This window comes from Triturus cristatus, chromosome 10, assembly GCF_964204655.1.
Source record: "Triturus cristatus chromosome 10, aTriCri1.1, whole genome shotgun sequence".
NCBI lineage: Eukaryota > Metazoa > Chordata > Amphibia > Caudata > Salamandridae > Triturus > Triturus cristatus.
The window spans coordinates 866993811-867137989 of record NC_140593.1 but is presented as its reverse complement, the minus strand read 5'-3'; positions in this window follow the sequence as shown (position 1 = coordinate 867137989).

Here is a 144179-nt window from a genome sequence, read left to right as displayed (position 1 = left end):
TTTGGAAAAGGAGGCTAGGGCAGTTACGAAGGCAGAATGCTCTCGCCCTGTCGTGGACAGTAACGTTTGCATGACTCCGGATCTAGAGCCGGATTTGGTCAGCTTTCTGTAAAATTGAAGTGCGACCCGAGGAAAGGATTGGAAAGGGCTCTTACGCAGTTCCAAGATCGCTTATTGGTCGTGTTAGGTCCTTTGGCGCTGTAGGAAAGTAGGATCTGCTTCTAATGGTTACCCCCACTTTTTGCTTGATGCGTTACTGTTTTTGACTAGTCTGACTGGGATCCTGCTAATCAGGACCCCACTCTATCAGCTTTCTCCCTTAAATTGTCATGCATGTACTTTGGTACACTCCAGGTTGAATACTGGGTTACCCTTATCAGTCCCTAGTATATGGTACACATGTACCCAAGGCATAGGTAGCCCAGAGGCCTCTCATGGGCCGAGGCATGTATTATGCCACACATGAGAGGTCATGCAAAATGGAACTCCAGTTCTGCTACAGCAGCCTGTGTAAGATGGTGCTTGCACCACTTACTTTAAATATAGGTTCACTATATCTACAGGTCACTACAGTTAAAACTTATAAGTCACCCTTATAGCAGGCCTTAACAATCCTGAAGGCAGGGTGCTGGGTTTTTAGTGAGAGGGTGCCCCTGCATGAGCAGAGCCCCACCGCAGCCTTCGGACACCATTCTCCCGGTTTGTCTGTGACTCAGACGGACATATAGGTAGAGGTGCATTATAACCTCGTGGTAAATGCTATCTCGAAAACGGCTGCATAGAAACATATCGTGTTGGGTATCAAACACCTTGGAATCATACCTCCACAGTGGTAACCGGTGTGGGAGGTATGATTTCAACCTTCAAAAGCGATCTTTGTGGGGTCACTGGTCTAACCGGTGCAAGCCTTCTCCACCCGGACAGCACAAAATGGATGCTGCCGACCAGAGACACATTTCTGCCTTCCTGCTGCTGAGCCAAGCTCGAGCAGAAGAAGGTAGCACCATAGGCATCCTGTCACAGGAGGTGTGACCACCTCCCAGACAGGGTTTAGTGTATTGGGGCTGGGTGGGTGCACTCTGAGAGTGCCTGAAAGTCTGCACGAGGGGCATATTTGGTGTCCCTGTGCATAGTTTAGCTCAAACCAGTTCTGGGAGACATTGGCTCCTGCTTTGGCGCAAAACTGGACAAAAGACTTGGGTGTAACCACCCCTCTGTCCTGACCCTCTCCTAGGAGGTACCCCCAAATATGTCCAACCCTCTCTGTTGGTACATAAGGGCTTACTTGGCTGTAAGACTTTAGATTTTATGTGGACAAGATTCTACAAGAAGAAACCACTGACCTTCGACCGTCTGGACACTTTGGACATCGACTGGGGCTGACTTTGTCTCTCTTTCCGTCCAAAACTTTGTCTGTGCCCTTGCTCCATACAGGCTCCATGCAGGACCTGTGGTGCACTAAGGACAACTGAAGAATCTCCCTTGGAGTGAAGGAGTCACTCCCCTGAACTAGCAGGTACCATAATGCAACTGACCGGTCTGCTGCTCCTAAGCTCCCGCAGACTCCGAAGATTTCAGCAACACAGGAGGTGGGTTTTCAAAGATCCTCAAGGTTGATCTGCCCTCTCAGCAAGTTAAAGGCCAGTATCCCTCGTGGAGACTGCATAACCCAAACCCCTGTGCACCGCACCCATATGCAGTTGCAGATGCTTGTTGGCAATTCCCAAGCTTGTTCATTGGACTTCGTGTAGTCCTGACCTGGAGCAGTATTTGCACCAAAGAACTCCGACCTCTTCTCACCGAGTGCTCCGTGGTTTGGTACTTTGCAATCTTGCTTGAGGTCCCCTCACGACTACTGGTCCTTCAGCCTGTGGGTCTCTCAGAGCGTCATCTTGATTTCTGTTGGGCTTTCCTGGCTGCCCCAGGTGTGCCCTGACTCCCCATTGCTTGGTGAGTCTCCTGGACCTTGCTGGTCCACACCGTAACCTGTTCGACCTCCCTTCATGGGTTGCTTCTGCCAAGGCTTGTTGGTGCTCCACCCGGACACCGGCCCCTCGGCACTCGACATCCTTCATGGGACCGCTCACCTCCAGCTCTTGGTAGTCATCAATGTCTCCTGGTCCTCGTGGCTGGAGTGTCAAGCATCCCTTCTTTGCACCTGAAGCACCCGACATCGATGGGCATTCGTCTACCGAGCCCCTGATCACTCTGAAGTGACCCAGACTCTGTCCCCTCTGCTTTCAGGTTTCTTCCTTCCCAAATCCAGGCTTGGATTCCACCGGACCCTCTTCACCTTCATGGCAGCAGTTCTTCTTCGCAGCCTTCTATTGAGAACAACAGCAGTTTCCGACACCACTTCAGACCTATGCACCCAGCTCCTCAGGGATAGGTAACTCGGGTACTTCGGTATCGATGGGTGGGTGGCTCTTCACACTCTTAAGTTCCAAAGGGTTTGCTCAAAGTCCTCCTAGAAGGGTCCTTAAACTTCAAACGTGTAACCACGACTTTCCCTTAGAATTGTACGGAGCCTGCGGTCATGTTCCCACACTGTACCCGGCCTCCGTGGGTTCCCTGTCTACTCACCTTGGGTGGTTCCTTGGGGTCCCAGCGATTCTACGTGCTCCCGACCTTGTCTTGATCTCAGTCGTGACTGTTATACCACTATTTCAGTATATGGTTTGGTCTCCCCCTGGAGCCCACTGTGTATTGTGCTACTTGCAACTGTTCTATTGATCTCGTATTGTGTGCTTTGTGTTCTATCCTCGTGTAGAGGATAGTAGAGAGTGTTATATTAATAAATACATATTTTTATATAACTACTGCTTTACATTCCTTCAAGACTTAGCCTGAAGGCTGCTCTCCACTGCAACCACTAGGATAGCTTTCCAAAGGTTACCTTTGACCTCATTCATCATAAGAGTCGTTTGGACTGGTGCAAGGTGCCCACTTTAATTAGTGGACAGCATATACCAGGCCAACTTCTCACAGGCACGCATTATGGACATGGCTGAAGAGGCAAAGATGAAATATTTCCAGGTTGATTTTGAGCTCTTGAGGGGATGGTCGCAAAGGGCTTTATGTCTTTTAGGAAATGCAAATGCAGCAATATCAGAAGAAAGGCGATTCTTATGAGAGCAAGTCCTAAATTAGGGGAATTTGCAAAAAAAGAATCCTCTGAGGACCCAAAGGGTTATTTATTTGGAGAGGGACTGGTGAAAGGGATTGGAAAATATGTTTCCTCTTTCACCAGTTTGGAAAAGGCCCAATCTTCGTTAAAGAAGGTCTGTGGAAGAGGTGTTTTTGACAGGGCTGGGGCAAGGTCCCGTTTCCCCGGCCGGTCTTTCGGAAGAGCTCAATATCAGTCGCAGGGATGTGCTGCGTTCAGGGATTTCCAGTCAGCGAGGAATATCAGGAAGGATGCACCAAGCAAGAGGTCATGCACAGTTCTCTCAAGGATCTCAAGGTGAGTAGGTAGAACAATTTTGGTTCTATCCTTTACGAGGTAGGGGTGAGATTGAAATGGTTTGTGGTATATTGGGAGAGTATAATCAAGGACAATTGGGTTTTACAAACTATAAAAGTATATATTATCGAGTTCGAGGAGATGCTTGAAAATCGAGGTTTTGTAAGTACTATTTTTTGGGTAAAGAAGAAGGAAAAAGGTTGGAGACCCGTGATAAATTTGAGTGGGATAAATCAGTTTGTTGTGTACAGACATTTCAAGATGGAGGACATCCATCTGTTGAGGGACATTATTCAGGAGAAATATTGGTTGGTGAAATTAGACCTGAAGAATGCGTATTTCACAATTCCTGTTACGGAGGAGAGCTGCAGATTTCTTCAGCTCAGATGGTTGGAAGAGCTTTACCAGTTTACTTCCCTACCATTTGATTTGGCTTCGGCACCATGGTGTTTTACAAAGGTTTTGAGACTTGTGGCAAAATTTCTGAGAGTGAGAGATGTGCGTATGATAATGTATTTAAACAACTTTTTAATATTGTCGCAAAGTCAAGAAGAGTTGGAGAAACAGTTACTTCTGACTTTGGATCTTTTGTAGGAAATAGGTTTCTTGATCAACAAGGAGAAGTCGGTATTGAAGCCAAGTCAATGTTTTGACTTTTTAGGTTTTGTGATAGACACGGTGATGAAGACATTAAGTTTACCAGAGAAAAAAGTGGTAAAGTCAGAAGTTAAAGGGATGTTGAGGAAGGAGAAAGTTACTCTGAGGAGCTTGGCAAGGGTGATTGGTTTGTGTTCATCCTCTATTCAGGCGGTTTTTCAAGTGCCGCTTCATTGCAGGGCTTTGCAGAGATTAAAGGGGTTTGGTAGGTTTTCGTGGGTGACAACTGAGCTAGGACCCAGGTACATGCACTTGCCCACATTGTAGAAAGAGCATTGATTTTGCTGAATGAAATGTGATGTTCCCAGGTCACGTTTTGGGGTATTTCAAATTGTGATGCTCGGCACATGTTGGAACACAGAATAGCAGAACATTTGTTATTACCAATTGAATTTCTCTGCATTTTAGGTTTCCAAATGTAAGCCAGTCTGAACGAATGAAGATATTTTTTAAAATACCCTCTGAATCACATGATAGTATGGGAAACTTCAAATTTAAAGGTGTACAAATAATTACTGTTACTAAACTTGGTATGCTGTGCACTTTACAGAAATACATTGGTTTCCTTCATTCACACTTTTCATTAATTATATTTTACCACATAAGTTGCTGTATGGTTGGTATTGTGAGAAAGTGCCCTCTTTCTACATAGTATGCCCCCACTTTTTGCTGAATTGCTGATGTTCTTTGACTGAGTGTGCCCTGGGCTCCTGCTAATCAGGTACCCAGGGCCTATGTTCCTTTTCTAAAACTGCATTGAAGCCTAAACCCAATTGGCATCCCTGGCCACAGGTGGGCCCCTGGTAAATGGTCCCACAGGTACCCAGGGCACTGTGACCAGGGAAGGCTCTTAAAGGCTGCAGCACTTATTGTGCCACCCTTAGAGGCCCTGCACCTTTTAACACACACACTGCTTTTTCAGGCTGCATGTCTTGGTGCAGAACAAAGTAAAGCATTGACATGGCACACATCCCTGTGTGTCATGCCCACAACCCACTGCGCTGGCCTAGATCAGCCACCCCTCCAGCTGGGTGCACTATGCCAGTGGTGAGGGTGCAGGTGCATGAGCCTTGTACCCCTACAGTGTCCACGTCCATTCTTGGGCATTGGAAGTGCAGTGCTGTCATTAAGAGTATATGTATACACATCAGTTTTAGGGAGCGAGCACGGACACTGGGGCCTGGTTAGCAGGTTGAAGTGCACTGTCAGAGTCGAAAAACTGGCATCTAGTAGTCCAAATGGGGGCAAGAAGTGGGGGGACCACAAATATACAAAAAGGGCTGTTTTTTTACACTTAGGTACCCAGTTATATGGTGTGGGATAACATTGGCTAATGGTTCTTTGCCTATGAAGTGGATCTAAGGGTGCACAATGCTCCTTGTGGAGGTACATGTCAACGGTGGGGAGGGACACACTCCTAACACTAACGATAGCGGACCAGACACAGTACACCCCTATGAAGGCAATTATTGCCAACAAATTTGGGCTGACCCCTGATAGGTATAGACAGAGGTTCAGAGGCAACCACAATAATCTCTACATAGACCCGGGGGACTTCCTTGTTATTATACTAGCAAAGCACTGAAGGGCTGGGTGAGAAGCAGCAAGGTAGATGATCATTCAGGGCTGTATAACTTTATTTTGAAGGTGCACATTCTAGACATGTGTTTACCAGAACTGCGCCAACACCTGGTTGTTAGCAAGCTGACTGACTCCAGGAAGCTTGCTCAGGAGGCAGACCTCTGGGTCAGAAACTGTGTCCAAGAAAGCATCTTGGGGGGAATCCCAAAAGGCTTGTTAGGGTTCCTACCATAAGAAGGATGGGAGAGAAAAATAAGTAGTTCTCTTAAGGCCCCCAAAACAGTTCACAGGGAAAAGGGTCCCATCCCCAATCTGGATACCAGATAAAGGGCTTCCCTGACAAAAGTCAGAACAAAACCCCTAAGTGCTATGAGTGCTACGAGTATGGGCTCTACAAGGGGATCCTAAGTGTCCCTAGAGGGCACAGCCTCCCACTGGAGAAAAGACACCAGGGATGGTGAGTGTAGCATTTGGGGAGGAGTTTGACTGAATTAATGGAGGAACTCAATGAGGTTACCCTAGTGCCCCTGGGTGAGGTGGAGATGGTACCAAACACCCATATGCCTTCCAATACTGCAAAGTATAGGCCATGGTTTACCATCAATGGGCAAGGTGTTGAGTCTCTGAGGGACACAGGTTCCAGCATGACTGTAGTAAGTAGTGAGCTGGTGGCCCCAGAGCACATTGTACCCTATACATTTTACCAGGTTGTGATAGCAGACTACTGTGAGGGTCACTACCCAGTGGTCCTTGTTCCATTTGAGTGAGGGGAGGTCTCAGGGCTTCTGAAAGTTGCTCTGAGCCCAGCCATGCTTTTGGATTGTTTGCTAGGGAATGATCTGGAGCACAATACCTGGAAGGAAGTAGAGCTCAGGCCAAACCTGGAAATGTTGAGGTTGACTGAGTGGATTTGTGCAACCACCAGGTCCCTTGCTGCCCAGGCAGGGAGTCAAGGAATTCTGGAGCCTGGAAGAATGTCCTAGACAGCTGCCAAAAGATGTAAGGGCAAGGGTCATGGGAGACCACACTCTGAATGTCTTCCAGTTAAGGTGGATGGGGCACCAGAGGAGATTGCTGCGGAGCCTAGAGGAGAGAACATGCTTCCTTTGGTGACTTGCCTGAACTTGCTGGATGGCAGTTGAAGGACCCACCAGGGAGGACTTCTGTAAAACACAGGAGGAATGCCCAATGTTGGAGGGCATGAGGCAACAGGTCGAAACCCAGGAAGCAGGTGATGCCTATGGTAATCATCGGATTTACTGGGAGGACAACCTCCTGCATAGTGAGCCTAGGGCACCTGTGCATGGGGAAACAAGGGCACTGGTCATCTCTCAATGCTACAGGGCCTCCCTCCTGGAGCTGGCTCATGGGATACCCCTGGCAGGACATCTGGGTCAGGACAAGGCCATTGCTAGGCTTGTCTCCCACTTCATTGGCCATGAATTAAGATTTCCTCATATAATGAATTCTTTATTGTGTGGTTAATAAAAACCATTACAAAAAACAGCATATGTGTATACAAATGGAGGAAAAGCAGACTTTTAGCAAGTTAAAAAAAAGATAAATATAATATATATGTACAGCGATTACCTCATATACTTTCTGTAGGACTTACCTGGCCTGCCAGGTCAGTGGTAAGACAGGGCTGAAGCTGAAAGATGCCTTGAATCCCTTGCCTGTCGTTAGCACCCCTTTTGAAAGCCTATGGAAACATGTTTATCCTGGTTCTGGTGCATAATAACACAAGGTACCCAGGGTTGGTAAAGTGCAACTACTCACCCGTGAGGGTCTCAAGGCGCCACCATTTCTTTGAGTGCTGGAGTCATCCGAAGAGCCAGATATTGAGGTCCTTCCTAAACTGAGGCAATGTGGGAGATCACCGGAGGTGGAGTGGACAGTGTTCCAGGCTTTGGCTGCGAGGTAGGAGAAGGACTTTCCTCCCATTCTGGTCTTGTTGATATGTGAGGTGGTGGCCAGAGAGAGCTGGACTGACCGGAGGTGTCGTTTGGTTGCGTGGAAGGAGAGGCGACTGTTCAGGTATGGGGGTCCGGTGTTGTGAAGGGCCTTGTATGCATGGGTGAGGAGTTTGAACTGTCCCAGAAATCAGGAGCATGACCAGCAGAAGACCTCTAAGGATGCTCCTGAGGACGGAGCAAATAAAAGATGGAATGACTCTGAAACCTTCTGGGAAGTGCGAACAAACCCAGAGCCTATATTTTTGGAAAAATTTGATATTACCTTTGTACTAGACATGTTAGAAATACGATGCACCAGCTTTCCAAAATGTCATGGGAAATCAGTGCTGAGTACCTTTTAAATAGGATAAGTTCGCCACAGGGGCATTGCAAGACCCATGCAACGAAACGTCCTTGCAAACTAAGTATTCACTTAAAATACTCTCGCAGGTTGAACCGCTGAGAAACACTTCAGTTCCCTATTTTGACACCGAAACTTAAAAGGAAGTTCCCAAAACTCTTGTACAAACGCTATTACTAACACTTCATATCTGCCCACTTGTTGTAGACAGTACTGACAATGAAATGTCGAAATTTGCAGTGTAATATACCCATGGATTAATCCAATCTGCATATGCAATTTCAGCAACGTTTACAGGTAACTTCTGTAGCTTCTCTACTGAATTTAGCATCTTTGCGTAACATAAGTATCTGGGGTCTATAAGATGGTATGGGGAAACCAGACTCCTGACGTTGATATGTTGCCACAGCACTGTCTAGAACGTAATGTTTGTAATCTCCAGCCCAATGGCATAATTGCATAATAGACGTAAATTGTGGCTGCCCTTGTTGAACAGGGTCTATCGCTGAGGATACTGATTTTCCCACAGAGTACATCCTAGATGATAAGGTGGTTATACCTTTGTCAACCACTGCAAGAGATTATTCTAAGTCAGCCCTATCAATTTTGCGTAATCTCTCCGCAGCCTCCTGCTGAGAGACCTACCATATTTTGCTGTATATGGCATAAAAGAAGTGCTTTTGACAAGATTTTCCAGGAACTAACAAAAGTCCCAGAGTTCCAGGTCATCAGATAAAAGGGGCAACTGTTGTTTCATCTGAGACAGTGTTGAGGTTTTTAGCCAGTCAAGGCACAACCTTCCAACACTGTAAGTTGTCACCATCCCAAGTGTTCAGACTGCACGTATTACATAACAGGACTACTTGTTTTAAAACCCTCAGTGTTGTCGAGGAAACATACCTGACATCTGTAGGTGTCTAGTGGCCAAACTAACCACCCATTCCAATTGGGGTCAAATGAATTGTATGTGCCATTACTCAGCATGATATCTAATGCATCCTCACTGTAGTGTGGGAACCGCTGCCAGTTTTCAAAACGTGCAAATGTGGGAATTTGTGGAGGGTTCAAATCTTTCATCTTGGTGAGTCCAAGACATGTTATTTGTTGCACAGTTTTATTCAGGAACGTCATTTGTTTTGGTATCAGGCATGTTCTAAACAAACCCTCACTTTCCTGAACCTGCCAGTCTTTTGTGCCCCAAATAGACTTTATGTAGGAGGCTGGCTTAGAATATGGTGCACACTTATTTAAGTGAAGCACCTTACACTAATCCAGGCAACCCTTATGGTGAATTTAGTGGTCTTTGATAACCATAGAAAGCTCTCAATGTGTTAGCTGTGGAGAGCAACCTTTAAGCTTATCTTGAAGAAGTGTTAAACAGCTTGTTTTACCGGATCTGATCATGTAGTGTAGGTTAAACAAAAAAGACCCCACAGTATAGATATAAAAAATATGTCTATTTATAACACTCACTAACACCTTGGTATATCGCCTACCAGGAGATATAAACAGAAATACACAATAATACTTCAATTACAAATAAGGTAATTAGCACAAAATACAGTGGTCTCCAGGGAGAGATCAAATTATGTACTAAAAAAGTGGAATGTGAACTGTGACCGAAGTCAGGACTTGGACCAGGAGACTCAGAGGAGTTGGGGACACAAGGAACTATCCAAGGTAAGAACCCAGAAACCCCACGGAGGCTGTTTGCAGACTGAAAACACAGCTGCCTGTCCAATAAAAAGTCAGCTAAAAGTTACTGGTTGCAGTTTTGAAGAAGAAGGACACTTCCCAGTGGGCCCTGAAGAAACCCCACTGAAGGCATAAGGTTGGAGTGTCAACCCACCCATGGATACTCCAGAGACTGGGATACCTACACCAGGGAAACCGGGTGCATAGGTGCGAAGTGATGTCGTAAACCGCCATAGACCACAATGGAGGACTTCAGGAAAGATACTGCTGGAGAAGACCATGCAGGAGACCAATGGGTGGATTTTTGAAGTGAAGAACCTGCAAGCAGAGGGGACAGGGCGATACCCAAGGTGCGGCAGAGGGGACGAAAGACGGCCTTCAGAGAAAGAACTAGTAGCACGCTCGGCGGCGCTGCTAAAGCAGGGCAAAGGATCTGAAAGACCCGAGTCACCTCACTGTCGCGAGGGATGAGACAACTAAAAAAACAGGAGAGGTGCTCAAATTAGAAGACTGCACATTCATACAAAAAAGTGATAACACCACTCACTATGGTGCGCTGGGCTCCACCATTATCCTGCTGCATCTGAGAGCCCCATCTGGTCATAAATTTGCAGGAAACTGACACAGCACTGAACATACGACATGTGTGACAAAGTGGGGAAACGAAGACCTCCATGGAAAATATCAAGGTGAGGCAGGCTTCCAAACTTTTTTCTCACCCTCAGCCATTTTGGGTAAACAACTGCTCCCCCCCCCCCCCCGCTGCCATTCTGACCATCCTCTCTTCCAAATACCTTGCGTTGTGTCCACCATCCTAGTCAGGAGACCCAGATCTCCTGAGTAAGCCTAGCGCTCCATCTGGTGGCCACAAGAAGAAATGCAGGCTACCTTGCTTCTGCTAGCTTAGGCTACAGGCCCCTCGGATACACACTGCCTGTGTGGGTGGTCAAACTTAGAGCTCCATCTTGGGACCAAAACATTTAAGATATAAAGGCTTCCTTGATATGCTGGCGTCTGTTTCCGGACTGTGACTCGGTATTTCTTCTTCGGCTTGAGTCCTGATTGTGTCTCGGAATTACTACCATTCAACCATGCGCCCACCTTTCCCCACCCGGAACTCGAATCTCGTGCGATACGGACCCAACTCCTGGTCCATTAACTACCCAGACAAAATGACCAGTAATGCAAAGAAGAACTTCAAGCATAGTACTCTAAAACAACACCCAGAAACACTCATTGTAGATAACTATCACACAGCGACCAACGGCAACTCGAAAACGAACTTCATTTTCCATATTAATCGCCCAACCAAATGGAAAATCACCTTCTCTTTTCACCTTCAAGTCGCCAATTAAGTAATCATTCCCTATGGTGAAAAAATCTCCACTACCATCTCCCCGACCTTCAAAGGGGAACTCATCATTTCCATCTATAGAACTAGAACCATTCTCATACAGGCCACCGACTCGCACCTCACCTCTTTTGACCGCCACTTCCTCACACTTCTCTCCTCGTTAACTCAACTGAGCCGTCAAAACATATCTCCCCTACACCCCATCACCCCCACTAATAACGTTGAACTGATCCAATCTCCCTGCCCTGAAGATCCGCTCTTAAACTCATGGACTTCCACCATCACTCACTACAATCACACTACCCCTATCATTACTCTCCGCCACCAAACACCCACCATTATTACATCAACTGATCACACCAGGAAAAACAAACTCACAATTAACAAACACCACAAGGCCGATCTCGATCTTGACAGCTCCCCGCTTGACCCCTGATAATCAGAACCCTCCCTCACAAACTACCTCTTCCTCCAACACAGACCCTTTTCCCCTGACCCGTACTTCCCCCTTGTCCAACCCCATCTCCAATCCAGTGGTCACTCTCCCCCCCTACTAACACTGCACACTCCTCTTCCGATGCCCCACTTCCACAGGCACAACCTGTCCCCACCGCTTACCTCACTGATAACCCCCGGGACATCCCCATGCCCAACGTCTTCACCAATCCAGCAGACACGTTGCCCCCTATTATCTCTGCCCACTCCCTCTCTGCCTTCGCACACCCACATACACAACCTGCCTCCACCGCTAATCTCATTGACACTCCCCGGAACTCTGTCTTCCTTCCTAGAATTTCTCTCCCTGCTCACTTGGATAGTAGACCCTCTAATCCTCCTCGGAACTCCTTGAATGGGAGCATTACAAGTCCGTCTCCCCGCGTCCAACCTCTCCCCTCTCCTAATCCCACTGATTCCGTCCAACCCCTGACCCCTGTTCACTCTCCCTACATGGACCCAAGTCATTCTCGGTCCCTGCCTAAAACCTCAAACTTTTTCAGCTCAAAAGCACAGCAACTGCACAGAATGGAGCTGAAAATTAACTCCCTTGCTGCTGATTTCCTATACTTACAACAAGACCTTCTCAACAGGACCAAGCCACGGTACTCCCTCTCCCCGGGTAGATTTGCTCCGACCCTACTCAGTACCTCTACCATGGCCCCACAGAGCACCCCTCGACCCTCCAGTCCGTCAGAGAGTCAGGCTCTTCAACCCAACCGGGATCACCAATCCTTTTCGGTACCGAAACCTGATGAGATCAATGACTCTCACCTCGCTTTGAGCCAGAAGTCAGCCCCTTTCCCCATCAATGTTATTTTCGACACAAACAGAATCCCTAAAACTGTCCACTCGCCTAGACCTCCTGGTCAATACTCCGCTATCCACCTAGCTCCCCCCACCATCGAGGCTCCCTGCCCTCTCTCTTGCATGTTCCTCAACTGCAGATCAGCAGTACAACATGCCACAGACATTGCTGAAGCTCTACTCGCTGAAGAAATTGACATCGCTTTCCTCACAGAATCCTGGCTCAATGTCCACTCCACCCCCATTCTTGACATTCTCACCCCTCCAGGGTACAACATCATCAGACAAGACAGGCCGATCAAAACTGGGGGGGACTTGCCATCATTCACAAAGCTGGAATACATATTACCAAACTTAAACCTGCAGAATACCTATCGTTTGAATACCTGGGTGTTGAACTCGTTGCCAAAGGCACCTCACCCATCAAATTCCACACCATCTACCATCCTCCTGGGGAGCATACCTTTTTCCCCGAAGAACTAACAGACCTAATATCACAGCTCTCCATGGCAGATACTAAAGACGTGTTCCTGGGTGACCTCAATATCCACTGGAACGACCCAGAAGACTCCACTGTCCAGAACCTATCCAACCTACTTGAAATATATAACCTCAAACAACTCTGTAATAAACCAACTCACATCAAAGGTGCAACTCTGGATGTGATCATTACCAACAATGAACTGGTCTCTCTAAAAGCGATTTCTCCCATAGACTGGTCCGACCACCACCTCATTCTGTTCAAGATTGAGGCACTTGTCAACCACCAACCTATTTGTGATGACAAACCTAAACACTGGACCAGAAACATCAAAGAAGTCCCTTTATCCGAACTTGAATCCATGATTCATGAACATCTTCAACTCCAACCCTCATCTTGGACAGCCGATGACCTCACTACACACTTTAACTCAAAAATGACACTCAAACTCAAACAATTGAGGCAAACCAAATCTAAACCCTGGTTTTACGTGGATCTGAATGATGAAAGGCATCAACTCAGACAAACGGAAGGTCTTGGAGACTAAACCCCTTGACCGTACACCTAGCGCAACTTAGATCTGCTCGGCAGGCATACAAAAAACACATTTTTAGTGAAAAGGCGTCTTTCTTCTGCAAAAGCCAAACAAACTGCACTCCCTCTCAAGAAATCAAAGCCACCAATGAGCGATGTGAAGAAATTGGCACCTTCTTCACTAACAAAGTCTCAAAAATGTATCAATCCTTCATTCAAACTGCTAACCCTCCTTTTCTCTTAACCTACCCCCCTTTAAGCACCCTTGACCACTCAGAAAGAGTTCTTAACAAGGACAATCAGGCCTGCATCCAGCTAAAAAACAATGCGCATTGGTCCGACTTTGAGCTAGTGTCAGAAAATGAGGTCTTTAGTATAATTTCCAACCTAAAACCTTTCTCCCACACTATGGACCCCATCCCATCCACAATTATAAAATAACTGAACCACACCATTTCCCCTTTCTGGACTAAAATCATCAACGTCTCTCTCACCTCAGGCTGTGTCCCAGACTCCCTTCAACTAGGACAAATCACACCCATTCTCAAGAAACCAGGGGCCGACCCTAATGATCTTAACAACCTCAGACCTATCTCCAACCTCCCATTCCTTGGAAAAAAATTGGAGAAATGCATTCTCCACCAACTCAACAAACACATTGATGAGTTCAACCTCCAAGACACCTTTCAATCAGGATTCAGGAAAAGCTGTAGCACGGAAACAGCTATGCTCAACGTCTCTGACGATATTCACAAAGCTTTAGATGAAGGTGATGCCTGCCTACTCATCCTTATTGACCTATCTGCTGCATTCAACACAGTAAATCATCCAGCCCTTCTAGAGACCTTGTCAAAGTGCTCCGGCATCAATGGCACAGTACTAAAATGGTTCACCTCCTTCCTGCAACACCGCTCGCAACAAATTAAAATCAACTCCTGTCTCTCGAAGCCAACAAAAGTCGATCCTCTCCCCATCCCTCTTCAATCCCTTCATGGAGCCCCTCACAATCATCTTAAAAAAAGCTGGAGTGAATTACCACCTTTACGCTGATGACACCCAAATCTATTTCAAAATCAAGTCTCCCACCGACATCAGTCACCTCAATGCCACTCTAACCGAGATCCAAACTTGGTTCAACGCTAACCACTTAAAGCTCAACCCATATAAAACGGAACTAATCCTATTCTCTCCAAAAAGCAACCACCGTCCAATCCAAGAGTGGCTCAAGAATCTGATCGCACTTAACTGCCCCATCATTCTATCCGACTCAGTTAAGTCTCTAGGCATCACCCTTGACAAAAACTTATCTTTGGAGGCCCACATCAAAAACTCTGCAAAAAGTGTTCTTTTCTCTCTAAAACACATCAAGAAATTGAAACCTTTTCTTCCCCATGATGACCTCAAGACAGTAGTCCAATCCCTAGTTCTCTCTAAAATCGACTACGGGAACGCCATCCTAATAGGGACTCTAAAAGCTCACCTAGCCCCTCTAAGGGCAGTGCTGAACATGGCCGCTCGACTCGTTTCTGGAGTAAAAAGATTTGAACACATCACTCCAGCTCTCAACTCCCTCAACTGGCTTCACTTGGAAGGGAGGTGTATTTACAAGCTGGCCTGCATCACACACAAAACCCTTCACTCTCCGGCCCCCAACTACCTGAACAACAAACTGGTAAGAGCAGGTCAATCCAGAACTCTGAGAAGCTCCAACTCGCACCTTGTTATTCCTCCGAAACTGAAAAAGAAAACCACTCAATACCGATCGTTTTCTGGCAACGCTCCTAAGCTACGGAACGCTCTCCAGAGAGTCATCAGATGCAACCCCTCCTTCTCCTGCTTCAAAAGGGATCTGAAACTCCATCTCCTTAACAAATACTTTCCTGACCAATGTCAACTAATCTAGACTTCAATATCCGAGTTCACTCCTCTCTCTTGACATTCAAGGATTGTTGGTGACCGGACTGTGTAAACCACCTTTTTTTTCATGCTGTATTTGCCTGCCTACTATGTATTGCAATTTCCGTTTTTTTTACAGTGTGTATGTAAAGCGCTCTGATACCTACGGATTAAGCTAGCGCTATATAAAACTTTTAAAATAAAAATAAAAAAAACAGGGTCTATTCCATTCGGAGGTCACCAGGAGGAACGGAAGAGCAATGCCCACCTATGTCGGATGGTTCAGAAGAGTTGACGGTGACATTGTCGCAGAAGCCATGGGGACCAGGCAACACTGAGGAAGCCATACATGTGCTGTCCCACATCAGAAGTTGAGAACCAGGAATTGGTGTCCGGAGGGAGCCCCAACAAGCCCTGGCAATTGCAACAGGCATCGAAAGCGAAGAAGGAGCAACGTTAGGACTAGCAAATGTTCAAGGGACTCACCACAAGCAGGAGAGAGCAAGCAGACCCCAAGAAACCAGGGGAGCCCACTGCAGCAAAAGAAGACCCTCGAGAGATTCCACAGGCCAAAGGTACAGGAGTCGCAAGAGGACCTCTACCAGCTCACCAAAGATGAAGGCCCATGGTGCAGAGGAAGCGGTGAGGCCACTGATCTTGGCAGAACGAAGTGTTGGAGGCTGGAGCTTCTTGCCGCCTGAAGGTCTCTGAAGTGCAGAGCCAACAAGCCTTGGCAACGGTAAGTCGATACGGTGCACAAGGGTTGGGTCCCAGCGGTTCCAACACGGGATACTGGCCTTAAAACTGCAGAGAGGACAGGTCAGGCCTCAAGGGAGTTGCAGAACCACCACCTATGTTGCTGAGCCTTTTGAAGTCCATGGGACGTCAGGAGCAGCAGACCGGTCAACCTAGTTGCAGTGCCTACACATGCAGGGAAGTTACTGCTTCACTCCAAGGAAGATTACTTCGGGTATCCTTGATGTCCACAGGTCTGTTGAAGATCCCGGAAGAAGCACAGACACAGATGACACAGAAAACATGCAGAACAGTGAGCAGCAGGAGCCTTCCTTGATGCAGCCTCAGTTCCAGGTCAAGTCCAAGTGTCCAGATGGTGACGTGGCTTTAGGCTTGAGTCTTCTCCCATGACGAATCTGAGGCCCCACCCACAGGTATGTCCTAAATACCCTAGGAAAGGAGTAAGAACAACACAGGGTTGCCTCCCAGATGTAGGGCTGGACAGAGGGGCGGACACTCCCATGTCCCAAGGGCTCCCTGAAGTGGCTCAAACCAGAGTATGAAAGGAGGGCACTAAATGTGCCCTTCAAAGCAGTCTGGTGGTGCTGGAAAGCGGCCCCACCCCAGACCAATCCACTAAGTCCTGTCTGGGAGATGGTCACACCTCTCTGTGGCAGAAAACCTACTGTTCTACCTTCGCATGCTCGAGTTCAGCTCAGCATCAGTGTGAGAAGTTGGCCTGGTATATGCTGTCCACTAATTAAAGTGGGCACCTTGCACCAGTCCAAACGACCCTTATTGATGATTAGGTTAAAGACAACCTTTATAAAAAGCTATCCTAGTGGTAGCTGTAGAGAGCAGCCTTCTGATGGCTACATCTGCCAGTGGATTCCTCACCTTGTGAATATCCCCTGCGCCAGCATTCCACTGAACTTTTCTTTCCCAGCACTCCACGTCGACGTGGGCGACGTCACAATACATCGGCTCCGCTCGCAACTCCGATCGACGTCACCGGAGCCATAAGAAGCCCACGTCGCCGTGATGACGTCAGTACCCTTTTTTCCGCGCCGTCGACGCGCAACGTTTTTTTTCCAGTGCTCTCTAGCTACTTTGTAGTTTGGCTGTGTTACTGTTTAAATTTCGGTATGTCTTTGACGAGGAAGTCGGGTTTTAAGCTCTGTAGGGAATGTGGAGTTCTGATGTCCATGACTGATCCACATCAAGACTGCTTATGGTGCCTTTCTTCGGACCACGATGTGGAGGATTGTGCGTGCTGTCGGAGGATGAATCCTAAAGCGCTGAAAGAGAGGAAGGCTACACTCTTTATGAAGAAGATCGGTGAGGAGAAGAGAGGGAGAAAGAAGGAGAAGTCGAGGCGGGAGTCGTCGACTTCGAGGTCGTCGAAGTCGAAGAAGCATCACAAGAAGAGAAAGCATTCTTCACGACGCCGGTCCTCGAAGTCCAGGAAGTCGAGGTCGGCTTTGCCTCGTCGACGTCAAAGCAAGGACTTGTCACCTTCTCCTTCGAGGTCTCGTAGAGGTTCTCCTTCGCCGAAGCGGGTTCCAGTTCAGTCCCCGGAGCAGTCACCGGCTCCATCTAAGGCGTCGACTCCGGTTCGAGTGGAGTCGGAGGTCTCTATGGATGAACAGGAACAGGAAGAGCCTGCTCCAGTGCCTGATGAATCTGCGGCTCCGGTGGAAGACACTGCGGAGCCGACGCCGGAGACTCCACAAGGGGATACAGGATCTAATACTTATCCACAATTCCCGGCTCCAGGTACCGATTCATCGAATTTTCTGAATGCCATGTATGGTATTTTTAATAGGGCGGCCTTCCCTTCCGGAGCACCAACTGGTCCCGTGGGTCCGATGGCATATACGCTAGGGGTGCCACAGCATTATGCTCAGGCCCCCTTTTTGCCCTTTATGCCGATGGCGCCTTCGTGGCAGTTTCCGGCGCCGTCTGGGGATCCGACTCGACTTCGATTGGACCATCAGACTTCGGAGCCTTCCTCGACGCCGCGTCCGACTCCATCGGCGCCGCATCCGGCGCCGCTGACTCCACCTATGGCGCCGCCGACTCCGGTACCTCTGGTTCCACCGACGCCGCGAATGACGTCGACGACGCCGGCTCCCCGGATTCGTTCGAGGAGGGAAGCCCAGAGGATTTTGGAGGAAGGTAGATATAGAACAGAGATGGAAGAAGGTGAAGTCGACACTTCTTCGGATGAGTTTGAGGGTATAGAGGAAGCAAGTGGTTTGGATACGACCCCAGAGTGGGAACATACTTCTGCAAGATCTTCGCCTCCTCAGGAGTTGGCACCCTATCATGTGGTGATTAAGAAGGCCACGGATCTCTTGGATTTGCAGCTGCCCTCTGTGGAGTACAAGTCAAACTTGCTTACGGAGGTGTTGCATTCTCCATCGTCAACTTCGGAGCCTTTGTTGCCCTTCAATGATGCCATCTTGGTGCCGGTCTTGGAGGTGTGGAAGAAGCCTCTTTCATCTCCGGCGGTTTCCAGACAGGTAGCAAGGAGGAACAGGGTTGCACCTGGGGATCCTGATTTTTTGTCTACACATCCGTCTCCGGAGAGCTTGGTTGTGCAGGCTTCCTGTTCAAAACATGCTTCGGGTGCTTTCCCTCAGTCTCCAGCAGATAGGGAGTCCAAGAAAATTGATCAAGCTGCTAAAAAGTCCTTCTCTTCAGGAAGCATGGCGCTGAAATCATCTAATGCCACCTGCCTGCTGAGGCGTTATGTTCATGCCTTGATGGACTCTATTAAATCTTTGGCCCCTAAATTGCCTGAGGGGGATAAGTCTTCCTTCTTAGAGTTTGTTGCGGACACTCAGGCAGCTGCCAGACAGGTGATCCAGTCAGGGCTGGATACGGCGGACTCGGTAGCGAGAATTATGGGGTCGTCTATAGCCGCAAGAACGCAGGCTTGGCTGCGTTCCTCTGGATTCTCGGCGGATGTTCAGGCTACATTGGTTGATCTGCCATTCGACGGACAGAAACTGTTTGGGGAGAAAGCAGACTCTGCCCTTCAACGTTTTAAGGATAGCAGATTGACAGCAAAGTCCTTAGGTCTACAGGCACCGGCTAGGGGTTCAACTTTTCGGAAGTTTCGGAGTTTCGGAAGGTCATACTTTCGCTCCTTCCGGCAGCCCCAACAGCAGCAGCAGCAGCAACAACAGAATCCCCTCTATAAATCTTATAGAGGGAAACAAAGGGGTCGGAGAGGTTCTGGGCGCAACCCCTCCTCTTCTTCCTCCTCCTCTGCTCCCAATGAGGCATCAGGGAAGCAGCCCTAGATCCCCCATCCCGGATCATGTAAGACCTGTGGGGGGTTGGGTGTCCTACTTTCTACGGGATTGGAAATCTGTGACGACAGACCTTTGGGTTTTGAATCTCGTAGAGACTGGGTACGCCCTTCCCTTTCGGGAGTTTCCTCCCCCTTACCCTCCTTGCTAAGGTTATTGCTCGGAAGACCATCTTTTTCTCCTAGAGAAAGAAGTTCTAGCCTTGCTTCAGAAGGGTGCAATAGAGGTGGTTCCGGAGCAGGAAAGGGGTCAGGGATGCTACTCCCGGTATTTCCTGATTCCCAAGAAGGACGGCAGATTGCGTCCGATTCTGGACCTCAGAATCTTGAATTTTTACCTGAAACAGGAGAAATTCAAGATGCTGACCCTTGCGCAGGTTCTTCAAGCGTTGCAGCAAGGAGACTGGATGGTGTTGCTCGATTTACAGGACGCGTACTTCCATGTTCCGATCCTGAAGTCGCACAGGAAGCGTTGGAAATTCTCCACTCCCACACCGGAAAGGGTGGTGGTAACGGGGTCTCTCCAGACAGACACAGTGGTAGCTTGGCTCGAGTGGTCAGGAATCAGGCACCGTGCTAAGCATACGTCATACCCATACAATAACCATGCGTGCATCCGTTCCAAAAACGACTCTACACCGTAAAAATTATGAAAATAACTCTGTTTATCTTCTTTTTCTCTTAGTTGCTGATTAAATAAATAATAACACAATCACCATATACAAGGCTTTTTCTGTGGAAGGGTACGTCAAATAAATACTGTCTTAATGATTCAATAAATAGGGGAGATCATAAATAATTAAGGCATAAATATAAGTGCATTACATACAGGCAATTAAATATTATGAGGCAATAAATACTGCAAGCCAATAAATATTGTGCGACAATAAATACTGTGGAACAATAAATACAGTGAAGCAATAAATAGGTTAAATACAATAAATACAGTGCTCTCAATAAATAATTTAAAGCTGACAGTGACACTTATAGAATCAGATCACATTTAGATTTCTATGGGCTGATTTGGCCCAGTCACAGCTTGTGGTTAGATGGATGGCTTGAGGGTGTCTACTCCCTGGCTTGGACAAGGCTGAGGCCTAAACTGAGGTAGATCAAGGGGGGGAATTCTAGAGACCTGGCTCCCTCACTCTACACAACCCCTCTGAATTAGTCTCAGCTCACCCCTGGCACAATCAAGCTGGTTCCAGCACCTCTCTAGCCCCTATGGTAGTCTCTCAGGATTCCACAGGGCCTTAGGCGCCCTCTATTCCACTTACTGCCCTTTTTCTGAAGCTCCGACGCCGCTGGAGTCGTGTCGACGCCGTGAGGCGGTTCCGGTTCGATGTCGGCGGCCTCGGCGCAATGTCAGTTCTTGACGACGCCGGTAGGCGGTTCCGGTTCGATGTCGGCGGCCTCGGCTCGATCTCGTCCTCCGGTTCGATGACGTCGGGCAGTCTTGGCTCGATGTCGACTTCAGGCGGCTCCGGTCCGATGGCGACCTCAGGTTCGATGACGTCGGCCGGCCTTGACTCGATGTCGACTTCCGGCGGCTCCGGAGTGCGATCCCCACTCCCGGCCTCCGGTGCTCCTCTCCTCAGGTTCCGGCGACTCCGGAGTGCGACCTCACTCCCGACCTCCGGTGCTCCTCTCCTCAGGTTCCGGCGACTCCGGAGTGCGATCTCCACTCCCGACCTCCGGCACGCTTCACCTCGGTCTCTGGCGACTCTGGAGGGCGGACTTCACTCCCCCGTCGACGCCGCTCACTCGACCTCGGGTGACTTCCTCCTCGACCTCTGGTACTCTCTACGACCTCCGTCGGCGCCCTCTCTCGACCTCTGGCGGCTCCGGGTACGACGTCTGCTTTTCCAGTCAGCGCCGCTTCTCCACCTCGGGCTCCGGGTCTCTAGGCTTCTCGACGTCGGACTCCAGGAAAACCAATAATCAGGTCAGGACTTTGCTGTTCTTTGCTTCTAAGGCCTGTTCCTGCTGTCCAGGTCCTTAAGATGGTTTTTCTTGCTTCTTCCCACACAGGGCTCCAGGCTGGGCTCAGTCAGTAGAGACTAGTATCAAGGGTGGGTTTATGGACCCCACTCCAGGCACAAGTTTCCACCCCTGCTGCCTCACTCCTTCCTCCTTCAGGTTTCTGCTGCTCTCTCTTCACCAGTCAGGTGCCAACTGCCAGCTCCAACTGCCAACTCTCTGTCTTAGCTTCCCAACATTCTAAACCCCTCCAACTGTCACAGGGCTCCAGAATGTTGCAGAAGGTTCTAGTAGGTTCCAGTGGGTTCTGATGATGTCACAGGTGGCCACCATTTTGTGCTCCAGGCCCTCAGACAGAAGTTCCAGGGGTAGATAAAATGGCTCCCTGAATCTGCATCAATACTAAAAAGTCTGGTGGTTCCCAAAAAGGAAAAATACTAACAGGGCTTGAGGCAAAAGTGGGACAAAATAAATAATGGAGAGGAGGGACCACCCAAAGGGCTGACAGGTCTAACATGCGTCCCCCCCAGCTGAAAGTGGGGAGAGCTACCCAACCCCTTGGGAGTTCTCATCACTAAGGCGTAAATACCTTGAGAGACCGTCTGCATTGGCGTGGTCCACTCCAGGCCGATGTTCCACCTGAAAGTCCATTCCCTGTAGGGAAATAGACCACCTCAACAACTTGGGATTCTCGTGAGCCAACTCCAGAAGGAAGGCTCGATAACGTTGAGGGACTACCAAGGCTCGTGACGATCCGTGTAGGGGTGCCTTGGGTTCACTGTAGAGGAGGCCATCCTCCCAGTAAACACTGTAGTTCCCTTCAACGTTCCCTGCTGCCTGGGCTTGGGCCTGATGCATTAGCCCCTCAAGGGTAGGGCACTCCCTCTGGCCCTGGCAGAATTCCTCCCTGGACGGGCCTCCCTCCACGTGCCACTCGGCCGGGATGGGTAGGTCCTCCAGTTTGGTAACGTCCCCCACCGCAGACTCCTGGTCCACCACCTCCGGTGGCCTATCCGTCCTACGGGGTGTGGACGCCGAGGCAGGCTCCTCCTGTCCTTGGTTCTTCCCTTGACTGGCAGCTGGCTGGGCCTTTGTTCCAGGCTCCAGCCGAAACGAACTCCCTCTCCGGGTAGTCGCGGACCCTGTGCTCACACAGGCCCAGTCAGGTGTACCCAGCATCTCGGCATGAGTCCGGTATTCCACCTCCTTCCAAGCATTGTGCTCCATGTCATTCCCCAGTAGACAATCGACTGGCACGGCAGGGCTTACGGCAACTCGAAGTGAACCTGCAACCCCCCCCCATTCAAAGGGAACCTCGGCCACTGGATAGTGACCTGTTCTGCCGTCAGCCATCGCGGCTGGGTGGAGTACATCGGGAATTACCTGCTCTGGAGACACCAGTTGGCTACGCACCATAGTCATACTGGCTCCTGTGTCTCTCAGAGCCTCTCCTCTTTGGCCGTCGATGGTGACCCACTGCCCATACTTTACGGTATTCGCGGGCACCTGGATCTTAGGAACCATCTCCCTTTCTCCCAGGGACACTAAAGTGACACCCGCCCACTCCCTTCCCTTAGTTAAGGGCATCTCCTCCCCGAGCACTACACTAGCTACTCCGGGGGCCTTTCCTCCAATGGGAGGGGGTGGTCGTTTCGGGCACTTCGCGTCTCCCTTGTAGTGTCCAACGCCACCGCACTCGTAGCAATGGACAACCCTTGGCTGCTGACTCTGGCCAGGATTAGGGTTTCTGGGTGGGTTAGCCCTAGGGGTGAATCCTGTTCCCTTCCCTTGGAAGTTATTTTGGGGGCCTTTGGAGAACTCCTTTTTCTTTTCCCCTCCCTCTTTCTTCTGGGGGGCGCCCTGTCCGGCCTTTTGAGTATCCCCTCAGTCCCCCTTGTGGACACCCGGGTACTAGCCCAAATGTCCGCCTCCTCAGCAAGCTTCCGGGGACTGGTCAGCTTGCTATCCACCAGGTGTTGACGCAGTTCAGGGAAACATTTCTCGAGCAGGTGTTCCTTCAGTACTAGATCAAACAACCCCTCGTAGTTCCTCACTTCACTGCCCTGAATCCAACCCTCTAGTGCCTTCTTTGCATAGTCCAGGAAGTCCACCCAATTCTGTGTGCCCAGTTTGTGACTACCCCTGAACTTCTGTCTGTACTTTTCGGGTGTTAGTCCAAACTTTCTTATGAGCGCCAGTTTCATGGTGGGGTAGTGGGTCTGCTCATCCTCCTCGAGGGCCAATAATGCATCCCTACCAGCTGGAGGCATGTACTTGTACAATCCCCCTCCCCAGTACTTCTCTGGAACCCCATGGGCCCTTAACGAGACCTCATAGGCCGCTAGCCACTTGGCGATATCGTCACCCACCCCATAGCTAGCTACTATGTCCTTTGGCAGGTAGGGTTTGGGTTCCCTGGTGTACTCTCGTTGTTCGCTGCCACCGTTAGGTACAGGGTGTGCCCCGATTCTCAGGATCTGAAGATCTATCTCTTTCAGCCTTATCTCATGAGCCATCCTCTGTTCCTCCTTCTCTTTCTCCAGCCTTGCTAAGTCCCATGTGAGCTGTCTTTTCTCCCTCCGGTCTGTTAACTCCACTTCAGACAAGCCACCGCTAGAGGCACTGCTGCCCTTCCTGGAAAGTGTCCTGGGCCCCGCTAACAGGTTCCCCACCTCAGGTTGGTACAAACCAGCTCCCTCACTGTCGGGCTCTCTATCCCTGTCCTCCTCCTCAGCCTTGCTTTCTCGGCGTGCCTCCCCCCAAGCCCTTAAGCTGGTTTGGAGTGCACCCTTCTTTGCTCCTGGGGGACAATACACCCCCTCCCGCTGACAAAACTCCCTGAGTTGGGCCACAGTGTACGTTTCTAAATTCTCCAGTACAAACTCCATCTTGCCCACTCAGGTCAGAGGACAGTTATTTGCAGTAACTATGCAGGGGGGTACCTTATATAATACCTCCTCCCACCACCAGAGTAAATTTGGAAAAACAAAAACTCACAATTAGGAAGGCCGCTTTGAGAAAACTCCCGGTGTAGGCCTATGGACTACCCACAGTTATTGTTGAGTATACGTAGGCACAGCTCTATCCCACCACTGAACACCAATTATGTTGGAAATTCTCCACTCCCACACCGGAAAGGGTGGTGGTAACGGGGTCTCTCCAGACAGACACAGTGGTAGCTTGGCTCGAGTGGTCAGGAATCAGGCACCGTGCTAAGCATACGTCATACCCATACAATAACCATGCGTGCATCCGTTCCAAAAACGACTCTACACCGTAAAAATTATGAAAATAACTCTGTTTATCTTCTTTTTCTCTTAGTTGCTGATTAAATAAATAATAACACAATCACCATATACAAGGCTTTTTCTGTGGAAGGGTACGTCAAATAAATACTGTCTTAATGATTCAATAAATAGGGGAGACCATAAATAATTAAGGCATAAATATAAGTGCATTACATACAGGCAATTAAATTTTATGAGGCAATAAATACTGCAAGCCAATAAATATTGTGCGACAATAAATACTGTGGAACAATAAATACAGTGAAGCAATAAATAGGTTAAATACAATAAATACAGTGCTCTCAATAAATAATTAAAAGCTGACAGTGACACTTATAGAATCAGATCACATTTAGATTTCTATGGGCTGATTTGGCCCAGTCACAGCTTGTGGTTAGATGGATGGCTTGAGGGTGTCTACTCCCTGGCTTGGACAAGGCTGAGGCCTAAACTGAGGTAGATCAAGGGGGGGAATTCTAGAGACCTGGCTCCCTCACTCTACACAACCCCTCTGAATTAGTCTCAGCTCACCCCTGGCACAATCAAGCTGGTTCCAGCACCTCTCTAGCCCCTATGGTAGTCTCTCAGGATTCCACAGGGCCTTAGGCGCCCTCTATTCCACTTACTGCCCTTTTTCTGAAGCTCCGACGCCGCTGGAGTCGTGTCGACGCCGTGAGGCGGTTCCGGTTCGATGTCGGCGGCCTCGGCGCAATGTCAGTTCTTGACGACGCCGGTAGGCGGTTCCGGTTCGATGTTGGCGGCCTCGGCTCGATCTCGTCCTCCGGTTCGATGACGTCGGGCAGTCTTGGCTCGATGTCGACTTCAGGCGGCTCCGGTCCGATGGCGACCTCAGGTTCGATGACGTCGGCCGGCCTTGACTCGATGTCGACTTCCGGCGGCTCCGGAGTGCGATCCCCACTCCCGGCCTCCGGTGCTCCTCTCCTCAGGTTCCGGCGACTCCGGAGTGCGACCTCACTCCCGACCTCCGGTGCTCCTCTCCTCAGGTTCCGGCGACTCCGGAGTGCGATCTCCACTCCCGACCTCCGGCACGCTTCACCTCGGTCTCCGGCGACTCCGGAGGGCGGACTTCACTCCCCCGTCGACGCCGCTCACTCGACCTCGGGTGACTTCCTCCTCGACCTCTGGTACTCTCTACGACCTCCGTCGGCACCCTCTCTCAACCTCTGGCGGCTCCGGGTACGACGTCTGCTTTTCCAGTCAGCGCCGCTTCTCCACCTCGGGCTCCGGGTCTCTAGGCTTCTCGACGTCGGACTCCAGGAAAACCAATAATCAGGTCAGGACTTTGCTGTTCTTTGCTTCTAAGGCCTGTTCCTGCTGTCCAGGTCCTTAAGATGGTTTTTCTTGCTTCTTCCCACACAGGGCTCCAGGCTGGGCTCAGTCAGTAGGGACTAGTATCAAGGGTGGGTTTCTGGACCCCACTCCAGGCACAAGTTTCCACCCCTGCTGCCTCACTCCTTCCTCCTTCAGGTTTCTGCTGCTCTCTCTTCACCAGTCAGGTGCCAACTGCCAGCTCCAACTGCCAACTCTCTGTCTTAGCTTCCCAACATTCTAAACCGCCTCCAACTGTCACAGGGCTCCAGAATGTTGCAGAAGGTTCTAGTAGGTTCCAGTGGGTTTTGATGATGTCACAGGTGGCCACCATTTTGTGCTCCAGGCCCTCAGACAGAAGTTCCAGGGGTAGATAAAATGGCTCCCTGAATCTGCATCAATACTAAAAAGTCTGGTGGTTCCCAAAAAGGAAAAATACTAACAGGGCTTGAGGCAAAAGTGGGACAAAATAAATAATGGAGAGGAGGGACCACCCAAAGGGCTGACAGGTCTAACAGGAAGTATCTCCGTTTTACGGTTGGGTCGCAACACTACCAGTTTGCGGTCCTCCCGTTTGGTCTTACTACCGCGCCTCGAGTCTTCACAAAGGTGATGGCAGTGGTAGCTGCTCATCTCAGGAGGTCGGGGATTCCGGTTTTCCCCTACCTGGACGACTGGCTTCTGAAGGCAGAGTCCCCAGAGATGGTGCAGCATCATTTGCGGGTAACATCTCAGCTGTTATTCGACTTGGGTTTTTCGATCAATGTACCCAAATCTCACCTGGTGCCCTTTCAACGCAACCTGTTCATAGGGGCGGTACTGGACACTACTGTGTGTCGAGCATTCCCTCCTCCTCAAAGGATTCTCGACATTCAGGAAATGGTCCCTTTATTCTACAATGGAGCGGTTGTTCCAGTTCTGAAGGTCCTTCGTCTGCTCGTTCTGTTCGCCTCCTGCATACTGTTGGTCAACCATGCACGCTGGCACATGAGGGCGCTCCAGTGGTGCCAACACAGGCAGTGGTATCAGCACAACGGAGATCTCGGGGAGTCGATCAAGATCTCCAGAGAAGCTGCAGCGGATCTGTCTTGGTGGAGCGTGGAGGGCAATCTGTCCCAAAGAAAGCCTTTCCATTTTCCTCCATCGGTGGCCACGGTGATAACGGATGCATCCACTCTAGGGTGGGGTGCTCATCTAGGGGATCTGGAGATCAAGGGTCTTTGGTCTCCGGAGGAGAGGTTGCTTCACATCAACCTTCTGGAATTGCGGGTGATTCGTTTGGCACTCAAGGCCTTCCTCCCTTCCCTTCGCAGTCAGTCGATTCAAGTCCTGACGGACAACACGACCGCGATGTGGTATATCAACAAGCAGGGAGGGGTGGGGTCTCTTTGTCTGTGCAGAGAGGCCCTGCGTCTATGGTCCTGGGCTCAGGACCATCAGATTTGTCTGATGGCAAATCATCTGGCAGGGGTGCTGAACGTGCGTGCGGACAGTCTCAGTCGGCAGTTCTCCGCCGATCACGAGTGGAGGCTCCATCCGGAGGTGGTTCGTTACGTCTTCCGGACGTGGGGAACTCCCTGGGTGGACCTGTTCACCACCCTCGAGAACGCGCACTGCCCGTCATTCTGCAGTCTCCAGTTTCCGATGCAGGGGGCATTGGGGGACGCGTTTCAGTTGAGTTGGGGCTCACGACTCCTTTACGCGTTTCCTCCCATACCCTTGATTCCTCGGGTTCTGAGGAAGATTCGCCAAGACCGGGCCCAAGTTATATTGGTCGCCCCGGATTGGCCAAGAAGGGTGTGGTATACGGATCTTCTCCACCTCTCCTCATGCCCTCCGCTCCGTCTCCCTCTGAGGGCAGACCTCCTCTCACAGTCGGAGGGGCAGGTTCTACACCCCCACCTCCAGAGCTTACACCTTCATGCCTGGAGATTGAACGGGGCAACCTGAGTTCCTTCTCTCTCCCGCCAGATGTGGTGGACGTTATTTTATCGGCCAGGCGACACTTCACCAAGTCCATTTACTCCTACAGGTTGTCTAAGTTTGTTAAATGGTGTGGAGAGAGATCTATTGACCCTTTAAAAGCCCATCTTTCCGATGTGCTCCAGTTTGCTCTTTCCTTGGCTCAGCAGGGTTGTGCTGTGGCCACGGTCAAGGGCTATCTTTCGGCCTTATCGGCTTTTCTATGCCTTCCAGATCAACCGTCGCTGTTTAAATCTCCGGTTGTTCTGAGGTTCATCAAGGGCCTTACAAACATGTTTCCTAACACTCCTTTTGTAATGCCACAGTGGGATCTTAATCTTGTTTTGACCTTTCTGATGGGGTCCCCTTTTGAGCCTCTACATACCTGTCCGTTGAGGCTGTTGTCCTTTAAGGTGGTTTTTCTAGTAGCCATAACCTCGGCAAGGAGGGTGAGTGAGCTTCAAGCTCTTAGTTCCAAACCTCCTTTTCTTACCTTACATACTGAACGGATGGTTCTCAGGACCAGGGCTGCCTTCCTGCCAAAAGTTGTTACTCCTTTCCATTTGGGGCAGTCTATTACCCTCCCTGTTTTCTATCCACCCCCTCATCCCTCCAAAGAGGAGGAAAGACTCCATCGCCTTGACCCGCAGAGGGCTGTGAGTTTCTATTTGGACAGGACTAAAGACTTTCGTCTTGATGATCAACTCTTCGTTGGCTACGTTGGTCATTCGAAGGGTAGAGCGGTGCACAAGCGCACGCTATCGAGGTGGATCATCCTTGCCATCAAGATCTGATATGCCCTGGCCTGTAAGACTCCTCCTGAGGGTATTCGTGCTCACTCTACTAGAGCTAAGTCTTCTACATCTGCTCTGGCCCGGGGTGTTCCTGTGGCAGATATTTGTAAAGCCGCGACTTGGGCCTCCCTCCATACTTTCGCTAAGCATTATTGCTTGGACTCCGAGATGAGGAGGGAGGGCTACTTCGCGCGCTCTGTCTTACAAGACTTTCTGGTATAGGAAGGTGGACACCCTCCTCCGGGAGTGGGGACTGCTGTGGGAATCTATTCACAAGATGAGGAATCCACTGGCAGATGTATCCATCAGAAGAACAAGTTACTTACCTTCGGTAACGCTTTTTCTGGTGGATACAGTATCTGCCTGTGGATTCCTCACTGACCCACCCACCTCCCCGTTGTCCATCTTTGTATACCAGGTAAGGCATCTTGATTGAGATGTTTGAAATGTTTTTATGCTTTCTTGTATTCTTGTAGGAAATGCTTGTTTGTTTAGCATTCCTTTGCTTTCTATGCTATGTATATGTATTGGTATTCTGTATACTGTGTATACTTGGAGTTGTCGTTGGTTCACCTGTTCGCCTCGAAGGCTCGGAAAAAATGAGTGGAACTAACCTCATCACGCCGACGTGGGCTTCTTATGGCTCCGGTGACGTCGATCGGAGTCGCGAGCGGAGCCGATGTATTGTGACGTCGCCCACGTCGACGTGGAGTGCTGGGAAAGAAAAGTTCCGTGGAATGCTGGCGCAGGGGATATTCACAAGGTGAGGAATCCACAGGTAGATACTGTATCCACCAGAAAAAGCGTTACCGAAGGTAAGTAACTTGTTCTTCAGGCTAAGTCTCGAAGGAATGTAAAGCAACTTGTTTCACCAGATCAGAACTTCCTGAATGACCAAATGAAAGGAGAACCACACAAGAGATATATAAAATAGATGTATTTATTACTAAACACTATCTACTAATCTCTTTATGAGATTAGAGCACAAGGCACACAATACTTAATCAATAGAATGACAGTAAATAGCACAATACACAGCGGGCTCCAGGGGGAGACTGAACCATATACTAAAAAAATGGTATAACAATCACGACTTCACTAGACACAGTGCCTAGAGCACGTAGAATCGCTGAGACCCCAAGGAACCACCCAAAGTAGTGACACAGGTGAGAACACAGACGCGAGCTCCGTACAACTCTATGGGAAAGTTGTAGTTGGAAAATTACAGTTTAAGGACACTTGGGAGAGGACTTCAAGCAAACACTTTGGAACATAGAAGGTTTTAAGGCCAGCACCCTCATTAGTACCGAGGTACCCGTGTTACCTATCCCAGAGGAGCTGGGTGCATAGGGGTCAAGTGGTGTCGGAAACCCTCGTTGTTTTCAATGGCGTGATGCAAAGAAGTGCTGCTGCCGGAAAGATGAAAAGTGTCCGGTGGCATCCAAGCCTGGATCCGAGGTGAGAGGAACCTGAACGCAGAGGGAACAGAGTTTGGGTCACTTCAGGGTGACCAGAGACTCGGTAGACGAATGCCCACCGATGTCGGGTGCTTCAGGTGAGAAGATTGGATGCTTGACTCTGCAGCCACGGGCACCAGGAGACGTCGACGATGACCAAAGTCCGGAGGAGAGCTGTCCCACGAAGGATGTTGAGTGCTGGTGGGGCAGTGTCCGTATCGAACACCAACAAGCCTTGGCAACGGCAACCCATGTGGGCAGAGGAAACAGGTTAAGGTGAGGACCAGCAAGGTCCTGGCGACTCCCCAAGCAATGGAGAGTCAGGGCACATCTGGAGCAACCAGGCAAGCCCAAAGAAAGTGAAAGTTACCTTCACAGGGACCCACAGGCCAATGGACCAGGGATTGCAAAGGGACCTCAAGCTGAATCACAAAATACCAGCCCACGGAACATCGTGGAGTGCAGGCCGGAAATCTTCGGTGGAAATACTGCTCGGGGTCAAGACTAAACGTAGCCCAAAGCACAGCCTCAGGGATTGCCAAAAAGCATGTGCTGCTGCAAAAGTACACGGTGCACAGGGGTTCGGGTTGCACGGTCTCCATGAGGGACACCGGTCTCAGAATTGCTGAGAGGGCAGATCAACCTCAGAGATTTCAGGAACCTACCTCCTATGTTGCAGAAATCTTCAGAGTCCTCAGGAACTCAGGAGATGCAAACCGGTCAGATGCGTTAAGGTGCCTTCTGCTGCAGGGGAGTAACTCCTTTACTCCAAGGGAGATTCTACTGTCGTCCAGCGAAGTGTAGACTGTTGAAGTACTTGGTTTCTGCTTGCAGAGTATAGCCCAGGTAAAAAAGTCCTGTAGTCAGGGTTCCTACTTAATACCCAAGGAAGGGGTTGGACAAACTCTGGGGACCCACCTATCGGAGGGTCAGGACAGAGGGGTGGCTACACCCATGTCCTTTGTCCAGTTTCGCGCCAGATCAGGAGCAAATGGCTCCTGCAACCAGTTTGAGCTGGACTATGCACAGGGACACCGAATGTGCCCCCAGTGCAGACTTTCAAACACTCTCAGAGTACACCCACCCAGCCCCAATACACTAAATCCTGTCTGGGATGTGGTCACACCTCCCTGTGACAGGAAACGTATTGTCAAGCCTTCCCCTGCTAAAGCTCAGCTCAGCAGCAGGAGGGCAGACTCATGTCTGTGGCTGGCAGCATCCATTTTGTGATGCCCGGGTCGAGAAAGCTGGTACAGGCTGTAACGGTGTTTCACATAAGTCCCTCTAGAAGGGTGGAATCATACCTACCCACCAGTTACTGGTGGGGAGGTATGATTCCAAGGTGTTTGACACCAAACACGACAGGTTTCTAAGCAGCTGTTTTAAAGTTAGCATTTACCGCAAGGTTTTAATGCACTAAATATATATGGTTGGCTGCATCACAGACAACCACGGGAAATAGGTTCCGAAGGCTGCAGAGGGGCTCTGCTCATGCAGGGGCAACCTCTCACATGAAACCCAGCACCTTGCCTTCAGGATTGAAAAGGCCTGCCATAGGGGTGACTTATAGGTTTATATGTGTAGTGATTTAGAATAGATATAGTGAACCTATATCTAAGTAATGGGTGCATGCACCACATTACACAGGCTGCAGTAGCAGACCTGTACTGTCAGTTTGAATGGTCTCTCAGGGGTGGCCCAATACATCCTGCAGCCCCTGGGAGGCTTCTGGGGTACCTATGCCCTGGGTACATGGTGTACCATGTACTAGGGAATGATAAGGGTACCCCAGTATCCAATCTGGAGTGTACCCAAAGTACATGCAATCAATTTAGAGGAGAAAGCAGATAAACTGGGGTCCTGATTAGCAGGATCCCAGTCAGACTAGTCAAAAACCAGCAAAACACCAGGAAAAAAGTGGGGGTGACCATGCAGTCAGATTCCACTTTCCTACAATCAGGATGGCAGAATTGTGTTTGGGGTCAGCAGAAGCATAGGCTTGCTGGCAGACCCTGTAAGAGTGTTACCGGAAGTAATAGGGGCTTCTCAGAGGAGCCCCCGAGTGCAGGGAATCATACCTCCAACACTGGTAATGGTGTTGGAGAATGATTCCAACATGTTTGATATCAAACATGCCGAGGTTTGGCAGAGCCACTACAAAGTTAGCCATTTCATAATGACGGTTGGCCAATATATGTATCAAAATGGCTGTCCGCACTTACACAGCCTGGAGAATCAACTCTGGGTTTTGTAGGGGTGGCCTGCTCATGCAGGGGCACCCTCACACTTCTAACACAGCACCCTGCCTTCAGGACTAAAGGCCTGCCTTAGGGGTGACTAATAGGTTTTAAGTTTAGTGACCTCAGATATGACAACTTATATCTGTGGTAAGTGGTGCTAGCACCAGTTTACACAGACTGCAATGGTAGGCCTGTAGTCACAGTATGAGTGGTCTCTCATGTGTGGCACAATACATGCTGCAGCCCTATGGAAACCCCCGATGTACCTATGCCCTGGGTACCTTAGTACCATATACTAGGGACTTCTATGTCTACACCAGTAGTCAATTGTGGATGTACAGAAGTACTTACCATAGTCAATGTAGGGAGAAAGCACAGTTACTGGGGTCCTGGTTAGCAGGGTCCCAGTCAGACTCGTCAAAAACACATTGACAACAGGCAAAATATGGTGGTAACCATGCTAGACGGATCCTACCTTCCTACATAACCCCCCAAACGTAAGGAGATAAGGCTAACCTTGTCCAGATGAGTCTTTATGTCCTAAGTGGCCATAAAAGGAAGGTACAACTGCACTGGCATGGATACTTTCTATTTTATGGTCCACTGATAAGTTCCTCCCCTGTAAGGACACGGCCCCTCTCAAACGTTTGGGGTGTTCACCTGTCAACGTTTAAGCCAAGAGAGGGGCTTGTGGGGTGTCTGAATAAGCAAGTGAGGCCCCAATAGGGTTAGTCTCATCTTCCTTGTTGACTTGTACTCATCCTTAAGAGTCAACCTTTTGCTGATTACAGCTTTTGGTTGAACCTGTTGGTCTGGAACTATGTGTGGCCAGTGAAGGGCTGGAACAGGCTTGTCCCAGGTCTTGCTTTGCCCTACTGAGTCCATTTGGGGTATGTCACTTGTTAAGGGTAAGAGGGATATCTCAGATTGTTGAGGGATATCCACCTGACTGGTACTTCTAGGCTAGGGTTCCCTAATCTGTGGATGAAGGGATTCCTCCTGGCAGTAGGCCCTGTGAAGTTCACTGACATCCCTGGCCTCTGCAGCACCTGGAGGGCTGAGGTCTGGCAGAGAGGGGCAGGATACCTGCTCCAGACTTAGTTCCTCCTTGGAAGACTCCAATGTCCTCAGTGGCTCTGCCAAGACAGACCTGACCTCCCCTGGGGCAGTTTCTTCTGGGGGTAAGAGGACTTTTATTCTTCCCTTGTGCTCTCTGTTGGTGCTGGATGGGCCATTCGTTCAGTCTCCACTGCTCATGAGTTTCCCTGGGGTTGGACATGTGCAGACTTCAGCGATGCAGCGAGCGCAACGAAAATGCTTTTATTTATTTATTTAGTTTGTTTTCAAAGTGCCGTCCTATGTCTAACTCCACTACCCCCCACCCCGCATACCCTCCAACCCTGTATTACCCCCACACAGCATTTAGCTGTGCGAGCTGCGGTTGGGTGGACCTATGTCTAGGGGCCTCCTCTGGGTCACTTGACCCATTCCCCTTGGGATCAGAGTTTACAAGTGTGGGGTCCTCAGTCTCCTCCTGACCATGCTCAGAATTGTGGTCACTGGGGAGAACCGCCCCTGACCCCTCTTCTTGAGCCCCATCCATACCAAAGTCACCCTGCCCTTCTGACTCTTTAGGATTCTGAATGTCATACTGCAGGCGCATCTCTAGGAGTTGCTCTTTATTAGAGTTACTACCTGTATTTAGTCTTCTAGATGCAGCTAATGTCCTGGGTTCCAGGAACCTCAGACCACTGTACTGAGAGGGCTGGGCCCCACTGGCCTCCCCAACTACAGACATGGTAACCAGGTGTAGTGTGGTGTTGCACCTACCTACTATAGTGAAAACTAAACTTCCAAAGATTGGAGAAAGGATTGCACAAGAACCTTGACTGACAATCCAAAAAATTCAGTAGAGCCTACTACTTACAGAAAGTATTTTATTTGTGCCTATGCTAGTGACGGTTTTTCATCTGACCACACCTAGATTAGCTGGTAAAACAATGCACGCTTGAATCCCAACCGCTGTACACCAATGTTGGAGGCTGGCTTGGTATATGGTGTACACTTATTTAAGTGAAGCAACTTTCACTAATCCATGCAGCCCTTATGGTGATATTAGTGGCCTTTGACAACTGTAGAAAGCTCTCACAGTGGTAGCTGTGGAAAGCAGCCTTCAGGCTTATCTCAAAATAGTATTAATCAGCTTGTTTTTCCAGATGTAATCATGTAGTGTAGGTTAAACAAAACAAGAAACCACATATTGTATATATAACAATATGTCTATTACACAACACTCACTAACACATTGTTATATCTCCTACCCGGAGATATAAACACAAATACACAATAATACTTCAATTCCATATAAGGTTTATGGCACAAAATATTGAGGTCTTCATGACGAGACCAAACCATATACTAAACAAACATTTGCAATGCAATAGGTTTCACAATTCCACAAGTTTAAGCTATAGGCATTTTAAATGACAATGCCTTTTAGTTATGTTTTAAAAACGTAAACAAAAATAAAATGCATTGTCATTTGCAATGTCAATAGCTCAAACTCGTGTAAATGCGAGACCTAATGCATTGCAAAGGCTTGTTCTTGCGTGTATTGTTCACACATCTGGACCGCAGAGTCACATAGCTTTCAAACGAAACAAAATCCTGCCATGTTTATTTTGGAATTTGTATTCTTTGCCCAATGGGGCGTGATATTTATACTTTGTTTTGGGATACAGAAATGCGCAATCTGTTGATTATCCATCTGAAGCAAACACAGGCCGTCGAAAGAATTACATTATATATTTAACTTGACACCCCGAGCCACGAGACGAATACACTGCAAGTACTCCGACCCCCTCCTCACCTCGGGGCACGTTGTCGTCGTTCACTCCCTGTCCCTCTCTGAAGAAGATTCTACGGCCAGGGGCGAGCATGTTTTGGCTGCGGTGTTAGCTGCCCAACACAGGCCCTGTACAAGCATAGCTCTGTAATCACGAGACCGACAGGGTCTTAATAGAAGAACAGATGGACGGGGCACAAGCCAGCGTGACCTCAGCGGATTGTGTCACGGTACGGATCCGCAACCAGATCACAGGAGTCGCTTTGGGACATTAGGAAATCTGTTCTATTTAGCGCCTGTTGTGACCGCCTTTATACCAACAACGAGGGGCTGTGAGCATACTTCTTTGCTGTGTATAGCCGTGCTGTGTCCTGGATGACGTTCCTCACCCCGAGAATTGGTCCCGCGATGCTGCCAGCCCACTGCCCGCTAGATGCATTGCCCGGTTCTAAGGACGCCTTGGCCATTTTATGAGCTGTGATGATGTCAGCAGTTAAACTGGACAATGAGGAAGAGGCTGGCTTTAGCACCCTAGAGCTTTGTCCCTATACTTTCCATGCAAATAAAAAACACGAGCACCTAAAAGGGGGAGGATTTTTCAGTGGCACCTTACAGTAACTACAGAAGGATGAAGAGCAGAGGAGAAAATCTGACCCCTGGGGTCGGACAGAAGGCCATCGGTGTATTTACACCTCGCTTGGAGGATAGCTCATGACTGGGAGGGAGGGACGAGAGGGCAGCTGGAAGGCTTGTTTACCTTCTTTGTTTCCCCTTCTCCCCCTGGAGACTCAGCTTGGCATCTGCAGTGTAACTCCGCAAATGAAAGATCCAGTCCAGGTGGGCGGGCCCAAAATGAGACAGGGCGGTAACAAGGAGGGACTAAGAAGCCTCAACGTACTACGTACTAACCTTTCCATGGGTTATTATTAGGCAAATGGTGGACAGTCGGTGCTTCGTTCGCCACAAATCAACACAACACAAAGATCCACAGCGGCATGAAAGCAGCAGAGCAAGAGTTGAACATGCAGCGTATTGTCCCGAACATACTAACCTGTCTGTGGCTCCCTGTCACGCTGGTGTTTACTGGTGCATATCACTCACTCTTACTGCCTCTGTGTCTCTCTTGCTCTGTCTCCCCGTGAGTCTCTACCACCCTCTTTGTCTCATGGCTTGCCCCATTCTAGTTAACACACAGTGTATTGTCCCTGACGTACTACCTTGTCTGTGGCTTATTATTATTTTTTTTTATAAATATTTTTATTTGCATTTTCAACCAACACAAAAACCATCAGCATGTCACATTTAGTCACAGTCGTACAAGAACAATTATATATAATCCACATCTTACAGCACAGCCCCTCCTGCCCCCCACGGGCTAAGCATAGCTGTGGGTGTCTCGACCAGTGTCCTCGCCAGCAAGCTCTTTCCCAAGTCTCTCATCTGCCTGAGAGGCAGGCCCAAGGATCCCCTCGTAGTAGGCACAATCGGGCCCAACAGATGTAACTGGCTAGTCAGCTCCCAGCCATCCATCCATTCCATAAGATTTACTCAATTTTTCCTTACACCATACGGAACTTTCGCGGGCACCCTCTCGCCTTATATGTAACTCTTTCTGACTCCATGTACATATCCAGCCCTCTTTTCCATTCCCCCAATTGGGGAGGCTGTACTGCTCCCCAGGCGTGGGCCACATCTCGTTTTTCTACCACCAGTGCTAGTTGTGCGAAGATTAGCTGAGGGCGGCCCAAATCAACGCCCCCGGATATACCCAACAATACAAATTTGGGGTCTAGGGGTAGTCTTTCTCCCAATACTTTACTTAGTTCCTCCAGGACGTATACCCAGTATGTGTGGATAATGGGGCAATCCCAAATAGTATGATAGAAGTCCCCTTGTGGCTGTATCCATCTCAAACAATGGGGTTCACCGACTCAACCCATACGATGGGGTCGGACTCTATGGTAGTACACTCTGTACAATATCTTATATTGGATGAGTCGAAGGCGAGATTTAATTGCCACCTCTCTGTTTTGCATCAGGTCCGCCTCCCAATCCACTGATTCCAATGTGCCCAGGTTCTGTTCCCACGCGTCCCTCAATTTCCCCAGTCTGTCAGGCATGTTATTGTTCAGAGTCTTGTATGTCAGGGAGACTGCCTTATGGGATATCTGCTCCTGTAGTAGGCGACCCTCCAGCGGGGCATAGTCCAGCAGCGGAGTAGAAAGCAAGTCCTCGGCCGCCCTGGCATGTCTTAGCTACGCATACTTAAAAATGTGGGTAGCGTGTAGGCCGAACTCCGCTGTTAGTGTCCTAAAAGTTTTTAGTTCTCCCTTAGCCACTATATCACCTATATTGGAAATGCCAATGGCATCCCATCCCCCAAAGCCCCTAAGTTTATGTAGCTCCTTCAACCAGGTGCAGTGCCATATCGGTGTCTGTTTTGTTGGTTTGTGAGCCCAGCCCAATACCTTGGTTGCTCAGTCCCAGACCTCCAGTGTTACTTGCGTGGCCGGGAGGAGGCGACCCCTACCTCGTCCCCCGTGCAGGAAGTGGAAGAATGAATGCTGCGCCATTGTGTCCCTCTCTAGCCTGTAGGTGGGGTGGTCAGCAGGGGTGTGGATTCATTCATTCACCGGTGTTAGATGTTCCGCCCAGTAGTAGGCCTCAATGTCATGCAAGGATATACCTCCATTATATTGGTTCTGCTGGAGCGTGCCCAGGGCAATCCTCGCATGTTTCCCGAGCCGCAGGAATGAGCGCAGTTCCGCGTCTATTGCCCGGAATGTCTGCCTAGAGAGGAGGAAATGCTCATTTTGGAGGGCATACTGAAAGCGGGGCAGGGTGATCATTTTGAACATCGCCGCCTGACCCAAGATTGTGAGGGGAAGCGCTAAATTCGTTATGACCCGCTGAGTGTTGTTTTGATATGAAAGTTGTCTATCTGTGGGGAGGTAAATCCCCAGATACGTAAAACCTGTTTGCGCTACCTGGAGGGCCCCAGGAAGAGAGGGCCAGACCTCCTGGGCTTTCGGACTATATACGACTGACTTGTGCCAATTTATGGCTTAACTCGAAAAGGACGCATATCTATCCATGAGTTCGAACAGTGCTGGGATTGTGTCATCAGGTTGAGTAAACCGGTTGTGTCATCTGCATATAGTAAGATTCTTTCTTCCCCCTTGTCCGTCGGTGTAATTTGGAACCCCTGTATCCCCTGTTTCTGTCGGATCTCACATGCTACTATTTCTATTGTGAGGGCGAAGAGTAGGGGGGATAGCGGGCACCCCTGCCGAGTTCCCCGTCAGTTAGTGAAGACATTGGAGAATAACCCGTTAACTTTAACCCGGGCTTGTGGGTCTGTATAAAGAAGGCCGACCCATTGATGGAACTTGGGGCCAATCCCAAACTTAACTAGAGTAGCCAGCCTCTAAAGAGGGCCAATACACAGCGTCAAACAATTTTACGGGGCTAAGGAGAGAAACATGTGGGGATTGTCACACTCCTGCACCTCCATGAGCCAATTGTGAGTTGTCCGCAGGTTTTGCCTGGTCGCCCTATCTGGTAAGAAGCCCATCAAATCACGATGCACCAAAGTCATGTTGACTTGGCGAAGACGGAGAGACAATATAGTCGCCAGGAGTTTGACCTCTATATTAAGAAGGGAGATTTGGCAATACGAAGCGCAATCCTCAGGGGGTTTCCCCGGCGTGTAAATAAGGATGATCGTGGCTAATCTAAGGTCCAAAGGTAGGATTCCATCTTCAGCCGCGTCTCTGAATAGTTCCAAGAGGTGCGTGGCCAAGAGGTCCGCCCCCTTCTTATAAAACTCCGCTGGGAGTCCGTTCGGACCTGGGGACTTTCCAGGGCGCAATTTGGCTATCGCGTCCTTGAGCTCGTCTTCCGATATGTCCGCTTCTAGCTGCTCCCTCTCATCATCATCCAGGCTCGGGGTCTGAATATTGTCCAGATTTGTTAATATTGCTACCGCGGTACTGATCTCCTGGGCCGTGTAAAAATTCTGAAAGTAGGAAGCGAACATCTGCACTATCTGTGCGTCTCCCATCTGTATCTCCCCCCGCTGATCCACTACTTTTTCTACCCATTGGGCTTCGTCTGTGGCTTATTATTAAACAATCGGTGGACAGTCGGCGCTTCCTTCGCCACAAATCGTCACAACTCAAACATGCACAGCGACATGAAAGCAGAAAACCAAAAATTGAACACGCAGCCTATTGCCCCGAATGTACTAACTTCTCCTGTGAAAGCAGAAGAGCAACAATTGAACACACAGCGTATTGCCCCGAACGTACTAACCTCACCCATGAGAGCAGAAGAGCAACAATTGAACACGCAGCGTATTGCCCCGAACGTACTAACCTCTCCGTGGCTTATTATTAGACATTCTGAGGACATTCGGCGCTTCCTTTGCCACGCATCAACACAAACACGTGAAAGCAGCTTCATTTAAATGAAGAATTGCCTACAACCAATAATAATAATCAAGAAAACAGTGTTACGCCGCAAAAGTGTATGCTATGCATAGACATGAAAGCAGAGTCACTTTAATGAAAAAAGTGCCTACACTAACTAATAAAGTCAATAGTGTACCGCCTCAAGAACATCTTGCAGTCCGGATGGGCGGGGCTAAAATTGGACAGGGCGGGAACAAGGAGGAACTAAGAAACCTTCTGTACAATCCTTTAGCATGGATGATGACGCAAGCCAATGAAATGCAGGGGCGGGGCTTAAACACCACTTCTGAAATCTTACCGATTACAATAAGCCTCGCAGAGCGAGGAGCGCATGCGCGCTACAGCGGTAGGTCTGCGAGACTTAAAAAGTGGAATGCAAAATGCGACCAAAATCAGGAGGCAGAGAAGAGCAATGCCCAATGATGTCGGATGGTTCAGGAGAGTTGACGGTGACATTGTTGCTTCTGCTGTGGTGACCAGGCGATGCTGAGGAGCTGTTCATGAGATATACCATGTGTGAAGTCGAGAACCAGGGGATCTGTGTCCGGTGGGAGCACCAACAAGCCTTGGCAGCTGCAAAAGGCTTGGAAAGCTAAGAAGGAGCAACTTTGGGACCAGCAAGGTCCAAGAGACTCCGTACAAGCAGGCAAGTTAAAGCAGGCCTGAGCAAGCCTGGGAGACCACTGAAGCAAAAGGAGACCCTTGAGAGGACCCACAGGCCAAAAATACAGGAGTCGAAAAAGGACCACGAGCAGCTCCCCAAAAATGAAGCCCACAGTGCAGAGGATATGGTGAGGACAATGATCTTGGCAGGAAGAGATGCTGGAGACTGGAGCTTCTAGTATCCCAAAGATCTCTAAAGTGTAGAGCACACAAGCCTTGGCAATGACAAATTGACGCGTTGCACAGGGGTTCGGTCCCTGCAGTTCTGACAAGGAATACTGGCCTCTAAGTTGCAGAGAGGACAGGTCAGGCCTCAACCGAGATGCAGAACTACTGTAGGAGAGTAGGATCTGCTTCACATGGTTACCCCAACTTTTTTGCTGGTGTTTCACTGTTTTTCGACTTTAGTCTGGCTGGGACCTTGCTATTCAGGGCCCCAGCCTAGCTGCTTCCTCTCTAAATTGATTCCATGTACTTTAGGTACACTCCAGTTTGGATTCTGAGATACCCTTGTGAGTCCCTAGTATATGGTATACTATGTACCCAGGGCATAGGTACCCCGGAGGCCTACCAGGAGCTGAAGCATGTATTGTGCCACCCCTGGAAAGCCCTCCAAAATGACACCACAGGTCTGCTATATTATATGGCTGTCTCACTTACAACTTGGGAGAATTGACTGCATAGGCAGGCTGTAGGGGTGTCTTCCTCATGAAGTTGCTTGATGCAATCCTGTTCTGACTAGTCTGACTGGGATATACCTAAGTACTTACCATACCAATTTAGGGGAGAGAGCACAGAGACTGAGGTCCTGAATAGTAGAATCCCAGTCAGACTAGTCAGAACAGGATTACATCAAGCAAAAAGTGGGGGTAACCATAAAGGCAGATCCTACTTTACTACACAACCCCCCCACCCCCCAAACTTAAGGAGATAAGACTAACCTTGCCCCGTTGAATCTTCATTTTCCAAGTGGAAACATCTGGAGAGTCCATCTGCATTGGCATGGTTATTCCCAGGTATTTGTTCTACTGTATAGTCCATCCCCTGTAGGAAAATGGACCACCTCAAAAGTTTGGGGTTTTCACCCTTCATCTGTTTAGGCCATAAGAGGGGCGTGTGCTCTGACTGAACAATGAAGTGTGTGCTAAATAGGTATGGCCTCAGCTTCTTCAAGGCCCAGACCACAGCAAAGGCCTACCTCTCAATGGCTGACCAACGTTTCTCCCTAGGGGTCAACCTTCTGCTGATAAAAGCTACTGATTGTTCCTGGCCCTCTGCATTAAGTTGTGATAACACAGCCCCTACCCCTATCTAGGATGCATCTGTCTGGAAAATGAAAGTTTTGGAGTATTCAGGACTTTGCGGGATGGGAGTAGTGCACGTGACCTGCATTAGGTCATCAAATGCCTTTTGATAGCTTACTGTCCACCAAACTTTCTTGGACATTTTCTTTGATGTCAGATCATTCAGGGGAGTCACTATGGGCCCATATACCTTCACAAATCTTCTGTAATACCCAGTCAGGCCAAAGAAAGCTCTGACCTGAGTCTGGGTAGTGAGAGCAACCCAGTCCACAATGGTCCGAATTTTGCTTTCCAATGGTTGAACCTGGCCTCCACCTATCAGGTGGCCCAAGTATTCAACCTTGCTCTGCCCTAACTGGCACTTGGTGGCCTTGATAGTCAGGCCTGCCTTTTGCAGGGCCTCCAGAACATTTCCAAGGTGGACCAGGTGATCCTCCGAGTTGGAGCTAAAGACAGCTATATCATCTAGATTTGCTGCACTATAGGCTTGCTGACCTCTTAAGACTTTATTCACCAGCCTCTGAAATGTGGCAGGTGCATTCTTCAGACCAAAGGGCATCACAATAAATTGATAATGCCCACTAGGGGTTGCGAATGTTGTTTTTGTCTTGGCATCCTCACCTAGTCTGATTTGCCAGTAGCCATCTGTCAGGTCAAATGTACTCAGAAACTCTTCTGGGGCCAAAGTATCTATGAGTTCATCTGCCTTGTGAATTGGATGAGTATCATTCCTAGTGACTGCATTGAGGCCTCTATAGTCCACTCATAACTTTGTCTCTCTTTTTTCACCCTTGTTGTGAGGTTTTGGCACAAGGACTACTGGACTAACCCAGGGGCCATCAAAAGGCTCAATGACCCCCAATTCCAGCATCTTTTGGAACTCTGTCCAGATGCAATCCCTGACATGGTCAGGCTGTCTGTAGATTGTACCCTTAACAGACAGACTGCCACCTGCGTCTACTTCATGGGTACACCAGCTGGTTTGACTGGGTGTCAGGGAGAACATATTTTACTGATTGACAACCTCCTGCAATCAGCTTGCTGTTGGTCAGTGAGACTACCTGCCAAGGCTACTCCATCTATTGACCCATCATCAGGGTTCTGAGAGAGGAGATCAGGGAGAGAGTCACTCTCTTCCTCCTGTCCCTCATCAGTTGCCATGAGCAAGCCCATGTCAACCCTGTCCACAAAAGGTTTCAGGCGGTTCACATAAAGTACCCTGTATGGACTTCTTGGAGTACCTAGGTCCCGCAAGTAGAAGTGACCACACCTTTCTGTTTATGGATTGTTTCGGGGCCACTCCACCTGTCCTGGAGAGCTGCTGGGGCACAGGCTTCAAAACCAACAATATATAGCCTGGCTGATAAACAGTCAAGATGGCTTTTTGGTCATGCCAAACTTTTTGGAGTTCTTAGCAGGCCACTATGTCCTGTTTAAGAGGTTTTGAGAGGTCGCACCCAGCCTTCCTTCACTAGACACCCTGGAGCACTAACTGGATGTCCAAACAGAAGCTCAAATGTGCTGTAGCCAACCCCCTTCTGAGGAACCTCTCTGTAGGCAAAGAGAAGGCAGGGTAGTAAGACATCCCATTTTCACCTAAGCTTTTTTGGTTGTCCCATGATCATACCTTTGTGGGTCTTGTTGAACCTTTCAACAAGCCCCCTGCACTGTGAATGGTAGGGTATGGTAAACATGTAGCTTACTCCACACTCTTTCCACATGGCAGTGATATAACTAGACATGAAGTTTGTACCTCTGTTTGTTAAAACCTCCGTATGGAAGCCCACCCTGGAAAAGATTTCCATGTAGGCCCTGGCCACTACAGGGGCTGTAGTGGTTCTAAGGGGAATAGCTTCTGGGTACCTAGTGCCATAGTCCACCAGCACTAGTATGTAACTCTGCCCAGATACAGTTGGAGGGTTCAAGGGACCAACAATGTCAATCCCCACACTTTCAAAGGGGACCCCAACCACTGGAAGTGCAATCAAGGGGATCTTTGTGATGCCACCTAACCTACTACTGGCTCGGCCTGTGACACAGGAGTGACAAAACTCCTTTGTGTCTTCAGATATATTAGGCCAGTGAAAGTGAGGGACAAGCCTGTCCCAAGTCTTGGTTTGCCCTAAGTATCCTACAAGAGGAATACCATGTGCCAGTGATAATAGAAAACCCCTGAACCTCAGGTATTACCAACCTACTGATGGCACCAGGCTTGGGGTCTATACCTTCAGACTACAGAAGCTCATCTTCCCAATAGATCCTATGACTCCCACTGATATTCCCTGCTTCCTCAGCAGAAGCTTGCTGTCTGAGGGGATCAAGAGAGGGGCAGGACTGCTGCTCCAAACTCAAGTCTGCCCTGGAAGGGCCCCCTGCCCCCATAAACTCTGCCTGGTCAGACCCAAGTTCCTCTGGGACAGTACCTTCCCTGGGGCTGAGATCATCTCCCTCAGGAGACTGATCTTCACTGGGGATTTGTGAGGAGGGCAATTCCTTACCCTTTCTCTTCCTTCTCTTGGGGAGCGCCTGGTCCATTTTTCCAGGATCCAGTGTTTTGTCAGTGTTGAGCTGTTTTGCCTGAGCCCTGGTAACAGCAAACACACTGGCAGAGATGCCTATCATCTCTGCATAGGTTCTGAACTCCACTTCAGCTCAGGCTGAGGTCTCTAGATCATTGCCAACCAAACAATCTACAGGTGGGTCTGGAGATACCACAACCTTCTTAGGTCCAGTTACCCCTCCGCAGCTGAAGTTCACAACTGCCAAGGAATGGTCAATCCTGACATTGCTAGCATTGGTGACTTGGTACATTTGTCCAAATATAATCTGTTAGGGGACACAAGCTTCTCTGTCACCATAGTGACACTGGCCCCTATGTCCCTGTAAGTCGTAGCATATTTTCCAGTAATTAAAGGTTGTTGTCTGTACTTGCCCAAGTTAGTGGGATTGACTAGTAAGGTGGCAAGATCTATGCCACCATCACATGCTAGAACAGCCTGAGCTGGAGTTCTGACTAAGTCAGAACGCCTCTCAGAACCCAAGGTTAACCCCACTAATCCCTTGGTTGCAGTACTACCACTTGTACATGTGCTAGGGGGAGCAGGTGCCGCAGGGGCAGGGGTAGTAGTAGTAGTTTGCTTGGCCTTTCGACAATCAGCATCCCTTACCCAATTGGTCTTCACTTTATACAGGTGGCACTAAGGTTTCCTTTTGCTTTTCTTGGAATTTTGGGACTCTTCCCCAGATTCAGGTTTTTGGGGTCCTTGTGAAGACTCTTTTTTATCATTAGCCTTGTCCCCACACTTATCCTGGTATTTAGAATAATACTGCTTCTTCTGGGTACCTCAATTACAATGGTTTTTCTGCTTAACCCTGGTACAAACCCATTTGTCTTTCTTCTTTCCCAATTCTTGGGGAGAGGTCAGATCAGAATCCACCAGGTACTGATGTAAAAGCTGGTTCTGACAGTCATTAGGGATGTGCTTCCTCATAATCAAATTGTACAATCCTTCATAGTCCTGCACCTTGCTTCCATGAAGCCAGCGTTCCAGAGCCTTATTAGTACTGTCTACAAAATCTACCCGGTCCTGGGTGTGTGCTTTTTGGGTGCCCCTGAACATAATCCTGTACTGTTCAGTGGTTAAGCCTAACCCATCTATGAGAGCACTGTTCAGTACTGAGTAATTGTCAGCATCCTCTTCTCTAAAAGCGAGGAGCTTATCTCTACCTTTGTTAGCACAGAAGAGCCACAGGGTAGCTGCCCACTGCTCTTGAGGTTCCCTTTGAACTTTACAGGCCTCTCCAAAGCAGTGATCCATTTAAGGATATCACCCCCTCCTAGTAAGGAGGGAATATCCTGCTCAGGTTCCTATTGTCAAAAGACGTTTCTCTGAATCTAGGGACATTGTTGCTGTCACCATGGGACCCTAGTCCCAGTTTTTTCCTAGCCTTCTGTACTTCCAGGGACTCTTTCTCAAAGGCCAACTGATCTTTCCTGAGCCTAAGCCTAGCTTTCTCAAGTTTGAGTAATTGGTATTTCCTGTCAAAAGAGATACCCATCTTACTAGATATGGAGGTTCCTATGGAAGAGTCTGAGTTATTGGATTCTCTAGAGGAGGATCTAGACCTCCTTGGTCTACTCTAGACTCTCCCAGGAGGAACAAAGGATATCTCCTCTGTGCCATCTGCACTATGCCCGGAGGGGTCAGAGTTTGGCAGGTTGGAATCATTTGAGTCCTCTTACCCATACTCAGAATTGAGATCATTAGGAAGAGCTACTGGTGCTCCCTCTTCAGGAGTATCCCCACCCACATTATCCTGTCCTTCTGCCTCTACAGGATGACAATCATCCTTATGTAGCAGCTCTAAGAGCAGTTTAATGGTGGGGTTGACACCTGTCTTTATCTTTTTAAGACTACACAGGCTCCTTAGATCCTGGAACTTTAGACCACTGTACTTAGCGGACTGGGGTACACCAGTATGCTCAACTAAAGAAATGGTTCTAGGTGAAGTGAGGTGTTGCACCTACCTAACCTAGTGGAACCTAAACTCTCTGATGTTGGAGAAAAGGTTGTGCTAGACCCTTCACTACCCAACCCTAAGTTCAGTAGCACTACCTTCTTCTGAGCTGTATTATATGTGCCTAATATTTGTGATGTTTTTTTTCAATCACTCCACATCAAAATTATCAGGTAAAACAATGAAGGCTTGAATCTCAACCGCTGCACAGCAATATGGGAAGCTGGCTTGGTATATGATGTATATTTATGTAAGTGGGCACCCTGCACCAATCCAGGCAACCCTTATAGTGATTTTAGTGGTCTTAGACAATCTTAGCAAGCTCTCTAAGTGGTAGCTGTGGAAAGCAGCCTTCAGGCTTAGTCCAGAAGGAGTGTAAAGCAGCTTGTTTTACCAGAACATAATCTTATTGGTATAGATTAAGTAAAAAAGAACCACACAGTGTATTTATAAAAATATGTATTTATTATAAGACATTCACTAACACATACAGATATCTCCTAACCGGAGATATACACAATGCACACAATACTTTTCAATAGAAACAGGTAAGTAGCACAAAATACACAGTGGTTTCCAGGGGGAGACCGAGCCATAAAATAAAATAGTGGTATATGTACCATGACTCAAGTCCGGACTATACCCAGAAGATGTAGAAGTGCCGGGGACCCAAGGAACCATCCAAGGTAAGTAACCAGGAGCACCACGGAGGCCTTGTACAGATTGGGAACACAACCGCAGGATCAATGCAAGTCAATGGGTAAGTCGTGGTTGCAATTTTTTTTTAAAAAGGACCCTTCTCAGTGGACCCTGAAGAAACCCAGTGGAAGACAGCAGGTTGGAGAGCCACCCCACCCATAGATACCCTAGTAACCAGGTTACCTACATAAGGGAAGCCAGGTGCATAGGTGTGAAGTGGCGCGGAAACTCAATGGAGGACTTCAGAAAGATGTCGCTGCTGGAGAAGGTGAAAGTGTCCGGTGGAACCCAAAGGTGGATTCAGGAAGGAGAGTACCTGCAAGCAGAGGGGACTGACTCTATGCCACTTAGGAGTGACCCGGAGGCACGGAAGACGTATTCCCACTGATGTCGAGTGTTGCATGGAAGCTGACAGTGACCTTGAAAGTGCAGCTGTGTGGACCAGGTAATGCTGTGGACAACCAGGAGCCGGGTACGAGCTGTCCCATGCTGGATGTCGAGAGTTGAGGGGTCGGTGTTCGTCGGGAGCACCAAAAAGCCTTGGCAACTGCAACCAATGTGGAAGTCGAAGAAGGTACAATGTCGGGACCAGCTAGGTCCAGGAGACTCACCACAAGAAGGGGAGCCAGGGCAGGCCCAGAGAAATCAGGGGAGCCCAAAGAATTCAAAGATGACCCAAAAGAGGACCCACAGGCCAGATGCACTGGAGTCGCTAGAGGACCTCGAGCAGCTCACTAAATATGCAGGACCACAGTGCAAGTGATGCAGTGAGGACCAAGATCTTGGTCACTGGAGATGCTTGAGGCTGGAGTTACTTGGAGCCCGAAGCTCTTGGTGGAAGGAAGCCAACAAGTCTTTGCAACTGCAAGTCAACGCGGTGCACAGGGGTTCGGTTCCTGCGGCTCCCACGAGGGATACTGGCCTCAAACTTGGTGAGAGGACATGGCAGGCCTTGCGAGATGTAGAGAACCACCACCTGTGTTGCTGAGCCTATCGGAGATCGTGGGAGCCCAGGATCTGCTGACCGGTCAGCTTAGTTGCGGTGCCTGAGGATGCAGGGAAGTGAGTCCTTCCCTTCAAGGGAGATTCCTTCAGGTGTTTTGGATGCCCACAGGTCTTGGAAGGTTCCTGGAACTATGCACAGGCAAGGACATTGCAGAAGACGAGCAGTGCAATGAGATCAGGGGCAGCGGGAGTCTTCCCGGTTGCAGCCTTGCTGACCAGAGCGAATTCCAGCAAAGTCTAGAGTGCCCAGACGATTGCAGGAGAAGTGGTGTCTGAAATGAATCTTGTTCCTCAACAAATCTATGGACCCACCCTCAGGTAAGCCCTTAAGTACCCTAAGGAAAGTGTTGGGACAATTCAGGGTTCCCACCCAGAGGAGGGGTCAGACAGTGGAGAGGATACTCCCATGACCTTTGTCCAGTTTCGCTCAAGAGTGGAAGCCAACGGCTCCCTGAGCTGGTTTGAACTGGACTACACAAGGAGGGCATCAAGTGTGTCCTTCAAGCAGACAGAGTGGCACTGGCAAGTGCTCCCACCCGGCCCCAATACACTTAACACTGTCTAGGAGGTGGTCACACCTCCCTGTGACAGTATACCTATTGTTCTGCCTTCCCCTGATCGAGTTTGGCTCAGCAGAAGGAGGGCAGAATCTTGTCTCTGGTCGGCAGCAGCCATGTTGTGCTGCCCGGGTCTAGAAGATTGGTACCGAGTGCACTGAGGGTCTCCCAGAGAAGCTTTACAGTGCATGGAATCATACCTCCCACACCATCTATGCGGGGGGGGTATGATTTCAACATGTTTGCATGGCATCATACCCCCAACACTCGTTCCAGTGGGGGGATATGATTCTAACACGTTTGATAGCAACCATGATTGGGTATGTTACAGCCAGTTTTGAGATGGTCATTGGGTAATGACACGGCACCCATCTATATGTTAAATGGTTGTCTCACTTACAACCCGGGATTATGGACTCCGTAGGCTGTAGGGGTGTCCTGCTCATGCAGGGCACCCGGTCCCTCACACTTAGAACCGAGCACCCTGCCTTCAGGATTGAAAGGAATGCTTTGTGGTGACTTAAAGGTTTTAAGTGCAGTGACCCTAGATATAGGTAAACATATATCTTTCGTAAGTGGTGCTAACACCAGCTTACACAGGCTGCAATGGCAGGCCTATAGTTACAGTTTGAGTGGTCCCTCATGGGTCGCATAATACATGCTTTAGCCCATGGGGGACCCTTGGTTTGCCTATGCCCTGGGTACCTTAGTACCATATACTAGGGACTGATAAGTATACACGAGGGTCCAAACTGGGATGTACCTAAGTACTTTCCATACCAATTTAGGGGAAAAAGCACGGAGACTGGGGACCTGATTAGCAGGATCCCACAAGCAAAAAGTGGGGGTAACCATTAAAGCAGATCCTACTTTCCTACATTAAGTTATTAAAGTTTCTATCTGAACTTCCTATACAGTATTGAGAGGAGGCAGGTAGCTACCCAGGGGCCACATGGCTTACTGTTGAGATTCAGCCACATAGAGTCATTTGATCAGATCAATGGAGACACACCTTTGTCTTTGTGACCAGCAAGGGGCAGAAGAAGTACAGTTCTGGTACTTTTTACAGCCAGGACAGGTACAGGTGCCTCTTACCTGACTTTGACGACTGACGAAGAGAACTTTGATTCACCGGAGCGGTGCTCGGATCTGCCTCTCGACTGAGACCTGGACCGGGATCGAGACCGACGAGGTGACCTCCGTGGTGCCAGACATTGGGCCACGACCAGCTTTAGAGACGGCTCCCTCAAAGCCTGTGGCACAGTCAGAGCATGACCTTGAGTCGTGGTTGCGCTCCATGCTCCGAACACATACTAAGTGGTGGTCCGTGACCGACATGGCGCAGTGACAGGTGCCACATGGCTTGAACCCCGAAGTCTTCTCACTTGACATTCCTACACACCAAAAGAAGTCAACAAAAGTCAAAAATGGACAGGGGATAGCTCTCTTCAATGGAACGGCGCTGGCTGGCATGAAATGAAAAGGACTGGCGTGAGCGCACCGGAGTGACTGTTATATTGACAATGCAGATGTCACGACGACGACAAACACGACGCCGACGACTTCAAGCGGAGTCGACCGACATCATCTACCGGCGTTTGTCAAGACTTAGGTCTCAACAGAGGGACTGCAGCTGGGGGTCTCCAGCTTGGAACCCGTACTGCCTTTTAATGAGGCCTTGACGGATGTCCTTCTAGGCAACTGGTTTAAACCCAGCGCAGAGGCTTCTGTGAATAGTACGATTGCCCGCGGCCATCGCCCTGTCAGGGCACTCAGCTTTCCTCACCGCCCACCCCACTAAGCTTGATGGTCCAGGCTTCCACTTCCTGTGGCGCGTTCCCTTCCGTACCTCCGGACAAGAAATACAAGAGACTGAAGAGCTTTGGAAAGAATATGTTTTCTTCAACCAGTCTGGCAGTGCAGCTGGTGAACACCGCATTACTTTTGGGCTGTTATTTCCATTCTATATGGGATCCGGTTGCACAGGTGCTGCCCAGAAACTCGGAGGAGGACTGGCCTCTACTCTCCCAAGCTATTTCAGAAGGAGGAGATGCAGCACCGTTTGCCATCAGATGCGGCTTGGGCATGACAGACTCACTTGGTTGAGCGATTTCCACAATGGTGGCAGTACGTCGCCACTCCGGGCTGAGAACGCCTGTTTTTTTGGTGATGTCCAAGCTAACCTCATGGACATGCCCTTTGATGGCTTCCGTCTCTTTGGAGACAAAGTAGATGCTGCCCTTGAGCATTTCAAGGACTCGCTGGCTGCGACCAAGTCCTTACGCCTCACCACAGCTTCCTGGCCTCCATCTGCTTTTTGCTCCTTTCGTGGCTAAGGGAGGGGATACCAACCACTCCAACCCTATTCCAGCCAGCGGGCCCGCAAGTTCAGCAACCTCTGCGGGGCCATGGACGCGGTTCGCCCCGACCTCTCAGGTTGGAACTTGAGCAAAGCCACAATCCTCTCCTCTACCGCAAAACCTTCCTAGTCCAATCCTCCGGGATCATTTAGAGCTAGTCGGTGGCAGAGTACGCCATCATCTCCACCACTGGTGGAACATCAAATCGGAAAAGAGGTTGTTGCAAATAGTCCGAAGGGGCTATCCTTTCTCTACAAGACTACCCTTCCATCTATGGGCAAGAAAGCAAAAGACACACAATTGATGGACGGAATGCAGAACAAATCAAAACATTCACCCCCAGTCAAGAGATCTGGGTTGAATCCATCATTCTTTTGCTCACCCTGCCATCCCAGTTTAGACCTGGCCATAAGCAAATCAGTTTTGACCCTGTGCCTCATGGGAACAGTCCAGCCCGAACTGCCAAGCCAAGTCCTCCCTGGACCGGAAACAAGCATCCTAGGACCGCTTTCGGGGTTTCACCCCTCTTCAGCCAGGATAGCTTGATTCCAGTGGCACAGTGAGCCCAGGACCCACGTCTGGTCATACTTGCACCCTTAGGGCAAGAAAGCAAAAGACACACAATTGATGGACAGAATGCAGAACAAATCAAAACATTCACTCCCAGTCAAGAGATCTGGGTTAAATCCATCATTCTTTTGCTCACCATGCCACCCCAGTTTAGACCTGGCCATATGCAAATCAGTCTTGACCCTGTGCCTCATAGGAACAGTCCACCCCAGTCTGCCAAGCCAGGTCCTCCCTGGACTGGAAACAAGCATCCTAGGACCGGTTTCGGGGTTTCATCCCTCTTTAGCCAGGATAGCTTGATTCCAGTGGCACAGTGAGCCCAGGACACACGTCTGGGCATACCTGGCGCACTTAGGGCAAGAAAGCAAAAGAGACACAATTGATGGACGGAATGCAGAACAAATCAAAATATTCACCCCCAGTCAAGAGATCTGGGTTGAATCCATCATTCTTTTGCTCACCATGCCACCCCAGTTTAGACCTGTCTATATGCAAATCATGTCGTACTTTAAAATTTGGGACCGCGTAGGAGGCAGGGCCCTACCCCTGTCTATCCCGGTATTAGCGAACCGCGAATGGTCAATGCGGTATGTACAAGTGCTTTGTGTAACGTTTTTAGCTATGAATGCACTATGTATACGTTATTATACATTGACTCCGTGGGTTCCATTTTGAAGCGGTGGCCATCTTATGGTTGCCCTCACATAGGTTATATAGCATGAAGCGAAAACGGGCCTTTTAGAGCACATGTGCCTTTCTTTGACTTTTCTGTGACCTGGGCAGCTTGGCTCCGCCACCCCAGGTCAAACTGGTCTCACGAGTTCCCCGTCCTCTGGCCACCTGTGATTAGCATCAGGGCTTGACACACCATAAAGTCTTTTCTTCCTACACAAGCCTCCGGCTAATCTCTTTCACACCTGACTGTTCCTGCTTTATGGCTTGTTTCCCAAAACAGGAGATGCTCATGTTTATTGGGGCCTATCGATATCTGATGTGGGATCTGAGCCCTGCTGGGTAAATAATTACGGGCTGGCTTAACTGGAATGTGGGATGGTCATCATGACTCTGCCTTTTCGTTTGCAATGTATACATGTGAATGACCAACTGCAAGAGAAGGGCGGTGTTGCCCAGAGCGTAACATTCTCCATAAAAGAGGAGACTGGTTTCTGTTCTGCAGACTGCCTCATTCAGTTGCTAAGGCTTCTGTGCGACGTAGTCTCACTCATTTGAGTTTAATAAAGATGCCTTTTCATATTTCAGCTTCTGTTGCCAAGTTCTTTGTTATATTATCAAGATATGCAGAATTTTATAATACCACATCAGGAAGTACTCGAAGTCATAGGGTGCTACCCCTAGCACCTCTGGGGTCTCAAAAATTGGAGTACTTCAATCAGTCTTGACCCTGTGCCTTATGGGAACAGTCCAGCCCGAACTGCCAAGCCAGGTCCTCCCTGGACCGGAAACTAGTATCCTAGGACTGGTTTCGGTGTTTCACCCATCTTCAGCCAGGATAGCTTGATTCCACATTTTTGTTTTTGCAGTTGTTTTTGCTTTTGTTTTTACTCTTCCATATATGCCTCCAGTGTACAATTGGCTGATGGAGGATCACCTTGCCCTGCTCCGCGAGGAAGCCAAGACTCTCTTGGCCAAGGGAGCTATAGAGAGGGTTCATGGGCCAGAAATAGGCTATGGTTGTTATTTCCGCTATTTTTTTGTTCCCAAAAAAGCACAGAGGACTTAGTCCTATCCTAGACCTAAGAGCCCTTAACCACTTCCTCAAAAAGGAGAAGTTCAAGATGCTCACCCCGGCTCTGGTCCTGTGCGCCCTGTCCCGGGAACTGGATGGTAGTGCTGGACTTGCAGGATGCCTATTTTCATATCCCCATCCTCCCTACCCATCGTCGCTATATGTGGTTTATGGTGAGCTATGAGCACTTTCAAATTGTAGTGCTCCCCTTCGGCCTCACCAGCACCCCTCTGGTGTTCACAAAGGTGATGGCAGTGGTCCCAGCCCATCTGCGGAGATCAGGGGTTCCAGTTTCCCCTATCTCGATGACTGGTTGTCATTGCCAATGAATGTGGGCTTGTCCCAAACAGTTTTCTCCCATCTCCAGACTATGGTGACCCTCCTGCATTCGCTAAGGTTCACCATCAACGTGCTTAAGTCACACCCTCTCTCAGATGCTCCCTTTCATTGGAGCGGTACTGGACACGGTGCGGTTTTGGGCGTACCCTCCGGAACAGCGAGTTCAGGATATTCAGGCTATGATACCAGTGTTTCAGTCTGCATCCTGGATTTCGGTGAGAATGACTCTGAGGCTGTTGGGCCTCATGAACTCCTGCATCCTGCTAGTTGACCATGCATGGTGGCATATGCAAGCTTTGCAGAGGGACCTGAAGTTCCAATGGGAACAGCATTGAGGAAATCTCACTGACCTGGTTCAGATTTTGGAGTACACTGTGAAAGATGTGGTGGCTAATAGACCGCGATTGGATCCAGGGCAGACCACTCTCCCTCCTCACTAAGATCTCACAGTAGTGACAGATGCGTCTCTTCTGGGATAGGGTGGCCATCTGGGGGAGGTGGAGATCAGAGGACTCTGGTCTCCGGTGGAAGCCAAACTCCATATCAATCTGTTAAAGGTTTGGGCGATCCGACTTGCACTGAAAGCCGTTTTGCTGTCAATAAAGGGAAGGCTGGTACAGGGGTTCACAGACAACACTACTTCCATGCGGTACTGCAACAAATAGGACGGAGTAGGGTCATGGACTCTCTCTCAAGAGGCCCTGCATCTTTGGACTTGGCTTGAACAACAGGATATTTTCCTGGTGGTTCAACACCTAGCCAGTTCTCTAAACGCAAGGGCGGATGAGCTCAGCCGAATATACCTTGCATGTCATGAGTGGCGTCTCCATTCGGAGGTGGCACAAGGTCTTTATCAGCGGTTGGGAGAGCCTTGGTTAGATCTGTTCGCATCCAAAGAGCATGTGCAATCATCAGTTTTGAGCATTGGAGATTCCAAGGCGGCGATGCTTTTTGCCACAAGTGGAGCTCAGGCCTCCTGTATGCTTTTCCACATATACCACTCCTACCCAGAATGCTCAAGAACACATGAGCAACTGGGCACAAGTTATTGTTGTGACTCCGGATTGGGGACGGAGAGTTTGGTATCCTGAGGTTCTAGACATGAGCATTGATCCTCCAATCAGGTTGCCCCTTCAGAAGGATCTTCTGTCGCAGCAGCAAGGAAGGGTCATCCACCCGGACCTGTCCACTCTCCTCCACCTTGCATGGAGATTGAGCGGTGACAGATGCCAGCTTTTGACCTCCCAGCTAGTTATTCTGGCAGCCAGGCATCTCTCCACAAAATCGGTATACGTCTGCCAATTAAATACATTTTGTAAATATTGCACAGACCAGTCTATTGACCCTCTATCTGCATCTTTATCTGATACCCTCCTATTCATACTTTCCTTGGCCCAGCAGGGCTTTGCTCTGAGCACCTACAAGTGCTATTTTTCGGCCCTTTCCTCATTTCATTGGCTGCCTGATCAGCCTTCTCTTTTCAAATCGCCTCTGGTGTAAAGATTCTTGAAGGAGTTAACACACTTGCTTCCCCAGTCACCCTTTACTATGATACAATGGGACCTTAATTTTCTGATGTGTGCACCGTTCGAGCCGCTGCACAACTGCCCTCTACGGCTGCTTACCATCAAAATAGCCTTCTTAGAGGCAGTAACTTCTGCCAGAAGGGTGAGCGAACTGCAGGCACTGTCATCACAGCCTCCTTACCTGACGGTCTTCCCTGATAAAGTGGTACTCCAGACTAGCGCATCTTTTCATATGGGGTAGTCGGTTACTCTACCCACCTTCTATGCACCTCCGCACCTTTTCAAGGAAGTGGAGTATCTCCATCGTCTGGACCCAAAAAGAGCATTATCGTTCAATCTCAATCAAACAAAAGAGTTCCGGGTGAATGACCAACTCTTTGTTGGGTATGTAGGTGTAAAGAAAGGGCGTGCTGTCCAAAAGAGGACTATAACCTGCTGGGATATGCACTATATCAAAATCTGCTATGGCTTAGTGAAGAAAGAGCCTCCTGAAGGGCTTAGAGCCCATTCCAGCAGGGCAAAAGCAGCCACCACGGCTCTCCAGCATGGCGTCCCTGTTTTTGATATCTGCCAACTGGCCACTTAGGCATCGCTGCACATGTTTGCCAGACACGACTGCCTGGATTTCCAGGTTCGCAGAGAAGGCCTATTTTGTCGTTCTGTCTTGCAGGACTTCCTGGTCTAACCATTCCACAGTCTCTCCTCCAGGCATGATTTTATGTGGGTTTCTGTTCAAAGGTAAGGAATCTGTGGCTAGATTTCTCTATTATATGGATAAGTTACTTACTTTCGGAAATGCATTATCTGGTAGAGACATCATCTAGCCACAGTTTCCTTACCGTCGCACCCATCCTCCCTGCACTGCGGAATCATTTTTAGTGTCAGGGATATTCCTCTTCAGGGCCCTAGATGCTCCTGTTTAACACACCATGGTCAGGCACTTCATGGCTCTGCGCTTCTAACGTGGAAAGTTGTGAAAAGTACTGACATCAGCGCGCCTGATTGGCAGTTATATTGACGACGCGGATGTCACAATTACGATGATTATGATGCAGATGACGTCACGCAGAGTTGACTGACGCCACCTACCGGCGCTCAGAGGTATTGCTAAGAAAAATCTCCCAGATTCAGCCTGACGCCTGGAAGTTTAAAAGTAAGGAATTTGTGGGTAGATCATGTTTCTGCCAGATTAGGTGTTACCGAAGGTAAGAAACTTGTCCAATATGTGCTCCTGCTGTGTAGAAGTCAAATCCCGTATGCGCTGGCATATAGCCAATGCTGCTGCTTCTTCCTTTATGTTGCTTAAAATAATGGCAGATACTGCGGCAAAATTGCCCATCAGTTCCATTTCCAAATCCAGGGCAGGTTCTGCCATGTACTCATTCTAAAGTTATTTCAGCACGTCAGGCACAACAGCCAGGAAGGGATACCGTGCATTCTGGTGCAGCAAAGACTGTACCCCAATTTGTGAAGTCTTTCACAGAGAGAACCATCCCAATCGGCTAGAAAATAGCTAATATTCTGTTTTGTTCCTGCAGGCCCGTCTGAGGAAACAGAGCTTTAAGCTGGCTTGTTTTTGTGCAATCCAGAACGGAATCTTTTCCCATCTGACAGGAACATTGCCCATGGCTGCATTTAGCATTTGTGGGCTGATGCCCGGAGCAGCCAATTGTGGTTGTGCAGCTTGAGCAGTTTGTGACGTGTTAATGTTTGCATAACGAACTGTGTAAGACATCTTTATATCTTTACTAAAACTTTGTATTGTGTTTGCAGCTCTGCTGTTAGTGAATTATCAACATTAGAATACAGCTTGTAGCCGGCTAAGACTGGATATATTGCTCCCTTATTGCTGAGAGAACCGAGCCTAACGTTTGCTGTTATGTGTGGGAGGGTGTCTTTAAACCAATGTATGTGTTCTTGGTAGGTTAGATGTATTTCTATCTCTTCACATGGAATATAGTTATCCAGTATTTCATCCCAAGTGAAGGTGTGAAATAGTTGGGTGATGTTTTCTGCAGCCGGGAAGCTAACCCAACAATAGAACTCCTCTGTCCTAACTGTTTTGCATGGCTCAACCATGAAGTAATTATCTCCACCGCTGGATGTGAGAACATGTCAGCCGTTCTCAGTAATGTTCAATGCCCAAGGATTTCCATTGTCAGACATAATTATAAATGAATTACAGAGAGGGTAACACAATGGAAAGTAGATCCATTAATTGTTCAAGCTTGAACAGCCTACAGCCAATACATAGGAGTTACCTACTCAGCTGAGGAGGATTTTCTCTACCACCATGGATGTCTACGATTAGGAGGTAAGTAGGGGTTCCTGAGAAGGTACGATTGAACTACTCAGGCGATCCATCAAAATAAGGACCCAGCCAAAATTGGCTGCACCATGTCATGTAGTTTCAACTCTATGGTAGAAACTACGCACATTTATGGACAGCATAACCGTTGGGATGGTGCCAGACTGATTTCATGCACCCCCTAAGGATATATTGTTATATATATTCACTGAAAAAACCATAGGTTTCACACATGTTATAGTTAGCGGAAATTTTACTGATAAAAAACCAATGAAATTCCCCCGTTATAGTTAGTGCAGGCAACTATAACTCACGCGACCGCAATCTTCTGCTGATGCTAATACTGTTTTTAGACACTTATTTGCCCATGTCTTCTTCCATAAATTTTTAGCTATACATATATTACAAATATTTTTTTTTCATAAAGACACATATGTCATCAGCAGAAGATTGCGGTCGCGTGAGTTATAGTTGCCTGCACTAACTATAACGGGGGAATTTCATTGGTTTTTTATCAGTAAAATTTCCGCTAACTATAACATGTGTGAAACCTATGGTTTTTTCAGTGAATTTGCAAGGTTTTTTAAATGCTAATTCCTAACTATAACGTGTGTGAAACCTATGGTTTTTTCAGTGAATTTGTACGGTTTTTTAAATGCTAAGTTACTTTACGCCATTCGTGGCGTGCGCGCCCACTTAACGCAGTTCGTTCCGTGCGCGCACGGTGCGCACGGTGCTTCACGCACCGCGCGCCCACTTTACGCAGTTAGTGCCGTGCACGCACCGCGTGCCCACGTTACGCTAGATGGGCCATTTACACACGATGCGCTTCGCGCACCGTGCGCACATGGAGGACATATGATGCACTTCGTTTTGAAAGGTAATATATTACATTTTCTTAAACGGTTATAAGCCATGCACAAATGGTGCCCTTCGGGCACCATTTGCACACAGGGTAGGGAGAGTGTGGATATTTTTTTTTTTTTCAATTTTTTTACCGTACGCGTACGGTAAGCGTAATCGGCGAAATTAGCGAAAAAAAAAAAAATCCTTTTTTGGCCTTGGGGGATCTTTGGGGACTCCCTCAACATGGCTAGGTGTTTTGGAGAATCCAAAACAGCCCCTTGACATGTTTTTGGGCTTTGTGTTTTATTCCACACTCTCAGTGCGAGAGAGAAAATGGCGGCCGCCGCTTCCTGGTTTCGGCCGATTCGAATGTTTACTAAGATCTAAGAGCCAATCAGAATCGCGCTCGCGCACGCCACCGTACGCGTACGGTAAGCGTACCGTAAGCCCACTGTAAGCTGGCTCAGATATATATATTGATTTAAAGGCTATTTTCTCAGAATCTACTGAACAGATTTACACCAAACCTACAAAAGGCACTTCCTTGACCTGGGCACTACCTCTCAGCCAAATTTCATTAAATTCTGTTCAGCCGTTCGGGCTGTTGCCCTGTCTAAAGGTCCTATGGAAAAATGCATGGGAAAAACGCGTTTTGGGACCCCCCTTTTATCTCAGCCCCCGCTTGACGAATCCCCCCGAGACTTTCAGGGTAGGAGCGGAGCGTAGCGCCCCACCTATTTTGAAAAATTCGCGAGGATTCGTCGACTGGCGTCAAAGTTATTCAAAATAGAATGTTGCGGATTTCCTATGGAAACGTGGTCCTAACTATAACTACCTACTGGCGACCGCCAGTAGGTAATATATATATATGTATTCACTGAAAAAACCATAGGTTTCAGGGGTGTTATAGTTAGCTGGACTTTTCACTTGTACAAAACCATTGAAATTCCCCCGTTATAGTTAGTTCAGCTAACTATAACTCGCGCGCCCGCAATGCACTGCTGATGACGTCACATATTACATCACTCATGACATGGTCAGTGACATCACTCATGACATCACTGATGACATCTCAAATGACATCACTGATGACATCATCCAGTGAATGTGTGTTTTTCTGAAAATTAAATATGTTTTATATATGTATATCTCAAGGTCGATGGAAGAATAAATGGGTATATAAGTGTCTAAATGGATGAGTTGTTTTTGAAAAATTGATTGTGTAACTGACTGATTAAGTGTATCATAGTGAATACATGGCTTAGTGAGTAATGTTTAAATATGTAAATATCTGTATCAGTCTCTCACTTTGTGTATAAGTGGCTGCATGGGTTGGTGAGTAGCTACATGGGTGTCTATATAGGTTATTAGTTGGTTTTTTGAGTATCAGTCTGAGTGTCTGCATGGTTCGGTGGGGGGTATTACGTAGTGCATAGGTGCATGAATGAGTGACTCACTGTTTGTATGTGTTGAACACAGCATGTGTGCAGGACTGTATGGGTGGATGAGTGTGTATATGGGTGTGTTAGTGAGTGAATGACTGTCTCAATAGTGTCTTTATGAGTAACTACATATGTTTTAAACTAGTATATGTGACTATCAGTGTAGATAAGTGAGTATATGTGAGAGTGAGAGATTGAAAGAGTTCCTGTATGAATAAGTATGTGTTTCTATAAGTGATTGTTTAAAAGACTAAGTATGTGTAAGTTTCCGTAGAAGTAAGTATGGTGGTGTGTGTATAACTGTATATGCAAGTAAATGTATGTTTGATTCTTTATTAGCATGAGTGACTATGTGTGTGAGTAACTCTATGGATGAGTGGCATTGTGTAACAGGATGTATAGGTGTATGAGTACATATGATGAGTGAGTACATGTATGAGTGACTGTATAGGACTGTTGGTGAATGAGTGGATGTGTATGTGGATCTTAGAATTACTGAAGAGGTTGTTGTAACTGGTATTGGTATGTCCATTGTTTTGAAAATTTTAGTCTCTATTTTTGAATGTGTGTATCAAAGGTTATATTAGGGTGAGAGGAGGTCTGCCACTCTATCACAAGGATGATGTCATCAGTGATGTCATCAGTGATGTCATTTGAGATGTCATCAGTGATGTCATGAGTGATGTCACTGACCATGTCATGAGTGATGTAATATGTGACGTCATCAGCAGTGCATTGCGGGCGCGCGAGTTATAGTTAGCTGAACTAACTATAACGGGGGAATTTCAATGGTTTTGTACAAGTGAAAAGTCCAGCTAACTATAACACCCCTGAAACCTATGGTTTTTTCAGTGAATTTCTGAGGTTTTTTAAATGCTAATTCCTAACTATAACGTGCCTGAAACCTATGGTTTTTTCTGTGAATTTCAAAGGTTTTTTAAATGCTAATTTCTAACTATGCCTACAGAGATAGGACATGTGAAGAAAGAAGAAAAAATGCACAGAAAGAAACAAAAGAAGTGCAGAAAGAAGCAACAGAAGTCCTCAAATACGAAGATAAGTGCAGGAAGAAGGATAACGTGCAGAAAGAACAAAAAGAAGAGCAGAAAGAAGCCTTGTTGCAAAATCATCCTGTACCCTCAACTTTTTCAGACGGATACTGGTGGTAACTGAGTCTGACTAACCAGTCCTAGAGCCAGTGCTATGTTAAAAGACACTTAGAATACAGTGAAAACACCTACATACACTAGGGAACATTATGCGTTGGGGTCCCCCTGTGATTAGCATGACCTCCTCTGTAAGCCCCTAGTGTATAATAGGGCATGGGGATTAAAACTACCTCTTAAAACAGGCCACAGGGCGTTTTTGCACACATTAACTCAGGCCCCGTCCCCTCCCTTCACCACTGTGTAAACACACCCTGTGTCCATTTTTAGTTGGGAGATTAAGTTCATTTGAATCCTGAGGGTCCCTAGGGTCCAACTAGCTCACTAGGTACCTCCAGTAAGTGCCACAGAGCTGCGTTGCAGAGAGGTGTAAAAAGTGGCACGGCCTGGACCACCTCTCTGCAATGCAGCTCAGTGGCGCTTACTGGAAGCACTTGGTGGGCTAGTTAGCCCCCAGGGGCCCTCAGTATTGAAGGGAAATTGTATCCCCAATTTAAAACGTGCCATAGTGCGTGTTTGCACACGTCACCTCAGGCCCCGTCCCCTCCCTTCACCACTGTGTAAACGCGCCCTGTGGCTGTTCTAAGTTGAGAGATTAAGTCCCCCTGAATCCTAAGGGTCCCTAGGGTCAAACTAGACCACTAGGTACCTCCAGTAAGCGCCACAGAGCTGCGTTGCAGAGAGGTGTAAAAAGGGGCTTGGCCTCAGAACACCTGGCTGCAGCGCAGCTCCCTGGCGCATACTGGAGATGCCTGTTGGGGGCGCGTTTGCAGAGTGCTGCACGGAGGGGGCATGGCCTCCGGCATGATGCCAGTCTTTTATTTATTTTAGTTTTTTAAGAAGGGGGGCTGTTTGGTTCCCCTTCTTATTCTAATTTATTGGCCCTGATGACCCCATCCCCCAGGGCCAGTCTCCTAATTATATTTTTTTGACCCCAATCCCCAGGGCCGGCCACTGTTTTTTATTATTTTTAAAAAATATATATTTATAGACACACCTAGGACATGCTGGACAAACCGTACGTACCTATCACCATGACGATTTGCGTGATATTCATTAAAAGGCGACTATGTATGCAATGAATCCACGTGGAATGTATTTACACCACTAGTGAAGCTCTGACATGTCTGATGCCCTACCGTGCCTAATCCTGGTAGACACACTTGTCGTTTATTTATACAAACATGGGTAGCTATTGAGGGGCACATTTAATACACATGCACATCAAGCCATTCAAAGGGGATTCGACAAAAATTCGACCAAAACTATGCAAGAAACCCCCCTCACGGTTAATAAAACACACATCCACTGCCGGATGTGTAATACTTTTTATTTTACTCTCTGGAAAGGGGACGAACATCACTTGAGAGTCACAGCGTGCTCCTGACAGAGCCCAATGCTGTGTTACACCCACCATTGCCTGCCGAGTGCCACACACCTCTGTGTTGTATTCCACTAGCTAGTGCATATGCTATGACACTCTCTAGCCCATGTGCACTGTAACACCACCCCGTGAATATGTCATGCCACACTTGTCTTCGCACGGGTTATATTGCCCCATCTAACGTGCCTTTCTCGATGCCTATGTTATAACGCACAGTGCTATGCCATACATATTACAATCTGGGATCCATATCTTTGTCACAGTGCATATGCAACATTACACTCCCCAGCACATATTTTATATTACAACTTTAGAGACTAGTTAGGTTACACAACACTGCCCTGTGCATATTACACTCCAAGGCGCATATCGCATAGCACGCGCTAGTGCCTGTGCTATCTCGCGCTCTCCAATGAATCTGTCATTGCGCACAATGTTTTGCATATTATATTTCACGCCCGGTTCATCTTATATCACACTTTTTGGTGCATAGTTTATACCATACACTATATCTAGTTTTCATTTTCAATCCTGCTCTCAGGACTATGTTCTATATAACACTGTGTTCACCTACCCTTTTCACGGGCATTACATTTTGCGATAGGGGGTGGAGGGTCAGGGGGTGTTTCTGCCAAGTGAGCCCGGAGTCACAGTCACAAACGTCCTCTTCTTCCTGAATAAAAGTGAGATTATGCTGCATACTTGTTCATATTTTAAGTAGTTCGCACAGACACAATGTTTTAAAAACAATAAAGTTCCTAATACCCGCCTTCTCTGAACAGTTAGCTTGCTGCCCCATCCCCTTCCTCCCTATCCTCTGTTGTGTGAATCCATGGACTAGCCTCCTCCCTCCTGCCATGCATGGTCTGATGTGCTGCCACTGCCCTCAATTTAGTATGATGTACCAGTCCACTCCTCCTGCCCTCCATTGCCCAATTCTATGCCCCATCATTGACCTCCTGCTTAAACTCTGTGCTTAGCTTGCTGCCCCTATTCTCCTTCCCCCTGCCCTCCGATGTCTTTGTGCATGCCCCTGCTCCATCCTTTTTGCCCACCATGTCCCATGGACCTGCCACTCCTATCTACTCTGAGTGTTCTGTTGAGCTGCCACTCCCCTCCCACCTGCCTAGCATTGTCAGATGACTGTAACCTGTCCCTGCCACCTCCACCCTGCCTGTCCACATGCCATGCCCCTATCCTCTTCCTCCTGTCCTACATGGTCCATTGTACTGCCACACCCTTCTGCCCTCCCTGGTCTGTTGTGCTGCAACTGCTCCTCCTGCCTGCCCCGTGTGGTCTGTTGTGAGGTCCCTTCCCCTGAACTTTCTTGTCTGTGCACAGGTCCTGACCCTTCCTTCTATCCTCCATCGTCCTTTGTGCATATAAAGCCCATTTGAACTTAAAAACATTGGACGTTTCCTGGCTGAATCGGGTCTGTTGGCATGTATGGTTGTACTACCATTGCCTCTTCCTTCTGCCCACAATGGTCTATTACATTGCCACAGCCTTGAAGGAGGGTAGATTTTGTATCACAGGGGGCCCCTGGCCCGTTCTGTCCACACCTGAAGTATGAGACCCTTGTCCTTGCCCTGCCAGCTGCATTTGTAGGCCATATTAAATTGACCAGCGGGTCCTGTGTTGCTATATAATTATCCTGAGACATCCTTACCACTCAGCCAGCATAAAACCCCTGTGTAGGCCCTTCTGTTCAATATGTAGGCCTCTTTGTTAAATTGACCATAGCTCTGCAATTTTAGTGTATAGCAGTCTGAAGGCAGGTCTGCGAGGCCTTCTGATCCAAACTAGTAGCCCCCACCCTACCCGAGTGCTCCGTGCTCGGTATCAAAGTTCAACATCCCCCTGAAGCTGTCGACATACAGTAGGCTGCATCCTGGACTGGTACTTGCTTCCTGGGCAGGTTTCCCGCTTTTAAGGAAGTGGCAACCGCAGAGCGTCAAGTTAGGAGAACTGAGGAGATTTTATACATGAATATATTGAATTCCCGTACAATACCCATTATTTTCTGCTTGCTCTATGGAACTTACGATAAGCGATTGGCCTGAGAGACTGACCTTTTCACCCAGTCCATTGTCAGCATTAAGTGGGTAAATGACGAAATGTCTGGTAAAATCTGCAGACGAAGCTTTTGGGTAGCATACGTAGGTAGATGTAGCGTGCAAAGGAGCCCACAAAATGATATAAAAAGGGAGCACCCACAGATATCGACGGACTACCTCGCCGTCTGTATGTAGGTTAACAGGCAGTGCAGGTTTTCCCCAAGAGCTGGGAGCTCTTGTCTTCCTTTGCTTAAAATGTCTTGCTCTGCTTTGCTTGAAGTATCTTATTCTATTTTACCTATATGAAATGTCATGTTATGTTTAACCATTGTTCTCTTTACTTTTGCATTTAAAAGATTTTGTATTGTAATTGCAGGAATGCTTGCTCTAAGAGTAAACGTGAGTGTTCCTAGGTAACATTTTCCTTGGTGTAACTTGTTTCTCATGATGCATTTATAGATGTGTTTTCTCTCTCTCTCTGTCAGTACATTAATTGAGATACAGAGAATATTATGACAGCTGTATGATTATCTGGATTCTGTATTTTGTACTTTATGTCTCTATTCTGCGGTTTCTTTGAAGTTGCATCTTCTCATTAAACTGCCATTGTATTCTGCCTCCAATTCCATGTCTCATATGTCTGTTTTCTTCATTTTTGGAGCAAGCGTTCCTAGGCACCCCGGCTCAAATTAAGGTGCCCCTTTTGTCCCTGACTCACTCTCCTGCTCAGTTCTGTGGTGGCTCCCGGGGATCTGGGGACCGCCCCTAGCTTCCTTGACCCGTAATAGATCTTCCCTCCAACAGCCTCTCTTGCAAGTCCTGTATTGTTGGTTTGTTGCCCCTGCCCCCCTTTCCACTGCCCTCCATAGTCTGTTGTGCTTCCACGGCCCTTCCTGCCTGCTCAGTGTGGTTAAATTGTTGCCTTTGCACCCTCCTACCTGCCTTCAATTTTCAGAGTCCGTGCCCCTGGCCTCTGCCTCTCAACAGTATCCTAATGAACAACTAGATTGCTAACATTCTATATTTATTACAAAAGTGTGGAACGCCTGACATCATCTTGATGTAATCAAAACTGTAATACCTAGAGCATTTCCTTTAGAAATTACATATATGAGAGGGTCTTATTGGCATCAAAATTATGGTTAGTGCTCTAAAAGACTAAAATAAGGACATATTTTCTGAGTTTTCAAATAGCGACAAAGCACTTTTAAATTATTTGTTATCTTTATGTTTTTTTATCCAGTTGACCACTTGATTAAATGTTGCACTTAGGGGAGAGGATGTGGTGTTACTTCCAGAACTGCAGACTTTGCAACTGGGGAACCAGGTTGAAGTTTCTGCTTCAGCTCGACATTCTGTGAATCTGGTCAAATCACTTAGTCTCCCCATGTCTACAACCAAAATGAATTTGTTCTTGTGTGATGTAACCAATGCTCATGTAAAGCACTCCAATACCTGACAAGTCTGCACTATATAACACTGCAAAAACACAAAATAATAAGTGTTTTGCACACTTCTGTCATTGGGCTATATTTGGGCTACATCTGGGTGATTTTGGGCTACATTTGGGCTCTTTTGTCTCCGGTGGCCATCTTGGGAGATTTATTTGTTATGAAGTTTCCTAATTTCCTCATGTACTGCAGTCTCCTCAGTAGGAAATGCTTTCAGTTTTTTACTTTGATTCCATCATGAAGGTATTCAGATATGTCACACATTTGCCATAAATTCTGAATGTTAGCACTCTAGTTGCTCATTAGATCACTGTAGTAAAACTACTGCACCATGGATGTCTGCTCCTGGTATTAAAAGTGCATGTTTCAGTCTGCATGTCAGAATTTTTTAATGAAATAGAAGAGGATTTGAGAAGTCACTCAAAATGTGCCCTCATTTTCTTTCTTCGGCATTAATCATAATTTCTATGGCAAAATGAACCTCCTCATTGTGTTCCTTTTTAAATTAAATGTTTTAAGTGTTACCAGTTTATTCCAATCAAGATGGCTTCAGGTGTGCCTTACTTTTGTCATAATGAAGACAGTAAGCGCTCTAGTTGTTTTTAAGAACATTCTGGGACATTCTGTCATTGGGCTATACTTGGGCTACATCTGGGTGATATTTGGGCTACATTTGGGCTCTTTTGTCTCTGGTGGCCATCTTGGGAGACTTATTTGTTATGAAGTTTCCTAATTTCCTCATTTACTGCAGTCTCCTCAGTAGGAAATACTTTCAGTTTTTTACTTTGATTCCATCAAGAAGGCATTCAGATGTGTCACACATTTGCCATAAATTCAGAATGTTAGCACTCTTTTTGCTCATTAGATCACTGTAGTAAAGCTACTGCTCACCAGGGAAAACTGCTGCTGGTATTGAAAGTGCATGTTTCAGTCTGCATGTCAGAATTTTTTAATGAAATAGAAGAGGATTTGAGAAGTCACTCAAAATGTGCCCTAATTTGTCTTTCTGCAGCACTAATCATACTTTTTATGGAAAAATGAACCCCCTCATTTTGTTCCTTTTTAAATTAAATGTTTTAAGAGTTACCACTTTAATCCAAGCAAGATGGCTTCAGGTGTGCCATACGTTTATCATAAGTAGGACTGTTAGCGCTCTAGTAGTTCTTTGGAACACTCTGGGAAGCTGCAGTAGAACACAAAGGAATCAACTGACAGTCTCTGCCCTTGTTGGATGTACATGTTTTACTGAGAATGTCAGACTTCATTCTCACATGACTGAGAAAGATAATGTGAATTTATAGAAAATAAGCTCTCAGTTTAGCCTATAGATCACCTTCCAAACCTCTGTGGTAAAAGCATGAGAAAATATTTTTCTCTCAATCATGATATCCCAGCAGAAGGCTTTTTCACATGGTGAAATCACCTTAGAACATACCACAATTCCTAAAATGAGTATGGTACCATCAACAAATGATTTATAATGTAACTAAAGTCTTAAAACCTTCTATTAACTGCAATGCTTTTTAATGAGGTGCTATCATGTATATTGGTCCCAAGATGGCTGCCAACACTTCTTGGATGAAGTGCTGACAGCCAATCAGATCTCAGGATGAGATGTGTGGTTAGGCTCCGCCCACATATATATATGCTTTTAAATGCTATTTTCTCAGGAAATACTGAACAGATTTACACCAGACCTGCAAAAGGCACTTCCTTGACCTTATGGCTACCTCTCTGCCAAATTTCAAGTAATTCTGTTCAGCCGTTCGGGCTGTAGCTGTGTCTAAAGGTCCTATGGAAAAATGCATGGGGAAAACGCGTTTTGGGACCCCCCTTTTTTCTCAGCCCCTGCTTGACGAATCCCCCCGAGACTTTCAGGGTAGGAGCGGAGCGTAGCGCCCCACCTATTTTGAAAATTTCGCGAGGATTCGTCGACCGGCGCCAAAGTTATTCCAAATAGAATGTTGCGGATTTCCTATGGAAACAGGGTCCTAACTATAACTACCTACTGGCGACCGCCAGTAGGTAATATATAGATATATATATTATCTACTGGCGGTCGCCAGTATATAGTTATAGTTAGGACCGTGTTTCCATAGGAAATCTCAAAATTCTATTTTGAATAACTTTGGCGCCGGTTGACGAATCCTCGCGAAATTTAAAAAACTAATGGGGCGCTCCGCTCAGCTCCTACCCTGAAAGTCTCGGGGTGATTCGTCAAGCGGGGGCCGAGAAAAAAGGGGGGTCCCAAAACGCGTTTTCCCCATGCATTTTTCCATAGGGACCTTTAGTCGAAGGTACAGCCCGAACGGCTGAACAGAATTACTTGAAATTTGGCAGAGAGGTAGTCCTCAGGTCAGGGAAGTGCCTTTTGCATATTTGGTGTCAATCTGTTCAGTATTTCCTGAGAAAATTGCATTTAAAAGTACATAAATATCTATAGGCGTGCACCGTGCGCGCACCGTGTGCGCACGGTGTCGTGCCTGAGCGAAATTCTGATTGGTTGTTAGATGTCAGTAAACATTCGAATCAGTCGAAATCAGGAAGTGTCGGCCGCCATTTTGTCTGTCGCACTGAAAAGAAAAGGTGGAGAACGTGAAAAGGGGGCAGGGTAGGGAGTTCCTGACCCCCTAGCCTTTGTCAGGGGGTCACAGGAGGACCCCGAAGGGTGAAAAAACTTTTTTTTTTAAATCGCGGGGTGCCCGCACGGTGCGCGCACGGTGAAAAACCCTTAAAAAAGAAAAAAAACATATAAGAACGTGAAAAGGGGGCAGGGTAGAGAGTTTCTGACCCCCTAGCCTTTGTCAGGTGGTCCCTGAAGGACCCCAAAGGGTGAGAATAAACATTTTATTTTTTTACCAAAAAATCGCGAGTGGCGCGCACGGTGCGCGCACGGTGAAAAACCCATAAAAAAAAAAACATTTAAAACTGTTTATAATTTTATAGAAGATATTAACTATGCTGTTCAACTTTATCCAAATTAAAAAATATATATATAAAAAAAAATAATACATACATAAACTAGCATTTAAAAAACCTTTGAAATTCACTGAAAAAACCATAGGTTTCACACACGTTATAGTTAGGAATTAGCATGTAAAAAACCTTGCAAAGTCACTTAAAAAACCATAGGTTTCACACACGTTACAGTTAGGAATTAGCATTTAAAAAACCTTGCAAATTCACTTAAAAACATATATATATATATATATACATATGTATATGTACACACACATACATACGTACATACACACATACATATATATATATAAAAGAAACCACAATTAAAAACAGCTTCAAGTACATTTGTTAGCAGCAAGTCGTCCAGGTGTACAGAATCTTAGATTGTCTTATAGGCCAGCCAGCTCACAGTGCCACCATAATCCTAGGCATGTAGCAAATGGTTCTGGCCATGGCTGAACATACCAACCCTCATCCCCAGGAATTTTGATAACAGATCTAGAACTCTTTTGCTCAGTCATTCATGCTCTCTTTCTTTCATAGAAATAGACACGGAATACACAGTGGGGTGTTCACTATTTATTTAACCAATGTGTTTCTTGTATAAAGTATATGTGCTGTAATGAGCAAATGAGTTATTAGAAGTATTAGGACAGTGAACAGAATGAAAAGGGCCACCTTCGTGCTAAAGCAATATATATATGAAAGCATTTAAAACAATATAGAAATATTGTGTTTTCCTACTATGCATTCCTTAACCTAAGTGTCTAGGGTGTGTTTTCTACCAAGAATCCCCATACTGGATGATGCATACCCTGTTACCCGAAGGGAAAGAATGTAGGCCCCTGTCGTGGTCACGAGCTGAACACCCCTCGTAGAGATATCAGCAGGCTGCTGGGCTGAAGCATCAGCATATAGAAACCTCACAAATGACAGAAAAGCGCTCCTCCGCCAACACCCGGAAACTGATGTCTATAACAAAAGGCATCCTTTCCTTAGGCCAAGATTTTGGTCAGGTCCCCATTGTTTAGGTGTTTTAGAGAGCTCTGTCGCCATATGTATGAAACAAATTGCCACAGTTGCACAATGTATGTATAGGCCTTGTACATGATGTGTCAAGGTATCATGATAGTGTACTTGTGAAGTTGGTTTGTAAGCAAGTATAGTTTCCTAGAAACTAATCTGCACTGTCACGGTTTCAAATGTGTGACAAAAGAAATTGTGTGAGAGTGAAGGAAACGTTTAGGAGTAAACCCATGTACATGTAAACATGGCAGTGTTTAGCTCTAGGCCTAACTGGGACTCATGACAACCTGATGGACCTCAAGACCCCAAGACACCCCCAGAGGGTTCTCCATATCAACGTCTCAAACCACACATTGGGAGGTCTGAGGCCACCATATTGTTGGTGACGGATGGTGGGGAGGAAGCGGAGAGTAAATCTCTCTCTGATCTCCTAGCATCAAAAGAGAAGGATGGCTGATTGGAAGGTGTAAACATTTTCCCTACCCTGACTTCAGAATAGCAGAGGGATTGCCACCAGTTGCTGGGACAATGTTCCTCTCTGATTTTCCTCACTCCTGGGAATCCCCATCTGTGTACCCATGATATGGACACGGGCGACAGCCTTCCTGTCAAGATAAAATCTATAGGCTGTCAGACAAAGTGAGGATCAGCATCAAGGATGAGTTATCTAAGATGTTGAAATTGGGGCTGATCGAACCCTCCAGTAGCCCCTAGCCCTGCCCAGTGGTGCTGGTACCATAACTGCACCACAGGGCACCACACCTGAATTCGGCTTCTGTGTGGATTATAGGGGGGGGAATTTAGTTACCAAGACTGATGCTCATACCATCCCCCGAGCTGATTAGTTGATTGACAGGCTAAGGGCTGCCCTGGTCAGGAATACTTTTGTACTTGCTATAGGATACTGGCAGATTGCCCTAACAGAAGGAGCCAAGGAGAGGTTAGCCTTCTTCACTCCAGAGGGCCGCTACCAATTTCGCTTGATGCCCTTTGGACTAAAGAATGCCCCAGCCATTTTCTAGAGGTTAGTGAACCAGGTCCTAACTGGCATGGGGGCCTTCAGTGCTGCTTACTTGTATGACAAAGCTGTCTTCAGTAGCAGCTTGAAGGACCACCTTTTTCACCTGCAGGAAGTGCTTCAGGCCCTGCAAAAGGCAGGCCTAACTATCAATGCCAGTAAGTACCAGATAAGGCAGAGGTCTGTAGTATACTTGGGACACCTGGTGGACAGGGGTAAGGTGCAGCCCCTCCAGGCCAAGATAGAAACCATCATGCCTGGGAGCCCCCAAAACCCTGAACTGAGATAAAAGCCCTCCTAGGCTTCACAGGTTACTACAGGAGGTTTGTCAATGTATATGGCCACTTGACTGAGCTGACTTGGAAAAAACAGCCCAGGAATGTTTCTACAGGAGGTGTGTCAAAGGATATGACCCCTTGACTGAGCTGACTTGGAAAAAACAGCCCAGAAAGGGATTTGTACAGTGGCATGCAATAAAAACTATTTGACTCCCTGATGTTGGCCATGTGCACAGCCCCATGCTCAAAGCCCCTGACTTTTCCAGCAAATTCATTGTGCAGACCATTTCTCAGAACATGACATAGAGGCAGTTTTATAACAGTTGAATGGGGTGGACCTAGACCAACCTGCAGATTTTTTCTCCTAGTAGGTTAATTTCCAGGGAACGGTGGTGGAGTGCTATTCAAAGGGAATACTTTGTTGTGGTCTGGACACTGGAGAAGTTGAGACTATACTTGCTTGGGACTCACTTTCAGATTCAGAAAGATCACAGACTCCTAAGGTGGTTAATGCAAATGAGGAGTGAGAATCCAAAACTGCTGAAGTAGTCCATCTCCCTATAGGGAATGGACTTTATTGTTAAACACCGACCTGGGGTAGACAACGCCAATGATAATAATCTCTGCAGATTCTTCTGCCTTAGTGAGAGAACTCCTAAGAGGTTGGGTAGCTCTCCTCACTTTCAGCTGAGGGGGGTCATGTGTTAGGCCTGACAGCCTTAGGGTGGCCTTCACCCCAAGCAATTCCCTGCTTGCTTCATATTTTGCTGATTCCTTTTTGTTGGCTTTAGGACTCTGAGCACTTTACCACTGCTAACTAGTGCTAAAAGTCATGTGCTCTCTCCCCTAAACATGGTTTGATTGATGTAGCCACAATTGGCACATTTAATTTACTTATAAGTCCCTAGTAAAGGGCACTACATGTACCCAGGGCATGTACATTAAATGGTACTAGTAGGGCTGCAGCACTGTTTGTGCCACCACTCAAGTAGCTCTTGAACCTGTCTCATGCCTGCCATTGCAGAGCCTGTACATGCAGTTTACACTGCTATGTCAACATGGCATTTAAACCGCCTTGCCAAGCCTTAAACTCGTAATCAAAAGGTAGGACATATACTTGTAACTTTGACATGTTCTGGTAGTGAAAAACTTCCAAACTCATTTTTCACTACTGTAAGGCCTATTCATGTCAAATGTTAGGTTAACATTGGGGATTCCTTATTACAGTTAATAGGCTGCAATTCCTAATAGAGCGAAGGTAGATCTACCATGTGTAGTACCTATGGAATGGTAATGATAAAACCTCTTTAATGGCCAAGTTAGATTTATTGTTACTATTTAGAAAGTCAGGCATTTTCCTGCTCATAGCCATTTGATGTCTGCTGCCTGCCTCTGATCACTGGCTGGGCTGAGTGACACTCAGCCCAGCCTTAGGTATTAGTTGATGAATCTTCCTGGGAAGATGAGAAGGAGGATCTGGGCACAGCCTCAGACCTATTCCTGAACAGTCTGTGTCCTGTTCAAACACAAAGGGCTGCATACTCTCCTGTAGTGAGTCTGGAAGCAAGTCAGGAAGGGAGAAACTATATGACTTCAAAGACCCATTGTTGAAGTCACCCCCACTTCAAAGGCACAACTGGGTATAAGTACTGGACCTCTGACAAATAAGTCCATTTCTGGACCTGAAACCACCCTGCCAGACGGAAGAACTGCTGTGCTTAAGGACTGCCACTCTGCTGGACTGCTGCTCTGGAAAGCTGCCTCCTGACTGTGTTGGCCTGCAGTCTGCTGCTCTGTCTCAGTGGGTAAAGACTGGACCTCCCTCACGTAAATCCAAAGTGACTACAAGGGTTATCTGACTAATCTACTGATTTAAAGGCTCCGGGACATAAAAGTCATTTACCCTGCTTCTGTGCCTTGCCCATTGGAAGTGGACCCAGGTGCTTGCCCCAGCAGAACCAATGCATCCCCTGCTGCAGCATCCTCTGCTGTAAGTCGCGATAGGGTAGCGAGCCCCTACAAATCCATCGAACGTGCTCCATACTTCAAAAAAAGACACAACACAGCTTATATGCTTCCACCAGCGTGTTTTATTGCATGGCTGCAAATCAAGGCTCAATGCGTTTCAGAGCTCCTGGCTCCTTGTTCCCGATAGCATTTCCTACTATCATGAGCTACCACGCATTCTCTCTCTACAACCTATGGTAGCTTGGGAATTAAATAACTTGTGTTTGTAAAGCGCACGTCTACCTGGGGATATCTTGGTCTTATAGGACGAAAGGTTGAGCAGACCAGTGAGGATATTTGCCTATGAATGGGGTGCTAAGTAAGGACAGATCACTAAAGTAGATATGTTAGACTACTGCCTTTAAGTACAATGCAAAGAGGATTACTCACTTTCTCTTTCTTTGTCGTAAAAAATATTAATGTTACATAGCAGTGTTTTCCAAACTTTTTTTAACCATGACCCAATTTTTAGAGGGCACGCAATTGCAACCCACCTACCACCTAATGGACATAAGGCAGTGTTTTTAGATATAATTGAAGCATTGTATGGTAACGAACTGTCATTTAGAGAGAGCACATTTCCCTTTGAAGTGGACACTAAATTTACACAGACATATATGTTTACTGATAAAGCTATAGTGCACACAAATGATAATGTGTGGTTGGGTTTCCGTGAACATTTATCATTTGTGCATCACAGAGTAAAGGCTCTTGATTTTTCTTTACCCTGTTAAAAAATGTGTTTCCATTGCACTGCAAAATGAAATAAAATGTGCTTCATTTTTGTTTTCCAAACTGCTGAATGTGTACAATTCATTTACAGGAATTTACATTTTGTTGTTTATTACAAATAACGACATACTATAGCCTTTTTCTTTCACACTCCCTATACTGTAGCAAAATTGTCAAATAACTCATTTTATTTTACTTTCTTTGATGGGAAATTGACAGGAGTTTGTAAACACCAATCCCATGTTAAGAAGACATAGCCAAATATGTGACCTCTATCTTTGATGCACAGCTAACGTGACAAAAGGAATACAGACTTTAAAGACAGTTTCATTGACTGTGCTTTCATGACCCACCAAACATTAGCTGGTGACCCACCAGTGGGCCAAGAACCACAGTTTGCGAAACACTGTTCTATAGTGAAAATTGTGTACATATTTGAGTATAACGAAAGAAAATAAATTGTCTTAATTCATTATAGGCCAAACTATAAATCTGTGGTTTCTTTTTCTCCATTAGTTTTTATTCCAGTGGTCAAATGACAAAATGGACATTGACGAGGTAAAGTAAAACCATTGCTTTGTCGGCTCATTTATTAACTCTACTAATAAAAACATATCAGCAAAAGAGTGACTTTTCCAGGTGGTTTTAAATGAATGTCACTATTGGACACAATAGATAACATTTATTCGATCTCATAAAGCTAAAAAGAGGATGTGATGTTCTAGTGATATAATAACACAAGACTATGTCATCACTACATTTAAAAGAATCCTAAGACAGCTTTTTAAAATTATAGCATTTACCATGTTATGAAAGTCTGATTAATACTTACAAATTCTCAATTAGTTTTAATCAAGAAACAATGTGAGAAATGATTTCCAAGTGTGGGTAATGGTATATCAGTACTCAAAGTATATTCTCTTTTACAATATTTTGTGTCGTATGTGTGAACTGTTTCCAATTGACCAAAGTATCCATTCCACTATTACTGTCAATAAGAAACTGCATCCTCCAAGAAAAACACACTGAAGGATGTGATATTTTACACAGTGAATTATAACTAATGCAAGGATGACCCATTGCATATATGACTCTAAGAGGCAGCCATTGCCATGAACCTCAAGCACTTGCTAATATCCTACTTGTGTGAATGTAGTTTTAAGGAATAACTACCTCAAATCTAACACTGCTTCTGGCAGCAGACAATGAGACTTACTGAAGCTCACTGAACCAATGATAATGTGAGGTCGGGTTTCAGTGAATATTTAACATTTTTGCATCACCAACAAAAGGCCCTTGATTTTGTTTATCCTATAAAAATATTTGTTTCCATCTCACTTCAGAATTTTAAAAAAGTGCTTCATTTTTGCTTTCTCAACTGCTGAATGTGTACAGTTCATTAACACGCGTTTACATTTTGTTGTGTAATACAAATAAATGACATACTACAGCCTTTTTTTCAAACTCCCTATACCCCGGCAAGATTTACAAATAATACATTTATTCTTTCTTTCTCTTATGGGAAATTGAGAGGAGTTTGTAACAAAATAAGCAGAAAGTTATCAGAAGACATAGCCAAATATTTGAACTCATTCTTTGAAGGACAGCAAATGTGACAAAATGAATACATAATTAAATGGCATTTCTATTGCCTGTACTTTTATGACCCACCAAACATCGCCTGGGGTCCCACCAGTGCGTCAAGAACCACAGTTTGAGAAACACCGTTCTAAAGTGAAAATGGTACGACTGAAGAACCTGTGTACATTTTTTAGTATAACGCAGGAAACAAAATTATCATAAAGAATTAAAGGTCAAAACAATAAATCAATTTTTCCTGTTTCTTCATAATTTTTTATTTTGGAAATATTGTGATGATGTGGAAATGAAAGATCACAGGGACATGGTAAAGAAAAAACATTGCTTGGACGGCTCATTTATTAACTTTACCACTAAAAGCATATCAGCCAAAGAGTGTTTTTTCCAGGTGGAAATATAGAGATGTCTGTAAACACCAATCCCCATGTTAACAAATGAGCAGCAATTTGTCAGACGACATAGCCAAATATTTGACCTCTGTCTGTGATGCACAGCAAATGTGACAATATGTATATAGAATTTAAAGACATTTTTATAGCTTTTACTTTTATGACCCACCAAACACAAGGTGGCGAATCACCAGTGGGTCACAAACCACAGTTTGTGAAACACCTTTCTCCAGGGAAAATGGTGCTACTGCAGTACCTGAGTACATATTTGAGTGTAACAAAGGAAAAGAAATTATCATAATCCATTATAGGCCCAAACAATAAATCCGTGTTTTCTGTTTCTCCATTATTTTTTATTTCAGACTTCTGAAGAGGACATGGACATCGACGAGGTAAAGCAAAACCATTGCTTGGATGGCTTGTTTATTAACTCTACTACTAAAAGCACATCAGCAAAAGAGTGATTTTTCCAGGTGGTTTTAAATGAATATCACACATTAAAATCAACAGCAACTTTATAGTGTTATAACTATTTGGACATAGTGCACACAATACATTATTCTCATTATTCTTCTTATTTTTTATTTATTGTTTTGGCTGACAGCCTTACAATATATTAAAAAAGAAAAACATGCCATATAGGGACAATTAAAACAAACATGCGCACATCAATCTATCAATGAATTCATCAGAAATTTAAAATACAGAAGACAGAAAAATTACTTTTCACTGAGGGCACACGTCCTGAGAAGAAGAGAATGGTTGAATTCTTCAACCACAGTAAAGTGCAAGTGCAATGGGAAAGGGTACATATTACCGTCAGAGGCTACCTCCTAAATATAAACATATACATCACTCTTGGTTAAAAACATAAAAAGTTAAGAATTGACTTTTCATCCAGTTGTGAGCAGTTTTTCCCCCACCTAGGATGTAAAAGTGCAGTGCAAAGAAATAGTGCACAATTATTCGACTTATACGTAAAATGATGGTATGTTCCCTGAGTGCTTCTGGCATAATAAGGTACAATTGCATTTGGGAAGGTAAATATTACAGTCGAAGGTCACCTCATTAATATAAATGATATACAACACTGTTAGTTATGGAAACATAAGGAGTTAAGGATTGTTTTTTTCCAGTTGTAAACAGTTTGTCCATCCATCTAGGAAGTAAGAGTGTGGTACTTTAAAGTAGTGCAAAGTTATTCTACTGATAGATACAATTATAATGTGTTCCATGGTAGAAACAACCAAGTTCATAAAGCTTACCTAGTTAAGCCTAATCCTAGAGTGAAGGGCAACTCTTTCAAGCATGGCCACGTAACCCATAAATATGACGCTAAAGAGGTAACCACATTCACATCATCTGATTTGATACATACAGCCTTTGCTGGTTTCACACATCTGACCCCATAGTGTTTGAAAAGGGGAAGAAGCCATCTCCGCCAGGCAGCTCCATATTTTTTGCAAAGCAGCATAAAATGGGTTAGATTATCCAGACCACCAACACTCATAGCAATCAAATCGGCCATAAAACATATGTATAACTATCAGGAAATCCTTAGTTGGGAGAATACCTAGCCGGAATGTTAAATACAGTGTTCAATTTAATTCTGGCTATACCATGTCTAGGTATTCTGGGCATGAAAGACCATAGGTGTTATTGAAGTAAATACTCGTCAAAGATCCCGGCTTTAGCTCCCAGAATTTTTTATCTGCATATAATCATGGTACCGTTCTTTAATCATAGCTGCAGTTTCCTGTCTAACACTTTCAGAAGCATCCCACAGAGATATCAACTGTAATTCCTTCAACATTTTTTGTGCATGTGACGACCATGTATATCCTCGACAGGGCAACTGGCTGTGACTTCCTCAAGAGTTCCTAAAAAGACTGTGATCTTAGGGTTTCTTACCAATCTCACCCAGTAGAGAATTTGCCTAAGAGCAATAGTTTCTTATATAGGGATACAATTAAGCTCTGCGTACAGTTCCGCTAGAGGGGTACCCGGTCCAAACCCCAGAAATTATGGAGGAAATTCTTCTCAGCAACTTGGAGTGGGCAGACATTCCAGAATCCACATAATTCTGTACCATACAGTGCGGCTACCACTGCCCTTTGCTTATATATTTGTAAAATAACACTTGCACTTCTGGCACCAGCCTGGTGTCTAAACCTTAAAACTGCTCCAGCCAATTGCCTCAGCACTAGCGTGGCCTTCTGTATTTCGCTATCCCATCGCAAATTCTCTGTAAATCGAATACTCAAATAGTCAAACTGCTCGACAATATCCAATGGGATACCTTCGACCAAAGGCTTTTGCTTGAAGCAAGAGGAGGGTCTCAATACCATACACTTTGTTTTACTACCATTTATGGTTAATGACGTCTTGTCACAATACTGCACAAAACGTGTTAGTAGTCTATGGGTGGCGATTTCTGTTTGTGCCATCAATACTGCATCATCTGCGCATAGTAGTAGTATTGGCACCCTCTTCCCAGCTACAGTTGGAATATCTTTGGTGTCTAACATCAAGTGGCCAGCTGAATCATTTAAAAAGAGGCTAAATAGCATGGGAGCCAATACTTCTTTTGACCTGGAAGGGTGCGGTGCACTCCCCCCGGCCCGTATCAATATGCAGAGCCTGTATGGCCATTATTAGCGAGGAGTCAGCACCCAATTTCTCCAATGATCTCCACAGCTTCTCTCTATCTACTAAATGAAAAGCTGCTTTTAAGTCCACAAATATTAGGTACAGCGAGTCATCCTCACCATCGTAAACTTATAAGAGATCATATACAACCGGAGAGCTTGATCAATGGCTCCAATGCCAGGCCTAAACCCACCTTGCACTTCAGTCAAGATGTTATGAGCATCGACCCACCCCTGAAGGCGGTTGAGCACAACTTTCCCCAGAATTGTTCCTTCGCCATCTAGAAGGGAGAACTGACAGTAGTTGGATGAACTAGATCAATCGCCTTTCTTATCCATCAGCACAATAACGGCCGTTCGCCATGAAGGGGGAACAGCGTTTCCAGCAAGTGCCGAATTAAACACTTTAGTAAGGATGTTACCTCATAAGTTCAGCACTTCGCAATATATATCAGTGGACACCATATCAGGGCCTGGGGCTTTGTGTTTCTTTACATCAGTCAGGACTCTCACCAGCGCTGGTACTAAAATATCAATAACAGATGTTCTCTCGGGCTGTCAGAGGTGTTATGGGGACACTATATAAATTACTAAAGTGACCAGACTAGACAGATGGCCCAATAGGAGTTTTACTGGTGTGCACTGAGCCCCTCTCAGCCCATGATAGCAATTGCCAGAATTTTTTGCAGTTTTTTTCCTGTGCCGCCTCCTTTAATGCTACTCAGAGAGTCAGTTGATACTGCAATTTCCTAGTTCTCAGGAGCCGTATATAATCACCCCTACATTTTCTGAATAGTAATTTTCTGTGTAGGCTATGGTGTTGTTGTACTAAGGCAGATAATAAAAGTCCCTTTATTCCATAGTATTCCTCATCATGCCAAGTAACCCATGTGCCCCTTTTCCCACCAACCAAAAAGGCGTCTGCAGGCCCAATGGGCTTTGACCACAGGGCCTTCAGCTCCTCTGACATCTTTTTGTAGGCTACTAGGGTTACACCATTATCACCACATAGAAAATTCAGAATTACACAACCATACTTAATCACTATACTCTCCAGCAATGGCAGTATTTGTAGATATTTCTCCCTGCTCCATCGTATCTTTTTCTACAGTTCGATGCCACACTTCCAATGGGCTGTTTTTGACAACTCCCTCCTGCACAATTCTAGGCAGAGTACCACAGGATCATGATCACTCTCCACTCTCGCGACAACTGTCATATCGCGCACATATTCCAAGCACTCTATATTGATTGAGATATAGTCTATTATAAAAGCGCTTCTCCCATTGTTAACGGTTACTCTAGCAGCACTATCTGTGGGGGTGCGACCATTAATAAAACGCAGGTTGCAGTTTATCAGAAGCTCAGAGAATACACCTCCATTCTTAGTGGATTTAGAATTGCTCAAGGCAATAGATAACATTTAATACCATCTCATAAAGATAAAAACATGGTCTAATGTTCTAGTGATATAATAACACAAGACAATGGCATCACTACATTTTAAAGAATGCAAAGATAGCATTTTATGATTATAGCATTTACCTTGTTATGAAAGTCTGATTAATACTTACACATTTTCAATTAGTTTTAATCAAGAAACCATGTGAGAAATTATCTCCAAATGTGGTTAATGGTATATGTCAGTACATAATGTACAATCTCTTTTACTTTATTTTGTGTGTTATGTGTGAACAGTTCCCACTCGACCAAAGTATTCATTCTATTACTGTAAAAAAGAAAGTGTATCTTCCAAGAAAAACAAACTGAAGGATGTGATATTCTACACAGTGAATTATAACTAGTGTAAGGATGGAGCACTGTATGTATGACTCTAAAAGGCAGCCATTGCCATCAACCTCAAGCTCTTGCCAATATCCTACTTGAGTGGATGTAGCTTTAAGTGATTACTATCTCCATCTAAAACTGCTTCTGGCAGCAGACAATTAAACTTTCTGAAGCTCACTGAACTTTTAATACAATAACGTACTGATCCGGACCTTTCTCCAAGGACGATACTTGGGACCACATCTCCTATAAAATATAAGGCACTCAGATGGGGATAATGTGCTGCACGAGTAAGGGTAATTGGTTAAAAGTCCTATTGTAATATACACCTTTAGTGAATGAATATCTTGATTAATGAACACTGAGAAACTATGTTTATTTTCTCTCAGTGTCAATGTCATTCAACTTCAGACCCAGGTTCACAAAAATAGTTTGTAAATCTGCAGTTGCAGGGCCCACCTTTGCACGGGGTCGATGTAAGAGTTCAGGTAATTCACAAAGGTTTCTCAGTGTATATTTTAAAGTCAACCAAAGCTGCATGGAGAAGGGCCTAGTTAAAGCATCAAGTAATCTATGTTCTCATGTGTTGTTGAGCAGCCATGCATTCTCTATCTCCAGTACATGGCAGATGGGGAATTAAATAAAATGTGTGTTTGTAAAGTGCTCATCTACGTGGGGATTTCTTAGACTTATAGGAGATGTTTTTGTTACTCAACTCAGTGGCACTCATATTTGCTCAGCCCTAGGATGAAAGGTTGAGGAGGCCAGTGAGGATATTTGCCTATGAATGGGGTGCTAAGTAAAGACAGATCACTGCAGTAGATAAGTTAGTCTAAAACCTGTAAACACAATGTGAAGATTATTGTTTACTTTTTCTTACCTTTATGTTAATCATTTTAATGTTATATAGCAATGCTTTCCAAACTTTTTAGAACCACAACCCATTTTTTAGAAGGCAAATATTTGCAACATACAAGCTTTAATGGACATGAAGTGGTGTATTTTATTATAATTTATCCATCATGTGGTAGCGCACAGTCATTTACATAGACCAAAGTTTCCTTTGAAGTGCCCACTAATTTACACATGCATACAGTTTTACTGATAAAACTATATCCCACACTAATGATAATGTGTGGTTGGGTTTCAGGGAATATTTAGCATTTGTGCATCACCAAGAAAATAGGCTATTGATTTTTTTTTTATCCTATAAAAATATTTGTTTCCATCACACTTCAGAATGACAAAAAATTTGCTTTATTTTTGCTTTCCTAACTGCTGAATGTGTACAGTTCATTCACAGATATTTACATTTTGTTGTGGATTACAAATAAATGACATACTAAAGCCTTTTTTCAAACGCCCCATATCCCAGCAAGATTTACAAATAATTCATTTTATTTTTCTTTCTCTTATGGGAAATTGGGAGGAATTTGTCAACACCAATCCCCATGTAAACAAAATTAGCAGCAATTTGACAGAAAACATAGCCAAATATTTGAATTCTGTCTTCGATGGACATCAAATGTGACAAAATTAATGCAGAATTAAAAGACATTTTTATTGCTTGTACTTTTATGACCCACCAAACATCGGCTGGCGACCCAAAAGTGGGTCATTAACTACAGTTTCAGAATCACCGTTCTATATTGAAAATAGTATCACTGAAGAACATGTGTACATATTTGAGTATAACAGAGGAAATTAAATTATCATAAAGCATTAAAGGCCAAAACAATAAATCAATTTTTCCTTTTTCTTCATAATTTTTTATTCTAGAAAAAGTGTGAGGACGTGGAAATGGACGATGACAGTGACGAGGTAAAGAAAAAACATTGCTTGGACGGCTCATTTATTAACTTTACACCTAAAGGATATCAGCCAAAGATTCTTTTCTCCAGGTGGTTTTGAATGACTGTCACATTAAAATCAACAGCAACATTCTAGTTGTATAACTATTTGGAGATAGTGCACACTGTTGACAACATTTAATGCCATCTCATAATGACAAAAAGAGGGTCTGATGTTCTAGTGGTTTAGTAACACAAGACAATATCATCACTACATTTCTAAAGAATGCTAAGATAGCATTTTAAGATTAAAGCATTTACCTTGTTATGAGAGTCTGATTAATACGTACAAATTCTCAATTAGTTTTAGTCAAAAACCGATGTGAGAAATGATCTCCAAATGTCGTTAATGGTATATTCCAGTTCTCAAAGTACATTTTCTTTTACTTTATTCTTTGTCATATGTGTGAATAATTTCCAGTTGACAAAGCACCCATTCCAGTATTGTTGTCAATAAGAAAGTTCATCTTCCAAGAAAAACACATTGAAGAAAGTCATATTCAAAAGCAGTCATCTATAACCTTAATGTGAGGCTGGAGCAGTGTATGTCTCCAGAAGACAGTCATTGCTATCAACCTCAACCTCTTGCTGATATCCTACTTGACTGAAATGTAGTTTTAAGGTATTACTACCTCAAATCTAAAACTGCTTCTGGCAGAACACAATGAGACTTGCTGAAGCTCACTGTACTGTTAATACAATAATGTACTGATTTTGACATTTCTCTAAGAACAATACTTCGGACTACGACTCCGCTGAAGTATAAAGCACTCAGATAGGGATAATGTGCTGCATGAATAAGGATAATTGATTAAAAGTCCTGTTTCAATACATCTTATGTGAATGAATATCTTGATTAATGAACACTGAGAAGTTATGTCTCTTTTCACTCAGTGTCAATGTGAAACCACTACAGACCTAGATTTACAAAACTAGTTTGTAAATCTGCACTTGCAGGGCATACCTTTGCACGAGGTTTACGTACGATTTTAGGTAATTCAGAAAGGATTGTCAGTGTATATATTGAAGTCAACAAAAGTTGCATGGAGAAGGGCCAATTTAAAGCATCAAACCTTCCGTGCTCTCATGTACTGTTGAGCTGCCACACATTCTCTCTCTCCAGCACATGGTCGTTTGGGTGTTAAATAACATGTGTGTTTGTAAACCGCACATCTACCTGGAGATTTCTTTGACTTACAGGAGATATTTTTTGTTACTCAATTCAGTGGCACTCATTTTTGCACAGCGAGTGTATGAAAGGTTGAGTGCACCAGTGAGGATATTTGCCTATGACTGTGGTGTTAAGTAAGGACAGATCACTGCAGTGGATAAGTTTGTCTAAAGCCCGTAAGTATAATGCAAAGAGATTCACCTACTTTGTTGTAGGATCTGCTGTTATGGTTACCCCCAATTTTTGCTTGATATAATGCTGTTTCTGGCTAGTCTGACTGGGATCCTGCTAATCAGGACCCCAGTCTCTGTGCTTTCTCCCCTCAATTGGTATGGTAAGTACTTATGTACATCCCAGATTGGACACTAGTATACACTTATCAGTCCCTAGTATATGGTACTAAGCTACCAAGGGTATAGGTACACCAGGGGTCTCCCATGGGCTAAAGCATATATTATGCCACCCATGAGAGACCTCTCAAACTGTAACTACAGGCCTGCCATTGCAGCCTGTGTAAGCTGGTGCTAGCACCAATTACAAAAGATACAGGATTACCTCTATCTTAGGTCAATGCACTTAAAACCTATAAGTCACCCCTACAGCAGGCCTTTCAATCCTGAAGGCAGGGTGCTCGGTTCTAAGTGTGAGGGTGGCCCTGCATGAGGAGGACACCCCTACAGCCTACGAGGTCCATTCTCCCAGGTTGTAAGTTAGACAGCCATTTAACATATAGAGGGGCACCGTGTCATTATACGATGACCACCTTGAAACTGGCTGTAATGTACCCTATCATGTTTGATATCCAACATGTTGAAATCATACCCCACAGCCATAAACGGTGTGGGAGGTATGATTCCATACACTGTAAAGCTCCTCCGGAAGGACCTCGGTGTTCTCGGTACCAGTCTTCTTGGCCCGGACAGCACAACATGGCTGTTGCCGACCAGAGACAAGATTCTGCCCTCCTGCTGCTGAGCCAACCTCGAGCAGGTAAAGCCAGAACAATAGGTATCCTGTCACAGGGAGGTGTGACCACCTCCCATACAGGGTTTAGTGTATTGGGGCTGGGTTGGAGTGCTTGCCAGCACCACATAGTCTGCTTGAGCGGCACACTTGGTACCCTCCTTGCATAGTTCAGTTCAAACCTGCTCAGGGAGCTGTTGGCTCCCACTCTGGTGTGAAACTGGACAAAGGACATGAGAGTATCCTCCCCACTGTCCGACCTCTCCCTTGGGAGGGAACCCTGAATCATCCCAACCCTTTCCTAAGGGTTCATAAGGGCTAACATGAGGGTGGGTCCCTAGATTTGTCGTGGGACAAGATTAATTTCAGACACCACTTCTTCTTCAACCATCTGGGTGCTCTGGATTTCGCTGGACTTCACCCTGGCATCAAGGCTGCAACCAGGAAGACTCCTGCTGCTTCTGATCTACTCATCCTGCTTGTCTGCTGCAATGTCCATGCCTGTGCACCATACAGTAACCTTCCAAAGCCTATCGGCATCCAAGACACATGAAGGAATCTCCCTTCAAGTGATGGGGTCACTCTCCTGCATCCACAGGCACCGCAACTAAGCCGATCGGTCTGCTGATCCTGGACTCCCATGGACTCTGAAAGGCTCAGCAACACAGGTGGTGTTTCTCCACATCCCTCGAGGCCTGCCCTATCCTCTCGTCCGCAGGAACCAAACCATGTGCAATTCATTGACTTGCAGTTGCAAAGGCTTGTTGGCTTCCTTCCACCAAGATCTTCGGGCTCCAAGTAGCCCCATCCTCAAGCATCTCTACTGACTAAGTTCCTTGTCCTTACCACATCACTTGCACCGTGGTCCTGCATCTTTGGTGAGCTGCTCGAATTTCTCTCACAACTCCAGTGCCTCTGGCCTGTGGGTCCTCTTGAGAGTCTGCCCTGACTCCCCTGCTTGTGGTGAGTCTCCTGGACCTTGATGGTTCCGACATTGTAACTTCTTCGACTTCTACATTAGTTGTAGTTGTCAAGGCTTGTTGGTGTTCCCGACAGATACTGACCCCCTCAACTCTCGACATCTGAAATAGGAAAGCAGGTACCCAGCTCTTGGTTGTCCACAGCATTGCCTGGTCTGCACAGCTGCAGTGTCAAAGTGACCGTCAGCCTCCCGGTGGGCATTTTTCTTCCGTGCCTCTGGGTCACTCCTGAATGACATAGACTCTGTCCCCTCTGCTTGCAGATATTTCCCTTCCTGAATCCACCTTTGGGTTCCATTGGACACTTTCCCTTTCTCCAGCACCGGCATCTTCTTGAAGTCCTACATTGAGTTCGACAGCAGTTTCCGATGACACTTCACACCTATGCACAAGGCTTTCCTGGAGTAGGTATCTTTGTTGCTAGGGTATCCACGAATGGGGTGGCTTTCCAACCTTCTGTCTTCCATGGGGTTTCTTCAGGGTCCACTGGGAAGGGTCCTTCTTTAAAATTGCAACCACGACTTACCCATTGACTTGCATTGATCCTGCGGTCGTGTTCCTACTTTGCACTCGGCCTACATGGGGTTTCTGGTTACTTATCTTGGGTAGTTCCTTGGGTCCCCAGCACTTCTACGTCTTCTGGGTATAGTCTTAACTTGAGTCGTGGTTCGCATACCAATATTTTAGTATATGGTTTGGTCTCCCCCTGGTGACCACTATGTATTTTGTGCAACGTAGCTGATTCTATTGTAAATATTGTGTGCATTGTGCATGTCTCCGGTTATGAGATATCTGTATGTGTTAGTGAGTGTCTTATAATAAATACATATTTTTATAAATACACTGTGTGGTTCATTTTTTACTTAATCTGCACCTATAAGATTATGTTCTGGTAAAACAAGCTGATTTACACTCCTCCTGCCCTAAGCCTGAAGACTGCTCTCCACAGCTACCACTCTGAGAGCTTTCTAAAGTTGTTTAAGACCACTAAAATCATCATAATGGTTATCTGCATTGGTGCAGGGTGCCCACTTACATAAGTTTGCATCATATACCAAGCCAGCTTCTCACAGTCATCATTCCTTTAAGTTAACAACTTTAATGTTATATTGCAGTGCTTTCCCAACTTTTCAGAACCACAACCTAATTTTTATAAATCAAATATTGGCAACCCACCTAGCTTTAATGGATATAAGATGGTGTTTATTACTATAATAGAAGCATTGTGTGGTAGCACACTCTTATTTACATAAAGCACATTTTCCTTTCAAGTGGCCACTAAATACATATGCATACAGCTTTACTGATAAAACTAAATCGACCAATTGGTAATGTGTGGTCTGGTTTGACTGAGTATTTATCATTTCGGTATCACAAAGTAAAGGCTCTTAATTTGTTTTTATCCTACTAAAATATTTGTTTCCATCGCACCGCAGAATTAGAAGAAATATGCTTTGTTTTTGCTTTCCTAACTGTTGAATGTGTACAGTTCATTTACAGGTATTTACATTTTGTTGTATATACATAAATGAAATAATACAGCATTTTCTTTCAAACTCCCTGTACCCCAGCAAGATTGTCAAATCATTAATTTTACTTTTCTCTCTCTGACGGGAAATTGAGAGGAGTTTGTAAACCCCAATCCCGATGTTAACAAAATAAGCAGCAATTTGTCAGAAGATATATCCAAATATTTGACCTCTGTCTTTGATGCACAGCAAATGTGACAACATGAATACAGCATTTAAAGGCATTTTAATTGCTTGTACTTTTATGACCCACCATACATTGAGTTGCGACCAACCAGTAGGTCACGGACCAAAGTTTGCGAAACACCATTCTATTGTGAGAATGGTACTACTGAAGAACCAATGCACATATTTGAGCATAACGGAGGAAATTAAATTATCATAATCCATCATAGGCCAAAATAATAAATCTATGTTTTCTGTTTCTCCATTATTTTTTATTCCAGACTTCTGACATGGACATTGACTAGGTAAGGCAAACCATTGCTTGGATGGTTCATTTAATAACTCTACTAAAAAAAACACAGCAGTAAAATGGTGATTTTTCCAGTTAATTTTCAATGAATGTCACATTAAAATCAATGCGGTACAAAAGGGGGTGGTGATGGACGGAGCATCAGAACCAATCAAACACTCACACCCAGTCAACAGATCTGGGTTTGATCCATCACCGTTCTTTAGCCCACTCTGCCACCCCAGTTCAGACATGGCCATATGCAAAATATTTTACCTCTGTCTTTGATGCACAGCAAATATGATGGAATGAAGACATAATTTAAAGGCATTTTTATTGCTTGTACTTTTATGACTCACCAAACATCAGCTGGCGACCCACCAGTGGGTCACGAACCACAGTTTTGGTAATACCATTCTATGGGGAGAATGGTACCACCAAAAACCTGTGTACATATTTGAGTATAACAGAGGAAATGGAAATATAAACCATTATAATCCAAAAGAAGAAATCTGTGTTTTCTCCCTTATTTTTTACTCCAGACTTCTGACGACTTGGACAGGACATTGACAAGGTAAGGAAAAACCATTGCTCAGATGGTTCATGTATTAACTCTATTCATAACATCTGTAAAAGAGTGACTTTTCTAGGTAATTTGTAATGAATGTCACATTAAAATCAACAGCAGCTTTCTAGCTGCATAAATGTTTGGCGATAGTGCAGAGTAGATAACATTTAATATAATTTCATAAATAATAAAAGAGGGTCTGACGTTCTAGTGGTTTAATAACACCAGACAAAATCATCACTACATTTTAAAGAATGCAAAGATAGCAATTTAAGATTATAACATTTACCTTGTTATGAAAGTCTGATTAATACTCACAAATTCTCAGGTAGTTGCAGTCAAGAACCCATGTGAGAAATGGGTTAATGGCATATCCTGTACTCAAAGTACATTCTCTTCTGTTATTCTGTGTCATATGTGTGAACAGTTTACAGTTGACCAAAGCATCCACTCCACTATTGTTTTCAATTAGAAAGTGTTCCTTCCTCGAAAAACACACTGAAGGATGGCATATTGTCCGCAGTGAATTATAACTCTAATGTAGGGATGGACCATTGTACGATTCTAGAATGCAGTCATTACCATCAACCTCCAGCTCTTGCTAATACCCCACTTGAGTTAAGTATAGTTTTAAGGAATCACTAACTTAAATCTAAAACTGTTTCTGGCAGCACACAATAAGACTTACTGAGGCTCACTCAACTGTTAATACAATAATGTACTGAATCTGAACTTTCTCCAAGGAGAATACTTGGGACTACGACTCCTCTGAAGTATAAGGCACTTAGATTAGGATAACGTGCTGCCTGAATAAGGATAATTGATTCAAAGTCCGATTTTAATACATCTATGTGATTGAATATCTTGATTAATGATCACTAGGAATTATATCTCTTTTCACTCAGTGTCAATGTCAAACAACTACAGACTCAGATTCACAAAACTAGTTTGATAATCTGCACTGCGTTGCACACCTTTGCACAGGTGTTTATGTAAGATTTTACGTAATTTAGAAAGGCTTTCTCAGTGTATAATTAAAGTCAACAAAAGCTGCATGGAGAAGGGGCTAGTTAAAGCATCAAGCATTCTGCATTGTTGAGCTGCCACACATTCTCTCTCTCCAGCACATGGTAGTTTGGTGTGTTAAGTAACTTGTTTGTTTGTAAAGCGCACATCTACCAGGGGATTTTTTGGCCTTTTAGAACAACATTTTTTTTACTCAACTGAATGGCACTCATTTGTGCACTGCCCATGGATGAAAATTTGAGTGCACGAGTGAGAATATTTGTCTATGAATGGTGTACTAATTAAGGAGAGATCACTGCAGTAGATAAGTTAGTCTAAAGCCTGAAAGTACAATGCGAAGAGGATTACTTACTTTGTCTTTCCCATAAATTAATAATTTTAATGTTATATACCAGTGCTTTCCAAACTTTTTAGAACCATGATGCAATTTTTGGAAAGGCAATATTGGCAACCCACCTAGCTTTAATGAACATGAGTTGGTGTTTTTCAATATAATGCAAAGATCGTGCGGTATATATAAAGCACATTTTCCTTTGAAGTGGCCACTAAATTTCACATGCATACAGTTTTGCTGAAAACACTATATCGCAAATAAATGATAATGTGTGCTCGTGTTTCAGTGAATATTTATTATTTGTGCATCATAAAGTTAAAGCACTTGATTTGTTTTTATCCTATTGAAATTTTTGTTTCCGTCACACTTCAGAATTACAAAAAATGTAATTCATTATTGCTTTCCTAGCTGCTGAATGTATACAGTTAATTTACAGGTTTACATTTTTTGTGTATTACAAGTAATTATCTCACTATAGCCTCTTCATTCAAACTGCCTGTACCCCAGCAAGATTGTCAAATAATTAATTTTACTTTTCTCTCTCTGACGTGAAATTGAGAGGACTTTGTAAACCCCAATCCTCATGTTAACAAAATAAGCAGCAATTTGTCAGAAGACATAGCCAAATATTTGACCTCTGTCTTTGATGCACAGCAAATATGATGGAATGAAGACATAATTTAAAGGCATTTTTATTGCTTGTACTTTTATGACCTAGCAAACATCAGCTGGCGACCAACCAGTGGGTCACGAACCACAGTTTGGGTAATACCATTCTATGGGGAGAATGGTACCACTAAAGAACCTGTGTACATATTTTAGTATAACAGAGGAAATGAAATTATTATAATCCATTAAAGGCTAAAACAATTTATCTCTGTTTTCTGTTTTGCCATTATTTTTTATTCCAGACTTCTGACGACTTTGACAGGACATTGACTAGGTAAAGAAAAACCATTGCTTGGATGGTTCATTTATTAACTCTACTAATAAAAGCACTTCAGCAAAAGAGTGATTATTCCAGGTGGTTTTGAATGATTGTAACATTAAAATCAACAACAACTTCCCAGTTATATAACTATTTGGAGATAGTGCACACGGTAGATAACAATTAATATCATCCCATAAATACTAAACGAGGGCTTGATGTTCCAGTGATTTAATAACACCATACAATGTCATCACTACATTTTAAAGAATGCCAAAGTAGTATTTTAAGTTTATATCATTTACCTTGTTATAAAAGTCTGATTAATACTCACTAATTGTCAAATAGTTTTAGTCAAGAGCCCATGTGAGAAATGATCTCCAAATGTGGTTAATGTTATATTCCAGTATTAAAAGTACATTCTCTTCTACATTATTCTGTGTCATGTGAGTGAACATTTTCCAGTTGATGGAGCATTGTGGTCAATTAGAAACTGTATTTTCCTAGAAAAACACACCGAAGGTTGTCATATTCTTTGCAGTGAATAATGGCTCTAATGTAATGATGGACCATTGTATGGCTCTAGAACGTAGTGATTGCCATCATCCTCCAGCTCTTGCTAATACCCCAATTGAGTGAAGTGTAGTTTTAAGGAATCACTATCTCAAATCTAAAACTGTTTCTGGCAGCACACAATTAGACTTGCTGAGGCTCACTGAACTGTTAATACAATAATGTACTGATTATGATCTTTCTCCGAGGACAATGCTTGGGACTACAACTTCTCTAAAATATAACGCACTCAGATTGGGATTAGGTGCTACAAATTAAGGAGAATTGATGAAAAGTCTGATTTTAATACATTTTATGTGAATGAATATCTTTATTAGTGAACACTGAGAAATGATGTCTCTTTTTAATCAAAGTCAATGACAAACAACCACAGACTCAGACACACAAAACTAGTTTGTAAATCTGCACTTGCAGGGAACAACTTTGCATGAGCGTTTATGTAAGAATTTAGGTAATTCAGAAAGGTTTCTCAGTGTATAATTAAAGTCAACAAAAGCTGCACGGAGAAGGGCCTAGTTAAAGCATTAAGCATTCTGCATTGTTGAGCTGCCACACATTCTCTCTCTCTAGCACATGGTAGTTTGGGTATTAAATAACTTGTGTGTTTGTAAAGCGCACATATACCTGGGGATTTTTTGGACTTATAGAAGATATTTTTCTTAACTCAACTGAGTGGCACTCATTTTTGCCCTGCCCATGGATGAAAAGTTGAGCGCACCAGGTAGGATATTTGTCTATGAATGGTGAGCTAAGTAAGGACGGATCACTGAAGTAGATAAATTAGTTTAAAGCCTGTAAATACAATGTGAAGAGGATTACTCACTTTGTCTTTCCCTTAAGTTAATGATTTTAATGTCACATAGCAGTGCTTTCCAAACTTTTTAGAACTACAACCCAATTTTTGGAAAGCCAATATTGGCAACCCACCTAGCTTTAATGGACATGAGGTGGTGATTTTCAATATATTAGAAGCATTGTGGGGTAGCGCACTGTCATTTACATAAAGCACATTTTCCTTTGAAGTGGCCACTAAATTTCACATGCATACAGTTTTACTGATAAAACTATATTGGACACAAATAATAATGTGTGCCCATGTTTCTGTGAATATTTATTATTTGTGCATCACCAAGTAAAAGCTCTTGATTTGTTTTTCTCCTATTGAAGAACAAGTTACTTACCTTCGCTAACGATATATCTGTAAGAAACATAGGTTAGTTATAGATTCCTTACTTTAGAATTACTCCCAGGCGCCACACTGGATCCGGAAATTTTTTCATCAGCAGTACTCCTGCTCGTCGGAAGGTGGTGTCGGTCGACTCTGCGTTCGCCGGGATGACGTCACTGTAGCTACATAGACGCAGCCCTCGCATGCTGACGTCAGTTCTATACACGACTTTCCACATCAGAAGCGCAGAGCCATGCAAGACACTGACCACTGGTGCACAAAACTAGGGCCCTGAAAGGATGTCCTTAACCCTAGAAGTCTGTTTGCAGCATGGGGAGAATAGGTGGGACGGTAAGAAATCTATAACTAATCTATGTTTCTTACAGATATATCGTTACCGAAGGTAAGTAACTTGTTCATCTGAAAGAAACAGTTAGTTATAGATTCCTTACCTTAGAATAGATACCCCAGCAACACCAACCCCGGAGGTGGGTCTGCGAACTAAGTTCACCTCAGAAAGTCCTGGAGAACAGAACGGCCAAAGAAGCCGTCTCTGCAGACTTGGCTGTCCAGGCAGTAGTGTTTGGTAAACGTGTGCAATGGTGCCCACGTAGCTGCCTGACAGATGTCATTGAGGGGGATTCCTCGTCCCAAAGCAGTGGTAGCTGCCGTCGCCCTGGTGGAATGGGCGTGCAGCCCCACTGGAGGCTCCTTCTTTGCCAAAGAATAGCAGGCTTTGATGCACAGAACGGCCCAACTGGAGATGGCCTGTTTGTGCACAGCTTGACCTTTCTTAGCGCCCATGTAACCAAAAAAAAGGGCTGGTCGTCCACCAGGAACTGTTTTGTGCGATCCAGGTAGAAGGAAAGCTCAGGTTTTGGACCCAGATGGCGGAAATTCTCTTCCTCTTTTGAAGGATGCGGAGGCGGAAAGAAGGTGGGCAAAGTGATTGTTTGGCCAAGGTGGAAAGAAGTAACCACCTTGGGAAGAAAAGAAGGTCTAGTTCTTTGGATGACCTTGTCCCGATGAACAGATAGAAAAGGAGGCTTGGAAGAAAGGGCTTGGAGCTCAGTCATCCTGCGAGCAAAGGTGATGGCCACCAGAAAGACAGTTTTCAAAGTGAGAAGCCTGAGAGGACAGTTATGTAGTGGCTCAAAGGGAGTGCACATAAGGTAGGTAAGAACCAAGTTCAACTCCCACTGGGGCATTACGAAGGGAACAGGAGGAAAAAGATGAGTAATGCCCTTAAGGAATTTATTTACAACAGGGGACTTGAAAAGAGAAGGCTGATCAGGAACCCTAAGAAAGGCTGAAATGGCCGAGAGGTAGCCCTTGATAGTGCCCAGAGCAGAGCCCTGCTGGGCCAAAGAAAGGAGGAACAAGAGGACCTCAGAAAGAGGGGAGGAAAGGGGATCCACAGCCTTTGCTGTGCACCATGCCACAAATGTGTTCCATCTGCAGGCGTCTACTGCAATAGAGGGACGCCTGGTTGCCAGGATAACATCACAGACTTGAGGAGGCAGGTCAAACAACGTCAACTGCCGCCGCTCAATCTCCACGCAAGGAGGTGGGGGCTGGTCAGGTTCGCGTGGGGGACCATCCCCTGCTTCTGCGACAGAAGTTCCTCCTGAAGAGGCAGTCGGATCGGAGGATCGATTGTTATTTTGAGCAGCTCGGAATACCAGACTCTTCGTTGCCCAATCTGGAACCACAAGAATGACTTGGGCCCGGTCGTGCTTGATCTTCTTCAGCACTCTGGGCAGAAGTGGTATAGGCGGAAAGGTGTGTAGAAGACTGCAACTCCACTCACGATGAAAAGTGTTGCCTAGCGAGTGCCGCCTTGGAAATTCCAACGCGCAGAACTGCTGACATTGCGAGTTCTCTTCGGTAGCGAATAGATCTAATCAAGGCTCTCCCCACTGCTGAAAGAGACCTTGCACCACCTCCGAGTGAAGACGCCATTCGTGATCCATCATGCACCTTCGGCTGAGTTTGTCCGCTCTGGCATTCAAGGAACCTGCCAAGTGTTGAACCTCCAGGGATGTTCCAGCCATGTCCAGAGGCGGAGGGCCTCCTGACATAGGGTCCACAACCCCACCTCGCCTGAAGCTCCAGAAGATTGATGTGGGGCCCGGACTCCGCCGGAGACCGGAGGCCTCTGATCTCCACCTCCCCCATGTGGCCCAATCCTGGTTCATTAGCCACCATTGCAATTGGTGCAGTGCCCTCGGACAGATTCCCCTGATGCTCCGCCCACTGGAACTTCCGGTCCCACTGCAGAGCCCGCATATGCCACTTGGCATGATATACCAGCAGGATGCAGGAAGCCATGAGGCCATGAGGCCCAACAGCCTCAGGTTCATCCAGACCGACATCCGGATAAGAGGCTTAAAGATTGGAATGGTAGCCCGAGTATCCCGGACTCGCTGTTCGGGAGGATAAACCCGAAACTGCGTTGAGTCAAGAACTGCTCCGATGAAGAGGAGCTTCTGAGAGGGGGTCAGGTGTGACTTCGGCACGTTGGTGGAGAACTCCAGTAAATGCAGGAGGTCAGCCATAGTCTGGAGGTGGGAGATGACACCCTGGGGTAAACATCCGAGGGGCGCTGGTAAGGCCAATGGGAGCACGGTAAACTGAAAGTGCGCATGGCCTACCGTGAACCGCAGGTAACGCCGGTGTGCCGGCAGGACGGAGATGTGATAGTAAGCGACCTGCAAGTCCAACGCTACCATCCAGTCTCCAGGGTCAAGGGCAGACAGGACCTGAGCGAACGTCAACGTTTTGAAGTTCTCCTTCCGGAGGAAGCGTTTGACGTTCCTTAGATCCAAAATAGGACGCAGGCCTTTGTCCTTCTTGGGCACCAGAAAGTATTGGGGATAGCACCACGACCTACTTCTGGGGCAGGAACGTGCTCGATGGCACCCTTGGCCAAGAGTGCCAAAACTTCCTGTTGGAGAAGAACCAGGTGATCCTCTGACATGCGAATGTATTGAGGTGTCAAACCTTCACTCACCTGAAGTCCAAGATGTTCAACTTGAGAGATGTGAAGATTTTTCTCAGCTGCCCCTAAGAATCTGCCTCCAGCAAACTGAATTCGTAAAGACAGCTTACTAGACGCAAAATCCTAAGGGAAGGGGGAAGTGGGACAAAATAATAAAGAGAGAGAAACACTCCACTTTTCAGCTTCTATCTGTTGTAGCCAATCAGTCGTCTTTGTGCTGTATCTCTCTTTATTCTGGCCTTGTTCCTACCAGAATATCATGTGTTCAAATGCACAATGTTGAATTAGACACTCACTGAAAAGCATAAAGATTTTCACAGATTAAATTATGCAAATGTCTTTTTCCTCTAAATAAAGTTCTCTTTTTTCTTTCAGATTCCAGAGATGTTCTTTGCCAAGAAGACAAATTATTTCCTGAAAGATAAGTGCTGTTCTTTCTCTTAGTGTTTAATTACTGAATTCTTTGTCCGATGTCTTTTTTGTAAAATAACTTGTAAATTAACTTACTTGATTCTTCTGAACGTCCTGCATGCAAGCGTTAACTCACTTTTGTTTTCTTTTAAGTTGAGGTTCCTTTAAGAAGTGGGACCGGAACGAAGAAACAGGATTCCTGCTAGAAGACAGGGAAGATTAATCTGAAAGGACCGGAAGCCTGAGCCGAGCGTCCGGAAGCCTGTGCAGAGCGCCTGGGATGCAGAGCTGCCGAAAGAAGAAGGTCTGAAGGAAGGGTTGCGGACTCCAGGTAAGGGAAGCACCAACGAGCGCAAGCGTATGCTTGAACTCGCTTTTGGTTTAAATAATTTTGCCAGGAGGGTGGGGTTACTCGAATGCGCAGGGAAATAGCACGTGCAGAAGCTGCACCAACTGTCAGAAGTTACAACGTGACTCACGGGTGTGTTCCTTACATGCTCCAACTGTCGAATTTACAACGTGACTCACGGGTGTGTTCCAAACAACGTGCAAACAGTATTTTATGCCCCAAAACGTGATTAAGCAGAACACGAAGAGCAAACAGCAACGTGTATGGAAACATGTGCTTTAATATACAAAATATGGTTTATAAAGTGCTGACATTAAACAAAGGAGGGTTTATTTGAAAACGTCATGAATACAAACCTAATCTTTGTTAAAAAGCACTGTCAAATACAAATGACCACTAATACAAAGGACAAATCACCTTAAGGTACTTTACTACTGAAGCAGCATAAAGTATAATTAAACAGACGCTGCATGGGGTTTAGCATGTTTCATTAGGCAAACCCTAACAGTCGCTCCCCTCAAAGGCCCCCACCCCCAGGACGCGGTTTGTGTGGGAATCTCACATAAAATTGCCTCAACAATCTTGGAGCATGAACAAATGATGCTGGCTCCCAAGAGTTCTCAGTAGCATCATAACCTTTCCAGGCTATTAAATAATACAGTTTTCCCTGTATTCGCTTTGCATCCAATATTTTTCGAATTTCATATTCCAGATGCCCATCAATGGGAATCGGTGGAGGGGGGGGTTCCGATCTAGTTTCAGGGTTCTAAGGTTTTAACAAAGAAACGTGAAATGTAGGGTGTATTGTATATTCAGGAGGTAGTTCCAATTGCACTGTTACTGGATTAATAATCTTGATTACAGAAAATGGTCCTATGTATTTTGGTAACAATTTTCTAGCTCCTATTAGATTCAAATTTTTGGTTGAGAGGCATACTTTCTGTCCAATTTGATATTCCTGAACATCTGTTCTATGTTTGTCTGCTTGTTTCTTCATCACCTCTTTGTATTTATTTAGATGTTTTGTTGCTTTTTCTTGAATCCTTAATAAAGAAGAGAGTCGTGCTGTGACTCCTGGAGGAGAAGAAGGACTTATTGTTATAGGCAAAACTCTGGGATGATAACCATTTGAAAAGTAAAATGGTGTACATTGTGTTGCTGAATGTACATTATTGTTATAAATAAATTCCGCGATAGGTAGCGCTTTATCCCACTCAGAAGTAAAGTCTGCCATTAAACATCGTAAGGTTTGTGATAATGTTTGGTTCACCCTTTCTGTTTGACCATCAGTTTCTGGGTGAAAGGCTGTGGAAAGAGCTATTTCCATTTTTAGAGTTTTACACAAATTTGTCCAAAATTTTGAAGTAAATTGACTTCCTCTGTCCGAAACGACCTTGGTGGGCAAGCCATGTAATCTTACTATTTCTTTGAGAAACACATCTGTTAATTCTGCAGCAGTAGGAAGTTTACTCAATGGTACAAAATGTGCCATTTTTGATAAATAATCCACTACCACTAAGATAGTTGTGTAAGTATTAGCTTCTGGTAAATTAGTTATAAAGTCCAAACTAACTGTATGCCAAGGACGTGGAGGAGTAGATAAAGGGTGTAGTAAACCCATAGGTGCCATGTGCAAAGATTTATTTCTGGCACAGATAGCACAAGCGCTTACATAGTCTTTAATATCTGTAATCATTGAGGACCACCAAAAATGTTTTTTACAATTATCCAGAGTTTTTTGGTACCCTGGATGACCACCTAACATAGAATCATGATGCCATGTCATTACTTTTTCTTGTAAATCTTTGGTTGGCACAAATAACAATGATTTATGGTATAACAAACCATCTTGTATCGAATTATGAGGATCTTTTAACCAATTCTGTGCATTTATTTGAAAATGTTCGACATTCAGTATTTTCAAAAAATCCTGTTGAACAATTGGCGCCACTATCTTTTGTGGAGGAATTATGGGAGGTCCTGTCAAGTCTTTTTTAGAGTCCTGTGTATATCCATACCTAGATAAAACATCTGACTGTACTTGCTGAGTTCCGGGTCTATAAGTAATCACAAAATCGAAAGCACTAAAAAAATGTAACCAACGCATTTGCCGTGGTGTCAATGCTTTCACAGAGCTAAAAAACTGTAAATTTTTATGATCACTAAAGATAGTGACCGGGAATTTTGTCCCCATTAAATGATGTCTCCATTCTGTAAATGCCAATTTAATAGCCAAAAGCTCCCTTTCAGCTACTGTATAGTTCTGTTCAGCAGGAAGCAACTTTTTTGAATAGAAACCTACAGGATGTAACTGACGATCTTGGGCATCCCTTTGAGAAAGTACTCCTCCTACTGCCATTTGTGAGGCATCTGCCTCAATGAAAAATGGAAGATCTGGATCTGGATGTTTTAACAGAGGAGCAGAGGTAAACTTTTCTTTAAGAGTCTCAAACGCTTGAGCTGCTTGTTCAGACCAAGAAAATACCTGACCTTTGTGCAATAATTTAGTAAGAGGCAATACTGTCTCAGCAAATTGAGGGATAAAGCGTCTATAAAAATTAGCAAAACCCAAAACTTTCTGTATTTCTTTCACAGTCGTGGGTTCTGGCCAATCTCTGATGGCGCTCACCTTTTTATGATCCATCATTATTCCAGCTGGGGACAAGCAATAACCAAGAAAATCAACTGTATCTGTATTAAAAATACACTTCTCCAACTTTGCAAACAAATGATTTTCTAATAATCTGTTTAATACTGCTCTGACGTGATGAACATGTGCCTCCTTATTTTTGGAATAAATAAGTATATCGTCAATATACAATATTACACAAACATCAAGAATTTCATGCAACACCTCATTAATAAAATATTGAAATGCTGCAGGCGCATGACACAAACCAAAGGGCATCACTGTGTATTCAAACAAACCAAATTTAGTTTTAAAAGCTGTTTTCCATTCATCATTTTCTTTTACTCTAAAAAGATGATATGCCCCTCCTAAATCCAATTTTGTGTAAATAGTTGAATGACGTAACTGATCTAATAGGACTGGTATGAGAGGCAAAGGGTACTTATTTTTAATAGTAGCTTTATTTAATCCGCGATAGTCTATACATGCGCGGAGACTACCATCAGGTTTCGGAATGAAAAATAATGGCGAGGATACAGGAGATGTAGAATGCCTTATAAAACCTGACGCCAATAACTCATCCAAATACGTTCTCAAATATTTAGTTTCTTCCTCGGTAAGAGCATATACTCTACTACTGGGCAAGGAAGCTCCAGGAATTAAATCTATACGACAATCGTATGATCTATGTGGAGGTAAAAAGGCAGCCTTCACAGGATCAAGTACATCCTTAAAGTCCTGATATTCAGTTGGAATAGTAGGAACAAGAGTTGATGTAATTGCACAATGCAAAATAGTCATAGAGTCGTTAGGTGCTTCTTGATAACAAAATTCCCGACAATGAGGATAGTGCAGAACCATCAACTGCACACACTGACTCAGGGTGAGTTTTCCACTCAGTGGGTATCTGTAAGTCTTGAGCCATATTAATGTCCATAAAATTTCCAGTGGCTCCACAGTCTAACAATACTGGGATTGAATGACGTATATGAGTGCAAATTATTAACACAACTTGTATAACAAAATGCCGTGGTATCCTTGGTACCGTGTTTGTCATTTTGGAGATCTGTAGATTTTTTCCACTCGTGCAAGTGACCTCCCTTCTTGACGAGTTCTCTAGTTTTCCTGCTCTAGTGAATTCAGTGCAAGTGCATTTGCCTTTTTAGACACCTTTGGTTTGATAGGACACTCTTTTGCAAAATGTCCAGACCTAGCGCAATACAAACATAAATTTAATTTTCTTCTTCTATCCTTTTCTTCTACTGACAAGGGTCCTTTAATGGTCCCTATCTGCATAGGTTCAGATTCTACCACCTTGGACTCTGATTCTTTTTTGTCTTATTTTATCACTGAAAATTTTGCCTCAAACCGTGTTTTATCTCCTTTTCTTTCACCCAAACGATGATCTAGTTTTACAACTAGATCCACAAACTCGGAATACTCGTCAGGAAGATCTACAATGTGCGCTAAGGCAAACTTTAGTTCGTCGCGCAAACCTCTATAAAATAGGGATGTGCGCTTTTCCTCTGGCCACTGGGTCTCAGTCAACAATCTATTAAAGGTTGTGACATAGGTTAGCAAATCTTGTTTTCCCTGTTTTAAATTTAGTAACTCATTGTCACTAGCTTGAATGTAAGTGTGTCGTGCAAATAATTTAGTCATTGTTCCTTTGAACTGGGGCCAGTTATGCAAAATAGGATCGTTTCTGTCAATATAGGGTATAGACCAATTGGCTGCTGTACCTCCCAAATAAGAAAGTACAAATGCCACCTTTGTTGCATCAGTAGGAAATAAATGTGGTTTACAAATAAAGTGTAATTGGCATTGACTGATAAACACATTAAACTTATTGCTATCACCAAAAAAGTGTTCTGGAGCAGATAGTGGAACAACATTAGGTACAGATACTGTCACTTGTACTAGGGACGAATTGGTGTCTGATTCCAAAAAACCTCTAGAAGCTTTAGTTTTATTGCCAAAATCAAAAGAGTCTGGAAAAGGTGAGGAAAAAGGAGCATCCCATAAAGACTCTCTAGGCTTATAACGAACTACCTCTTGTCGCAAAACTAAATTCTCTTGTTTCAGCTTATTTATTTCTAATTGCATTTTATGCAACATATCTGTCACTGATTTATTCCTTTCCACATCTTCATCAAGTGCCTGAGCCATTGCCTGGCCATCAATTCTTATGTCTTCCAAATCCATATCTCTCAAGGAGAACCTTTGCTTTTGTAAAGGCTTGCGCTTCTGTCAAACCTTCACTCACCTGAAGTCCAGGATGTTCAACTTGAGAGATGAGAAGATTTTTCTCAGCTGCCCCTAAGAATCTGCCTCCAGCAAACTGAATTCGTAAAGACAGCTTACTAGACGCAAAATCCTAAGGGAAGGGGGAAGTGGGACAAAATAATAAAGAGGGAGAAACACTCCACTTTTCAGCTTCTATCTGTTGTAGCCAATCAATCGTCTTTGTGCTGTATCTTTCTTTATTCTGGCCTTGTTCCTACCAGAATATCATGTGTTCAAATGCACAATGTTGAATTAGACACTCACTGAAAAGCATAAAGATTTTCACAGATTAAATTATGCAAATGTCTTTTTCCTCTAAATAAAGTTCTCTTTTTTCTTTCAGATTCCAGAGATGTTCTTTGCCAAGAAGACGAATTATTTCCTGAAAGATAAGTGCTGTTCTTTCTCTTAGTGTTTAATTACTGAATTCTTTGTCCGATGTCTTTTTTGCAAAATAACTTGTAAATTAACTTACTTGATTCTTCTGAACGTCCTGCATGCAAGCGTTAACTCACTTTCGTTTTCTTTTAGGTTGAGGTTCCTTTAAGAAGTGGGACCGGAACGAAGAAACAGGATTCCTGCTCGAAGACGGGGAAGATTAATCTGAAAGGACCGGAAGCCTGAGCCGAGCGTCCGGAAGCCTGTGCAGAGCGCCTGGGATGCAGAGCTGCCGAAAGAAGAAGGTCCGAAGGAAGGGTTGCCGACTCCAGGTAAGCGAAGCAACAACGAGCGCAAGCGTATGCTTGAACTCGCTTTGGGTTTAAATAGTTTTGCCAGGAGGGTGGGGTTGCTCGAATGCACAGGGGAATAGCACGTGCAGAAGCTGCACCAACTGTCAGAAGTTACAACGTGACTCACGGGTGTGTTCCTTACATGCTCCAACTGTCGAATTTACAATGTGACTCACGGGTGTGTTCCAAACAACGTGCAAACAGTATTTTATGCCCCAAAATGTGATTAAGCAGAACACGAAGGGCAAACAGCAACGTGTATGGAAACATGTGCTTTAATATACAAAATATGGTTTATAAAGTGCTGACATTAAACAAAGGAGGGTTTATTTGAAAACGTCATGAATACAAACCTAATCTTTGTTAAAAAGCACTGTTAAATACAAATGACCACTAATACAAAGGACAAATCACCTTAAGGTACTTTACTACTGAAGCAGCATAAAGTATAATTAAACAGACGCTGCATGGGGTTTAGCATGTTTCATTAGGCAAACCCTAACATGAGGTGGCATGGAGGGAAGAGAAGTCTTGAAGGGAAGGGAGTAACCTCTTCGGACTATTTGCAAAACCACCTGTCCGACGTGATGGTGTGCCAGTGAAGGAGGTGATGGCGGATCCTGCCGCCCACTGGCTTTTGGAGGCCCTGATCAAGAAACCCTCCAACAGGAGCACCAACACAAGAGCCACCTGGTTCAACACCGAGCTCCACAACTCCAAGCACACCTGCCGAAGACTCGAGAAGCAGTGGCACATTGACCAGACAACCACGCAGCCCTCGTAGACGCAAGACGCAAGCACCACTAACTCATCCGTTCCGCCAAAAGAACCTCCTTCAAGGAACGCATCGACAACAATGCTCATGACAGCAAAGAGCTCTTCAACATTGTGAAAGAACTCACCACCCCCAACTCCAGCTCCAACGACGTCCCGCCATCACAAGAGCTCTGCGACTCCCTGGCTTCCTTCTTCCACAAGAAGATCGCAGACATCCACAACAGCTTCGACACCCAGATGCCAACAGCAGACGCCGACGCCCCCAACTCAACACCCACCAAACACACCGGCCTCCCACTCTCCTGGAACCATATCCACTCCGGCACACCGTCCGACCCCTGCCCCCACCACATTTTCAACAAGGCTAGCTCCATCACCGCACCCCATCTCCGCCAGATCATCAACAGCTCCCTCGAGTACGCCACCTTTCCGGAGAGCTGGAAACACGCCAATATCAACACCCTACTCAAGAAACCCACTTCCAGGAGGAGAACAACACCTTGAACCACTCCCAGTCCGGCTTCCGCAGCAATCATAGCACCGAAACCGCCCTCATCGCTGCCACTGACGATATCAGGACCCTACTGGACAACAGCAAAACCGCGTCCCTCATCCTCCTGGACCTCTCGGCCGCCTTCGACACCGTCTGCCACCACACCCTGCGCACACGCCTCCGCAATGCAGTGATCCAAGACAAAGCCCTGGACTGGATCACCTCCTTCCTCAGCGGCAGAATCCAGAGAGTCTGCGTACCCCCCTTCCGCTCCAAAGCCACCACGGTCACCTGCGGTGTGCCCCAAGGCTCTTCCCTCAGCCCAACCCTCTTCAAAATCTACATGACACTACTCGCCAACATCGTACGAGCACACCATCTCAACATCATCTTGTATGGCGACAACACCCAGCTGATCCTCTCCCTCACCAAGGACCCAGCCACCGCCAAATCAAACAAGACGGAGGTCCTCATCCTCAGCTCCACCCCCTCCGGTGGCCGACCGTGCTGGGAGCTGCCCGACACCAACCAACCATGCACGCAACCTGGGTTTCATCCTGGACTTAACACTCTCCATTATCCAGCAAGTGAACGTCGTCTCCTCCTCCTGCTTCAACACCCTCAGCATGCTCTGCAAGATCTGCAGATGGATCCCCACTGACACCAGAAAGACGGTCACCCAAGCACTCGTCAGCAGCAGACTGGAGTACCGCAACACCCTCTACGCAGGAACCACAGCTAAACTCCAGAAAAGACTCCACCGCATCCAGAACGCCTCTGCATGCCTCATCCTCGGACTCCCCCGACACAGCCACATCACCACCCACCTGAGAGACCTGCACTGGCTCCTGGTCAACAAGAGGATCACCTTCAAGCTCCTCACCCACGCTCACAAAGCACTCCACAACGCCGGACCAGCGTATCTCAACAAACGACTGTCCTTCTACACCCCGAACCGCCAGCTCCGCTCTGTCGACCTTGCCCTCGCCACTGTCCCACGCATCCGCTGATCGACCACCAGCAGCAGATCATTCTCCCACCTCGCCGCCAAGACATGGAACACCCTCCCCACCCACCTAAGACAGACCCAGGACCTGTTGACCTTCAGAAGACTCGTCAAGACCTGGCCGGTTGACCAGTAGCTGCCGACCCCCTCCCCTCAGCGCCTTGGAGACCCTCACGGGTGAGTTGTGCGCTTTACAAATGATTGATTGATTGATTGAAATGTCGGACTAGGAGGGTTTGGAGGCTGCTGCAGAGAAGGCTGTGGTGGAGTGGCTTGCCCGCATGCCCCCAGAACCACTGTGGTGGTTCCCACGTCCCTAGCCACGCAGGGTCTGAACAGCTTGCGCCTGCCTGTGACTCTAGGCGGGATGTAGCGGGGTACCCCTACCATAGATACAAAAGAGGCGAAAAGCAGACTGCGCAGGGTGGGTGGTGGAGAGGCCCAAGGACCTGGCCGTAGTCCGAGAGACCTCTTAAAGCGCTTTAGTGCGTTGTCTACTTTGTCGCGGAAAAGGTGACAGCCATCAAAGGGCATGTCCATATGGGTAGATCATCCCTGGAAAAAACTGTTGAATGCAACCAGACGTAGCGTCGAACGGCTACTGACCTGGAATCATCCTGCCAAGTGCATCGGCGGTATCCAGCCCACAGTGGATGGTAAATTTGCTGCGTCTCTCCCCTCGGCAACTGCACAGGAGAGTACAGCCTAGGCCTCCTCCGGGCACTGGGGCAGCACCTACGCCACTGTATCCCTCAGAGAGTGGGTGTAACGGCCCAACAGACATGCGGTGTTTACCTACCGCAGTCCCAAGCTGGCGGAAGAAAAATTTTCTTCCCAAGGTGGTCCAGCTTTTTGGATTACCTATTCGGTGGTGCGGTAGGGAAGGCGCCTTTTGAAGTGGAGGCTTGGCTCAGGGGCGGGGTATTGGGAGAGGAAAGTGGGGTCGCCCGGGGCTGGGTGGGGGCATCGGGCAATCATCCTGTCCACAGGAGCCACTGTGTTGGGCCTGGACCACGTGCCCAAAAGGATGTCCATGAGAGCTTCATTAAACGGCTTCAGGTGCTCCAAAGTGCTTGCTACCGGTTGAAGGACCTCTGTCAGGAGGTTAGTCCTGACTGCCACCATAGGTAGCTCGAGGTGGAGAGCCTTGGCTGCACTACGCAACACCACTGTGTATGACGCTCCCTCCTCCATAGCCACGGTAGGAGGAGACAACATGCTAAGGTCTGGTGAGGAATCCAGACCACTGGCTTCCCCCAGTTCCTCTCACCAGTCCTGTTCGTACACCAACTGGTCGGTCAAAGGGTCCCCAGACCCGTCCCAGTCCTCCTCACACTCCTCTGGCTGCCAATCTGGTCACAAAGAGCCAGGGTAGAAAGTACCTGCTTGCGTTGGATCCAGCGTCGGTCGACGCCAGTCCAACTCTGTGTCTACCTCGACGTAGAGGCCGGGGTCAACGTCAGCTGGGGACACAGCCGATGCCGGTGGCGGACGTGGTGCCGGTGTAATCGGCACTGGGGGAGGCTTAATGAGGACGACTGGCGGCGATCCGGATCCAGGCCTGGATCTAGGGGGACCCTGTGGCCCCGAGGCCAAAGCCACCGACGCCAAAGGCCCAGGGCCCCCAGCTGAGTCAACGGGGCCCGAAGGAGTGCCGGTGGAGTCAGACTGCCCAAAGATGGCATGCATCGCTTCGTAGAACTGACAAAGCTAGGCAGTGGTCGCTCCCGGTCCAGGGAAGGAGGGAACCTGGAGTCGACCCTACGGGCTCCACACGCTGAGCTGTGGGAGGGGCACCACCCGCATCCCTCATCGCATCGGCCGTCCGACGGGGAGTAGTCGAAGAGCGACAATGCTTATTCGACTTGTTTTTGTGCCTCGACTTACCTGAACCAGAGTGCGAAGACTTCGACCAAGAATAGTGCTGGCTCTGCGATTGGTCCCTTGACCTCCTCCATGACCAGGACCTCGAGCAACGCAGAGCAGACTGCCGGGTCTTGAGGAGCTTTCGGGACTGCTCCTGCAAAGGCTTTGGGGCCATGGTCGATGGACTCAGAAAACAACGAAGTCGACAAAGTGGAGAAAATAGCTCAGTCAAAATATGACTGGGGGTACCGCTCTCTCTGGATCTGCGCTTGCTGGCAAAGAAAAAGAAAGAACTGATGTCAGGGTGCAAGGGCAGCGTCTATGTAGCTACCGCGACATCATCCTGGCGACCACAACACCAACGACGAAGGCGGAGTTGACCGACGCCACCTTCGGACGGGCAGGGGTACTGCTGATGAAAAACTTTACGGATCCAGTCAGACGCCTGGGGGTAATTCTAAAGTAAGGAATTTATAACTAACTGTTTCTTTCAGAATCATTTGCTTCCATCACACTTCAGAATTATTAAAAACTTGCTTGATTTCTGCTTTCCTAACTGCTGAATGTGTACAGTTCATTACAGGTATTTAAATTGTTTTGTGTATTACAAGTAAATATCTTACTACAGCCTTTTCTTTCAAACTCCCTGTACCCCAGCAAGATTGTCAAATAATTAATTTAATTTTCTCTCTCTGATGTGAAATTGAGATGAGTTTGTAAACCCCAATCCTCATGTTCACAAATAAGCAGCAATTTGTCGGAAGACATAGCCAAATATTTGACCTCTGTCTTTGATGCAACGCAAATGTAAGAAAATGAATACACAATTTAAAAGCCTTGTTATTGCTTCTACTTTTATGACCCACCAAACATCGGCTAGCGACCCACCAGTAGGTCAATGACCACAGTTTGCGAAACACTGTTCAATGTTGAGAATGGTACCACTAAAGATCCTGTGTATATATTTGAGTATAACAGATTAAATGAAAATATAAACCATTATAGTCCAAAACAATAAATCTGTGTTTTCTGTTTCTCCATTATTTTTTATTCCAGACTACTGACGACTTGGACAGGACATTGACTAGGCAAGGCAAAACCATTGCTTCGGTGATTCACTTATTAACTCTACTAGTAAAAGCATATCAGAAAATGTTAGGGTTTGTTGTAACAATCTTGCTCAACCTCATCTAGACTCGCAGTGATTAAATGCAGTTTCGGTAGCAGTTCTATACTTTATGTATGTAGTCTGAAAATCGTGGTCATAATTATTTGTTATTACTGGTAAAACGAGAAACGGGGCTTGATGAGTTGTTCATGTTTGTACAGTATAATTGTATTTGCCAATGCTTTGTATTTGCCAATGCTTTTCTGCAAAGCGTAAGACTTTTTCTAAAAAAACTTCACACACGAGTCACGTTGCCCTTTCAGCCTGCTTCTCCTCAGCAAACACGTTATTTGAACACGTTTTGCATTCGGCAAGCGCAAGTCACGTTGATTGTATTCACAGTTAGATTAGGTGCTGCACGTGTAAATCCCTTCCCCTCCGTGACGACCCCACCCTCCTGGAAATCTATTAAAACCCCAAGCGAGCGCGAACACACGCTTACGCTCGTTAATGCTTCACTTACCTGAAGGCAGGCAGAGATTCTTCATCAGAGCTCCCTGTTCCATGGTCCTGGCGTTGCTTCCACGTTGAACAGCAGTTCCCGTCCGGTCTGCAAAACCTTCCCTCCTCATCCTGGAAACTCGTTCTCCTCCTTCCGGTGTTACGTCTAAAGACATCCCGACCTGAAAAAGGAAAACAGATCAGAGAAAACAGAACAGTGAGTAGCCTTCTGAAACGACAGGTGCAGATAATTACAGTAAGTTTCCTTTAATTTTATTTTGCGCAGTTGAACATTAACATTGGACAAATAAACACAGGGCTTAATTCTGGAACTTGAAAGCCAAGCAAGACGTGCAACGAAAAGAAACATTTCTTATCTTTATTGTAAACGTTCGGCTTCTTGGCAGAGACTGTTTTCTGTTGTTTGTTTAATATTAGAGACACAAGGCCAAAAGAAGGCTGAATATTTATAGCAGATGAAAGCTGAGATCCGGAGTGTCTTTCTCTGTTTATTATTTTGTCCCTATTCCCCCTTCCCTTAGGAATTTGCCCTGGGTGAGCTGTGTTTGTAAATTCAGTTCTATCCAAACGTAAGTTCTTGGGGGAAGTCGAGATCGATCCTCTCATCTCTCAAGTTGAACGCCCTGGTTTTTCAGGTGAGTGAAGGTCGAACAGAAAAAGAGTGATTTTTCCAGGTAATTTTGAATGAATGTCACATTAAAATCAACAGCAACTTTCTAGTTGCATAACTATTTGGAGATAGTGCACACAGTAGATAACATTTAATACCATCTCATAAATACTAAAAGAGGGTCTGATGTTCTAGTGGTTTAATAACAAGGCAATGTCATCACTACATTTTAAAGAATGCCAAGGTAGCATTTTAAGATTATAGAATTTACCTTGTTATGAAAGTCTGATTAATACTCACAAATTCTCAATTAGTTGTAGTCAAGAACCCATGTGAGAAATGATCTTCAAATCTGGATAATGGCATATTCCAATACTCAAAGTACATTCTCTTCTAAGTTATTCTGTGTCATCCATTCCACTATTGTTGTCAATTAGAAAGTGTATCTTCCACGAAAAACACACTGAATGATAGCATATTCTCGGCAGTGAATTTTAACTCTAATGTATGGATGAACCATTGTATGACTGTAGAACGCTGTCATTGCCCTCCACCTCAAGCTCTTGCTAATACCCCACTTGAGTGAAGTGTAGTTTTATGGAATTACTAACTTGAATCTACAACTGTTTCTGGCAGCACACATTATGACTTGCTGAGGCTCACTGAACTGTTAATACAATAATGTACTAATTCTGACCTTTATCCAAGACAATACTTGGGGATACGACTCCTCTGAAGTATAAGGCCCTTAGGTTGGGATAATGTGCTGCATGCTTAAGGATAATTGATGAAAAGTCTGATTTTAATACATCTTATGTGATTGAATATCTTGATTAATGATCACTAGGAATTATGTATCTTTTCACTCAGTGTCAATGTCAAACAACTCAGATTCACAAAACTAGTTTGATAATCTGCACTGCAAGGCAAACCTTTGCACAGGGGTTTATATAGGATTTTAGGTAATTCAGAAAGGTTTCTCAGCGTAAATATTGAAGTCAACAAAAGCTGCATGGAGATGGGCCTAGTTAAAGAGTCAAACATTCTGTACTCTCATGCATTTTTGAGTTGGCACACATTCTATCTTTCCAGCACATGGCAGTTTGAGTGTTAAATAACATGTTTGTTTGTAATTGCACATCTACCTGGGGATTTATTGGACTTATGGGAGACTTTTTTTGTTACTCAACTCAGTGGCACTCATTTTTGCACTGCCCATGGATGAAAGGTTGAGTGGAGCAGTGAGGACATTTGCCTATGAATGGGGTTGCTAAGTAAGGACAGATCATTGCATTAGATAAGTTAGTCTAAATTCTCTAAATACAATGCGAAGAGGATTTGAATATTGGCAATCCCCCAGCGTTAATGGACATGAGGTGGTGTTTATCAATATAATAGAAGAATTGTGTGGTAGCCAACAATAATTTACATTTTTATTTTATTTATTTTAAAGGTTTTATATAGCGCTGGCTAGACCCGAGGGTATCAGAGCACTTTACAAGGGCTGGGTGATACAAATGTTACAGAGTAAACATTTGAATGCGGAGATAAGAAATATAAAACAGTTATAGCATTATAAACGTTGCAAATCTTGCAGGTGGTCATACATAAAGAAAACCATTAGGCAATAACAAGAGTTGGGTAATAAAACAAGTGAGGATGGTAGGAGGTGAGGGGGTGGAAGATGAGAAGGTGGGGTTGGAGCTAAAGAGGATGATGGAAGAGGTGATAAAAAGAAGAGGAGAGGGGTAACTACAAAAGAAAACAGAGGGGGGAAGTAGTAAATTAGGTATGAATGAGAAGGGGGGATGGAACGGGCAATCAGTCAAGGGAGCGTCGTCGAGTCAGGGTTGGATTATGATCTGTGTTGGGTGAACAGGCTTAAGGCCCCCAGAATCTTTTGAGAAGATGCAGCTTGAGGTCTTTTTTGAAGCTGTGGTAGGAGGGATTGCAATGTAGGACTTTAGGGAGTTCCAGATGGTAGGCGCATTTCCAGAGAAAGAGCGTGACTGCGTAGATTTCTTGTTTAGCAAGGTCGGCACTAGGATGAGGGCGTTGGTGCTCCTCATTGCTCTAGAGCAGCCAGTTTTATGGTTATGGAGTTTATCGGAGAGATACAATGGGGTGTGTTGATGGAGGGCTTTGTGCTTAATGCAAGCGGTCTTATAGATGGATCTGCCATCGACGGGAAGCCATTTAAGACCCTTGAGGACGGGGGAGATGTGATCGAACCGCTTACAATCGGAAATAAATTCAGCCGCAAGGTTAAGGTCCGATTTGATTGAGGGCTAGGTGGACTTTCGGCGTACCAGCAAGCATGGCATTACCATAGTCCAATCTAAACAGAACTAGTGATTGCAGAACTAGTTTAAAGTCATCAACGGGAATGAAGGGTTCAATTTTTTTGAGGTGTTGGAGAATGAAGAGGGCTCCTTTTGCCGCGTTGTTTATGTGAGGAGTAAGACTGAGGTTTTGGTCAATGCTTATTCCGAGGGATTTAACTGAGTTAGAGAGGGAAAGAGTGCAGTTGAGAGGTTTGAGGTCAGGGATCCAGAGATGGATGGGTAGCCTGTTGTTTTTAGGAGAGAAAAGAATGATTTCAGTTTTTTTAGGGTTGAGTTTGAGGTGATTGTGATGGAACCAGCATTGAATTTTAGTCAGGGTATCAATAAGGTGTAGAATGTCCGCGTGAGATTTAATCTTATAGTAAAGTTGGGTATCATCCGCATAAAGGTGGAAATTAATTCTTGCTTGTTTGAGAATGAGGGTGAGGGGATCCATGAAGAGGTTGAATAGAGAGGGAGACAGTATAGAACCCTGGGGGACACCCAAGGAGACGGGCATAGGCATAGGTTTAGAAATGCAATCATTGAGTTTAATTTATTGGGTTTGGTGTTGGAAGAAGGAGGTGAACCATTTGAGAACAGGACCATTGAAGCCAAAACGATCTTTGAGCGTGTTGAGTAAAGCGGAGTGGTTAACAGTATCAAAGACAGCAGAGAGGTCAAGAAGAACGAGAAGGGAGTGGTGAATGTCATCCATAATGTTGAGCATGGCAGTTTCTGTTCTGCAGCCCTTTCTAAAGCCTGACTGTAATGGGTCCAAAAGGTTGAAAGAGTAGATGTGTTTGTAAAGTTGGAGCTAGGCGCATTTTTCAAGGGCCTTGGAAAGAAGAGGCAGGTTGGAGATGGGTCGCAGATTGTTGAGGTCATTAGGATCTGCTATCGTATTTTTGAGGGTGGGGGTGATTTGCCCCATTTGGAGGGAATCAGGGACACAGCAAGAGGTCAAGAAGGCATTGATGATGGTGGTCCAAAGTGGGGCAATAATGTATTTTAAATCTTTAACAAGGTTAGTGGGGAGAGGGTCCCTGGTATGAGAGGAAGGTTTAAGCTTAGTGATGATGTTGAGGACATCGTTCTCAGTAACTGGGCAGAAGTTATGCCAAGATGCATTATTTTTGAGCTCGGGTTGGTGGAGTAGGGTTTGGGCGAGACAACAGCGAGTGGGAGAGGAACCGCGTCCGCAGAAGGAGTAGGGATGAGGTGAGGTTTGGCGGAAATGTTGTAGACGGGTGAAGAGCAATGTGGAGGGGGGGTTAAGGCAAAGGACTGGTCAATCTTGGCGATTGTTTCCGAGAAGAAGTTCACAATTTCTTTGCATCTCTCACTAGTTGCTATCATTTTAGGTGGTGCAGAAGCTGATTGGTTTTTAAAAATGCTGATAAGTTCCGTGGGTCTATTTTTAGCCCAGTCAAGTTGGGCACAGAAGAAGGCGGCCTTTTCTTTAAGGATGTGTTTTTTGTAATAAGCCCTTGCAGTTCTAAGGAGAGCAAGATTAGAGGGTGAAGGGTGTTGTCTCCATGTACGTTCGGTCAGCCTAAGGGAGCGTCTCTCATTGTTGAGATCGGCATTAAACCAGGATTTAGCGGGGTTATTTTTTTGAAGTTTTAATTTGGTTGGGGCTATTTGGTCCAGGACTTCGATGATGGATTTGTTGTAATGTTCGGCAAGGACGTTTGCGTTTTGGGAGGGAGGGGTAAGCTGAAGTTGTGCTTTGATCTGAGTCTCTAGCTGGCCTGGAGGAATAAGGTGAAGATTTCTAGTTAATTTCCTGTGTTTGATGCTTTTGTGAGTGGGGTAAGGCGTGGCACTGGAGATCGTGAAGAGGATAAGGTGATGGTCGGACCAATCAATGGGTACAATGTGGGAGAGGGAAGCCAAATCTTTGCTTGTAACAATGGCGTCAAGCGTTGCTCCTTTGAAATGTGTTGGTGCCTGTCAGAGTTGTATCAAGTCATTAATGTCGAGGTGGTCATTGAGGAGGTTTAGCGCAGAAACATCTTTTTTGTTCCAATGGATATTAAAGTCTCCAAGGAAGAGGGTTTTGGAGTGGAAAATCGAGGATTGGATGAGGAGGTCAGACAGTTCCTCCACAAAGGGGAGAGGGTCACCAGGGGGATGGTAGATATTATGTAGTCGGATAGGAGGGGAGCCCTGTACTCTGAGTTCTGCACCGATGTATTCAAAAGTAAGATGCTCAGGGATCTGAACAAGTGAGAGTTGAAGTTCATCCTTTTCGATAATGGCAAGGCCCCCTCCAATTTTATCACGTCTATGTTTTCTGAGAATGGAGTAACCCGGAGGAGCGAGCAGGTCGAGAATCGAAGAGGAGTGGGCATTGAGCCAGGTTTCCGTGAGAAATGCTATGTCTATGGTTTCATTAAGAATGGTTGCAGAGATTTCTGAAGCATGTCGGACAGCCGATCGGCAATTGACCAGCATGCAGCAGAGGGGTTTAGGGTTGTTTTTAGGGGGGGAGCAAGAATGGATGGTAGTGAGTTGCGAAGGGGGTCTGGGCAAGACTGGGGGGCGTGGGAGGCGGCCTTTCCCCAGAATCACAGGAATAGTTGAACAGAGAGCGGGAGAGTCGGTCGTCTTGGAGATGGGGGGGCAATATTGAGTTCCTGGGGGTCAAGAGAGGAGAGATGGTTCGGGGCGTCGGATGGTCTAAGAGAACAGTTACCATGTGGTGGTCCGCACGAAGAGGTATCGCAAGCTGTAGTACTCCGTTGCTGAGGGAGGGAGGTGTTGGATTGTGCGGAGCCAACGATGTCTGTGTTAATGATGCGATTGCTAAGGGAGAGGGAGTTAAAGTCTTGTCTGAGGGATGAGAGTTCCAAAGCCAGGATTGAGAGGTGGAGTTCAATATTTAGAAGGGACTGGGTTAGAGCTGATGAGGGTAGGGTGGCAGGGAGGATGGGGGGAGAAGGGTATGTATCATTTTAGCTGGGGAGGGGGTTCTGGGGGAGGACGTGGAGGAAACCTCGGTGGCGGATCGGGATGGGTGTTGTGGAAGCAAGATTGAGGCCTGAATGTAATGGGAAGGCCCGCCTCCACGGGGGTCGCAAAGGGGTCATGAGATGAAATGGGGGTGTACGGCGAGTGATGAGGGATGCCATCTTAGTTGTGGGGGTGGCGGTCAAGTAGATTGCAAGCAATTGGAGTCCGTAGAAGGGTAGTCGAGGGATTAGTGTGAAGGGGCTGGGAGGAAGGGGAGGGAAGAAGGGAGTGATTAGGGTTGCGTGGGGAACAGTCAGATGGAGGAGGGCGGGTTGGGGCGGCCGGGTGTGCTATAGGACTGTCAGGAGAAGGAGGAGAGACAAGCGAGGTGAGAGGAGAGAGGGTTTGGTCGACTGGGTATGAAGTAGGAATGTCGGGCAGGGGAGATGATTCTAAAGGGGTAAGGGGACCTTGAGTCAGAGATTGAGAGGTTTCCAAGGTTATTGCTATGTCAGGGAGCGGAGAAGTTATCGTTACGGGGGGAGAAGACGGGAGGACTTCCTGGGATGAAGAGGTTGAAGGGATATGGGCAGGCGTAGACAGAAGGTAGGATAAAGTGCTAAAGTGGCGTTCAAAGATAGTGAGGTGGTTTTCGGAGGCTTGGATTAGGATATTTCCAGATTTGAAAAAGGATATGTCAATTTCGCCTGGAAAGGTGGCGGAGGGGGAGGTAGACAATTTTACTCTGTAGGGGATTTTGCAAGATTTAGTTATGGGGAGGTGATGGAGAAGGATGCTTTTCATTTAGAGGGGCTTTTGGAGTAGAAGATGTAGTTGGTTTTGATAAGGGAAGTGAGGCTAAGATAATTATCTACGAATAAGGTTTCTTTGTGACTTATTAAGAGTTTGTGTTTAAAATTTTTCTTAACATTTTTGGATAGGTTGGGTGGGTAAAGGATGGTCCAGGAGTTCGGGCCATTTTTAGTGATGGGAGAGTCTGATGCCACGAGGGTGTGATTGCGGGGAGGCATGGTCGTTCGAGACACGAGATCCGGGGGAGAGGGAAGGGTGAGAGGGAAGGAGAAAAGGAAGGGGGCACTGGGTGGGGGAAGAGTGGTAAGGGGGGACATGGGGGACAGGGGAGAGGTCAGTGAGTGAGAAATTAGCCCCAAACGAGGACGAAGGCCGTGATAAGATGACGCATGAAACAGGGATACATTGGGGGGCCAGGCGGACGGGGAAAAAGGGGGGGGTCCAGCAGTCGAGTCAAAAATCAACGTCAGCCCAGTGCGGTAGGCGAGAAGGGAATGGAAGTGCCCCGGTAGAGGGGATCAACTCGTATAGCGGAGAGGGAGATGGAAAGGGACACGCAGAGGAGAGGGAAACAATGAGAGGGAACAGTTCAGTAAAATACTAGGGTGCAAAGTGGAAAGTGCTATTGTAGAGCTAATTTAGTAGCCAGACATTCCACAATCAAGAACATTGATTAGAACACGAAGGGGGGGTTTGTTAGGGGGCAAGAAGTGCATTTGGTTAAAACAAATTGTAGCAGTTCAGAGTACACGTGCAGAAAAACTGGCAGCAGGCTAAGGTTCAAATTGAAATCTAGCAGCATCACGCTGAGGTAGTTCAAATTGGGTGTACGTAGTGCCATAGTTTCAAAACATCTTATCGCCGTTCATGGAACATATGAAATGAAAGTGTATCACAATGAGGTAGATTAATTTGTAAACAGATAGCGCCATTAGGCTAAAACATCAAGGAGCCCAACCCCGAAACAAACAGATTGTCAAGCAGTCAGCGAGGAAACATTAAAAATTATACAGGCGTCAAGATGAGGTAGAAAATGTTTGGTGCATAACTCCCATTAAGTTAAAAACATCCTTGGGCAGCTCTGAGTAAAATGCATAGTGTCAAGCAGCAGATGAAGAGATGATTGAAATGTGAAAGCTACACAATGAGGTAGATCAATATTAGTGTGCATGGAACAATAAATAAGAAGCAACTAATAACGATTCAACGAAAATACAGTTAAACAATAAAAGGGTGAAAAACAATTAAAATCTATGATAAAATATGAAATTATGAGAGTGTGTAGCGCGATGAGTGGGGGTGGGTGAGTACATTTGGGTGCGCTTAGCATAAGAAGAATAAAATTGCTACAATTGCTCAGGTTGAATCAAAAGATGTACATATAGCAAACCTCAGTGCAATATGTGCTTAACCTGCACGAGCCAAAAAAGGGATACCATGATTAATGTAACGTCGGATCAAGGGAGTGGTTTGTCCTCTTCGACGATCTCCATTACAAGATGTCCACCCCAGGAGGGGAGTGGCGAGGGAGTTAAGTTAGTCTAAATTCTCTAAGAACAATGCGAAGAGGATTACAATATTGGCAATCCCCCCAGCTTTAATGGACATGAGGTGGTGTTTATCAATATAATAGAAGAATTGTGTGGTAGCACACAATAATTTACATAAAGCACATTTTCCTTTGAAGTGACCACCAAATTACAAATGCCTACAGTTTTACTGACAAAACTATATCGTACACAAATGATATTGTGTCCTCGGGTTTCAGTGAACATTTATAAAAAATGTGCTTCATTTTTGCTTTCCTAATTGCTGAATTTGTACAGTTCATTTAAAGGTATTTACATTTTGTTGTGTATTACAAGTAAATGACTTACTTTAGCCTTTTCTTTCAAACTACCTGTACCCCAGCAATATTGTCAAATAATTCATTTTACTTTTTTCTGGTAGGAAATTGAGAGGAGTTTGTGAACCCCAATCCTCATGTTAAGAAAAGAAGCAGCAATTTTTCAGAAGACATAGCCAAATATTTGACCTCTGTCTTTGATACACAGCAAATGTGACAAAATGAATACAGAATTTAAAGGCATTGTTAATGCTGGTACTTTAATGACCCACCAAACATCGACTGGCGACCCACCAGTAGGTCACGAACCACAGTTTGTGAAACACCGTTCGATAGTGGAAAGGTACCACTGAAGAACCTGTGAACATATTTGAGTCTCACAGAGGAAATGAAGTTATCATAATACATCATCGGCTAAAACAATACATTTGTGTTTTATGTTTCTCCATTATTTTTTATTCCAGACTTCTGATGACTCAGACATGGGCATTGGCTAGGTAAGGCAAACCCATTGCTCTGATGGTTCATTTATTTACTCTACTAATAAAAGCACATCAGTAAAAGAGTGATTTTTCCAGGTGAGTTTGAATGAATGCCACATTAAGATCAACTTTATAGTTGTATAATTATTTGCAGATAGTGCACACAGTAGATAACATTTAATACCATCTCACAATTACTAAAGGAGGGTCTGAAGTTCTAGTGATATAATGACACTGGACAATTTCATCACTACTTTTTAAAGAATGCCTAGACAGCATTTTACGATTGCAGCATTTACCTTGTTATGAAAGTCTGATTAATACGCACAAATTCTGATTTAGTTTGAGTCAGGAGCCCACGTGAGAAATTATCTCCAAATGAGGTTAATGGTATATTCCAGCACTAAAAGTGCATTCTCATCTACATTATGCTGTGTCATTTGTGTGATCAGTTTCCAATTGACCAAATCATTTGTTCCAGTATTGTCAATATGAAAGTATATCCTCAAAGAAAATGCACTGAAGGATGACATGTTCTACCCAGTGAACTATAACTCCAATGTAAGATGAACGATTGTACACGTCTAGACAGTAGTCATCGCCATCAACCTCAAGTTCTTGCTAATATGCTACTTAAGTGAAGTGTAGTTTTAAGGAATTAGGACCTCAAATCTGAAACGTTTTCTGACAGCACACAATGTGACTTGTTGAAGTTCAGTGTTTCATTAATACAATAATATACTGATTCTAACCATTTTCCAAGGGCATAACTTAGCACTGTGAGTCCTCTGAAGCATAAGGCTCTCGGATTGGGATAATGTGCTGCATTAAAAAGGATAAAAGATTGAATCAATCCATCAAACATTTATAGAGCGTTGTAATTCACCTGTGATTTAAAATGAGTTAAAAGTCCTATTAAAATACATGTGAATCAATATCTTGATTAATGAACACTGAGAACGTATGTACCTTTTCGCTCATTGCCAATGTTAAACGTTTACTGACCCAGATTCCCAAAACTAGTTTGCAGATCTGCAGTTGTTGAGATCACCTTTTCACAGGAGTTGATGTAAGATTTTAGTTAATTCACAAAGGTTGCCATGTGTATATATTAAAGTGAACCAAATCCGCATAAAGAAGGGCCCAGTTGAAGTATCAAGCATTCTGTACGGTCATGCATTGTTGAGCTGCCAAGCGTTTTCTGTCTTCAACCCATGGTAGTTTGGGAATTAAACAACGTGTGTTTGTACAGCACACATCTACCTGGGGATTTCTTGGAGCTATAGGAGATTTTGGTACACATGCATCAACCTAATTTGAGAGCGCAAAAATTGAAAATCTGTAAAACAGGCCCTTAGCGCTTGCAATTTAGCCCTTTGCAATGTATCAAAACAAATCTGCGAAAAATAAGAAAATCGCAAAAATAGGGAATCGCAATTTTGCGAGGCCCAAAATTGTGATTCCTTATTTGCAAATCGCTATTACAGGGTTGCAAAGCTATGCTAGAAAAGTCGCAAATAGCGATTTCCTTGTAAATCGCAAAATTGCAATCGCAAATTACCAAATTTTACAGGCAGGTGGTAAACAGGTGAAAACAATCAAAACAGGTGGTGAACATCAGCAAAGTATTTAAACAAGCCCAGGAGGCCTCAGAATGTTTCACAATGGCAGCACTGTACGTCATGGCGAGGAGGATGAGGCTACGAGCAGCAGCACAGAGGAGAAGGAGGATACAGTAGCTCATTTTTAGAGTGCGCATTACGTTGTTGGGGCAGACAGAGGAAGAAATATAAGGCAAGTATAGGTTAAATGCTGACATGATCCATGATCTGATAGCTGAACTGGATCCCATACTGCAGCGCCAGACTCCCAGGACACATGCCCTTCCCACTCATGTGCAGGTCCTATGTTCCCTGCATCTACTAATCAGGTAGCTTCCAGGGTGTTGTAGTTGACCAGGATACACCACCACATTAGCTTCCCCTCAACCCCATGAGATTTGCTTAAGACAAAACTAGACTTCTATCAGGTAGCCCGGTTTCCCCTTGTAATAGGTTGCATTGATGGAACGCATGTAGTCATTTGTTCACCATCAGTGAATGATACATCTTTAGGAACCGTAAATCCTACCATTCACTGAATATCCAAGTAGTCTGCAATGCTAAAAACATCATCACTGACATAGTGGCAGAATACCCTGGCAGCACACATGACTCGTACATATTCCGGCACAGTGGCATACACACTCGTCTCCTTGGGGGTGAATTTGGAGAAGGATATCTGCTAGGTAAACAGATGTTGCAATGTCTCTGACAGTATGTACAAATGTTAATGCATATCTGTCACTTACTGTTTGCTTACTACCCTGTAGGTGACAGCACATACTCCGTGCGCAACTACATCCTGACACCATACCTCAACCCAAGTACCCCAAGTGAGCAGCGTTACAATGCAGCGCACATCGCAACACGAAACGTCATCGAGTGCACCTTTGGCCTACTGAAAAGTAGGTTTCCCTGCCTCCACAAGACAGGTGGGCCATTGCAGTACCAACCTGAGACCTGCTGCAGAATTGTGGCCACCTGTGCCATGTTGCACAATATCGCTAGTAGGAGAGACAGACCCCTGGAAATGTCTGACAGCGAGCCTGAGGAGGACAACCAGCCAGGGCAACCACTGCAAGCAGCAGCTGGGGCAAGCTTAGCAGAAGGGAACAGGAGACGTGCAGAAATTACACAGCATTATTTTTGAGATGGGTAATGATGAGACAAGACACTACATGGTCGAACTGTACGGGATTTATTTTAATATAGAAATGTGGTAGTGTTAATGCACACATACCAGGTGCTTAATAGCACAGTGGGTGTAAACCAAAAACTAAAAACAAGACATCATCCTTGGACTTGATTGTCAGTCACAACTTTGGTAATGATAATGGTTACATCACCATATACGAGGTCGTCTGCCAACGCCACCCTATTTTTATCATCCAAGCACTCCCAAATGCCTTTCAGTGGCCTCATCCACCTCCCTCATGGAGCCTTCAGAAGCTGTGGTGCTCCTAGTACTGCGCCTCCGGCATGTAGTCACTGGCACCAAGAGACTACTGAGGCTGGACGCCTCCTCGCTCTCCCCACCTCCCAGTACAAGCTGCCCCCCTAGATGCAGTCTGAAGAACAAGTTACTTACCTTCAGTAACACTTTTTCTGGTGGGTACAGTATCTGCCTGTGGATTCCTCACCTTATGAATAGAATCCCACAGCAGTACCTCTCCCGGAGGTGGGTGTCCACCCTTCTATACCATCATAGTTTTTTGACGTATTATGTGTACTCAAGACTTTGTTACCTCTGTTTATTTCCTATTGTCTTGTTTGAAGTGCAAGCTTTCCTCTTACTTTATACACTGAGTGTATTTGTGTGAATTCTGTATACTATGTTTATGTTGTCTCTATGTCGGTCCACCCGTTTTGCCTCTGTGGAACGGAAAAAATGGGTGGAACTGACGTCATCACGCCGACGTGGTCTTCTTATGGCTCCTGTGATGTCATGCAGAGTCGCGTGCGGAGCCAGGACGATGTGACGACCTCGTCGGCGCAGAGAGCTACGAAAAAGTTCCGGAATGCCGGCGCAGGGGGATATTCGAATTTTTATTCATTATTTTATTAATTATTATTAATTTTATTCATTATTTTTTGTTACTGTCTCCGCCGACGAGGTCGTCACATCGTCATGGCTCCCTACGCGACTCCGCATGACGTCACAGGAGCCATAAGAAGACCACGTCGGCATGATGACGTCAGTTCCTTTTTTTTCCGCGCTACAAAGGTAACGAATTTTATGGGACTCTCCTATCTTTCTACTGCTACTTTGTTTCGAGACTTTACTTGTTACTGTTTTCGACTATGTCTGTTCCTAGGAAGTCGGGATTCAAGCCCTGCAAGGAATGCAGAGGTCACATGTCGATTACTGACCCGCATGATGACTGTCTTTGGTGCCTTTCGAGTGATCACGACGTCGAAGGTAGTTCATCCTGCAGGAAGATGAACCCTAAGGATTTGAAGGAAAGAGAGGCTAAGCTCTACATGTCCAAGGTGAGAAAGGAGAAAAGAGGTCGTAAAAGATCGAAGTCGAGGTCGTCGACTTCGCATGGATCCAAGAGAAGGCACAAGAAGAAGAAGAGACATGGGTCTCGACGTCGTTCGTCCAAGTCTTGAGCTTTGAAGTCGTCTTCTCCTGCTCCTCGACGTCGTGTCAAGGACTTTGTTTCTCCTTCACCTTCTGAGTCTCCACAGGCGTCGCTGGGCTGGTCTCCTGATGTTGGTACTCCGGCGCAGTCTCCGGCGCCGGTTGATTCTCCAGCTTTGGATGGGGATTCGAATCCAGTGGAAGAAGGGTCTCCTGCTGCTCCTGTGACTCCACCTGTGACTCCAGCTGATCCGACTCCGGAGACTCCTCATAAGGAAGTCGAACTGGCGCAGTATCCTTCGTTCCCGACGCCGGGTTCGGATCCGTCGCACTTCATGAATGCGATGTATGGTATTTTTACCAGAGCCACATGCCCCTCTGGAACACCTTCGGGTCCCATGGGCCCTTTGGCATTTAATTTGGCCTTTAATTTAATTTAATTTGGCCTTATATGCAGGTGGCGCCGTCATGGCAGTTTCCGGTGCCGACGGTGTCGGCGCCATTTGAGCAGTCCCCGGCTCCGTCTGGCATCCCCTCTTCCAGGGTTCGTTCGACGCGGGGTCGCTGTTACGGAGCCTCCTTCAACGCCGTTGCCGGAGCCATTGACGCCGCGGATTGTTCCGCCGACGCCGCTGCCGAGGATGCATTCTAGAAGAGAAGCTCAAAGGCTGATTGAAGAGGAGCAATATTGGGCTGGTGACATGGAGGAAGGTGAAATTTATGAGTCTGAGGACTTATTGGAAGACTTGTGTGAAGCAAGTGGTTTGGATGTCTCTTCAGGAGGGGATTTTGCATTACAGAAGGCTTCTCCTTCGAAGGATGTAGCTCCTTATCATGTTGTCATCAAGAAGGCAGCTAAACTGTTGGATCTACAGCTTCCTATCGCTGAATATAAGCCTAATCTTCTAACAGAGGTGCTTCATTCTCCTTCTGCTGTGGTGGAACCTCTTTTACCCTTCAATGATGCCCTGACGGAGCCGATATTAGAAGTCTGGAGTAATCCTCTTTCCGCTCCTGCAGTTTGTAGATCTGTTTCTAGAAAATATAGACCGGCACCAGGGGACCCTGATTTTCTTTCTTCTCACCCGTCACCTCAAAGTTTGGTGGTTCAAGCTTCATGTTCAAAACAGTCGGTAGGCTCTTTTCCCCAAGCACCGGCTGATAGAGACTCAAAAAAGCTTGAGCAATCGGCAAAGAAAGTTTTTTCGTCGGCCAGTATGGCATTGAAATCCACCAATGCAACTTGTCTATTGGGTAGATATATTCACGTCCTTATGGACTCTGCCAAGCAGATTCTCCCTAAGCTATCGGATGAGGGTCGGAGCAATTTAAGTGAGGTCTTGACAGACTCTCAGGTGGGTGCTCGCCAAGTAATCCAGTCGGGTCTGGACACTGCAGATTCGGTGGCAAGGGTGATGGGTTCGTCTGTTTCTACTAGGAGGCATACATGGTTAAGATCTTCAGGCTTTTCATCTGATGTGCAAGCTGCTCTTTTGGATCTTCCCTTTGACGATTCTAAGCTCTTCTTGGAAAAAGCTGACTTGGCGTTGCAGAGATTTAAGGACAGCGAAGCCACAGCAAAATCCCTGGGTTTACAGTCTCAGTCAAGAGGGTATGGTTACAGAAGATACCGTGGTTTTGGGAAATCTTCCTTTCGTTCCCACCAGCCTCAGCAACAACAACAACAGCAGCAAAACCCTCTGGATAAATCCTACAGAGGTAAAGGCACAACCTGTTCATGGGGGCAGTACTGGATACCACTGTGTGTCGAGCATTCCCTCCACCTCAAAGGATTCTCGACATACAGGAAATAATTCCCTTGTTTTACAATGGAGCGGTTGTTCCAGTTCTGAAGGTCCTTCGCCATACTCGGTCTGTTCGCTTCCTGCATCCTGTTGGTCAACCATGCATGCTGGCACATGATGGCGCTCCAGTGGTGTCTCCGCAGGCAGTCTTATCAGCACAACGGAGATCTCAGGGAGTCTGTGAGGATCTCCAGAGAAGCTGCAGCGGATCTGTCTTGGTGGAGCGTGGAGGGCAATCTGTCTCAAGGGAAACCTTTCCATCTTCCTCCATCGGTGGCCACAGTGATAACGAATGCCTCTACCCTAGGGTGGGGAGCATATCTGGGGGATCTGGAGATCAAGGGTCTTTGGTCTCCAGATGAAAGGTTGTTTCACATCAACCTTTTGGAATTGCGGGCGATACGTTTGGCGCTCAAGGCCTTTCTTCCTTCCCTTCACAGTCAGTTGGTTCAAGTTGTGACGGAAACACTGCTGTGATGTGGCATGTCAACAAGCAGGGAGGAGTAGGGTCGTACCGTCTCTGCAGAGAGGCGTTGCGACTCTGGTCCTGGGCTCAGGACCATCGGATTTGCTTGATGGCAAATCATCTGGCCGGTGTGCTGAACGTGCGTGCGGACAGTCTAAGTCAGCAGTTTTCCGCCGATCACGAATGGAGGCTTCATCCGGAGGTAGTTCAACATATCTTCCTGACGTGGGGAACTCCTATGGTGGACCTGTTTGCGACTCACGAGAACGCGCACTGCCCGTCATTCTGCAGTCTCCAGTTTCCGGGGCAGGGAGCGTTGGGGGACGTGTTTCAATTGAGTTGGGGCTCACAACTCCTTTACGAGTTTCCTCCCATACCCTTGATTCCTCGGGTTCTGAGGAAGATTCGCCAAGACCGGGCCCAAGTTATATTGATCGCCCCAGATGGGCCAAGAAGGGTGTGGTACACGGACCTTCTTCACCTCTCGTCACACCCTCCGCTCCGTCTCCCTCTCAGGGCAGACCTCCTCTCTCAGATGGAGGGGCAAGTTCTATACCCCCACCTCCAGAGCCTGCACCTTCATGCCTGGAGATTGAACGGGGCAACTTGAATTCTTTTTCTCTCCCGCCTGACGTGGTGGACGTTATATTATCGGCCAGGCAACACTCCACCAAGTCTGTCTATTCATACAGGTGGTCTCAATTTGTTAAATGGTGCGGAGAGAAATCTATTGATCCCTTAAAAGCTCATCTATCTGATGTTCTTTGTTTTTCTCTTCATTTGGCCCAGCAGGCTTTTGCTGTGGCCACTGTAAAAGGGTATTTGTCGGCTTTGTCGGCTTTTTGTGTTTACCTTATCAGCCTTCATTATTTAAGTCTCCTATAGTCTTAAGATTTATTAAGGGGCTGACAAACATGTTTCCTCCCACTCCTTTTTATTATGCCCCAGTGGGACTTGAATTTGGTGTTAACTTTTTTAATGGGTTCGTCATTCGAACCGATGCATAGTTGTCCTTTAAGACTATTAACTTTTAAAACGGTCTTCCTGGTAACTATCAACTTGGCCAGGAGGGTGAGTGAACTCCAGGCTTTGAGTTCAAAGCCGCCTTTTCTGACCATATATGCTGAAAGGATGGTACTTAGGACCAGGGCTGCTTTTCTGCCTAAGGTGGTGACTCCCTTCCACCTAGGTCAGTCCATTACCCTTCCTACTTTCTATCCTCCCCCTCACCCTTCCAAGGAGGAGGAAAGATTTCATCGTTTAGATCCAAAGAGGGCGATTAGCTTCTATTTGGACAGAACAAAGGACTTCCGTCAGGATGACCAGCTCTTTGTTGGATAAGCTGGTCGTATGAAGGGCAAGGTGGTGCACAAGCTCACCTTATCACGATGGATCATCTTGTGCATCAAGATATGCTACTCCCTGGCTGGTAAGGAGCCCCCTGTAGGTATTCAAGCTCATTCCACCAGGTCTAAATTGTCTACTTCTGCATTGTCTAAAGGTGTTCCTGTTTTGGACATCTGTAAGGCCGCAACTTGGGCCTCCCTCCACACTTTCGCGAAGCATTACTGCTTAGATTCTGAAGTGAGGAGGGATGGCCATTTTGCGCGTTCTGTTTTGCAGGACTTTTTGGTATAGAAGGGTGGACACCCACCTCCGGGAGAGGTACTGCTGTGGGATTCTAGCCATAGGGTGAGGAATCCACAGGCAGATGTATCCATCAGAAGAACAAGTTACTTACCGTCGGTAACACTTTTTCTGGTGGATACAGTATCATCTGCCTATGGATTTCTCACAGACCCACCCACCTACCCGCTGTCCACCCTTTTATACCATAAAAGCTGAGGTTTTAGTTTTTTGACGTATTATGTTCACTCAAGACTTTGTTACCTCTGTTTATTTACTATTGTTTTGTTTGAAGTGCAAGCTTTCTTCTTTCTTTATACACTGAGTGCATTTGTGTGAATTCTGTATACTATGTATACATTGTCTCTATGTCGGTCCGCCCGTCTTGCCTCGGTGGCACGGTAGAAATGGGTGGAACTGACGTCATCACGCCGATGTGGTCTTCTTATGGCTCCTGTGAAGTCATGAGGAGTCGCGTGCGGAGCCATGACGATGTGACGACCTCGTCGGCGCAGAGAGCTATGAAACATTTCCGGAATGCTGGCGCAGGGAGATATTCATAAGGTGAGGAATCCACAGGCAGATGTATCCATCAGAAATGACTCTACTGCATTTGTGACCTGGACGAGTCCCCTGGCCACATCCCCACAGCAATGGCTCATTTCCACCTGCATGGCACCAGAACGACGGGACAGCAGAGCTGTGTTGGTGCTCAGCCTGTTGACAGATCTTGTGTAGCCATCTAGGCACCCTAAGAATTGGTGATGCCATTTTCATTGGGACACCTGGTACTCCTGCATCACCCTGCATAGCTCCTGTATGGCCTCATTGGACTGTCTATGCCCTTCCACCACTGCTGTAATCAGCTCTTTCAAGCAGTCCCTTATGTCTGCCATGTTGCTAGACATAGTGCAATGCTGTGCCTGCATTAGCCTCATGTTCTTTGCTTGCAGGTGCCGCACCCTCAGCATTTGGCTCTCCAGCACAGCCCAGACATTTGGATTTATATCCTCTGGTGTTGTCTTCTGTGCCCTTGACCTGCACCTCCGGGTTTGATTATTGCTGCACCGGACCTGTGACTGGGGTATTGTTGTGGGTGTAGGTCCAGGCTGAGATGTCTGGGTATCATGTTCGCTCTCTTCCTCAACTTCCATGGCAGGTAGTGGTGGGACTGTGGACCTGCTTCTAGTGGATGCAGAGTTTGAGGTTTATGGGGCCATGGGTGTCTCCACGTATGCCTCAGCCGGAGTCTTCTGTGTGTCTCCGCCTTCATTTCCATCTGACTCCTGTACAGCTGCATCTGTGATGTTAAACAGTGCAATTTTCAGTTATTATGTAAATATTTATGTCTCACATAGTGCATTTTTGAGTTCCATTAAATTACTAACTGACACACAGTGCCCATATGTTTTGCTTCCTTGTTGTACTTGTGGGCAACAATGCTATTTTCCTATCAACTTCCCTTCCCTGACTGTTCCTCCCATAATGCATTTGGGTGTAGCAAGTAAAATGTGGGCTGGAGTAGGATTCTGCACACTGAACCTGATCTAATGTGATGTTTCTCATTTTCTATTCTATATTAATTTGTCATTTGCATGCATCTTACCTTGTGATGTTCTGGCCGGTGCAGAGGTGTCCAACTCCGTCACTCTGACTACAGCTTCAGGCTGGAGTGTGGACTCCACTAGGTCCTCCAGAAGTGTATTCCCAGGCAGTGTTGCAGGTCCACCTCCAGTCTGCTTTGCCTCCGAAAGCCTGTCAGCAACCCTCTCCTTTGCATGGCTGCACAGGTCATAACACCGTTTGCGCAGGTCTTCTATTGGTGACCCCCACTGCATTCACTTTGGCTTGTATCCTGAGCCAGATTTTTCACTTCTCTGACTCATGGACCTGGAGTGATAGTTTGCCAAACACCTTGTCATGGCTCCTCACTACCTCCTCAGTGAGGATTTCTGAACACAAGTTGGTCGCACACTGCTCGTCACACCAGCAAGTTGCCCCAAAGGACTGTGGTGAATGTAGTGGCGACGGCGGGTACGCCTATGCCACGATGTGTAAAAAGAAAACAGTATGTGTTGCATTTAGCCATCCCTGGACACGTGTTTCGAGGTAGTTGCCTCTCGTCAGCAGGGAGCAGGACAGTGTAACGGGGTGCCGAGTGGACTGCCAAAATGTAATTAAAACAGGTCAAATACCTCTCATGGCGCGCAGGTGCAGAACCAGGGCTCGTCAGCCCGTTAGCTCACGGGAGCCGTAATAATTTGAACACAAGTTGGTCGCACACTGCTCGTCACACCAGCAAGTTGCCCCAAAGGACTGTGGTGAATGTAGTGGCGACGGCGGGTACGCCTATGCCACGATGTGTAAAAAGAAAACAGTATGTGTTGCATTTAGCCATCCCTGGACACGTGTTTCGAGGTAGTTGCCTCTCGTCAGCAGGGAGCAGGACAGTGTAACGGGGTGCCGAGTGGACTGCCAAAATGTAATTAAAACAGGTCAAATACCTCTCATGGCGCGCAGGTGCAGAACCAGGGCTCGTCAGCCCGTTAGCTCACGGGAGCCGTAATAATTTGAACACAAGTTGGTCGCACACTGCTCGTCACACCAGCAAGTTGCCCCAAAGGACTGTGGTGAATGTAGTGGCGACGGCGGGTACGCCTATGCCACGATGTGTAAAAAGAAAACAGTATGTGTTGCATTTAGCCATCCCTGGACACGTGTTTCGAGGTAGTTGCCTCTCGTCAGCAGGAAGCAGGACAGTGTAACGGGGTGCCGAGTGGACTGCCAAAATGTAATTAAAACAGGTCAAATACCTCTCATGGCGCGCAGGTGCAGAACCAGGGCTCGTCAGCCCGTTAGCTCACGGGAGCCGTAATAATTTGAACACAAGTTGGTCGCACACTGCTCGTCACACCAGCAAGTTGCCCCAAAGGACTGTGGTGAATGTAGTGGCGACGGCGGGTACGCCTATGCCACGATGTGTAAAAAGAAAACAGTATGTGTTGCATTTAGCCATCCCTGGACACGTGTTTCGAGGTAGTTGCCTCTCGTCAGCAGGGAGCAGGACAGTGTAACGGGGTGCCGAGTGGACTGCCAAAATGTAATTAAAACAGGTCAAATACCTCTCATGGCGCGCAGGTGCAGAACCAGGGCTCGTCAGCCCGTTAGCTCACGGGAGCCGTAATAATTTGAACACAAGTTGGTCGCACACTGCTCGTCACACCAGCAAGTTGCCCCAAAGGACTGTGGTGAATGTAGTGGCGACGGCGGGTACACCTATGCCACGATGTGTAAAAAGAAAACAGTATGTGTTGCATTTAGCCATCCCTGGACACGTGTTTCGAGGTAGTTGCCTCTCGTCAGCAGGGAGCAGGACAGTGTAACGGGGTGCCGAGTGGACTGCCAAAATGTAATTAAAACAGGTCAAATACCTCTCATGGCGCGCAGGTGCAGAACCAGGGCTCGTCAGCCCGTTAGCTCACGGGAGCCGTAATAATTTGAACACAAGTTAGTCGCACACTGCTCGTCACACCAGCAAGTTGCCCCAAAGGACTGTGGTGAATGTAGTGGCGACGGCGGGTACGCCTATGCCACGATGTGTAAAAAGAAAACAGTATGTGTTGCATTTAGCCATCCCTGGACACGTGTTTCGAGGTAGTTGCCTCTCGTCAGCAGGGAGCAGGACAGTGTAACGGGGTGCCGAGTGGACTGCCAAAATGTAATTAAAACAGGTCAAATACCTCTCATGGCGCGCAGGTGCAGAACCAGGGCTCGTCAGCCCGTTAGCTCACGGGAGCCGTAATAATTTGAACACAAGTTGGTCGCACACTGCTCGTCACACCAGCAAGTTGCCCCAAAGGACTGTGGTGAATGTAGTGGCGACGGCGGGTACGCCTATGCCACGATGTGTAAAAAGAAAACAGTATGTGTTGCATTTAGCCATCCCTGGACACGTGTTTCGAGGTAGTTGCCTCTCGTCAGCAGGGAGCAGGACAGTGTAACGGGGTGCCGAGTGGACTGCCAAAATATAATTAAAACAGGTCAAATACCTCTCATGGCGCGCAGGTGCAGAACCAGGGCTCGTCAGCCCGTTAGCTCACGGGAGCCGTAATAATTTGAACACAAGTTGGTCGCACACTGCTCGTCACACCAGCAAGTTGCCCCAAAGGACTGTGGTGAATGTAGTGGTGACGGCGGGTACGCCTATGCCACGATGTGTAAAAAGAAAACAGTATGTGTTGCATTTAGCCATCCCTGGACACGTGTTTCGAGGTAGTTGCCTCTCGTCAGCAGGGAGCAGGACAGTGTAACGGGGTGCCGAGTGGACTGCCAAAATGTAATTAAAACAGGTCAAATACCTCTCATGGCGCGCAGGTGCAGAACCAGGGCTCGTCAGCCCGTTAGCTCACGGGAGCCGTAATAATTTGAACACAAGTTGGTCGCACACTGCTCGTCACACCAGCAAGTTGCCCCAAAGGACTGTGGTGAATGTAGTGGCGACGGCGGGTACGCCTATGCCACGATGTGTAAAAAGAAAACAGTATGTGTTGCATTTAGCCATCCCTGGACACGTGTTTCGAGGTAGTTGCCTCTCGTCAGCAGGGAGCAGGACAGTGTAACGGGGTGCCGAGTGGACTGCCAAAATGTAATTAAAACAGGTCAAATACCTCTCATGGCGCGCAGGTGCAGAACCAGGGCTCGTCAGCCCGTTAGCTCACGGGAGCCGTAATAATTTGAACACAAGTTGGTCGCACACTGCTCGTCACACCAGCAAGTTGCCCCAAAGGACTGTGGTGAATGTAGTGGCGACGGCGGGTACGCCTATGCCACGATGTGTAAAAAGAAAACAGTATGTGTTGCATTTAGCCATCCCTGGACACGTGTTTCGAGGTAGTTGCCTCTCGTCAGCAGGGAGCAGGACAGTGTAACGGGGTGCCGAGTGGACTGCCAAAATGTAATTAAAACAGGTCAAATACCTCTCATGGCGTGCAGGTGCAGAACCAGGGCTCGTCAGCCCGTTAGCTCACGGGAGCCGTAATAATTTGAACACAAGTTGGTCGCACACTGCTCGTCACACCAGCAAGTTGCCCCAAAGGACTGTGGTGAATGTAGTGGCGACGGCGGGTACGCCTATGCCACGATGTGTAAAAAGAAAACAGTATGTGTTGCATTTAGCCATCCCTGGACACGTGTTTCGAGGTAGTTGCCTCTCGTCAGCAGGGAGCAGGACAGTGTAACGGGGTGCCGAGTGGACTGCCAAAATGTAATTAAAACAGGTCAAATACCTCTCATGGCGCGCAGGTGCAGAACCAGGGCTCGTCAGCCCGTTAGCTCACGGGAGCCGTAATAATTTGAACACAAGTTGGTCGCACACTGCTCGTCACACCAGCAAGTTGCCCCAAAGGACTGTGGTGAATGTAGTGGCGACGGCGGGTACGCCTATGCCACGATGTGTAAAAAGAAAACAGTGAGGATTTCTATCTACTTCTCACTGAATTTCAGTTTCCTTTTTCGATTGGCTGCCTGCTTCGCAGTTGCTCCTGAAGCCATGCTTTTGTTCCAGGACAGTTTTGCCAAATCAAAAATGGCGATTGTGAATATTAGCAATTTACTATTTTTTAGCAACTTTTTGGGAGCATTGGATTATGTGATTCCTTATTAGTGATTCCTTAAAAATCGCTATTAAGGAATCACAAAATCAAACTTTGATGCATGTGGGGGTTTGTTGTTACTAAACTCAGAGGTACTCATTTTTCCACTGCCCGAGGATGGCAGCTTGAGGGAACCAGGTAGGATATTTGTCTATGATTGAAGTGTTAAGTAAGCAAATATTTGCAACCCACCTTGCTTTAATGGCAGTGTTTTTTTTTATATAATTGAGGGATAGTGTGGTTGGGCACTGTAATTTACTTACATCACATTTTTCATTGAAGTGGCCACTAAATTTGCACAGACATGCAGTTTTACTGATACATCTATATCGCACACCAATAATAATGTGTGGTCGGGTTTCAGTTAATATTTATCATTTGTGAATCACAATGGAAAGTGTTTAGATATTTTTTGATCCTAGTAAAATATTTTTTTATTACACTTCAGAATTACAAAACTGTGCTTCATTTTTGTTTTTCTAAGCGCTGAATGTATACAGTTAACTTAGAGGTATTTACATTTTGTTATGTGTTACAAAAATTGACATCATAGAGCCTTTTCTTTCACACTACCTGCACTGCAGCAAGATAGCCACATAATTCACTTTACTTTTCCTTCTCTGACTTCAAAGTGAGAGGGATTTGTAAACACCAAGTTAAAAAAATAAGCAGCAATTTGTCAGAAGGCATAGCCTGAAATTTGACCTCTGTCTATCAAATGCAGCAAATGTGACAATAGAAATACAGAATTTAAAACCAACTTTATTAACTGCTTGGCCTTTTGTCACCCACCAAAAATAGGCTGGAAACCACCAGTGGATTGCGCCCCACAGTTTGGGAAAGTGTGTTCTTTAGTGAAAATAATGGATGTATGACGTTACAACGCGTGCTGTTACAACGCGTGCTGTTACAACGTAACTTTTACAACGCAAGTTGATTTACAACGCATGCTTTTACAATGCAAGTCTTTACATCGACTTGCACTAGATGGCGTGCTAACATTAGAAAAGTGTAATTTACTATTCCAACTCCAGTCCACGTAACAGTAGGGAAGGTGTTTGGATAGTAAACTACACTATTTGTATTGTTAGCACGCCATCTAGCATAAGTCGATGTAAAGACTTGCGTTGTAATGGCATACGTTGTAAATGCACTTGCGTTGTAAAAGTTTCGTTGTAATGGTAGTGCGTTGTAAAAGTTGCGTTGTAAAGGTTGTTCCCCGAAAATAATACCACTAAAGTACTTGTGCACATATTTAAGTATCAAGGAGGAAATATAATGATCATAATCCATTCTAGACCAAAATGATAAAGCTGTGTTTTATGTTTTGTAATTGTTTTTTATTCCAGATATGTACTTCTGTTGACTCAGACATGGACATCGACATTAATCAGGTAAAGCAAACCCATTGCTTGGACTGCACATTTATTAACTCTACTAATAAAGAACACCAGTAAAATAGTGATTTTTCCAGGTGGTTTGAACAAATGTCTCTCACTAAAATCAACAACTACTTCATACGTGTGTATCTATTTGGCGATAGTGCTCACAATAGATAATCTTTAATACCATGTCATAAAGACAACAAGAGTGTCTGATGCAGTAAATGTAATGAACCCTAAGAGAGCATTTTAAGACCATAGCATTTACTTTGTCATAGAGGAAAAGTCTGACGAACACTCTTAAATTCCCAATTAGTTTTTGTCAACAACCCACATGTGGAATGATCTCCAAATGTGGTTAATAGTCTGTTACAATATTCTAAGTTCACTTCTGTCTATTTTATTCTGTGTCATATGTATGATCAGTTTCCAATGTTGCAGAGCATTGTTTCCACTGTTGTGTAATATGAAAGTGTATCCCCTGCAAAAAACACACTGAGCGATTTTATATTCTATGCAGTCAACTGTAACTCTAATATAGGGATGGGACATTGTACATGTCTAGAATGCAGCCAGTACCACCAGCCTTAAGCTCTTGCTAATATCCTACCTGAGTGAAGTGTAGTTTTAAGGAATTACCACCTCAAATCTAAAACTGCTTTAGGCAGTACACAATGAGACACGTTGAATCACGGGTTAATTGTAAACCCGATCATACACTGGTTCTAACCTTTCTCCGAGTACAATACTTGGGACTGTGACTTGGTTGACTATGCTGCACGAAATAGGATAATTTATTATAAATTCTAGTAAAATACATCCTTTATAAAAGAATATCTTGATTAATGATCACTGAGAAATGATGTCCTTTGTAACCCAATATCAATGTCAAACAACTATAGACCTAGATTTATAAAACTTGTTTGTAAATCTGCACTTGCAGGGCACACCTTTGCACCGGTGTGGTTGTATGACTTTAGGTATTTTAGAAAGGTTTCCATATGTATATATTGAAGCCTATAACATTTGCATGGAAGAGGGCCCAGTTAATGCATAATCCATTCTAGGTCAATACTGGTTTCTTTTATTATTTTTTATTCCATATTTGTTCTTGATGACAGATCAGAGATGGACATGGACCCGGATCTGGTAAATTAAACTCATTGCCTGGTCAGTTCAATTATTGACTCTACTAACAAACAAAAAAAACAGCACAGGAGTGATCTTTCAGGTTGTGCTTAAAGAATGTCAACAATGGGGGCATGACCAACGATGGCTGAGCGGCAGCACTAAACGTGCGCTCTGGCCCAAAAAATAAGATCTTATTATTTCCCACCACCCCGGGCCCCAAAAATGTCTGAAACTATGTCAGCTTATCGTGGTGCATACTTGGCAAAAAACAGTCTGCCAGGGGTGAGCAATGATAGCGGGCCCGGCAAGTGGTGCAAGAGGCACAAACCCCTTTCCCCCAATGGAGACGAACACTGAAGGAGCCAGAGCTGAGGAGGCTGACCTTGGTGCAAGCTGCGTGGTTCTGGCAATATGGGAGACAAAGGACCTATACCATGGTGCTGGAGCCGGTGGTGATATCTCTCACCCTGTTCCCCTGGCAGATCCTTAGGCCAGAGGTGAAGGGCAATGAAGCTGCTGATCCTGGCCTGGCTAGCTGCTGATCCTGAGGCCCTAGGCAAGCCAGACTGCCATAAGCAAAAACAGCGCCAGGCTTGGCGGCGAGGAGGTATGTGGTGAGGGGGCCCCACGTGGGATGCTTGCGGGGCTCAGGGTCCCACCCTGCATGCCTTGCCTGTGAGAGGTAAAGGAAAACAAGGGCACCCCAGTAATCGAACCTAGGGTGGAATAATGTTCATAGAAACAATGGTTCAGAAGGTGGCCAAGGGATAAGCAGTGTGAGGCGCCCAAATGGAGGACACAGTAATTATAAAAATGGAGACAATAAATGTTGGAGGGAGCAAATAAAAGTGTGGCCAGGGACAAGTTATGATCAGGATAACAATACTTATTTATTTGCAATAGTACGCAGAGAATAATCCTCGTGCAGGTGCTCACATAGGAAAGTGACAACAAGGGCTGTTGCGCTGTTTGGCCTGCACTGGAATTTGCCCTGACCGGACTGGAAGCAAGATGGCGGCAGGCTAGGCTACTGCTGCAGCACAACCGTCATGATCCAGTGAGCCCGGTGAGAATATAGATGCCCTAAAACCCTCTGGAACATGATTTTGCCTACGCTGAACTTCATACTGAAAATACTTGAAGGGAAGATCAATCACGGTGTTATTAATTCAGAAGAGGCGGCAGTAAAACAAGAAGCAGCCCTTACCTGCTGACGGATTTGGCAGTCCTTGAGCCTTGGTAACGATTCGGGCTGTGGACTGATAAAGATCTCGATCTGCTTGCAGAGGCTGAAGTGTTACGGACATAGAAAGGCAATGAAGCCCGCAACGACACGCTCAAAGACAGGAAAAAACTTGATCTCCGAGAATCCATCTCCGAGGGCCGCTGTGACCCCACCAGTGAAGCCCCAAATAGTAGAAGATGGATAAGCGGTAATCAGAGCAGCAACTGGAGCAGGAGCATCTCGAGTGCTAGGACGACGTCGGCAAAATCCGATCCGGAAAGACCTTCTGGGAAAGGTAGCGCCCCAGCGACATCGGGCCGATCCCTCTATTGCAGAACTGCTTGCCGGATCAAAAAGGCCAGAGAAGCAAGCAGTACATATGACGGAGAATGTGGGGAATGAGGAAGGTGGAGGAGAAATGATCAATGCACCGGAGGAGGTAATGCAGGTGGCAGAGGAGTCGATTACTGGACGTAAAAACTATGGGAGAAATCCAGCAGGTAATAGAGAAGGGGGGGACGTTGCCTCAACTGTGTTTAATTTACCGAAGACAAATTACATAACGGGAGCGCAGAGGGTATATGAATTAAATGCCCCTAAAGGAGTAACTGTAGCAGGGATTGGACTGACGTGGGGGGACCAGTTAGATGCCCTCACTACCAATACTGCCATTAATGCCGCTGAGGGGGTGCTGGATGGAAGAGAGAGTGTACAGCAGGATATGGGTTTGTGTTTTCTGGATGGTGATAATGTGGATGCAACACCTGTGACAGAAGATGAATCTAGTAACCGTCCGGATGCTGAGGGTGAACAAGGTTTGAGCAGTGGCGGCTGGTGACATTTGAAAGTGGTGAGCCGTAAAGTTATCATGGTACTGCACTGAGGCGAGCGAGCGAGCCCTAACAACTCCTCCGAGAAAATTTTGAAAAAAGAGTGGATAAATGGAGCATTTTCAAGCAAATTTGAGGAAGCAGGAAGGTTGATAAAGCACTTGCGAAAGTATTATGACAGGATCTGTAATAACAACCTTATATCCATCAACTTTACCCCAACACAAGTACAAACACACACTCAAACTCTTTCAAGTACACACATAAAGCACGAGTCACAAACATTTGTTTAGGCTTAAAGACCTATAAACAAAAAAGTATACAGAGACCGCTGCAGCTGCAAGCAGACGTGAAATACTCAATTTACTCACAAAGTGACAAACACAAAACCCGCAGCCAGACATACTGGGCCCGGTGCAACCTCATAAGCACCCCTGGTCACACCTTCCCCTTTCTGGGAGCTTCCCGGAGACGAAATCAAGGAGAAATTTAAAAAACAAATTGTTTCGGGGTTCTCATGTCCCCCTGTCATTTACATCACACAAACTGCTCTGGATGGCAAGGGAAAGGGCAATCACCATGCGCCTTACTAGGGACACATGCTTAAATCTGGGGCTCTCCGTTACCATGCCTGGCCTAGGGAAAACTGTAAATACTTGCACTACTCTTACCCCACCTACTCTGCTATGACTAACCAGATATGAAAGGTAATTACAATATTTGCATGAAGTGAGTCACTGGAAATTTGTAACTTTACTGTACTATTTGTTTATGTTTATTCTACTAAACCAGACTAGAGCTGAAACGTAATTAAACTGCCTATATCTTGTTTGAACTGCTCATGTTGCCTATTCTAACAATACTGTAATATTCTTTCTATGTCTACTCTACTCCCATCCACTAGATTGGAAATGTAATGAATCTGATTGGATTAAAAAGGCTTCTAGGAAATTTGTAACTTAACGTACTACTCTTTACCTATTTCATCAAAGCCCCTACAACTGACCTGAAATGTAATTAAACTACCCACATAGGAGCTGAACCGCGATTGTTCTCTGCAGAATAGAACTGAATCACTTTGTCTAGATGGCAACACCAATGGTAGGTATACACTTGCATGACTGCCTGCATGACTGCATTTCTTATGCTTAAGTGATCTATTTCTCACTCATTTGCGCCTCAGGCTAGTGCATAAGCATAGGTACAAGAATTTGATAACAGCACAACTCTGTCCCTCACGCACATCAGCAACATTATCCATAAAAACAATACGACTAACACTTCCACAAAGTAGCAATTTACCCCCCTCCCCCCCTTAAAAAGCGTTTCAACGGCTCGTCAAGGGCATAACGTGGTATGTAAATGCAAGTGCAAAACAACACAAATGGTTTAAAGACATTCAAATCAATGCCGCTCACGAAGGAAATTTGGAATTGGAAAAGTGACTTATCAAATGACACACAACATTATGACTAGGAACTAATACATTTCACTTCTCGGAGAAGGTAAAGTGGTTTCTAAATTGAAAAAAAACTGCTGTACATTCACTTTTTATTTTTTCAACAATGATATCCCAGAACGTTTTATGAAAAATAGAGAATGTATTCACCTATCACATACGAAAATATATTCTCGTGTTCTGTACACAATCAAAATTAATGACCCTTAAAGTCTCTGTGCTTCAATTTAATTTACGAAATATACTGTGGCAATGGCTTTACTGAGGCAGCTCTATAAAAATCATACAAAGAATGTCCTTTATTATTTTTCAGGCATACACTGATAGCTTGGAAAATGAAAACACAATTCAGAATGCTTGGTCGAAAAACAACAGGACACCGTTTTATTTTAAAAGCTTTTCTCATAATGTCATTAAAATGGTGTCTTCCTGTAGTAAGCACAAAACGGTCCTGTATATTTTTAGCAACAAACGGATTTTCTGTGCAACAGGCCAACCATGTGTCCTTGACATGATTGCTGAAGATGTTTGCATTTTTTCATGGCATTGGCAATGTAAACACAGTCAGCTTGACAATACAACTATACAACTTCACTACAATACTAGCGGGAGAGGGGAGGAGGTCGCCGGGGGTGGGGGGATTACAATTAAAAAAAGAAAGCTAAGCTTACCAGACAACGTCCGCGCGGCGCCTCTCTGCTTCTCGGCCGGGTCCCGTTGGCGCCTCTTCTAAGGAACAGCCCTGGTTCGTTGGCAACCCCTCTAAGCCAATACTGACGCTGCTCCAGCAGCGCCAGCATTGGCTTAGAGCAGGGTGACTCACCGCCCGCCTGCCCATTAGGAGACCGAGGTTTGAGCCTTTGCTCAACCCTCGCTCTCCTAATGGGCATGCGCCAGCCACAGCAGACAGTAGTGCGCATGACTGGGCACGGAGCGAAAATTCGCCTCCTTCACCCAGCATGCGCACTGCAGCCTGCTGTGCGCTCTGCGCCACCCCTGGTCTGCTGCATGTCAGTCACTCAGCAGCATGACGTCGGACCGCCCTCCCCCTTCAGAATCTGAAGGGGGTGGGCAGTCCGAGTTCATGCTGTCTGCTGACTGTGACTGACATGATTTGATTGTCAGAAAATTCTCCCGGGCCTGAGCTGCCGGTGCGGGTGGCTTGTGGGACAACACCCGAGTGCCCTTAATGGACGCACCGCCACTGGATTTGAGAAAAGGAAAAAAACCATACCTATTCTCCAAGGTCTAGTCAAATGGAAAGAACACAGGCAATAGGCTTCAAGTGTGGGAACCCACCCCATACGCAGTCTAAGCATTTTGCCCAAAAGGTTCATCCTGGGAAAGAAACAGATATGGAATCAACGGACTATTTTTATTCTCTTTCGGATGGCACAGAATCGATGGTTGACTCCATATCACAGGCGAGTGGCAGTGAAGAAGACGAAAGTGAAAGTCCTCATGATGCTAGTGGAAGGGGTTCTGCCGCAACGCTTCGATAATCGAAAAAAGCAGCAGCTCTTTTGGCCCGAACAAGGGTGGGGGAACTGGATTGGAATTGGGACTATTCACCATCTAATTTGCTAATGGGAGATATAAGCAAATCAGTCCCTGCAACGGAAACAGAGCCCACTACAACCCTAGATGCCATTCTTCAATCAGTTGTGGCCCATCGTGAAGAGTCTAGGCAAGACAATAGACGTTTTCAAGCGGCAATTCGTAAAGTCTAAGCCTCAGTTCGTAAAATAGCAAAGGTATGCAGTGAAATTTCGGAACGATTAACTGAGCTTGAAACAAGAACAGGTACTATTTAGGCTGATTTGGCATCAGTCCAGCAGCAGACCACGTCTCATGAGGCCAGACTAGTGAATGTGCAATGGAAACTTGAAGATCAAGAGAATCGACAACGTAGAAACAATTTATGGTTTCTAGGTATTCCGGAAGATTTAGGTGGAAAGGATGTCCGTCTTTATATGGTGGATCTTCTGGCCAAGGCATTTCCTGAGGTTGAAGGCTGGAACTGGGCCCAGGAAATACAACAAGCTCATCGAGTTCCACTGGTGATGAAACAGCAGGCAGGTGCTGACACTAGACCCCGTGCAGTACTCTGCTTTTTTGCAAACTACCTCCTCCGGCAGACCGTTTTTGAAAAGGCCAGACCTGACCGCAGACGCAGAGTGGGGGATATTGAGTTTTTTACTAGACCATATTTTTGCCAGGTGACAGTGGAAAGGCGCTGGAGGCTACGACAAATGATAAACCCCTTCCAAGAAAAGGGGGCACATGCATACCTCCTGAATCCGGCTAAATTCAAAGTTGTAATTGGGGATAGAGCTCACTATTTTATGTCAGAAATTAAAGCCAAGGAATTTCTGGATGAGCTAAAATAGGAAAGGTTAAGTGGGGTTAGCCTCTAGAGTTGGTAAGGACTTGATTTATAGTGAGGATGAGAGGCTTCCCTATCTGTCTTGTTCCTTTTTCTATTTTTGAGCACTGCATATTTCAATGACTTTAATATTCATGATTGTGGATGTATTAATCTTTGAATAATATTGGGTGGTGGTGGGCTGCTTTAGGGGTGCGGGCTAAGGTATATTGGTAGTAAGAAGCTGGGTTTGTTTGATGTTGTTGATGAAAAGATATGAAGGGTATTCACGGATCATGTCGCAATGCTGCCCCATCGACAACTAGACCAGCGGTCTAGTAGCTTCCATGGGGAATGGTGGGGGAGTGGGGAGGGTCGTCAGGAGGGAGGTGGGAAAAGGGGGTGGGGTGGGGGAAGGGAGGGCGCAAGGGAAAGAAAAGACAGTCAAGGAACAGAGAATTGCTGAGTTTAATGGAAAATAGAGAAAAGGAAGAAATAAATAAGAAATGGAGTGGTAGGCAACATAGATGGTTCTCTCAAGGAGTAGGATATGGATAAATTAAGGATTTCTTCTGTTAATGTGGCTGGTCTAAATGATAGAGTAAAGAGAGCCAAGATATTTGAGGTCTTGCGCTTTATTAATCCTGACGTTATTTGCCTACAGGAGACCCATATTCCATGGAACAACAGGGGGGTCATCCAGATTAATGGGTATGACCTGGTGGTTTGCTCAACACAGACCACCATGATAAGAGGAGTAGCGATACTTATTAAACGACAAGTGGGTATTAGTAATCGGACTATGTCAGATAAGTGGGGTCGTTGGGCCATTGTTGCATTAAATTCGGGGCTGACCATGCTTCAAACCAGGATGATCCCGAGATCTGGGAAGAGCTGGAAATAGAACTTGCTCTGTGGCCATGCCCGCTAATATTATGTGGTGATTTTAATGTTCATCTTGAGATCTCAAGCGGAAGTGGGTATAGTGGGAGGAAACCTCGGGTCAACCGGGCCTTAAACAGTCTGAAAATTAGTCATGATCTGACGGATGTTTGGGCAGCCAAAAATAATACAGACCCAGGAGAAACATTCTTTTCATGTCCTCACTAAAAATATGTTCGCTTAGATAATTTTTTGAACTCAGCTACTAATCTTGGCGAGGTTGAGATAACTAAGCTCCCGCAATTCTTTTCAGATCATAACCCACTTTTGTTGTAAATAAGGCGCCAAGGCAAGGAAGGGGAACATTGCTCCTGAACCTTTGATGGGAAACTATTAGTAGATGAAGACTTTATAAAGTATATTAAAAAATGGTCTAAAGAATTTTTTTAAATCAATCGATACAGTGCATCCGCATGACTGTTTGGGATACCTACAAAGCATGCTTAAGAGGCGAAATAATGAGCTATGTTGGCCAGCAACGTAAGGTGCGAAGGGATCAGATCACCTCTCTCATGACTAGAATGGCACCGCTAGAGACAGTACATACTATGATGCTGCTGCAGGGGGGGATCAGCGAGACTAACTGAGGTTAGGAATCAAATAACATGTGTCAAAATAGAGCTAAACAGCTATTTTCAAACTCAAGTAGCCCAGACATATCAAGCGCACAGTAGTGAGATGGAGGAATATGGAGAGAAGGCGGGTAGACTCTTGGCTCTTAGGATCAGACAAAAGGTCTCTCGTAATAATATAATAGAGATTAAGAACTCAGAGGGACAGCTGGAAACTACCCCGGCAAAGATCATGGGGTTTTTTAGCAGTTTTATAAAAAATTGTATCAATCAGATCCCTCTTTTAATGGTACACACTCAGCCACGGCAGGGCAGTATCCACAATTGAGCAGACTTGATTTAGAGCTACGCTTGGAATTGGAAGAGGAGATTACATTGGAGGAAACTGTGGCGGCTTTAAACTCCCTTTCTTCAGGGAAAGTGTCAGGCCCCGATAAAATCCCGGTTGAGCTATATAAACTTCTCCAGGCGGATTTGGCTCTACTACTCCACGATCTCTTTTTGGATGTGCAATATCGGGGGGTCCCTCCTAAATCATGGCAGGAAACGGACATAATAATATTTCATAGAAAGGGGAAAACGGCGATGCTGCCTGGTTCATACCGTCCCAATAAATTAGAATGCGAAAATGTATTCCAAAGTTTTGGCATCTCGGCTTTAGAGGGTCATATCCAAGTTAGTTTCGCCATGGCAACATGGATGTGTGCCGGGTAGGGGAAACAAAGATCACATCCGGCATGTGATTTCCTTGTTGGATATAGCTAAAGTTAGGGGAGATGAATTGGCTGTGATCCTCTTAGATGCCGAGAAGGCTTTTGATGTGGTGGGATGGCAGTATTTATGGGGAGCCTTAGGTGCAAGAGGGTTTGGCCCTAAATTGATTACAGCTTTTCAACCGATGTATTACGAACCATTTGCAAGACTACAGCTGATGGGTAAGTCTTCAGATTCAGTTGTGGTGGAGAGGGGTAATAGACAGAGATGTCCATGTTCCCCAATTCTCTTCACCATATATTTGGATCCTTTTATCAATCAGATAATTAAGAATTCTGCCATTGAGCCTTTTAAAACAAGGGGATATGAGACCAAGATACTGGCCTATGCGGATGATATTGCCGTGGTTACCTCTAACCCAGTAACAGCATTAATTGAAATTGAGAAGATGGCGGAGGAATTTGGGAGCAGGTCAGGATATCGCCTCAATAAGGAAAAGACTCAGGTAATCTGTACCACACAATGTAACCTACAAGATCAGCGACAGGTGGAGTGGGCAACATACTTAGGGGTAAAGGTAGGGTTGGATCTTGATACACTGTGGGCAAATAACCTGCATCCAATGCTGGAAGATATTACTGCGGAGCTTCGACGGGTGGATAAACCACATTTAACAATCATAGGTATTTTTCATAGTTAATATTGGGAAACTCTAGTGTCAGTAATGAAGTTCTACTTGAGAGGACCACCCCCCCACTAGGATATGAACTGTTTGAAACCTGGGAGTGGACGTTCCTCTCCTCCCCCGCACCTGTAACTGGCCCATAGCTGTCTTCCTCACATGTGCTGTATCATTCTGTTACTAGCTAGTGGTCCTGATCGGAGGAGTGCTCTCGAGGGGTGAGGATCGCACCTTCAGTGTCTACAATGGGCCTACTCCCTGGCGGAAAATGGGCAAGGACAAACAGATGAGATGATTCACCTCCTTGAGCACAGGCATAGGTCCACCGAACGGGGAGAATGAGGCACCCCAGGGCGCTACAGAACCATCAAAAGCTCAGATCCTGGCAGACATTGAAGCTTCAGGACTTGCATTGCAGGCAAACATCTAAGTCATGACGCTCAACACGAATCTGCTCCGTACCGACCTGCGTAAGTGGCTGAAGAGCTGTGGAAACAGTGAACCAGGTCACAGAAATAAAAGAGGAGCTCACCCACCTGAAGTCGGTGGTCACTGTGCTCGAAGCCCGAAAAGTACAATGGAGGTACGGCTAGGGAGGATGTGGAGGCGTACTCCTGTGGGTGTAGTGTCAGATTTGTGGGATTTCCTGAGAATGCTGAGGGAAGTAAACCAGAGTTCTTCTTGGAGGAGTGGATCGTGATGGCGCTCCCAGAAACAAACCTGTCAAAATATTTGGCAGTGTAGAGGGCTCACAGGTCCTTTGCCTCACCACCCAAACCAGGGGCTCCCCTCAGGACTGTAATTGCTAAAATCCTTAACTACAGAGATTGTGACAAAGTCCTGCAGATGGTTCAAAAGAAGAGAGACCCAAAGTTTGAGAACCATGTTATCCCTATTTTACCAGATTATACCAGGGCTACAGTGGCATTAAACGAAAGCTTAGAGCAATGGGATTACATTATATGCTGTTGTATCCCAGAAAGTTGAAAGTGATCCTGGATGTCTGCTCACACTTTTTTGACACACCAGAGGAGATGTGGGATGGGCTACAGATCCACAGTGGAGACTACATTCCTGTGGTGCCATGAGGCAAAACCGTAAGGCCCCCAGATGGGGAGGGGGAGGTGGAGGACCTACCTCCAGATGGAGAAGCAGATGCAGACAACGTTTGTTGTCCAGTATGAGGGTGGTGGTGAGACCGGATGAAGCATTGGATTTGGAGACACAGCACCATGAAAGGGAAGAGGCCAGTGCACTTGTCAAGACTGTCACCTCGGCTACATCTTCCAGTAAAGAATCAGATTTGTTGGTGGATCCTGGCTGAATCAGTCAATCAATTAATCAATCAAATCATTTGTAAAGCGCGCTACATACCCGTGAGGGTCTCAAGGCACTGGGGGAAGGAGGGGGTGCCGCTACTGATCGAAGAGCCAGGTCTTGAGGAGTTTTCTGAAGGCCAGCAGGTCCTCGGTCTGTCGTAGGCTGGTGGGGAGAGTGTTCCAGGTCTTGGCGGCGAGGTAGGAGAAGGATCTGCCAACGCCGGCGGTTTTCCGGATGCGTGGAACCGTGGCGAGGGCGAGGTTGGCAGAGCGGAGTCTGCGGGTGGGGATGTAGAAGCTGAGACGTTCGCTGAGGTATGCTGATCCGGCGCTGTGTAGGGCCTTGTGTGCGTGGATGAGGAGTTTGAAGGTGATCCTCTTGTTGACGGGGAGCCAGTGCGGGGTTCTCTGGTGAGGTGTGATGTGGCTTGCAGGTGGGGACTTGCTGAGAGTGCCACAGCCACAGATTTCTGAGAGAAACTGTGACCCAACCTGGGTAGTTGAGAGCAGTGAGCCTGGTACCACAAAAGAAATAGAGTGCATGCCACTTGGCTGCGAGGCGGGGTATTCAAGTGGATTGTACGGGTTCCAGGGGTTGTTTACACTCAGTTGGGACTGACAGACAGACACAATGTGAGACTTTGGGTGGCATCATCCAACAGGACTGGAAGCACACACTAGTTCACCCGGCCTCTTCTTTCTCGACACCCTTTCTGTTATTCTGATTTTTGCTTTTGTTGTTTTTCTTGTCTATTCTCATGTGGTGAGTGAGTGATGGTGAGTCAAGCAGAAGTGAGCATAGGACACATAGGAGCGGAGCACTGCATGATACCCTAATGGGGATCAGTGGCTAGACCACCCTTACTCCTTAGCAACAGCACAAGTTTAAAGCCCTACACTACCTCTCACACATGCTGACGTTTTATGGACTCTGTTAGGTTGGAAGGGAGGGTTAGTTTCCATGATTATAAATTACACTAGTTTTGTTCTGAGGTGTTTAACCGGGGTTGGCGATGGAGAATGGTTTAGAGGTACATTTATAGTTTTATACAGCAGCAATTGCATATCATATTATGTGGGTACTAGGGAGAGTGAGTTACTGGGGGGGGGGCTTGTGGAGGGATAGGGCCGGGGCTGGAAACCCTCTCGGGATGACTGATTTGAAATGCATGCTCACATAGAATATGAGAGGATATATTTATTTCATCAAATGATATAGGATCCATACATAACTTAGGAGGGTGGGGACATGCATGCTGTTCCTCCATGAAACCCATCTTTTGGAGGAAGAAGCCCAAAACTCCGTTAGAAGTGTTGGGGGCAAATATATTCCTCCACCTATTTCGCCAGTGACTAAGGAGTGTCCATATAGGTGGCCCGTTTCATTTGAGGGGGCAGGGTGCTGATGTGGCTGGACAGTATGTGCTGCTACATGATATCTTAGATGGTCAAGAGCTCTGCATGTTTAATGTATATGCTCCTAATACGGATGATGAAGAGTTATTCGGGGCCCTAGAAACTGAGTTACTACCCTATGTTGGTCTGCCTATTATTTGGCTGGGGTTCTCAATTGTGTGTTAGACTGTCATTTAGACTGCCACCCACCCTGTATGGGTACAAAATCTCGTATGGTGGCAGGATTACTCCCAACCATGACTAGACTTTAACTCGTGGACGTATGAAGAGAATTTCATCCTGCGGTAAAGGAATATTCCTGTTATTCACCCAGCCACAGGGCATATAGTAGGTTGGATCGGTTCCTCCTTACTAATGAAGGGAACCTTAATGTATTGTAGGTTGACTATCAGGTGAGGTTCCTAAACGTCCACGCTCCCTTGTTACTGGAATGTGGTATTAGGGGACACAGGCCCACTATCCCTTTATGGAGGTTTAGACCCGAAGCACAGAGGACCCAGAGTATACTAGTGATATGGCAGAAACCCTCCAAGACTTCTTTGCTACTAATTGGAATACTGCCTGAA